Source organism: Rhipicephalus microplus, chromosome 8 (genome assembly GCF_043290135.1).
Source record: "Rhipicephalus microplus isolate Deutch F79 chromosome 8, USDA_Rmic, whole genome shotgun sequence".
Classification (NCBI taxonomy): Eukaryota; Metazoa; Arthropoda; class Arachnida; order Ixodida; family Ixodidae; genus Rhipicephalus; species Rhipicephalus microplus.
The window spans coordinates 66,835,269-66,964,280 of record NC_134707.1 but is presented as its reverse complement, the minus strand read 5'-3'; the positions used below and the strand labels follow the sequence as shown (position 1 = coordinate 66,964,280).

The 129,012-nt window shown below is 42.6% G+C and overlaps 2 protein-coding genes across 15 annotated transcripts; one reads left to right on the top strand and one right to left on the bottom strand.

The window, feature by feature from the left end:
• Positions 1-31,176: 31,176 nt before the first annotated feature.
• On the bottom strand, positions 31,177-79,301 carry LOC142769125 (uncharacterized). Of its 12 annotated transcripts, XR_012885670.1 has the most exons (10): positions 79,118-79,295; positions 71,647-71,900; positions 68,668-68,767; positions 65,055-65,150; positions 64,941-64,983; positions 60,662-60,791; positions 58,714-58,804; positions 47,641-58,136; positions 46,770-46,877; positions 31,177-43,347 (listed from the first exon to the last, which is right to left on the bottom strand). XR_012885670.1 is itself a non-coding variant. In XM_075872067.1 (7 exons), the coding sequence occupies exons 5-7, from the start codon at positions 47,681-47,683 to the stop codon at positions 42,926-42,928; spliced, it is 573 nt and encodes a 190-aa protein (XP_075728182.1). In that variant the 5' UTR covers positions 47,684-58,136; positions 58,714-65,150; positions 68,668-68,767; positions 71,647-71,900; positions 79,118-79,295; the 3' UTR covers positions 31,177-42,925. The 12 variants fall into 12 exon arrangements, 4 of the variants coding, with proteins under 4 accessions (XP_075728182.1, XP_075728183.1, XP_075728184.1 ...); XR_012885669.1 differs by having other exon boundaries at positions 47,641-58,804; XR_012885671.1 differs by having other exon boundaries at positions 58,714-65,150; positions 79,247-79,301.
• Positions 79,302-105,008: 25,707 nt separating this feature from the next.
• Positions 105,009-111,712, top strand: LOC142769124 (uncharacterized). 3 transcript variants are annotated; one of them, XM_075872065.1, is made up of 4 exons: positions 105,232-105,318; positions 107,474-107,562; positions 110,723-110,882; positions 110,980-111,694. In XM_075872065.1, exons 1-4 carry the CDS (start codon positions 105,315-105,317, stop codon positions 111,240-111,242), a joined length of 516 nt encoding a protein of 171 aa, XP_075728180.1. In that variant the 5' UTR covers positions 105,232-105,314; the 3' UTR covers positions 111,243-111,694. The 3 variants fall into 3 exon arrangements, with proteins under 3 accessions (XP_075728181.1, XP_075728180.1, XP_075728179.1); XM_075872066.1 differs by lacking the exon at positions 110,723-110,882 and having other exon boundaries at positions 105,009-105,318; positions 110,980-111,712; XM_075872064.1 differs by lacking the exons at positions 105,232-105,318; positions 107,474-107,562 and having other exon boundaries at positions 109,015-110,882; positions 110,980-111,707.
• The last annotated feature ends 17,300 nt before the right edge of the window (positions 111,713-129,012 follow it).

Sequence of the window (129,012 nt, the reverse complement as noted above, 5' to 3'; positions counted from 1 at the left end):
TGTTCATATTGTGTGCTACAGGAGTCAACGGGTTCATATGTTGTACGTTCCATATGTTGTACGTCCAAAGCAGTTTGGAAAGTTTCATATGTTGTACGCCCTTTTTTTTAAACTGCTGTCAGAAATTGCTGCGGGTAGCCGAACGTATGCCGGTGTATGCATCCACGGCGGCACGCATCTTTGAACTACCGTGTTACTCAAGTTCGCGTGCAGCATGCTGCCTCGTCTTAGGTACGGCTCGCAAGGCTTGCACGTATGTACGCTTAGGTGTTTATGCAGCCCGTTTAGTCAAATCTGAGCTTACGTTATACACCCGCAACGTAGGTTGTCTGATGCGTTCGGAACCCATGAATTTTGAGCCGTTCGTTAAACTTGAACTGTATTTCCGAACAAAATTTTCATGGCTTATTGGGGCCGAATAACTGTAGCTTAACTGTGCGAGCTCTAATTCGATCAGTAGTTCATGCGATAGAGCACATTTTATTTTATTCAGCTTGTTTTCGCTATGCTTAGATTTCATTATTTTGTGGCGGTTTATTAAATATTGTATGTGCCTCGCCCAAACTTTGTGTTCAAACTTTGTTAAGCAATTTTACTTGTACGAACAGTAAGAACAGTTTATACCATCACCTCCAATGGCATTTCATAACAGATTACAAGCTTATGCCGATCTGGTAAGAAACACACATAAAAACATTGAAAAACCACACACTGGCCACGAATAAAAGCACAGTCTTTGTCACTTGTGAATAGGGCTTTTGTGTGGGGTCCAAAACGTCATGCTTTCAATTAGGCTCAGCATGTTGTTTTGTCTTCGCATCAGATGACAAGCTTCAGTAAATTCTATAGGCATGCGCTACAGTTATAGAAGAGATCTGTGGTGTTTGGAGAAACGAATATATCATTTAACGCTCAAAACTTGCAATAATGTTATACATCATTGTATGCATGCATAAGGCATGCACGTTTTGTTGTGAAAATGAAAAATTGGACAGTATGTTCATCTGACAATCATGAATGTAGACTGCATGTTTCCAAGCTGTTGGCATTGACGCAATTACACAACTTCAGAAATCAGTCTAATCAAACGTTTATTGTGTATTGCTAAATCGTGACCAATGCCTTCCAGTATTCTTGTTACTAGAGATCGTTGCAGAAGCTTGCATGCTTTATTGGGATGGTATTTAGCACAAGATGGGTGCGCTGTATTAGCATTTCCACATTTTTTTCCAATATTTATTAGACAGCCTGTAATGAGGGGTATGTTAGAGATGAGTGAGGGGCACTGCCTTTCTAGCCACCTGGAATCATTGAATTAACAGCCATAATTTAGCAGTTGACAATTGTAATTTAGTGAAACCAATTTTCTAAGTTATCGGCATAATCGTCCTACTGTAGGTAGCCGAAAGAAAGTTACATTAGTTGTCTTCAAACTAAAATTCTTAATGTAACTTTATGTGTTACCTCCAATGGATACTTGATCAAAGCGCATACCGTCATGTACGCGCTGCCCTGTTAATGAATTGGCATGTATACGCACTATGCCAGAGCACTATTCAAGTATATTTTGTGACACATCTGTTATGTGAAAAATGCACATTCTTTCGCAAGGTTGCAGCTATGTTCGCCAAAAACATTGAGGATGTTTTTGTTGTAGCATGTCTGGTTTTCGTACATCCTACTCTTTTAAAACACAACGTTCCAGATCATTCTAAATTGAGTTTCAAATTCTGCTTCGCTAACAGACACATCAGTAAATAGTTTTTTTGTTTCTCTCGCAGTCTATACATGCTCGTCGTAGGAAGAGAGTGTGGGAGACGTCTGGACTAGCCCATCATCAAGGCTGGCTCGTGGAAAATTCGACTGCTGGTGCACATCAGCGGCGCATGGCTTCTGTTTCTTCTGAAAAGGGAGCTGCAGAGAGCCACCTGGTAGCTGTATTCAAGGAGCACAAAGGTTCAGGGTGTTCAAAGTTAACCCTTTTGTTTTTTCTTAAAAGAGAAGTCAGCGCTGTAAGTTATGTATGTGAAGCCATTTCTGCTGATAGCTATGTATCCAGGAGGATGCAGTGTGAGACAATAATTATCACTGTCAGCGGTGCCATTAAGTTTTATTAATCAACTTAATAGTGACCACAGCAGAAGATCGTGTATGTGTTAAATATTTGAGCCAGTCACATTTCTACATATTATCACTTGTAAGAATTCTAGCATGCCTGTGCTCAGAGATCCTGCTGGAAATTTAGTTGCAGCTTGCATTATTATGTGTGCAGGACAATGAGCACTAGCACAGACTCTGATTTCATGCATTTAATCTGACCGTCGGTGGAAGGCATGGGCAAACATTAAAATGGTTACTCTTGCTATTCGCTGGCGATAGCAAGAACCGACTGCTCGTTCCGCTATGGAGTGATATTTTGTTGAACTTCACTGCCTTGCATGCGTAATCATGAAAAGCAAAATTAAACTTTCAAACGAGATATCTAGGAGCATAAACATAATTTAAAAAGTTTTCCAAATAGGACTGTGTAGAAACACGACTGCCTCCAACTTTTAATGCAAACATACCTGCTTATTTGCGTTACTAAAATTTCAATATTTTTGGTTGATAGGGCAGATGACAGCATTATTTTATTACTTTGTGTCCCCCTAGACACAATTTGCCAAGGTGTTTTTCTGTTCTTAAGGCTAAAATTCAATGTAACTAGGCAGTGCATTTAAGAATGTGTCAGTGCTGCTTACTGAGCTCTTTATTGGATATTTTGTTTTTTCCAAGATCTATTGAGTGTGTTGCTCGCCAGACTTGCATGTCATGTTAATTGATGCCTTATGTGCAATTGGCCATTTAAAAACACTTTTTGTGTTGTGATAAAAAGTAGCACAATAATGATTTTATCTTCAGTGTAACCTTCAATGAATATTCTATTTTAATATATTTTTGTCACTGTAGTTATTTCATTGCCTTTGGGAAGTTCAATTCATAAGTACAATCAAGTGTTTTCCCACTGTCATACTTCATCGTACCTAACTTTGCCAATTCCAAACCATGTCGGATATTTTACAGTGATACATACTCATGTTTAACATTGTTAATGATAACTGATAGAAGGCATACTAGAATATTGCAACGCGAGTCCTTGGATCGGGGGGTTGAATGGTGAATTTTTTCAACTACACAGTAATATCTGTTTGCTTTATTTCATGTCAAGTGTAATGAGAATAATATTTACCGAAGTTAACTTGTTAAAACCACGATATAATTATCAGGGACACTGGAGTAGAGGGTTTAAGATATTTTGACCACCTGGGGTTCTTTAAATGCATCCACGTCTAAGCAGACAGGTGTCATGCATTTCCTCCTTAATCGAAATTGCTGCCACCACAGCCATGGTTTGATTTTGTGGCCTTCAGTTTAGCAGTCAAGGGTTACTTGAAGCGTATATTAGTTGTGGGCTGTGGTCTTGCTTCCATGATGCATCTTAAGTACAGCAGTTTGTTGCCAACCAGGCATCTCTACTAGTGCACTGGTGTTGTGTTTTTGCATTCATAATTTACTGCAATATTTACTATTTTATCAAGACGCATTTCTGAGCAGCTCTGCGAAGTGTGTGCTGGTGCTTACTACATTCCTAATTTTTTGCAAGAGGTAATGATTGTTGCATGTATTCTGAGTTAGATATAAGGTTACGAATTTTCCTGCTTTTATACTGTGTAAGAGTGTAAAGCCGAACAAGTCACTCTGATATACTTTGCATATTGTACATCAGATGGCTAAATTGTGTGTGCAGAGCTTATATGAACAGCCCATAGTGTTTGGAATGCCTTGAAAACTGCCTTAGGATCAGAAAAAACTGTTGTGAAGAGTGGGATAGTCTGGGTGAACAGTGGAAGTTCCTCAGATAGGCTGGTTGATGTTTCGATAGGAGGACTTATGTTCGTCAAAAGTGCCTTTTCTTCTCATCCTTGGCATGTTAGCTTTAAAGGGGGTTAGTAGAGACGTCATCTCCTGGTGGTGGTGCGTGTCTTTGTTGGCAATTGCCGCCGGAAAAGAAAAAAAAAACTAGAAAGCAAACAAGTGCAGTCCTCACTTCATTTCAAGTTGGCTGGTAGCAATTCACAATGTTCTCGGAGCGTAGAGAAAAAAATGGAAGCAAAAAAGAGGAAACACGCAAAGTAGGAGCGGTGTGCTGCCGCCACAGACACGAAAATCAAAGAGCTTGAAAGTTCGAAGCCAGCAGACGGTCCCCGCGTTTGGCCATCAAAAAGGGATGCCGACGATAAAGGCCTATGCTGTTCTCGAACATGTATGAATGGGACTCATAAGAAAGCGGTTACAAAAAAGCGCGAGAGAGAAGCAGGCACCTACCTTTAAATGCTCAGATGTCAAAGGTAAGCGACACCAGATGTGTTCGGAAGAGAATGTGTTGAATTGGGAAAGTCATTGGTTAAAATATGCTTTCGCTATCCCCGTAGGTGGCCCGCTCAACAGAATTGTCTCAAGAGTTTGGCGGCATGTTGGCAGAGAAATAGGGAAATTCAGAATACAAAGGAATTGAGCATCAACAAAACACAGAAAGAAAGGAAAAAATGAAAAAAGGCGGGTTGGAGGTAGGTGACACGCTAGCGTTAACAGACGAGGAAAGGAAAAAAGAGACGCAGAGAAATTTGTGGCTTGGCAGTGACTTAATGGTGCATGGTAGGAGTGTTTTTTGAAGCGACAAAAGAGGAAAGATAGCTGTGGTGGAAGGGTTCTGGAAAATAACAACTTCGTAGTTGTGTGTATATAGGCACATGTATATCTATATTTATAATTTTAAAATTTTTGATAGAACATCAATGGTACAACTTGTAGTCTAGGAGCGATTCCATGTAATACCGGTTATGTCTATTTGAAGGTTGAACCTTTCTCGTTTCTAAATGCTGTCGTAATTATGCTATGGCTTTCAGCGATTCCGAATTGCGACGTGCTACATTGATTCGTGATCGGTGTAGGTGCTTACATTTGTGTATCAAATATCATTCCATGTATTTCCTCTCTCATGGTGAGCAGAAATTTGTAGAACAGTTTTGCCTATATATATATTCTGCAGGTGGCACACTTAAGACAGTATATTAGGTTGTTCGAAGTGCAGATGAAGATCGATGGGACCTTGTGAATGTAGTCAGATTCTGTGCTTTTAAGTTGTTAGCCAGCTATATATTTTTACAGGTGAAGCATCTGGGCCGGCCACAGGGACGAAACGTCCTAGTGTTTGCTTTAAGTTTTGCGGGAATTTGCAATGCGTGGCACGTGGCATTTGCAACGCTAACTTAAAGACATGATTGTTCACGCAAACTTAGACTAGGACGTCTGATCCCTGTGGCCGGCCCAGGTGCTCAGCCTGCAAATATATGCAGCCGGCTACCAACATAAAAAGCACAGCATCTGACTACATTCACAAGGTCACATAGAGCTTCACCTGCACTTTTAAACAACCTAATATACTTTTCTGAGTGTGCCAGCTGTAGAAAACAATATATAGGCGAAACTGGGCCGCCAATTCACGTAAGACTGAACGGCCACCGTGCAGACACAAAGCACAGTTTACCGAAAATAGTAGCGGTCACTTACACCAACGGGGCCACAATTTCGAAAAAGCAAAGCTTTTTGTTCTACAAAATAATTTCCGGTCATCACGAGAGAAGAAATACATGAAATCATACTTTATACACAAATTTATGTCCCTACACTCATCAGGAATCAATGTTGCACGTGGTACTTTGGAATCGCTGAAAGCCATTGCATAATTGCGGCCGTATTTAGGGACTAGAAACGTTCAACCTTCAAATAGCCATAACTGGTATTACATGGAATCACTCCTAAACTACATATTTTATTAATAATATTCACTCTACATTTTTGAAATTTTAATTATAGATTTACATGTGTCTATATACACACAACTACAAAGTTTTTATTTTCCGGAACCTTTCAACCACAACTTCCTTTCCTCTTTTGTCGCTTCAAAAAACACTCCTACCGTGCACATTTAAGTCATTGCCAAGCCACAAATTTCTCTGCGTCTCTTTTTTCCTTTCCTCGTCTGTTAACGCTAGCGTGTCACCTACCACCAATCCGCCTCTTTTTCATTTTTCTTTTCTTTTGTGTTTCTCTCGTCGTTGCTTATTCCCTTCGCATTCCGAACTTGCCTATTTCTCTGCCAACATGCCGCCAAATTCTTGAGGCAATTCCGTTGAGCGGGACACCTACGGGGATAGTGAAAGCATATTTTAACCAATGACCTTCCCCAATAAACACGTAGTCTTCCGAACACATCTGGTGTCGCTTACCTTTGACATCTTGCCATTTAAAAATAGCCGCCTGCTTCTCTCTTGCCCCTTTTTGTAACCTCTTTCTTATGAGTCCCATTCATAGATGTTCGAGAACAGCATAGGCCGTTATCGCCGGCAACCAATTGTGATGGTCAAACGCAGGGACCGTCTGTTGGCTTCGAACTTTCAAGCTCTTTGCTTTTTTCGTGTCTGTAGCGGCCACCTATTGGCAGCACACCGCTCCTACTTTGGGTGTTTTCTTTTTTTCCTTTCTTTTTTTCTCCACCCTCTGAGAACATTCTGAATCACTACCACCCAACTTGAAATGAAGCAAGGACTGCACTCCTCTGCTTTATAGTTTTTTTTCAGGCTACAATTGCCAACAGGGACACATGCCACCACCAGGACATGACGTCCTTACTAACCCCCTTGAAACTAATATGCCAAGGATGAGAAGGCTAGGCACCTTTGACGAAGATAGGTTCTCCTATCGAAACTTTGGTCAGCCTATCTGAGGCATTTCCACCGGTCGGCTCTCATTTTGATTTTGTTGTGAAGAGTGTGTTTTTGTGAAATGGATGCTGATGCTGTCTTTATTACCTAGAAAGATGCTGAAAAATAAAACTTGAAATTTTAATATGTGGTCAAGCTTCATGGGGTGAGGGCTGATCTGTTAATCATCTTTCTTCAGCCGCTGACCTTACCTGTTCGAATATTGGCGGTAAAATGCTCTAACTGTAGTATGTACGAAATATCATAATAAATGTGTTTGCTTTCAGTTGAGAGAAAACCTGTGTTGTGGTACATGTACTTGACATTTATCTTGCGCCAATATATGTCTACTTTTAGGAAGTGGGAAAAGATATTTATCGATAAGTGGAAACGATGTCTACCAAAGCAGCTCTGTTATTGTATAATCAGAAAGTTTGAAATGAAGTACATGACGCTGAACTCGCATGGTTTCGCGATACCAAGTGAAACTGCAAATTAAGTTGCTGAAATATGTATATGTCTACATCCTGCATAAGACGTGTGCACTGTTACGGGTAATAATGTTTTCAATATAATGTGTTTCTGTGTCTACACAAACGTATGCATACCAAGCACTCTTGCTGTATCAACTCACTGAGCCACCAATTGATATACCCGAGATGCTTATGCTATTTAACACTAAATATTTGTATTTAATTTTATAACCATAACAGGCAGTCTAAATTTCTACAGTCGGCTTTACAAAGAAGGCTTTGAGGAATATCATTGCATTTCAGTAAGCTTGCTTATACACACACACACACACACACACACACACATATATATATATATATATATATATATATTGAGATCAAACACAATATTGCCAAGGAAAGTATAAAAGTTATTAGACCGAATTGGAATGTAAATGTGAAGAAATAAATGTGGGTGAAAAGATAACTTGCCACGGACAGGAACCGAACCTGCGACCTTCGAATAAAGCCTTACTCGAAGGTCGCACACCCTTTCAACACTCTCTTGGAAGGGTGTTGAAGTATAAGAACACCCTAACATTTTGCTGAACACCCTTCGTGTAGGGTGTTCAGCTAACACCCTTTCAGTAGGGTGTATCTCAAAACACCCATGGGGTGTTCCTCTGGCGACAAGCCAGTTTACACCCTTAAGGGTGTAAAAAAATTTACTGTGTAGACATACATTGACAGCCCTAAGTCGTGCTCTGCGTTCGGAGTAGTATGTTGTTGTGGGCGTTGCCGCTTCATCTTACAGGGGTGACGGCTCTTTCAAGATCGTTTTCATTTATTACAAAAAGTGTGTGGTTTGTAAAGCACTCATTGGTCGTCGTCATCCTCTTGGCCTGTAGTGGGTGCCTTGTGTGAGCTGCGCCGACTAACGAACAATGCACAGCAGACCCACCTAGACACTAAGGAGCTCCAAACAAAGAATAGCGAACGTTAGAAATAAATATTTAAAAATGAACCAAGCAGAAACCATACTTGTATCTTCGTCATGCTAACCTACCCTCACTGAAGCTCCCTGAAATGTGATCTGTTGCTGCTGCTTTTTTGCGTCATAAGCATTATTGAAAGAGAACTTCGTGAAGTCAACTCTAGGTGGTGGCTTTATGTCCTAGCGCTCGCATCAAGGTAATGCATAATATATTCAAGCCTAACTTGCCACATCCACTCGTCACGCGTATTCTGCTAGATATTTTTTAACTTGGTATGAAGGCTTACAGCATGTGATTTGCACAAAGCTGATTGAGTGAATTCGTCATTCAGTGGAAGCGTACCGATATTTACCATCGGTATGGCACATTATATCACTTGAAAGCACAGCGACTGTGTTCCTAATTTTCTTAATTCTTTTCACTTTGGAGTCAATAAAGGTTTATTACTGCGTGTAATAAAAAATACTGGTAGAAACCTCGGACAATAATTCATAAATATTTTGTCTTAGAGGTGTTGTGCAAATGTTTTAAATCAACATTCCACATCAAACAAATCTCTAGCAGTATATGCGTGACGAGTACTTTTCTTACTTTGGACTGAAATATAATTGACGAGAGTATTTCAAATGACACTCGTTTTAGCCTGAATTATCTATTGAAATAATACATCTCTTGGCGCATGCCGTGCATATGAACAATGCATGTGGGCACTTCTAGCAAAATTAATAGGCAATGACGCATGTCAATGTAATTGTAATGCGGCTTTATTTTTCGGTCTATCATTACTTTCAATTCAACTATTCCATTGTATTGGCAGACATATTATGAGAGCGAGTTTCACCGATTTATTTTTGTGTCCTTTATTCACTCCAAGGAGAAAAACTTCAAGTTGTTTTAGAAGTATTATGCCTGTGTTGTTCTGCGACAGGTTTTAGAATGAACTGAGATCACTCTTGATGAAGTACATCATCTGTCACTGCATAGATGACTACAGATACCACCTTAGCTCTAGGTGATTTATTTTCATTATTTGTGGGTTGATTAGTGTGACGCGGGGTGAAGATGAGCAGCCAGCTGCGGCACAGAGTATGGAGATTCATTTCGTTTCGTAAGAACTCAACTAAAAGCTTAGTCACTCCTAAAAAAGAACTCTCACTAGAGCTGTTCTTGAACGGCCGTGTTTTTGGTTACAAAAGTTGAGATAATGTTTTTCATGCATCGCTATTTAAGAAACACATGTCCAACGCCGGCCTGCTCAGTGCTCAGAAGCCTAAGTTCCATCTAGCTGGCTACATTTAAAAACAAAGAATCCACGCACATGAGCACATCAAAAAGTAACTTTACATTCATTATTGTTTATATTTATCAGAAAAAACTGCTAATTATAATATTTACCTATGTTCATATATTGACCAAACATAGGATGTCGGAAGTACAAGTTTTTCTTTCAGCAAAAGTGACGGGCCACTCGCATAAATAGTATTGTAATAAAGCCTTGTTTTCTAACATTCCAGTATGATAGGCGCACTGCGGGCCAATTTTTTCCTGGCGCCGACATTGTAGAATGTGACGTCAATTGATAACTGGCTTTTTAAGCGGCTAAGTAAAAAGTGAAAGGTTAAAATAAGAAAAATATCGCAAACACCAGCCATTCTTCAGCTTACAGAATCAAGACGGGCACCATGTTGAGAAATACGTAGAGCTGACTGTACGCAGTGAAACACGCCCACTGCTCTCTTTCAAATGCACCATTTTGCTTCCTTTAGAAATGTGGTTTAGAACGTACAACCACAGCATTTGCGTTCACGATGCTGTGTTTTCTTGCCTGCTCTTCGCAACACTCTTCGAATTGTACATAAAAGTAAGCGAAAAGAAAGATGCGTTTTTAAGAAGCAGGGAACAACATCGCTTATGCTGCATCATTATTGAGAGTGGAAGGTACAAAAGCTAGCTACGGTGAAGACCCGCCATATGGAAGAGACATTCGTGCATATAGAGAATGCACACATTTTCATCTGATAAACAAAGAGTTATTTCCATAGTATAAACAAAAGACGGAGTGATTACCGCACGCACATCCGCTAGAGTTGCTGGTTATAGCTCAATCACTCTGGCGCTCACACCTGTTGAAGGCTGTGTACAAGTGTTAGTGGCGACGTACCGTGGGTGGCTTTTTGCTTGTCGTCAGTATTTTGTCATCTGATAATCTAATATTATATGGTTGCTTCGTTACTGATGATGGAGACAAAGCTGCATGCCTAGGCAGCAATTTTCTCTCGGTATTTTTACCTAAACACAGCTGTAACTAGCATGCAGTTATTAGGAGCATTTTGCCAATTTTCCGTCTGAGCTTAGTGTTAATAGAAGTGAGAAAAAATGAAGAACGTTGATGAAAGCAAATCTAGTGGTCCAGACAAAATTTCTCCACATATACTTAGCCGTTGCGTGGGGCAAATGTTTGTGTACCCATATGCAATTTAGAAGATCTTTAGTGACAGGTATCTTACAACATGACTGCGAAATTGCGCACGTGGTGCCAACACATCAATATAGTTGAAAAAAAAACACTGGTAAGTATAGACAATTATCGCTTGCGTCTATTACTTGTAAAATATACGAACACGTTTCATATGAACAAATATTAAATCGTTTAAACATGCACAAGGCACTCATCGAGAAAGAAGAACACTTTTGAAAAGGACTGTCTTGCATGACACAATTAGTAGAATTTATCACGATGTGATATCTTGTGTAGGTAGTGTAGGACAGGTGTGTACCTAGGTTTTTGTAAAGCCTTTGACACGGTGTCACGTTCAATCTTACTGTTTTATTTACCACCTTACCTATTGATAAGACTGTTTCTATTCAGGTGAAATTCTGCATTTCTCAAAGAAGACAAACCCTAGTGATGAAGTTGAAGTGCACCGAATACGCAGATTTTACCTCAGGGTACTGCTATTATTTTAAATTTATGTTAATGCTATCTCATCAAGATTTTCATATTCTATACGATTGTTTTCTGAATTACGTGCAATGTACAAAATATCCAATCAAAGTGATGCACTAGAACTTCAGCCATAGTTTTGTACATCTATAACTTGCGTATAAAATGAAAAAAAGATTTTGAACATACAAAGAGTGTGTATATGTCGTTTACAAAAAGGATCAAATCATTTCTGTCGTGGTGCCACCTGAAGAATTCACAGAAAAAAGAAGATAGTACATACGAGTACCTGGGTGTGCTACTGTAATCTAAATATTCATAGAGGGCGCGGGTGGACCCTCTCACAACCAAAGCTGGTAGCGTATAAATCTCACTAAAAGAAACTTGTGATATTGGCATGTCAGTTTAAAACTTGTGGCGTACACACTTGCATCAGACCTATCTTGAAATGCGGCTGTGCCGTGCGGGACCCAACTGAGGTAACCTTAGTTGCTGCTCTTGAGCAAATACAAAAACGTGTAGCTGGGTTCGTATTGGAACTGTACGGAAGGAGGGAAAGCTGCAATGCAGTGAAAGGTGAGCTAGAATGGGAGTGTCTTTCTGAACGCAACAATAAACGGAGATGATAATTTCTTTATACGATTTACTATATTAAACTAGATATAAGAAGAAGTTTTATCTACAGAAAGCACACTTCATTTCAAAACGCTTGAATAATAGTTGTAAAATTCTGGAATATTCAGCAAAAAGGAACGTGTATGCCAATTCAATTTTTCCGAAAAAATAAAATTGAAATACGATAACTCTAAAGCAAGTTCATACTGGGAATGAAGATGTATTTTATTCAATGCTTTAAACTTGTACTCTAACCTAATGATGGTGTACTTATTTGGGAACAGAATGGTATTATGTGTTCGAACAAAGGTATATTTCAGTTATTCATGTATGAACAAAGTTTTATTTGTGTACACTCGTATAGTAATTTCGCTTATTGATTTAGGCCCCCTGCTATGAAGCGCTGTGGGGTGTTTGATGAATAAAAATAAAAATAAATAAACAGAAGATCACTTTTGAGGAAGCTTAAGAAGATGGTAAAACAGCTAGGGTAGGAATACATTATTTGCAGGTGACAAGGGGACATCAGAACACTTCATGGTATGTGCCTCAGCAGTGGCGAAACTTGATATTCGCAACGCAGAACTGTTCTTTCCAAGAGAAAATTCGATATGACCAACTGCTGAGTAAATAGACGTATGATTTTATATTTCACCTGGCCCGCATGAACGTTTACAAAGCAGCATCCAAATAGTCACTTTCTCACCACCTGCAGTCAGTAGACGACTATTTCGTATGGCATAGCTGTTAAAGATTTTTATCTATTGTAACATCTCATAGCGATAAGTCATCGTTTGTGCTGTTTCCAGGACATAACTTGCTGAAAAGATAAGTAACCTCTACGTAAATTATATAGGAGTATGTGGTGTGTGATGCTGTTGTCGCTAAAATATAGCTTTGAATCTTGAACAAATTGTGTGCACTTTCACAGTGACTACTGCACATTTTTAAAGACGATAGTCCTTCTTGGGGACCTTCGACGCAAAAAGTTTGTCTGCCTGTCTGTACATTTGTCTGTTAGTTCACTCTTAACGGCATAGAGTACTTGAAACAGTCGACCCATTCGCAGCACCCACCTAAGTTCATGCTTGTGCAATTGTAAATAAAAAGCAATTATTGCACCGGTCTGGGGCACCATAACAACACGTATATATTCTGCATGTGCGTATCTTACTATAAAAAGGCATGTATAAGTAATTTTGCATCGCATGCATGCGATGCAGCGATGCAGGTAAGCAGCGATGGCGTAGTGGTTAGAGCATCCGCCTTGCATGCAAAAAAGGTCGGTGGTTCAAATCCCGTGCACCGCAGTTCCCAACCGGATAAAAAAATCCGCGTGGTGATGGAACTGCATTAAGAGGCCTGGGGTGCGGCTTCACCGGTAACCACCGCCGGGAACGCACTCCCTCAACAGAGAAGGATTGGCCACCCTGGTGCAGTATCTGGCCACTACCTCCCACATGCATACGCCAAATAACTCACGGCCCTAAGTCCCCAGCAGCTGCGAAGCAACTGACCACGGTGGTGGTCAGATCTGCAACGAAGAAGAGGGTGCTAAGAATCTCTGGATCCGGACAGGCCGTCGTTGGAGCCTGAACTTGGCAACGTTTAACGCTAGAACCTTATCTAGTGAGGGAAGTCTAGATGTACTATTCGAGGAGCTAGAGGGTGGTAAATGGGATATAGTAGGGCTCAGTGAGGTTAGGAGAACAGATGAGGCCTATACGGTGCTACAGAATGGGCACGTCCTTTGCAATCGGGGCTTGGCTGACAAAAGAGAACTTGGAGTGGGGTTCCTAATTCACAGAAACGTAGCTGGCAACATAGAGAAATGCTATTGCAATAATGAAAGGGTGGTAGGTATTGTAATTAAACTGAATAGGAGATACATGGTGAAGGTGGTAAAGGCTTACGCGCCTACATCCAGCCATGATGACGCTTCAGTTGAAAGCTTCTATGAAGACGTGGAATCGGCAATGAGTAAGGTAAAACACAGTATACAATACTGATGAGGGACTTTAATGCAAAAGTAGGGAAGAAGCAGGCTGGAGACCAGGCAGTAGTAGATTAGGGCATCGGTGCTAGAAACGCCAGAGGAGAGCTACTAGTAGAATTCGCAGAACGCAATTATTTACGAATTTTGAATACCTTCTACCGAAAACGAGAAAACCGGAAGTGGACATGGAGGAGCCCTAATGGCGAAAATAAGAACGAAATAGACTTTATAATGAGTGCACCCCCAGGCATCGTGAAGGATGTGGAAGTGGTTGGCAAGGTACAATGCAGTGATCATAGAATGGTACGGTCTCGAATTCGTCTAGACTTGAAAAAGGGATGACAGAAACTGATACGCAAGAAGCCAATCAATGAGCTAGCACTGACATGGAAAGTACAAGAATTCAGAGTCTCGCTTCAGAACAGGTACTTGGCTCTTATTGAGGAAACCAACCTTATGCTAGATACAATGAGGGAAACTCTGACGAGTATCATTACGGAGTGTGCAGTGGAAGTTGGTGGCAGGGTAGTTCGACAGGACACTGGCAAGCTTTCCCAGCAAACGAAGAATGTCATTAGGAAGCGTCAAATCACGAAAGTCTCAAGTACAACAGACAAAATAGAACTGGCAGAGCTTTCAAAATTGTTTATTAGGCGTAAAGTATCCGACGTAAGAAGGTATAACATGGAGAGGATTGAACACGCTCTGAAAAATGGAGGAAGCGTCAAAGCAGTGAAGAGGAAACTTGGGATAGGCAAAAATCGGACGTATGCACTAAGGGTCAACGAAGGCAAAATAACTACTAATATTGATAGGATAGTTAAAATGGCGGAGGAGTTTTACAGAGATCTGTACAGTAAACGGGACAACCACGGCTATAATACTTTAAGAACTAGCAGCAGCCCAGATGACACCCCACTAGTAATGATAGAAGAAGTCAGAAAAGCTTTGGAGAGCATGCAAAGAGGCAAAGCTGCTGGTGAGGATCAGGTAACATCAGATCTGCTGAAAGATGGAGGACAGATTGTGTTCGAAAAACTAGCCACCCTGTTTACGAGGTGTCTCCTGACGAGAAGAGTACCAGAGTCTTGGAGGAACGCTAACATCATCTTAAAACATAAGAAAGGAGATGACAAGGACTTCAAGAATTACAGGCCGATTAACTTGCCCTCTGTAGTATACAAGCTATTTACAAAAGTAATTGCTAACAGAGTAAAGAAAACAATAAAATTCAATCAACCAAAGGAACAAGCAGGATTTGGAACAAGCTACTCATCAATCAACCACATTCATACTATCAATCCGGTAATAGAGAAATGCTCAGAATATAACCAACCACTATACATAGCCTTTATAGATTACGAGAAGGCGTTTGATTCTGTAGAAATATCAGCCGTCACGCAGACACTGTGGAATCAGGGCGTCGATGAAGTATATATAAACTTCCTGGAAGAAATCTACAGGGGATCAATTGCTACCTTAGTGCTTCATAAATAAAGCAGCAGAATACCAATCTAGAAGGGTGTAAGGCACGGAGACACATTCTCCCCAATGCTATTTACCACGTGCTTACAGGAGGGTTTCAGAAGCCTAGAATGGGAACAGTTAGGGATAAAAGTTAATGGAGAGTACCTTAGTAACCTGCGCTTCGCCGATGACACTGCATTGCTGAGTAACTCAGGGGAGGAATTGCAGCTCATTATTATGGAGTTAGACAAGGAGAGCAGAAAGGTAAGTCTTAAAATGAATCTGCAAAAAACGAAAGTAATGTACAACAACCTCGGAAAAGAGCAGCGCTTCGAGATAGGTAATAGTGCACTTCAAGTTGTGAAAGGCTATGTCTATTTAGGGAAGGTAATAACCGTGGAGCTGAACCACGAGATTGAAGTAACTAGAAGAATAAGAATGGGGTGGAGCGCATTTGGCAAGCACTATCAAATTATGACATGTAGATTGCCACTATCCCTCAAGAATAAAGGTATATTGGAACCACCTTCCCTCTTCCGTTGTAACAATAACAGACCTTTTGTTATTCAAGACTGCAATTTCTCAGCAATGCTTGTAACTATACGCAGTTTCCATTATCTATCTTTGTCTTGTATGTGCTTGAATTCTTACTTATACATTTTTAGTTGACTTATGTTGCCTTCCTGATTTGCGCATATGACACTTGTTTCTTTATTTTGTCTTTTTTTTCTTGTGTGTTATAAATGTTGTACCCACCCCCTCTGTAATGCCCTACGGGCCCTGAGGGTATTCTAATAAATAAAAAAATAAATAGCAGCTGTAACTTGCCGGTACTTAGCTACAGAGCAGAAACCTGGAGACTTACAAAGAGGATTCAGCTTAAATCGAGGACGACGCAGCGTACAATAGAAAGAAAAATGGTAGGTGTAACCTTAAGAGACAAGAAGAGAGCAGAGTGGATTATGAAACAAAGGGGGGTTAAGGATATCATAGCTGAAATCAAGAAGAATAAATGGACATGGGCCGGTCATGTAGCACGTAGACAGTATAACCGCTAGTCGTTAAGGGTAACTAACTGGATTCCCAGAGACGGAAAGTGGGTAAGGGGGAGACAGAAGGTTAGGTGGGCAGATGAGATTAAGAAGTTTGCGGGTATAAATTGGCAGCAGCAAGCACAGAACCGGGTTAACTGGCGAAACATGGGAGAGGTCTTTGTCCTGCAGTGGACGTTGTCCGGCTGATGATGATGATGATGATGATGATGAAGGGGAAGTAGGTGAGAATGGCGAAGGTACACGTATGGCAGCCGCGTGATATTTAGGGTTCGCTATTTTTATGTATTGAGCACCTTAGGCTCTAGGCTGGTTCGCTGTGTGTTCTCCGTTTTCCGGCGATGCTCATGCAAGGTGCCCACTACAGCAAATGGTGAAGGCACTGACGAATAGGGCCTTTCATATCATTTAATTTTATTACCTTAAAGGTCCCCAGGGGTACATTACATAAGGGGTAGTGGGGTTACAAAAAACGTACAAAAAAGCCATGAATTAGAGAGACCATGAATTAGAGAGACTATGAATTAAGACCAAGCACTTATTTTTTTCATAAATGAAAGCGATCTTAGAAGAGCTCTCAACGCTGAAAGGCGAAGCTGAAACGCTAACAACCTGCTACACCGAAGGCAGAGCTTGGAATGTGCTAGTCATTGTATACGTATTCAGCAAGCAAGCCCTGAAGCGAGAGCTCAGGAAGCAGAGGTAAAACAGCAATGCGGAACAAGCTGCCCCCCCCCCCCGCACCAAACTCCAGGTCGCGTGAAGCGGCGAGCGCACATTGTGTATACTCTACTGGAGGAACGCTGAGAATACTCCCCACCACTATACGTATCCTTCATAGATTACGAGAAAGCCTTTTATTCAGTAGAGATATCACCTGTTCTCCAGACACTGAGGAATCGGGGTGTCAGTGAAACGGATAAAAACTTTTTGAAAAAATTGTAGAGACAATCAGTTGCCACCATAGTGGTCCAGATCGAAAGCGACAGACTAGAGGTAAAGAAGGATGTAAGTCAAGAAAACACAGCCTCTCCAGTGCTTTTTACCGAATGTTTAGAGAAGGTTCTCGAAGATAATACAAAGACAAAGGTTAAAGAATTGAGTCAGTAGAGAGTATCCTAGTAACCTGCGCTTAGCCGATGACATTGCCTTGCGGAGTAACTCAGGGGACGAATAAAAATTCATAATCACTGAACTAAACGGAAAGAGCACAAAGGCAGGTTAAAAATTACTTGGAAGAAGTGAAAGTATTATATAACCCTCGGAAGAGAATAGCGCTTTGAGATAGGTAGCAGTGCACTCGTAGTTGTAAAAGAGTACGTCTCAAAAAGACAGGTAGTAATCTTGCAGCCGAACAGCAAGATTGATGTAGCTAGAAGAATAAGAATGGGTTGCAGCCCATTCGTCAAGCATTCTATAGCCATGCTGGTATATCGCCAGTATTCCTCAAGATGGAAATGTGTAACAGCTGACTCCTCCCGACACTTCACTACAGAGCAAAACCTTGCAGGTTCACAAGGAGGGTTCTGTTCACAATGAGGGCGACACAGTGAGCGCCGGACAGGAACTTATGTGGAACCTTAAGAGACAAGAAGAAAGTAGAGTGAGTGAGGCAACTAGAGTTGAGGATATCATAGGTAAAATCTAAAAGAAATTTACATAGCCCAGGCACGTAGCACATAGGCCGGAAAACCACTAGTCATTGATAGACGGGATTCTCAGAGAAGGTAAAGGGGAGATAAAAACTTAGCTTGACAGAAGATAATATGACGTGCGCGGGTATAGTGTGTTGCGTGCCCAGAATCGAGTTGACTGGCGAGACATGGGAGAGACATTTGTCCTGCAGCGCGCCTAGTTAAGCTGATGAATAGACTGATGATGTATTGCACACTCATTGTTCCCTTCGCTCATGTCAAGGGTGATGCTCAGTGGTTCGCTCAATTCTTAAGAAAGACTTCATAGATATGTGCAATTTTGTTCAGCTGAGTAGCTTCTGGATTGCGTGTATTTATACTGTATTATAACAGACCACTTGCGTTTTGCTCTCTGCAAACTTTTTTTTTCGAAGCAATGTTGCTGGAGCGAAATGTTGGGCTCTTTTAGTCGAAAACCGCTTTCTTGTGATGTGCACGCGATGTCCCTTATAAATTTGAAAGCACAAAGTTATGAAAATAGGATGCTTTATATCACTGCAGTGTAAAGTTTACATTATACAGCATTATTTTCACTGAGCTTGGGCTGCCACAAGTCTTTATGTTGCTAATAAAATTATAAGTTGTTGAAAATGAAGGACCGCTTGATCGAAGTCCAAAACACACAGAGGCTCAGTTCTGATTTTTAGTCATATGTCCGCCACGTAGACTCGTATCACAAGACATTTCCTTCAAGAACTATTTTCATAAGGAAGAGTTTCAAAATCATAAAATGTCAGGGTGGCAGCTTGTAAAAAAGAATAATGAATAATATCTACAGCATGCTTCTCATGCCATTAGTAATAACATATGAAACATTCAACCAGCGAACATGTTTGCAAATTGTGCCTTGTCGGTAATTGATTGACGCTATGGTGTCCTCATGTTTCCCCATTGTTATTACTCTATAGCGCCATGTATAAATACGGAGGCTTCTAGTCCCCAAGCACTTCATCCACCGATTGAACCTCGAAGGAAGTCAACATGAAGCTTCTTGTCCTCTCTCTTGCCTTTATTGCAACTCTAAGCCACGGTAAAGGCGATAAGCGAGTTTGGGCGGATGAAGCGGCAAATGGAGCACACCAAGATGCATTGAAGGTAAAATGAGTTGCTCTGGTTGTGATATTTCTGCATGGAGAAACATATGAGAAGAACATTTTTTTTCGAGTGAGCAGTGAGTGTAGTTTTTATTGTAACAACACCTTATAACTTTTCACAGCACCAAAAATCAACACATCATTTATTGTGTACTGTCAGACAGTTTTCAAACAATCATCAGTAGACTCAGTACTTGAGTTGGTTAAGGTGCAGGCAAGGCTAGTCTGTTTCCGACAACTTTCACGAGGAATAAACTTTTTTCGTTGGCCGACACTTGTTTTTTCAGCGCCTTGTACTTTGTGGTTTGAGTTTATTATTTATTGTGAATTGTTTACATGTGTACGAAATGTAGAGAACGGTTTTTTTATGCACTGATATTGTAATATATGCTTGTTGTTTTTTTCTTTTATTTCGAATAAGATCCGGTGAAAAGCCTGAATAAATATTCCTGTAGAATCCATAACGATTACTACTTCTATATGCATACATTTTATTATTATTTTTAGGTTTTTGTTGTATTATACTAACACAAAGATATAATCATGCCTTAACAACACATCTGTTTAGCGACATGAACGTTACACTGTAATCTACGCTTCCGTAGAAAAATACGCGGACCATTAGCGTCAGTACGCTTTCACCTGAAGTGTCGTCTTACGGCAAGGCGTCTGCTGCCAAAGTTGTTTTTCTGAACAATTGCGTCTGAGTAGCGCTTGCAAGACCATTTCGGGAAATCCGTGCTCTAGACAGCAGACGAATCATGACTTGAGGTGTAAACAGTTACGTCGTCTTGTGCTTCCGGGAGCAGAACTTTTTCACACAAGTGCGGTTCCTTCCTCACTCCCGTTTCACCAATAAGTAATGCACTAGGACAGTCATGGTTGAAAAATGTAATGGTGCATATAGATTTAAATAGAAGGCATTATGAATATACAGAAAGAAAGCAGTATCACTCAAAACGGCAATAACAACATGAGTGCTATATTCGTACGCAGTTTTCTAGATATTCATGAAATCACACTTGAAACGTGATGATTGGTTCGTTATCAAGTACATCCGTCAGAAAACTTATTTCATTATATAATGCAGATAAGATCGTTCAAACGAAACTAACATATATAAGAATGAAAGATTTGCCCACGGTTGACTGAATTTTCTTGCAAATCACGCTTGACGATGCAATAAGCACGTCTCTAACAATTTACATGCCTCTTTTAACTTTCTTCTTAAGATGGTTCATACCAGACGATTCATATTTTCTCTATACTGAATTGATCACGTTTTGGCTATGATGTGGCACAAGCAAGCATGAGTACTGCAGACTATTTATCGCGGAAATTGGCTGAATCCCCCACAAATAAAAATCCTGAAATGGTATACGCTAGTGACATTAGCTCCAGGGTGAAGTTCTGAGGCTGAGATGGTCCAAATGACGTGTTGTGTCTCATGGCTGCACAGAGGTGGCGTCAGTGTTTTTTTTTCGTAGATGCATGTAAACTCAAAACATTCTTTCAATGATGAGAATTTACTGAAACATGAAATACGTAAATAAATGCTTCCGTCTTTCGTGTAAGTATTATGCACTCATGATATTCGTAAAACCATAGTGCGAGAAAACTTTAAAAAGTTGTTCCTTTGCATTTGTCAAAGAAGCCTGTTCGATTATGCCATCTTCTTCTCCGTCTTTTCCATCGTTGCACTAGCTTCAGATGCCCAACGATGCTTTATACAACTTCCGATAACTTTTTCTTTAAAATAGAATATACGCGATCATTCATTAATGTGAAACCACAGCATGTAATAACATAGGAAGGTCATCTGAGGACCACTATTTTATGCCAATTTCGCACTCGACTCTTTTTCCGCCACCATCGAGGCGGTGGCCAACACTCGTATTGAATGAGTCTATTACGTATTTCGCCTTTGAAATTTACTGTAAATTCGCAATCCCTTTTTTCATCTTGCGACCCCAATGAAGGAGATGTAGGCAATCCCTGCAAAATTGAACCTCGTATCTACGCTTCTCGTATCTACGATCACCTTGAATCAAACAACGTCTTCCTCTCTAATCAGCATGGCTTTAGAAAAGGCTACTCATGTGTCACCCAGTTATTCGAATTCACGACTGACCTTTTCTTTAATATGAACGCTAACAAACAAACCGAGTGCCTCTGCCTTGATTTCGCCAAGGCATTCGATACTGTCTCTGATTTTCGTTTAATGTCTAAATTGGCTGCACTCCGTGTTTATTCATTAATCCTGTCTTGGCTACGAAGCTTCCTTTCTTCGCGTGAGCAACTTACGGTGATCAACGATATTTCATATAACCTTGGCGACGTCACAACCGGTGTTCCCCAAGGCAGTGTCATAGGTCCGTTAACTCTTCTAATACACATTATTGATTTGCCCGATAACCTTTCATCTACAGTTAGGTTGTTTGCCGATGATTGCGCCATATACCAAAACAATAAATGTTTTATTGATCATTGCGCTCTCTAAAATGACCTTGACCTAACCTTCCGGTGGTGCGAAACTTGGCAGGTGTCTCTTAACGCCTTTAAATGCAAGTTATTCTCGTTCAACCGAAAGCATACCAATTCAGCGTTTCTCTATAAGATTAATAACACCGTTGTTACAGCTACACCATCTTACAAATATTTAGGCGTTCACCTTACATAGGATCTATCCTGCGCTACGCATATAGCAGCTGTCTCATTGAAAGCCTCTCAATCTCTCGGATATTTCCGCAAAAACTTACGCAATGCTCCTTCTATTGTACGCGCATTATCATATATTACTTATGTTCACCCACAGCTAGAGTATGCATCATCGACATGGTCACCTTATCAAGATTATCTGGTACGTATGTTTGAAGCCGTCCAGAATAGGGCAGCGAGATTCATCTCTGCAAACTACGACTATCATTTAAGCTAATAAAATAATAATGAAACAACACCTTGCGTTTCAGTCGCAGGAAATACGCCGCAACATTGATCTTTTATGTCTGTTTCTTATGTACATTTATAGTATGGAAATTCACTGTACGCCACTTTATGCTCCTGCGTGCATTTTCCGGCGCATTCACAATGCACGTAGTATCATGCGCATTCATGGTCACTCGCAGGCATTTAACTTATCAATGGTACCTCGAGCCATTACATATTGGAACGATCTTACGGATCATGCTGCATCCATTACTAACCGTTAAACGTTTCGTCATAACCCGATTTCGTTGCACTCTAACCTTGTATACCGCTGTTGCACCTTGATTTTTGTAGTATATATATATATATATATATATATATATATATATATATATATATATATATATATATATATATATATTGTTCTGCTTTTTTATTGTTATTTAGTTTGTATACTGACGCCCTCTTACTCAATGCCCTTCAGTGGGCATGCAAGGTACTTTGAATAAATAAATAAATAAATAAATGAAAAGGCTGCATAACTAACTATCAAATAACGTACTAGGAATTAGAATTGTTTAGTCTGAGCTCGAGAATATTTACGTATATTTGATTTCAGCATCTCAAAAAACGGGGTTCGGATGCTTACGACATGGTAAAAGTGACCTATAAGAATGACCCAGTGTGGGGAAATAACCTCAGATGTCTGTATGTTGTATTTGACAACTTCAATGAGGATAAGAAGAGCATTCACGCAATGTTTATGGTTATTAATGATGCTGATGAAATTTAGTAAGTACAACTTTCTTTCCTGTTTGTTATGCGAAAAAGTCAACCCAATATTTCCACGTGGTCGTGACGTGGACGAATCTAGCAGCCTTGAAGTTCCGATGAAACTGTTTATGCAGCCATATTTGTGGGCTGTATAGGGGAAGTTAGATGACAGCAGCACACTGCACTAATGATGGCTAACAGACCATTAGCCGTTGATAAACTGACAAGAAGCAAAACGCGCCGGTGTTTTTACATGTGCCGTTAAAATTTCACTCATATCACTGCCCTTCGCGTAAGTGCTAAAATAATCTCGAGTGTTGACGCTTATGCGCAATCTTGACAGGTCAATATACAATGATCGCAAACCTTCTCAGATATTTGAGCGCTGTATAGGCTGAGGAATGGTAAGGCCTCACGGGTGAAAGCCTGAACAAACGAAATTTTTAAAAAAGAAACATACGTGGAATCATAGAAGTCATGTGCAGATTAAAGTCCCGAAACCTCCATATGTAGAATAGAGACGACGTATTGGAGAGCTCCGGAAATTTTGACCACGTGGGGTTGTTTTTTTACGAGCACCCAAATCTGAGCACGTGCGCCTACAGCATCTTCGCCTCCATTGAAAATGCAGCCGATGCAGCCAGATGTGAACCCGCGACCTGTGGGTCAGGAGACAAGTACTTTGACCACTAGACCACTGTGCTGGGATTGACAACACAGCCATCGAAGCCTTCGAAATCTTGAATTTTTTCACCGTACAGGGCCAACGCGTTTGCATGGGAGGACAGTTTTAGGCGTCGCAACGATGACACGTTGGCCAGCGTCTATGATATCATTTTTTGCCACTTGGTCACTAGATCAATACAAAATTTACTCGAAGACTTCACTGAAAATCTTGAAAACAGCCTTCGCCTAACGCGAACGTAGTTGCTTCGATCCATTGCCTACGTAGTCTTGTATGCACACATTTCACCCGACTGCCCTAGAGTGTGGTCGATTGGTGAATTGTAGCACCTAATGTGGATGTGTTCCTATTTACGTAACAAAAGGAGACACCACGTCCTCGATGTAATATTTTACAAATTGATCTGCAGCAGTGCATTGATAAGTCAAAGATGGGCCCTAGGAAGCCCATGATGCTAAAGGACCCACTGATTCACACTCCTGTCACAAGAAGAAACTCATGGGGCTCCTGGAAGCCTCCTCTGGAGTAATATTTTTTTGATTGACTTACATTTCAGTGTGAATAATTAGACACTCTAAGAAGACAACACTTTTTAATACCCAACCAGCAACATATACCATACCACCTGCAATGTTCGTTGGTAGGGAGCCACTTTTCATTCATAAATCGTTGCTGGCTTCTCCAACACATGTTCGTTTCTACCATGTAATATGCCCAGGAATTGCGTAGCGTGACCTCTCAGGAGAGGTTGCTGCTGCGGTGGCTACATTAAAAAACACTTGCCTCGCGGCCCTTGGACACAAAAGCGCTGATGAGGTATTTGTGCTAGTGCCAAATACTCTTAAACATGCTTTTATATTCAAAAACTTTTGTCCCCCATTTGTACAATATATATCACTCCACTCTCATGATTTTATTAGTTATGTTTTTACCCGCTTTAGCAAGAGGAATTTTAAGGCCCTCTATACAGCCACGCAGTATATTATTGTCAACATTCTGGTCACTGAAATGGCACCCTTTTGCCATCAATTGGCCTCTGCGCCATCAGGCCCTACACATCATCATCGATTGACTTTCATAACTGACTCACTAGGAAGAGCGGCATGCTGTCAGCTTTATGAAAGTTTAGTCACATACAGTGTTGTTTCCGTTAGTAAAAAAGTAAATCAATACCTTACTCGGTACCCAAACATAAAAGCAACACTTCACCGCCCAACGTTACAAGCAAAAATAAATGTAACGCGTAACCGTTACAGTTACCAAAAAAGTAACAAACGTTACCTCAGCTGTTACTCAGCAACAATAAATATCAGTCATTTTCTTTTATGCTGCAGGAACTTTCAGTAAGTACTATATAAAGCTCATACTTATTTTTCACACAATACATCTAAGCCAAACGACGATTTCACCAAAAAGTTGTCTTGACTAAACTTTTTGTCCAAGTGCATTGAACCTTATCAATGCCAAGGACATTAAAGTTAGTTGCCTCTATAGTTGCACGTGATGGCTTCGGTTCCTAGCACATGATGAAGCTGTGTGTTTCAACGTCACATAGTGCACAATATGAGATTCAATCCTAACACCCTGACTTAAATTCTCACAAACTAGCCGAGGTAATTGTTTTCGTAAGAATAAACGCTCTCCGCTTAGGAAGCTTCACTGGAGATTTAACAAATTTAGGCAATTCTTTCAGCTGCTTTTCCTGTCAAAGCAAATGCGCAACATTTGTAGAAGTAAAGAATAGTTTCAATGGCCTATTCGCCTTGGAAAATACTTGTGCATGAACATTTCTCGTTCATTTTAAACGGGTTATTTACCGCCAAAATTTGAAGCGTTTATGCGAAAGTATTCAAGGGTAGCCTCGCTTGCTTGGGAGCTTTTTAACTAGAAACGTTAACAAGAACACAGTCTGCCATTGCTACACGGGCTAAGTTCAGCATGCCAGCAAATTACCTGCTCATTCATGTGGTCAGAAAAAAGGTAGGGCATACCATCGGCAACTTTCGTGTGACGAGACAGATTGGGCCGCAAAAGCCCTTCGTCAGCTTTCTACGCCTCCGCAGCAGAAATAGCTCTATGAGACCTTTTTCCCGGAGAGAAAGATCGCTTCATTTCTGAATGGCTGGCGCAGGTATAAAAGCCGGCTCTCAGATCTGTGCCTGTACCAAATTGTGGTGCTTTCGAGCACAGGGCGACAGCCGCCGCTATCAGAATGAACCACCAGAAAGCCGTCGGTATTGTTCCAAACATTATTGTCAAGCTCTCTGAAACTGTCAATGAGACACCTGCCTTTCTGACCAATGTGGCAGGCTCAACAGGACAAAGTGATTCTGTTGACTACCCCTCCCACCCCGCACACATTCCGGAAATCGATTAATATGCCTTACCTGGCATCCAACTTCGCGTCTCGTGACCGGACTGCTCCTCTGTGAGAACGAGGCTCACTTGAGTGAGGCCAAAAAAAAGATAAAAACCACCACGACACCAACGTGCTGGCCGATCTTTTTCAACATGTGTGCATGAAGAAAGCTGATGCTTGTTAAAAATGACCAAGACTATTTCGTGTCTCCTTATGCTTTCCTGTACACCATAATCTGCAGCCCGTGGTACGTGACTCTGAGCTCTGTAGATGCTTTCAGCCACAGCAACGTCTCAGGATAGCCAGTCTTTCTAAGACGAGTTGCAGTGCGTTATACCGTCTCATGTCCGCGCAGGGAATCGGTGCCTGCTAAATATTTCTCTTTCATTTCCCCCCTCCAAATTCCTGAAACTAAACTCCGTCCACGCTTTTTTTTTTGTCAATGCCAGGTAGGCGACCGTGGTCCGACGCTGAAACAAAAGAATTTGTCGGGGCCGATTCAGGGAATGTCGCACCTTCGAAATGAAAAAGTAACGAGTAACGTGACGCCTTACGTTGCCGAAAAATGCTAATGGCAGTACGTTACCCGTTACAGTTCTGAAATTGTAATGAGTACGTTACGAAGTTACTGAAAAAGGTATTGCGTTACCAGTAACAGCGTACACTTGTAAAGCGTTAACACCACGACGTATATAGCGGAACAGGTAGCAGTAATGTTCAAGAATAGAGAATGGCAGAGTACTTCGTGTGCAGAAGTATATACTGACCATAGGTGTATCAGCCGGGCGCACAAAAAAAGAGCAACCCCTCCCCCCCCTCCCCCCCCCCCCGATGTGAAAATTGGGAGGGGGGCTGAGCCTCCTAACATGCGGCAGTGGTCACTCTCGGGTGCACGTAGGAGAAACAAACTAGTAAGGCGAAGTTTGCCGTCACAGCTGTAATCACTCAGTTATGTTATTACGCTAAAGTGGAAATGATGCAAGGCAATGTTACAACACAGTAAAATTTTGCCAACGTTTCCGCACTGATAAGTTTCTTTCCAGGCACTTTGCAGTGCGGGTCGCCTATTCGACGTTTTTTATCTTGTGTTTTAGTATTGCAGAGTAGGCAAGCGCTGAACAGGGGCCGAGTAATATTGCGCCACTTGTTCATGCATTTATTCTGCTGTGACTTGTTGATGAAGTTACGGATGGGAGCAAGCAAACGTTTTATGAACCGGTGAAAGCGTAAAGTATTTGCTGCTTCCGTAAAATAATTTTCTTTTGAAAGGATTGATTATTACCGCTGCTCTGTCGAAGCTGTTGCGAGCCGATGAGTGAGACGAATCATTTTCGACGTTTGAGTGGTTCGTTGTGTGCGCAAATTCTTACCAAAGTACGAGCGCTTCGATGATAATTGCTCTTCTGATACACACACACACGCACGCACACACATATATACATATATACACATACATATAGATATATACCCATATATATATGTATATATATATATATATATATATATATATATATATATATATATATATATATATATATATATATATATATATATGAGGAAAAAGAGAAGGTATTAGAATCAATGTATTGTAAATAAGAATTAAGAAACTTGGGTCAAAAAGTACCTTGCCATGAGCTGGCAAGTTATTTTTTCACCCATATTTCTGATTTGTTATTTACATTACATTGGTTCTAATAACTTCACCTATACATTCCTTGGCACTATTGTCTGTTAGATCTCTATATATCCTGGCTGACAATTGTTGAAGTAGGCTTGCCCCCCCCCCACTCGCCAAAAGAGTTGCTACGCGCCACTCATACTGACCCTATAAAGTAAAATGCGAGAGGCAGGTGTGGCTGTTGATCTGCGTAGCCTCACGACGTTCGACATTGTAGAGGCTGCATGTTGAACAAAATTATTAAATCGTTTGGCACTAGGCCAATCTTTGTTTGCTTCCGGCACTATTCTAGCGCCAGAATTTTCTTCCGTCTTGCTATATGACACACCTGGCTACAATAAATCATCATAAACTTCTATGCGCGCGAATCGAGACAATGAACGCAAGTGGTGAGGCACTGGTCCTCGTGGCTTTTGTACATTGTCTCAATTTTTTGCGCTGAGAAGTTTAATAATAGATTACCAAATAGCCCAACCCCGCACTTCACAATAAATAAAACGCGATCACATAGAAAAGTGAGCGTAAGTATTGCTGTTAAGCCCAATGTACTTCGTACAGAAAAAGGTGCGTCAAGCACTGAAAATAACTCCCAAAGATGATTATTTCTGGAACATGAAAGCGCATATATATGCAGCATCGTTTACTACATGCGAGTCATGCCAATAGCCAATCAGACCGAGATTATAGTTAGACGACGACCAAGAATGAAAGCACAGATAATCCCATAAAGAAATCAAAGTATATTGAAGTTAGATGCGAGCCTTGAGGCTAGCCAAATGACGCTACAATGTCCTTACTTTTTGTAACGCCGCCCATCCCGGTGTTGAATTTTTTATTGATTGGATAGTACGCGCTTTGAGTCTTGCATGTCATTGAGGATGTTGTTCTTCTTTTTGACAATTTTAGCAATACCCCTTAAATTTAACCAAGAAAACCACATAGTACCTAAGTAGCATTGCTGTATTATTTACACTCAAGACAATTCGCAGTTAGTATCATTCTCCCGAAAAAAGTTTGCGAGATTGAGCTTTCTAATCACTTTGATTGCTCTAAAGTTTACTGTTATAGTCAAAAAATAATTTTAATGAAAGAAGGTGCTGTCAGTTTGAGAGCGGTTTTACAATAGGTGTGATGATATAAAGGCATTTTATGTGGCACTAGGCTTGGTCTACACGTTCTCAAGCTGCGAAAAGCTTCTTCTCAGAATAGAGTCGGCTGTCTAGGTAAATGGTGAAATATTGTGACTGGCTTTAGTGCCGCCATAATGACACAGGGAGTGCACACATACAATGGTATGTGTCGTACGGACTACTAGTAGGGTTTTTTTCTTCAACCAGTTTTTGAAAATTATCACCGTGTGTTTGCAAGAGCTAGTTGGAACCTGTGCAGCAGCGTTTCCTATTCTCTTCACTTAGATGTTAGCAGGCTAAAAGTATAACTTATCGTCCCACGCCGACTCTCACGTGGAATAACATCGTATTGCCTGCGGAACAATGATCTCTACAAGAGAAATCTTGAGAGCAGCCAGGAAACTTTTCTCCTGGCCATTCCAACGTTACTGCGTCAGGAAGTTTTGCAGGCGTGCCACGACGATCCTTCTGCCGGTCACTTGGGCTTGGCTAGCACATTAGCGCGCATCCGACAGAAGTACTACTGGACACAGCATTATTTGTTGATTCAGCGCAATGTCCACGCTTGCCGTGACTGTCAGAGGCGTAAAGTACCGCGCACAAAACCCGCCGGCTTCCTCCAGCCTTTAGATCTACCTCGAGAACCGTTTGACAAAGAGGGAATGAATTTTCTTGGTCCATTTCCTACGTCATTCTCACAAAATAAGTGGATAATCATCGCAACCGCCTATATGACTCGCTAAGCAGAAGCCAAAGATGTGCCTAGTGGAACTGCAGCTGAAGTCACCAGATTCTTCGTCCACGACATTGTTTTGCGTCATGGGGCACTTGCTGTTCTCTCAACCGATCGCAGAGCAACATTTACGGCAGAGTTATTGCAACAAGTCGCCAAGATGACGCACACCTTCCACCGGAAAACACGAGCTTATTATCCCTAAACGAACGGCTTGAAAGTTAACGAAAGTTAAACAAAACACTGACCGACATCTAATCTAAGTATGCTGTAGAGCACAAAACGTTGGATGAAACATTGTCGTACGTCATGTTTGCTGACCTAACACCATTCAAGCTTGTTTATGGCCGTCGTGTCACAACACCATTAGGCGCTATGCTCCCGTAGACCAGGACACCAGCGGAAACGACATCATTGACGGCTTCGTTGAAAAAGCCTAGGGAGCCTGACATCTTGCAAGGAACCGCATTCGCACGCAGCAAGATATCGACACTCGCCCTTACAACCAAGGCCGAAGGAACGTCCAGTATCAAACAGGTGACTATGTATGGGTGTCGACACCAGTACGACTTTCGGTTTTCGTGGACTTTCGGAGAAGCCATCGCACCGCTAGTTTGGCCCTATCGAAGTTGTGCGCTGCCTCATTGACGTGAATTACAAGGTAGTTCCCCAAACCTCTGATACCAGTTTAAACTGAACACGTGAACGTTCAGAAGTAGTCCATGTAGTACGCATGAAACCTACCACGCTTGCAAGTTATGAACACTTTTCATAACTTTTCATAACTTGAAAAAGTTATGAACTTTTTTTCCTTTTATGTACAAGAGCACGGGGTTATTTTTTCACATATCTTAGTCACTTTTCACTTATCTTAGCATCTTAGTCAATCGACCAGGACGGTCGCTCTTGAAAGAGGGGAATCGATACAAGGTAGGCTGGCAACTATATAAGCTAGAGTCTGAGGAGGACAACGAACTAGTGTTGTGGGCTCGTGCTCTGGTGTTCGCGCATTTGGCCATTGGTTACGAAAGTAAACGTCCTGTTTTGTGCCTGCATACTTGTGTCTTTGTGACAATATGATTAGAAGAGACCCAGTAGTGAAGAGCTCCGGAAATATTGAGCACGTGGGTTTTGTTTTTTTTCTTTCTGGGGAAACCAGCAAGTAAGGCGAAGTTTTACGTCACAGCAGCCTTCACTCAATTATGTTCTTACGCTAGGTTGAAAATAGTACGAGGCAGTGTTAAAACACAGTAAAACTTTGCCAGCATTTTCTCTCTGATAAAGTTCCATCTAGGCGCTTTGCTGTGCGGGTCGCCTATTCGACGCTTTTGTGTCTTGCGCTGTAGGCAAGCGCTGAACTGGGGCCCTGTAATATTGCGTTACTTGTTCATGCTTTTATCTTGGTATGACTTGTTGATGCAGTTACGGATGGCAATGAAGAAACTTTTTATGAACCAAACGAAGTAAAAAGCATTTGCTGCTTCTGTAAAACAGTTTTTTTTAAAGAGAGATCATTACCGCTGCTCTATTGAAGCTATTGTGAGCCTATGAGTGAAACGAATCGTTTTTGATGTTTAAGTATTTTGTTGTTGGCGCAAAAGTATATCAAAGTAAGAACGTGTCAATGAAGTTTTCTTTACTTATATATATATATATATATATATATATATATATATATATATATATATATATATATATATATATATTGATATATATATGTATATATATATATATATTTATATATATATATATATGTGGGTGTGTGTGTGTGTGTGTTCATCCCAACTGACGATTGTGGTAGGCTTGCCCTTCCGCTCGCAAAAAGCTTTGTACGCCCTTAATTCTCACACAATAAAATAAAATGCGAGCAGAGGCAAGTGTGGCTTTTTGTCTGCGTAGCCTCACGCCGTTCGAAATTGTAGAGGCTGCATGTTGAACTGAAATACGAATTCTCTTTGCACTTGGCCAATCTTTGTTTGCTTCCCGTATCACCGTAGCTCTACAATTTTCTTCCGGATGCCTATATGATGCACCTGGCTACAACAAACAATTATTAAAGTTCTAAGCGCAAAAATTCAGACAAGTTACGCAAGAGACCAGGCGTCCATACTCGTCTCTTGTGCCCATTGCATTATTTTTTTGCGCTGGGAAGTTAATAATTACATTACCAAATAGCAAAACCTCACACTTGATAAAAATAAAGTGCCATCACATAACAAAGTAGGCGTAATTATTGCTGTTATACCAAATTTACTTCGTACAAAGAAAGATGTGTCAAGCATTATAAATAACTCCGCAAATGTTTATTTCGGGAACAGGGAACCGCATATATACGCAGTTTCGCTTACCACATGCCAGTCATGCAAACAGCCAATCAGACCGAGATTCTAGTTCGATGACATTCAAAAATAATAGCACAGATAAATTTAGAGAGAAACCAAAGAACATTGAAGGTAGATGCGAGCCTTCGGGCTAGCCAACTGACGCTATTTGGCCCTTACTTTGTGGAATGCCACTCATCCCGGTGCTGACATTTTTATTCATCAGTTAGTACCTGATTTCATTCCTGCACGTTGTCCCTGATGATATGGTCCTTCTTTTTCAAGATTTTAGTAAAATCTACAAAATTAAAGCGCAAACTTGCCTCATAGTACCTAAGTAGTATTGCTATTGTATTTAAACTCAAAAGATTTTGCTCTTAGTATCGTTCTCCAAAGAAATTTTTTTGAGAGCGAGCTTTTTAAACACCAAATTGGTTGCTCTAATGTGTACTGTTATGGAGAAGAAATTATATACAATAAAAGAGGGTGCTGTCACTTTGAAAGTGGTCTTAGAGAAGGCAATTGTAGAGGCAAATATAGATATACCTTGTGGGTCTGTGAAGCCCTTTTAGGAATAGTTAAGCCTAATTAATGCTTTAAATTTATTTACAGAGCGGAATAAGACGATACCTCCAGAATTACGTTCGTTTGCGGAAAACTACAACACAAAAAACCTCTACGTCTCATCACATATGACAGATTTTCGCACTCACTTTTACGCTTAACTGAGTGTGCATCACTTAAACCTCTTCAGCACTTGTTTTGAGCGTAAACTTCTTGGCCCATGGTAGAAATCTCGAACAGGCTAACTTTAATGAGAATGTTGTGTCTCGAGCATTTTCAGTTAGGATGCGAGCCCAAGCTGTGATATAGTAATGTAGCGTGTCCTGCTGAGTGATGCAAACGCTTTTCCATGAGAAAGATCCTCCCGTCTACATTCATAGCGCCGAATAGATGGATTATGTAGGTAAGACATTTAAATTCAGCAAGACTGGTTGGTGCGCTGTTAGCTTTGTCTCAATTCTTCGAATGCATATATTGTTTCCTCAAGAACTTGTCTTAATCAGTGTCCGCGCGATGACTGCGCGTATTATCTTAGAATTATGGTTATTGAAGAGCCAGCTTACGTAAAACGGCACCAGACTTATATAATGACAGCATTCCGAGATCGGGACACCTCGTGACCATAATTTTAAGAAAGGTAAGAAAACAACATAGCTAAATATCTCGCATACCTAGTATACTGTTGTATAGCCAGTTTGTTCAACACTATACAAAAGTGGGCCGTACGGTAAATTTATAAATTTCTGTGACAACGCAGAGCTAGTTTTAATCCTCGTTTTCATGAGCAAATCTATCCCATGATAAACTTGTTGGCTTTAATATTATAGTTGAATCAACTATACCTTTGTAAAAAAAACCGTTTCATGAAATTGTCTCTGTAAATTATTGTTGCATAAAACTGAGCCTTCACATACACCTGCACCTTTTTTCTAGAAAACTTTCAGCCAAACTTCTCAAGAAAAGGCAACTGCTGTTAAAATGTACGGCTAAAAAAAGAAAACGCAATCACATAAGTGACGGAAGGTAAGTTTCTGTTATGCTTTCTGTGCCAGTGCAAGTTAATTTCGGATGCACGAAGCGTAAAGCCAAACCGTTAAAAACCTACCTATGTTTGAGTAGATAAAGCTGGAAGATCTCAGGCGTGCGTTTTGTGTGGGTTGAATTATTATGCCAGCGCTAGCTGCAAGAACACTGCTACTTCCTCTGAAATATTGTGTACTTGCTCTTTTCTCTTGATATGTGAAAGAGAGATGACCAGTAAACTTTATCCAGTGAAATAAATGTTTATTGAAGGGCTTCGTAGACTCACTGAGGTGCGTCACTCAACCATATAATAATATCACGAGCTTTGTTAGAACCACTACGGGCCTGAAGGCACTGTTACTGATATTTGCCGTATAAGCAGCTGTAAAAAACCAATGTACAAGTACTGCAAGCTATAGTTTTTAAGCCGAGATGTTTTCACGCGCTGTTTTTTTTTACAGTAGAATAGCACAAATGCTTTTTCTTATAATTGTTTGAACATTACTGAGACTTCTCTAATTTTTGTCCTCAAGAACACCACCAAGGGTAACAGAAATGCCCTGTTAAAGCACTAAGTGAGAAATAAATATTTCACCAACAGAGAAACGCTATCTATAATCCATCTTGTTCACCATCGTAGCAGCCTGTACAGGCTTTCACCATGTTGTCATCATCATCATCATCATCAGCCTGACTACGCCCACTGCAGGACAAAGGCCTCTCCCAAGTTCCGCCAGTTAACTCGGTCATGGGCTTGCTGCTGCTAATTTATACCCGCAAACTTCGTAATCTCATCTGCCCACCTAACATTCTGTCTTCCCCTCACCCACTTGCCTTCTCTTGGAATCCAGTTAGTTACCGTTAACGACCAGCGGTTATCCTGTCTACGCGCTACATGCCCAGCCTATGTTAATTTCTTCTTCTTGTTTTCAGCTATGATATCCTTAACCCCCGTTTGTTCCCTAATCCACTCAGCTCTCTTCTTGTCTCTTAAGGTTACACCTGCAACATTTCTTTCCATTGCTCGCTGCGTCGTCCTCAATTTAAGCTGAACCCTCTTTGTAAGTCTCCAGTGTTCTGCTCCGTAGCTAAGTACCGGCAAGATACAGCTGTTATATACCTTCCTCATGAGGGATAGTGGCAATCTACCTGTCATAATTTGAGAGTGCTTGCCAAATGAGCTCCACCCCATTCTTATTCTTCTAGTTACTTCAATATCGTGGTTCGGCTCCGCGGTCATTACCGGCCCTAAGTAAACATAGTCTTTTACAACTTGAAGTGAACTGTTACCTATCTCGAAGCGCTGCTCTTTTCCGAGGTTGTTGTACATTACTTTCGTTTTCTGCAGATTCATTTTAAGACCCACCTTTTTGCTCTCCTTGTCTTACTCCGTAATCATGAGTTGCAATTCGTCCCCTGAGTTACTCAGCAAGGCAATATCATCGGCGAAGCGCAGGTTACTAAGGTACTCTCCATTAACCCTTATCCCTAACTGTTCCCATTTTAGGCTTCTGAAAACCTCCTGTAAGCACGTGGTAAATAGCATTGGGGAGAATGTGTCTCCGTGCCTTACACCCTTCTAGATTGGTATTCTGCTGCTTTCTTTATGAAGCACTATGGTAGCAATTGATCCCCTGTAGATTTCTTCCAGGATGTTTATATATACTTCATCGACGCCCTGATTCCACAGTGTCTGCGTGACGGCTGATATTTCTACAGAATCAAACGCCTTCTCGTAATCTATAAAGGCTATGTATAGTGGTTGGTTATATTCTGAGCATTTCTCTATTACCGGATTGATAGTATGAATGTGGTTGATTGTTGAGTAGCTTGTTCGAAATCCTGCTTGTTCCTTTGGTTGATTGAATTCCAATGTTTTCTTTACTCTGTTAGCAATTAATTTTGTAAATAGCTTGTATACTACAGAGGGCAAGTTAATCGGCCTGTAATTCTTGAAGTCCTTGTCATCTCCTTTCTTATGTTTTAAGATGATGTTAGCGTTCCTCCAAGACTCTGGTACTCTTCTCGTCAGGAGACACCTCGTAAACAGGGTGGCTAGTTTTTCTAACACAATCTGTCCTCCATATTTCAGCAGATCTGATGTTACCTGATCCTCACCAGCAGCTTTGGCTCTTTGCATGCTCTCCAAAGCTTTTCTGACTTCTTCTATCATTACTGGTGGGGTGTCATCTGGGTTACTGCTAGTTCTTATAGCAATAAAGTCATGGTTGTTCCGGCTACTGTACAGATCTCTGTAAAACTCCTCCACTAATTTAACTATCCTATCCATATTGGTAGTTATTTTGCCTTCTTTGTCCCTTAGTGCATACATCCAATTTTTGCCCATCCCAAGTTTCCTCTTCACTGCTTTGACGCTTCCTCCGTTTCTCAGAGCGTGTTCAATTCTCTCTATGCTATACCTTCTTACATCGCATACTTTACGTCTATTAATCAACTTCGAAAGCACTGCCAGTTCTATTTCGTCTGTTGTACTTGACGGTTTCATGATTTGACGCTTCTTAATTAGGTTCTTCGTTTCCTGGGAAAGCTTGCCAGTGTCCTGTCTACCTACCCTGCCTCCAACTTCCACTGCACACTCCGTAATGATACTCGTCAGATTATCATTCATTGTATCTACGCTAAGGTTGGTTTCCTCACTAAGGGCCGAGTACCTGTTCTGCAGCGACACTCTGAATTACTGTACTTTCCCTCTCAGTGCTAGCTCATTGATTGGCTTCTTGCGTATCAGTTTCTGTCGTTCCTTCTTCAAGTCTAGGCGAATTTGAATTTGTGACCGTACCATTCTATGGTCACTGCATCGTACCTTGCCAACCACTTCCACATCCTGCACGATGCCTGGGTGTGCACTCATTATAAAGTCTTTTTGTTCTTATTTTCGACATTAGGGCTCCTCCATATCCACTTGTGGTTTCCTCGTTTTCGGTGGAAGGTATTCAAGATCCGTAAATTATTGTGTTCTGCGAATTCTACTAGTAGCTCCCCTCTGGCGTTTGTAGTACCGATGCCATAATCTCCTACTTCCTGGTCTCCCGCCTGCTTCTTCCCTACCTTCGCATTAAGGTCTCCCATCAGTACTGTATAATGTGTTTTTACCTTACTCATTGCCGATTCCACGTCTTCATGGAAGCTTTCAACTGAAGCGTCATCATGGCTGGATGTAGGCGCGTAAGCCTTTACCACCTTCTTCTTGTATCTCTTATTCAGTTTATTTACGATACCTACCACCTTTCATTAATTCTATAGTAATCCTGTATTTGCCAGCTATGTTTCTGTGAATTAGGAACCCCACTCCCAGTTCTCTTCTGTCAGCCAATCCCCGATAGCAAAGGACATGCTCATTCTGTAGCACCGTATAGGCCTCATCTGTCCTCCTAACCTCACTGAGCCCTGTTATATCCTGTTTAACACCCTTTAGCTCCTCGAATAGTACAGCTAGACTTCCCTCACTAGATAAGGTTCTAGCGTTAAACGTTGCCAAGTTCAGGTTCCAATGGCGGCCTGTCCGGATCCAGAGATTCTTAGCACCCTCTGCTGCGTTGCAGATCTGACCACCACCGTGGTCAGTTGCTTCGCAGCTGCTGGGAGCTGAGGGCCGTGAGTTATTTGACGTATGCATGTGGGAGGTAGTGGCCAAATACTGCACCAGGGTGGCCAATCCTTCTCTGGTGAGGGAGTGCATTCCCGGCGGTGGTTACCGGTGAGGCCGCCACCCAGGCCTCGTAATGCAGTTTCATCACCACGCGGATTTTTTTATCCGGTTGAGAACTACGCAGCACTGAGATTTGAACCACGCACCTTTTGCATGCGAGGTGGATGCTCTAACCACTATGCCATCGCGCTTCACCATGTTGTGCGGACTTTCAAATAGTGTTGCGCATTTTCTCCTATTACTCACTTCTTGACACAACAAGCGTGTGATTTGTTTGTGAACACGTATTACAATCAAAAGAATCGTTCGGCTTTGAATCAGTTTCCTACGGTTAGCTGAATGGCATTGTATTTTTTCTCTTTTAAATCGCTTTTCTAAGTTTGACAATCACACAAGATTACATGAATTGCACCCTCTGTCTCTGAGTATAGAAAACACTTCTGTAAGTTTCCAAGCATTGTTTTTTTTTTTCACGCATTAACAGTGAGGTTAAAATTTTAACAAATTTGACGCTTTAAGCCTTATTGTATACATTTGGTTAGTTTTCGGCTCATAATTCTATCTCGTGCTAATTAAACCACCGCTGGCAACAATAGTAGCACCGCATATTCACCGTAATCATTTAGAGTGCCGTTGGTCAATACCTCAAGGGTTTCGTAAAAAAAGACAGTCAAAGAAAGCGGTAATCCCCAACTTCTGTGGCTCAACTGCAAAGAAACCAGATGCATAGTCCCAAGGCTGAAGGTGTGAGCCACCATAATTCCATAAAATAAATAAGTGTGATGATAAACTTTCACAATGTTTTAATGCATATATTTCTAAACACTTTCACACGCTTAGTGCATTTATGCACTATGCATACTTTTCATGTTCGCTTGCAGTAGGACAAGTTTTCACAGACGTCCTCGCATATTCTGACAATAATTGCGACGTGGTCTACGCTCTTGGCGCAGACGGAACGGAGGGAGGTACGTAATTTCAGTGACTTGCGTTCCTACCAGAAATTGTGGCACAGCACTCTCGCGAAAGTATTGTGCATTTCTCCTGAAGTATTCACTTTGAGCGTTTCAAAAATTGAGTTAATAGATAACTTCATGAGCTGCCTGTTATCTGTTTTTCTCTTTGCCTAATACAGAGCACTGTTCAAGAGTTTTTTATTTGCGACAAATATAAATGAATGATATTCCTATTTTTAATTTTGTGCACGTGTTGTAGATGGCATTTAAAAGAAGTCCCCTTAAAAGTAGTTTATGTAACTCTTCTTTTGTCATGGGAAGCTTTGTCTAACCTTTATTTGAAGACTTGTATCATTGATCGAAATGACACAAGTGTTTCTACACCTAGAACTGTTAGCATATACTAGAAAATGTAAGATAAGCTCTGTGAGCATGTGTGATCTAAATGTTGTTCTTCAATGTTATTCTTCATTCTATTTTTGGGTGCTATCTCAAACATCACTGTAAAAAACACCAGCCATGTAAATGAAGAAGCTTGTTTGGGTGAATTAAGCTCTAAGCCTGATAAAAAAAAAACAGCAGTCTTCAGTCCGGTTATCACCACAGGGGCATCAAATTACTGATATTTTTTTCTGCCAATTTAGAGAAAACTTATTTAGTTGACAAAAATGAATGTATTCTACGCGCTATTGATTATTTAAATTGGGAACTTTTATGCGTGCATATGAAGGTTGTTACTGATATTGTTTTTCTTAAACAGTTACAATGAATGTTCGTATAGATAACACGCCTATCGCTATATATATAACGCTAAACTTTTATCTCGCCTACTTATCAAACTCAGTGGCATAATAAACTGATAGAAATATGGGTGGCCCTCAAAATGGTTGATGACGAGAACCTCACCATGATTAAGAAGCATCATCTGGAAACATAGCCTTTGAATATAGTGCTAACAGCCAAAGCTACGGACAACAATCGAATTAAATGTACTATGCAGCGAGAACACATTGGACACATTGCGTCAAGTGCGTACCTGGTCATTGAAAGGCATGTTTTGTAACATCGCAAGCGTCATTTAGAATATAAGGTATGTGTACATTTTCAATTATTTATTGTTCTGCCTCGTAAATTGCGCATTATATTCTGAGAATGAATCACTAAATTTGCTTAAGTATTTATCACTGTGTATGCCAAAAAAGTATGAATAACTGGTAGTTTACAACAAAACGCAACCCGAAGAATACTATTTTTGAATTGTTTCATAACCATGTATCGTTGCACGTTGTCTTGAAGACACTTGTTTTCGGCTTAAGAAACATGTTTGTCGTATTTTGTGGCACTAAGCTATAACTTGCATTCTATTTCAGGTTACAAACTATGGACCAAAGATTCTAACAATGTTCCAACCAGTTGTCTGGAAAAGGTCAATGAGTACGCTGCTGGTCTACCGGTACGGGTGGTATTCTCAAGTGACTGTTCTCCAGCGAGAGAAGGATAACTTGGGAGTTTCATGCCTTGAACGTCAACTGTGGTATATCCAACTCATGCCTCTTTGTTTGATGCAGTGCGTTCGACGATATGATTTACTTAGGTTTCCTATGCTTGGTACTTTCTAGTCACTGCTGCCAACTAGCAGGAGTACTCCTGAATAAAATATCCTGTAGACGGAATACAGCGTCCAGTTTTCAATTATCGAATGCTTGTACAGTGCTCAACTCAGCTGTCTATAACGACGAAGCATCGTGTGCGAAACAGCATGAGCGACACCTGCTGCCCTAAATACGTCACATCTGACCATGCGCGGCGCCAGTGACTTGCCTGGCTCGCAATGCTGATCCCTGTTCATCACCGCGGATGCCACAACCGCTCTGGCCATCAAAAGCGCTCAAAGCAATTTCGCAAATAAGAAAAAAAAAACAGAAAAGAAAATGAAGTAAAAACGTTGTCGCAGTGATATGGTATCACGGAGCAACAATATGTCTTTTTTGTTGTTGTTTTAGTTAGATTTCGTATTGTTGATTCGACGGCAAAAGCAGCCATCATGGCCGCAGAGATAAAGATTGGTGGAAACTGCAGTAGTTTCTGGACTTCTATCAGTTGCTCATAGGTGGCCTTTCGGAGCAATATACTATTGAACAAATGAACTTGCAGGTAGATGTTAAAACATTTCTTTAGCACACAGTATACATTAGTCCCTACGAATAAAAACAACTACCAGTAGAGTTTCAGAAACTAAAAACTGTACGTGAAAAGACCTTATACAAAGTAACAGCTGCAAAATAACCTCAACACTACTATATGTCACTATAATCATCTTTGTTAGCTGAACTTAGCCACAGGAAACTTTTCCCAAAAAATTCTGGCAAAAAAGTTCGGAATTACAGTAGACTCCCTTTAAAACAAACTCGAAGGGACCATGAACATTTGTTCGTCTTATCAGGAATTGGTCTCATCAAAACTGCCCCCAAAAAACAAATGTTAATATACGAAGTAAACCCTAATATGTAGCTTGAAAACACTGATTTGTGGTGTTTAACGTCCCAAAACCACCATATGATTATGAGAGACGCCATAGTGGAGGACTCCGGAAATTTTGACCACCTGGGGTTCTTTAACGTGCACCCAAATCTGAGCAACGGGCCTGCGACATTTCCGCCTCCATCGGAAATGCAGCTGCCGCAGCCGGGATTTGAACCCGCGACCTACGGGTCAGTAGCCGAGTACCTTAGTCACTAGACCACCGCGGCGGGGCACTTGAAAACATTGAATGAAGTATACTTATAATGGGAAAGAAAGAAACAAAAAAAGCATTCATTTGGCTTAGCTTGATAAAAACTATGCTTTTGAGTAGAGTCTACAGACTAATCTAACTAGCACTCGATTTCACGTTTCATAGGAAATGTGCAGACGAATAAATTGTTACCGCAGTTTAACAGCAAAAGTGAACAAAATATTCCTACAACTACAGTGCTTTGTTCTTATACACAGGAATCGGTAATTAGCACTTTGACATCTGCAAGGTTTGGCCATTAACGAGGTGATATTTTGCACAGAGATAGGCTATGCAGTGCGTAGAACAATCCCTATGCACGCACTATCTTACCTGTCCATCGCTAATCAATGAACAGTCCGCCCCAGCGGAGGCAGCAGTTTTGGCAGGCGTGTCCTAGGAGGCAGTGGCCACAGCAGAGAGGTGCTGCAGGAAATGTGAGCATCGCAGGCGATTCAGGCACCACAGGCTGTTCAGACACCGCCTCAGGATATGATGAACCAGTTCCTGGTGCATAATATTGGGTGCTTAACCATACAACTAAGGTTCCATCTGTATACAGGGAAATTTCGGTATTGTCAAGGGGTCGTGACATGGCCAAACACAGGAGACTTTATGTTGGGGTTTAACTGTTTATTTAGGCGAACCTGTGCCCCGTAAACGGAAAGTTCGATTACAGTAGCAGTCTTGCACAGATAGCAGTGAACGGAGCGTCAGCCGTCGATCAACTACTGACAAGCGGCGAAGCGCGTCGGCATTTATACTCTTGCGTCGAAAGTTCTAGCGTTATCGCTGGTGGTGGCGTACGTTCCAGAATAATCTGTACAGTTTGCAGAGCAGACGTGATCTTATCGAAATGATTTACTACTGTCCGGAAGCTTCTCGAAAACTGCAGGCGCGGTTTGCGCTGAGAACTGTGCAGTGTTTTGGGACGATAACAAAACTTCGGAAATGGAACGTGGCATTGCCCCCCTCCTCTTAAAAAGGCATCGTCTTGATGCTTTTACTAAAGATGAAGGCACAACAATAATGCAAGAAAGTACAAAGAATAAGTTACGATACAATAATAATACAAAAAACACTGTTTCAGTTTGTCAACGCGCATGAAATGGCTTGAGGCGCGCGACATGGACGACTTCAGGTCGCGATCAGCGTCGTTACGGGTTCGTGATGCCGTCGGCGACAACCTCGTAATCAACTGGACCGAGACGTCGAACCTCCTGTACGGTCCAAAGTACCGTCGCAGAAGCCTTTCACTTAGTCCACGTCGGTGTATCGGCGTCCACACCCAAACACGTTCATTAGGCTGGTATTCAAGGAAGCGTCGTCGAAGACTGTAACGGCGGCTGTCGGTCGTCTGTTGATTCTTCATACGGAGACGCGTGAGCGGTCGGGCTTTTTCGCCGCGTTGAAGGTACTCACTCACATCGAGGTTTTCTTCGTCGGTGACGTTGGGTAACATGGCATCGAGCGTCGTTGCCGGGCTCCTTCCGTAGACCAATTTGCATGGAGATATCTGCGTCGTCTCCTGCACCACCGTGTTGTATGCGTAGGTCACGTACGGAAGAATGGCGTCCCACGTCTTGTGTTCGACTTTGACGTACATTGCCAGCATGTCGGCGATCTTCTTGTCAAGCCGCTTGGTGAGGCCGCTTGTCTGTAGGTGGTACGCTGTTCGGCCGGCGGTGGTTTGTCTGACTGTATGCCAAGATTGCAAGAGTCAAGTTGGGAGTGAGTTCTGTTTCTCTGTCGGTGATAAGGACCTCCAAAGCGCCGTGACGTAGGACGATAATTTCGACGAAGAACTTAGCTACCTCGGATGCACTGCCTTTGGGAAGGACTTTTGTCTCGGCGTAGCGGGTGAGGTAGTCGGTAGCTACCACGATCCACTTGTTTCCGAAAGCCGACGTCGGGAACGGCCTCAGTAGGTCCATATCAATCTGCTGTAAATGTCGGCAAGGTGGTTCAATTGGCTGCAGAAGACCCGCTGGCCTTGTCGGCGGTGCCGTGCGTCTCTGACAGGCCCGGCATCTCCTCACATAACGAGTGACGTCGGTGGTAAGACGTGGCCAGTAGTACCTTTCTTGTATGCTCGCGAGCGTGCGCGAAACACCGAGGTGCCCTGCCGTCGGATCTTCGTGCAGGGCCTGCAGGAGTTCTGGTCGCAAAGCTGAAGGCACGACAAGGAGGTACTTAGTTCGAAGCGGTGAAAAGTTTTTCGTTTATAGAAGACCGTTTCGCAAGAAGAACGAAGCAAGTGCGCGCTTGAATACCTTCGAGACTTCGGTGGACCTGCCTTCGAGGTATTCTATTAGGGCCTTAAGTTCAGGGTCGGCCCGCTGTCGTTCAGCGAAGTCGTCCGTAGTTATCGTTCCCAAGAAGTAGTCGTGATCCGGGTCGTCGGGTGGTGGTTGGTCGACAGGCGCACGAGAGAGACAGTCGGCGTCGGAGTGTTTCTTGCCGGACTTGTAAATGACAGTAATGTCATATTCTTGAAGTCGGAGGCTCCATCGTGCGAGGCAACCTGAATGATCCTTCAAGGTGGCTGGCCAACACAAGGCGTGGTGGTCTCTCCCAACTTTGAAGGGGCTGCCGTAGGGGTAGGGGCGAAATTTAGGGGTAGGGGACATGGTGTCATGGTGTCCTAGTGAGCAGAGGGACAAACACCTCGATATGTATATATCAGCAGTTCAAAAAGATATCATCAGAGCGTATGAAAAAAATCGGCCATTTCGAAACAACATATCAAAGTCAGAACGAAGGGCACTCGATGAACTACAAAAAAACACTGGAATTACTATCAAACCGGCTAATAAAGGGGGCTGCATAGTAATTCTAAACACGTCGGACTACTTGAAAGAAGGGGAACGACAGCTATCAAACACAAATTTCTACAAAAAACTTCCAACGGACCCGACTCTCGAATTTGAAAGGGAGATAAAAGTAACTCTAAACAATCTCCGCCGGGACGAGAAAATTACCGGCAAAATGTTAAAAGCAATGTTACCGGCCCATTCTGTTCCAGGTCGATTCTATTTGCTCCCCAAAATACACAAGACAGGTAATCCGGGACGTCCGATAGTATCCAGTAACAGCACATCAACAGAAAATAATCAGAATTCATCAATTCCTTAATAAAACATCCCCCCAAATTTTTCCTATTACCTAAAGGACACAAACCACTTCATCTGCGAAACTTCAAGTCTCGACATCCCAGGCGGCAGTTTTCTGGTGACCATGGACGTCTGCTCACTGTACACCAACATACCCCACCATGACGGAATAGCGGCTATGGTTTCTGAATACGTAAAATCTGACTCATCAAGTAGTGTAAGTGGCGAGGTACTGTTTACACTTCTTGAACTTGTACTAAATTATAACCATTTTGAGTTCAACGCAAGCATTTCCTTCAGGTCAGTGGCACTGCAATGGGCACGAAAATGGCCCCAAACTTCGCGAGCACCTTTATGGCTTCACTTGAAATCCCATTCATTGAGGGACGCACTTTGAAACCTTTCTACTACAGAAGATACTTAGAAGATATTTCTGTGATATGGAACCATGATGAGGGAAGTCTTTTCCGCTTCATAGAGGATTTTAACAAATGCCAACCGTATATAAAATTCACGCACAAAATTTCCAAAATTAGCATTAACTTTTTGGACGTCACTGTCACGGTCGAAAATGACCGCTTGTCAACAACCCTTTACAAAAAGCCTACAGACCGTCAATTGTACCTACATTTTAACAGCAGCCACCCAAAGCATTGCAAAACGGGTATTCCATATTCTCAGGCCTACCGGTACCGAAGAATATGCACCGATATGCGGGAATTTGACAGACACGCGGAACACCCAAAGCATTCCTTATTGAAACAAAATTATCCGGAAGACATTATTGACGATGCCATACTACGTGCTCGCAACGTGAACAGGAATGATATAATTAAGGGACCAAACAGAGTATCTAAAACGACTTCCCAAACGAACCTTGTCCTAACTTACTCCTCATCAGCGCCACGAATCAACAACATACTTTCCCGCCATTTTAACATAATCAGGCAAAGCAAACGACTAACTTCTATTTTCGCGAAGCCACCTCACGTGGTGTACCGCCGGGATAAAAATCTGAAGGACATTCTTGTCAGAGCAAAAACAAACACCCCCAAAATTCCATCAGGGTGCCATCCCTGCGGAAAAGCTCGATGCAAGGTATGCCCACAGATGGTCACAACACGTGAATCCAAAGCGAAGTTCTCGGATTTCAAATTCTGCATAACTGAAAGCCTTAATTGTGACTCCAGTAACGTAATATACATGCTACATTGCAACATCTGTGGACAAGAATATATCGGCCAAACAGACACGCCATTTCGGCTGCGGTTCAATGATCACCAGTACCACGCCACTTCACTGCCGAAGCTACCTTTATCTAGACATCTGCGCCTGCCAAACCACAGTTTTGAAAATATCAGCGTAACTCTTTTGCAGTCCGGTTTCTCAAACAGATGCGAGCGCGAACAGCGTGAGGCATATTTTATTTTCAAATTTCGTACAGTAGTAGCCGGCATCAACGAGGACCCCGGAAAACTCAACTGCCTCCGAGAAGTAAGCCAGGAGAAAATTGGTGACAAAGATTGATAGTTGAAGACCATGCTTTTTTCTGACTGACTCGTACGTGTACACTGTCCTTTTTTTTCACATGCACATACAAAGTGCTTACCTTCGCCTACCACTTGATGACCATTGACGGGAAACGGACGAAGATTAAAGGTAAATAGCCGACCAACCCATTAACGGGAATTCCTTCCTTTACGCACGCCGCCCGCCGACCGACCCATTACGGGGAAACCCCTCTCTTTATGCACGCCGTCACGGACCCTCCCGGCACCGCGGCGACAATCTTGGGTGGCCCGGCACACGTCAAGAACTGAACTGCACGTGATATGAACCGTATGTGGATGTAGATGGACAGTTTGCTTCGTTCTCAGTGTTGACAGTGGTTCTTCCTCTTTTTTACTTTCTTTCTTTTCTTTCTTTTTCTTTTTCGTATTTTTTCTCCCCCCCCCCATTTTTTTCCTTTTTCTAGTTCCCTCTCACTCTCGCAAACATTTTTCAAGGCGAGAGGGACGTGGCAGCAACGAAGTTTGGAAGCTCAAGTCAGTATAACTCATCCTCTGATGAAGGGAGAACCCCTCCCGAAACTGTTGGGAAATAAGTATATTTATGCTTGTTGACAACGCTCCCGTTGCGCCATATCTCATACCTTCACGAAGACTAACTGGCCCATTGAATTATTACTCCCACTATATATATATATATATATATATATATATATATATATATATATATATATATATATATATATATATATATATGACACGAGCGTTAAAGAGCTCATGTCGCAGAAAACCTGCCGCCGGCGTCGGCCCCGTTGATTGCGAAGGAAAAATCGTCTGTGTGCCTCTGACTGAAAAATCAAGGAAGCTACCGACATAGCCTTGCAAGGCCGCAACGCGTGCGCACGCAATCACACTCAAAAAGCAGCGCATTCGAGGAAAAAAGAAGTGCTCAAAGTCCCGAGGCACGGTAGTTTTTCCGCCCTGCCACCTCTCCCTGCTTAGCTTGCTTCGTTTTCGTAGTGACGAGAGAAGAGATAATGCAAGTGCAGCATGCGACAAACCTTTGCAACTCAGCTCGCACCGGACGGATTCCTAAAATTTTTGCTGTGTTGAATTCGCGGGACTATGAGGTCTTCTCCATTTATTCCATGGTTACTTGAAAAAGTGTTTCAGGGCCCCTTAAATGCATTATGTTTGACAGGTGTCACGACGAAAAAAAGCCGATTTGACGATAATAGCACGCGATGGTCCAAATCACTGCGTGCGTGTTTGTGCGCGTGCGTGTAACAGAACATATGAATACGTATGCACTTGGAGATTGAAGGGTGCACTAGGGGCCAGATTTCGCGATCACGTTCAACTCTCAAAGGCGAAGCTTAAGGGTCCCCCAACTTTCTTCACATCTTACTACATACATTGTGCGCATCTAACCCGAATATACACACTTTCAAGATCCGCTGGTGCACAAGTGTCCTCCTGAAGACTTAAGCAGGGTGGGCTTCTCGGATCTTGGTTTACGGAATCCAGTGGTGGGCAGTGAGTAGTCTCCATGCCTGTGAAAATGTGGCTAAGCTCATGAGCAAGTTTGCCAGACTTTCCAAATTTTGAAAAAGAGCCAATTTTGGGCAGCCTCTCTCAATTTTCAAAAGCAAATTTTTCAATACTCGTTTACAACTTAAAAATTGAACGAAACTGTCGCTCCGCCTACATCTGCGATCCGCTGCCAAATATCAACAGAAAAAAATTACCTTAATGCTAATTGAAAAAAATACAGACGCCACAACTTAAGCAAATGCATCAGGATAGAAAAAAAAGCAGAAAAAGTAACAGATTTGGGTCCAGAAATAGCAAGTCGTTTGTTGTCAGATTGTTATTACACAAGTATGATTTGATGCCACTCCTAGTACGATAGCATCTATTCATATTACAAACATTATTAAAATTTGTGCAGGGGCTGAAGCACTCCTAACACAGATATCTCAGATGGCCCCAAGCTGCAGTTTCCTCCAAAGAGCACATTTTTTAAATTCTAACAACCACCTCGAAATGAAAAACAGCTCTGTACATGTGAGTGAAATTCTGATACCGATGCTGAAAAAAGACATTTTTCACATGAGGGACCTAAGTACAATGCCATTTGCATTACTTTTTCTACACTGTCACAAGGTTATTCGCACATCGTTTCGCCAAATCTTTTATGCCCATACTTTTCAAAAAACATAAATCTACGGCAAATACTGCATCCTATACATGATGGTTAAATGTACACCGAAGTATGTATTAAAGTTTGACATTAAAAATAAAATTTTACGCCACCTGCTTGCGCGCTTCTGTCAAGCAGCGGCTCCTGTAGTCTCATGTTTAGCTTCTGGATCTTGCCATTTTCTGCCTGGAGCCTCTGCACCTCCTGCTCGAAGTGCCGGCAGCTGTGGCATTGCTGCAGGTCTTTAGTGGCAGCCCTCTTTTCTGCCGTCCTTAATTTTCTCTTGTTTAGCGAGACTTGAAATTAGAGTAACCACTGAATCGAAAGTATTAGCCTTCAATATAACAGAATTATCACCACAACATAAGCCTGCAAAAGGTATGACAAGAAAACATACACAGGTGCTTGAACTTATCCACATTGCAATCCTGCAGCACCCTTTATATAACATATACTAAGTGGCTCACCAACCTACTATGCAATTTGTTTTTCATGCCAATTTCAGCATGCAGAAACCTCGTTAAGTAAGCGGCCTTTCTCTAACTATTACTGCAAGCAAGGGTTCACAAATATTTAACTGTGGAATAATAATGTGAAATTACGAACTCTGCACACTATGAAGCTTAGCCTATATATGCTTATGGCCTTTCACTCACATGATCCTAAGGTTCATTATACACTGCATGTTAAGGAGTGACAATACAATTATTTAAACATGATTTCACTCAAGGCACTCATGAAAACATTACAACGCCATCTGCACAGTACCGCATAAAACTTGTTTTATTGTTTGTTGTATATCGTTTCATATCGTAATTGAAAAAATTACGAGGTCATCATGCACGCTCACGTCGCAAAAAATGTACGAGTTCTGGTCAGGTTATAACATATGAGTACGAGATGGCAAGTACTAAAAGCGAAATGATGATGAAGCCTAACGTGATGAAGCAAAGCCTAACTGAGGGCCCACAAAGAGACGTGCCCGCTTGCCAACAGTAGAGAGTTCTGTGATTACTGGTTATGGAGACTTACCAGGGTGCGTGCTTGCCTGCCCTGAACCTTTAACAAAAATTCCCTCTAACAGCCTCAGTTTTCCATCATTCGAGACTAATACCCCTTCACACGTAACTTAAGTGCACTTCGAGCTAGTACACTTCGCCACGAGTGTCATTTGCGCACTGTCACACGTGCTACGTGACGCCAACAGGCAAATAATGAGTGTACCTTACTCGCCTCAATGGCAACAGGTGGCGCTATACCCCATAAAGTGACGGGTTTGTTTTTTTGTGCTTTTTTTCCTCTTGCCACCCCGTGGGGGAGGTGCACGTACATTGAACACAAATTTTGTGTAGTACAGCTTAGACTTTCTCTTTTTCGCCGGGCAGGGATTGTGTTTTGAACTTATCGAGTGAGACAAGTCATAGGGACAATTGGTGTCATGAAGACATGGTTAAAAAGGCTGTAAAATGCTCAGGATGCGGGGTGAGTTTGAAAATGGACGCAAGTGCAGAACCAAATGGAGAAGAGGCTGACGCGAAGTGTAGGCAATGTGATGTCGAGGAAAAAATTGAGAAAACGATGGTTGCCCAGAGTGAACTCCTGTTGAAAATCACCGAGCTGGAGACTGCCTTGGCGACAGAGCAAGAAGAAACGAGAGCAATAGGCGAAAGACTGAAGTCTGCCGAGGAAGCAATAGCCAAGGTGAACAAAAGAGCGGCCAACGGAGAGAAGAGTAGGGCACCGGCAACCCCAACGGCGGAGAAGAAAGAACTAGCAAGTTTGGAAAAAACAGGTTCAGCCGGTTCAATTGTCGCAAGTCTCAGCTTTAGCAAAGTGGTGGTGGGGCTGGCGCAAGTAACCCCTAGGTGCAGGACGCTCCAGCTGAAAAGTCACTGCATGTGGTAATCGCCGGCGACTCGAATTTAAACGATGCGCAGAAGCAAACAAAGAGAGAGTAAGAGGTGACAAGAGGGTTGCAGTAGGGACGTTCTCAGGACGCTAGCTGGAAGCAATCATGTGGCAAGCGAGCGCAAAACTCAAAACTACAGCTGATAAACGAAACCTCGCGATAATTTCAGGCGGTTTAAACGGTGTCTTGCTTGAAGATACGGCAGGACAACGACCAAACTGGTGAAAAGGGTCGAAGACATAAGCGTCACTTCCCCTGAGGTACAGGTAGTGATATGTATGATACCTGAGGTACCGGTGCGTGACGGCAACCTGCAAATAGCGGTTGTCAACGCAAACCAAGAGATATGGCGGATGAGTCGAAAAAAAGGCTTTGAGGGGATGTAAATAAACAGAGAGGTGCATAGGTGGGGTGGTTTCAGCGAGACGAAATTCACTTCGATGGGCTAGCCGCCCATCAAGAAGTGGGTTGGCGACTTGCAGGACGCGCAGTGGCTTTTTTGGGAGACACGTGGGCCCTTCGCGGTGCAGGATAGCTAATAACGAAGAAAACAACCAGAGATACTCTTTGACAGGTGGTATGGCCAGATACGATTTCAAAGTCATAGAGTATATTAACATGCAGGGTGGCAGGAGCAGGCTGAAGTGGGAAGAGATGGAAGAACAGCTAAGTGAGAAGATGCAGATGGTATACAGTTTTGTAGAAACACATCTTATGGCAAGGAACAACCTCCTAACAATCCGGACTACGCGTGGGAATATTGTATTATAACAGAAGGCAGCAGAAAGGGGGGTGGTAATGGGGCATTCATTCATAAAAGTACAGGCTGGAAAAGGGTCAAGCAGGAGTGCATGGAACATTTATGACTGAAAGGGAAAGTGGCAGGGCAAATAACATTCCTTGGTTTGGTGTACTTGTGGACGAGAGCGAAGACCAGAGAGGAAAACCAGGTAATGCGAGTGTGTATATCAAAGGACATTGAGGAGTTAGGAGGAGAATGCGAGACGATTATACTAGGAGATATGAATGCACACATAGAAGATTTAAATGGGTATACCGACCCAATAGCGAAACGATCATAGATATGCGTGAAAGCTATGACTTGATCATTTGCAACAGTACCGAGAAATAACAAGGGCAAATAACATGGCAGTTAGGAAGGCTGCACTCGACAATAGATTACGCACTGATGTCACATAGGATGTATGATAAGCTCAGGGGAACGCACATAGATGAAGGTGGCTCCAGAAGTCTGGGTAGTGATCACAAACGTATCAAGCTAAGTTTTGGAAGAGCAGTGAAAGTGGGAAGGAGGAAAGTTGAGCAACTGCAGAAAAATTTTTAAGCAGAAAGGCTAATAGAAATAGCTACTAAACAAACGAAGAAAGTAATCACTGAGTATAATAAAACAGTGTGGACATACACGAATCTAATTAGACTATTTGAGATAGAGCTTGCTAAGTCACGCGACATGTCACCCTGAAAAAAAAGACACAAACGCAAAAGTTGGTGGTATGAGGAAGTTAAGAGAGCCATAGCAAAACGTCAGGAGGCCTCTAAAGAACACAGCCGTGCTAAGCATCGGGGTCAACCGGCAGATGATGTTGAAATAAAATGGGAAATATTTCTAAGCTCTAGAAAAGATGCTTCTCTTCTGAATATTGAACAGAATAGAAATAAAAGGAGCTCAGTGGCTGGCAGAAGTACATAAAAAAGATAGAAAGGCAGCTGCGAAATTTAGAACCTTCTGAACTCCTTAAAAATGAGACGAGCCTGGAGCAGAGGTTTATAACTACAGCTCAAGGTCCTAGGCTAGAAGGGGATGAAGCTATTGAATATATAAGAACAAGAGGGAAAGAAAAATTTTAACAACGAAATGCTTTATGCACCACAATAGACAAGGATGAATCAAGTGGCGCCATGGCTCTAGTTTCACAACTGAAGTGGGAAAGGGCTGAAAAGAGGGTTCCTAGTAGTACATCAACGTGCACAGATGGCATGCCAAATATGCTGAGAAAGACATTAGGTCCGAATTCCAAGCAGGCTTTGAGAGAGGCAGTAAGCAAAATAATAATCGATGGTGAAGGCCCCGATGGATGGAAACTCAGCAGGATGAGCATGATATATAAAGGAAATGGGCACAAAGCTGACACAAACAACTACCGACCTAAACAGTGACATCAGTGCTCTACAGGCTGGCGGCAAAGATTATAACGGAAAGGCTGCATGCATGGATAGAGGATGAGGGGGTGCGGGGGAATAGCAGAATGGGTTTCGGAAACACAGAAGGTTGGAAGACAATCTGTTCTCACTGACGCAGCACATCGCAATAGCAGAAAAAGAACACATGCCCCTGTGGCTAGCATTTTTGGATACCAAGGGAGCATACGATAGCCTAGTTCAAGAGGACTTGTGGGAAATACTGGATACACTAGGCGTGAAAGAGGTAGTCACTTATCTTTTTAAAAATATCTATAAAGGTAACAAGGTAGTTATTAAGTAGGAAAACAGGTATCCAAGCCTACAGAGGTAAAACGGTGGCTTAGGCAGGGTTGTCCGCTGTCACCCTTATTACTTATGATGTACCTGCAAAGATTAGAGGCCAAGTTAGAGGGAAGTGGACTGGGCTTCAACCTCTCTTTCGTCAGACAAGGAGAACTCATTGAACAGGCACTACCAGCATTGATGTACGCAGATAATATAGTGCTAATGGCCGACAACAAGGAAAATTTGCAGAGATTGCTGGACATCTGTGGTAATGAGGGAGATAGGTTTGATTTCAGATTCAGTAAGGAAAAATCAGTAGTCATGACTTTTAATAATAATGAAGGTAGAGAGCTTAGAATACAGGAGGTCACGATAGAGATAACAGATAAATACCATTATCTGGGCGTATGAATAAATATTTAACGAATACCTAAGGGAACACGAAATATACGTGACGACTAAAGGTAACAGAAATGCAGCGGTGATGAAAAACAGGGCACTGTGGAATTACAATAGGTATGATGTTGTGAGAGCAATATGGAAAGGGGTCTTGATTCCTGGTCTGACGTTCGGCAATGAGGTCTTGTGCATGAGATGAGAAGTTGAAGCATGATTAGAAATTAGGCAACGTGGAATAGGTAGGTTTGCGTTAGGAGCGCACGGGAATACACCAAATCAGGGAGCACATGGTGATATCGGATCTACATGATTTCCAGGCAGGAAAGCTGGCAGCAAGAAAAAAATTGGGAAGCCATTGAGAGAAATGGGGAGAAGCGTTGGGCTAGGAAAGTATTCAGCTACTTGTAAATGAAGAGTATTGATGCAAAATAGAGGAAGCGGACCAGAAAATTGACTGGTAAACACTTAGAAAACAGCAGGGGGCAAACCGAAAAGAATTATCAATTAAGAAGAAGGTGAAGAAAACTGAGACCGATATGTGGAGAATTGGCATGATTAAAAAGTCAGCACTGGAGACCTATCAAATTTTAGGCAGGAATTTGCGAAAAAAAAACGTTCTATGATAATACTCGCGATAGTTCTCTACTGTTCAGGGCCAGGACGGGAATACTGCGAACCGAGACATATCGGGCCAAATACGAAGGGGTAGAAACGGTATGCAGTGCGTGTGAAGAGGAAGAAGAAACTACCGAACACTTGATAATGTTCTGTAAAGGGCTTCACCCTATGGGTCAGGATGATGCCACAGTTTTTCAAAAAACTGGGGTTCAGGGACAGCAAGGGCCAAATAGACTAAGCGGGTAAAGCTAACTTGAAATGGGTTATCTAATTGGTGGATCAAGTCAAAGCAAGAGCGAAAATTAAACTCTTCCATGCAATGTAGGAGTCCTCAACCACACTATCTAAAAAAAAGTCTAGTTTTTGGTTCACTAAGTTTAGATCAGGCGTTAGCCACCGCCTGATCTAAAGGGTACAGCCATATCAATCTATCCAATCCAATCATCCATGGACAGCAGGATCCGCTGTAGTACCTAAGTTGGTAGAGCATCAGGCACGTTATTCAAAGCTCGCAGGTTCGGTTCCTACCCACATCAGGTTATCTCTTTGTGCACTTTTGTTTCTTCACAATAGCACTACAATTTTAACAACATCCCCTTTACCACCCCTGTGGGAGACCAGCGCTGAATAGGTGGCGCTCTGAAAAAAGAGCGCCTGGCCAAGAGTCACGACATTACTCAGCTGCTCGCGCCCAGACGACCGGCTGCAGTGTAGCACTCTGCAGTAGCAGAGTGCTACACTGCTCAGAGTGCTACTGAAAAAGGTGCGTGCACCGCTGCCTCGCTTCATTTTGAAACGAACAGCTCGAAAAGCCATGGCACCAGTAATACAGTAATACTGCACTGTGGTTTACTTAAATAGGTTCGTCCGAAGGATACTCTCACATAAAAAGCACTAAAAAGTGGAGAGAAGCCCTGCAAAGCAGACTGTGTCTATGCATATAGTATCAAAGGGACAGTGCTGTGCTGTGATGGCAGCTCCCTTGTCGTTATTTTCTAGTTGCAAGCGGGGTTTTGGCCTAATGCTAGTGCTAGCTGACATGTCCCCATTGATAAGCCCATTCTGCGACGATACCACACTGCCAACATCTGCAGTAAAACAAAACAAAAAGGAAAATCAGTAGCAGCTGCATCATTTTTTTCTGGCATCAAATGTGCGCCCTGTCAGCGGTACGTATGTACAGGGACGCAGTTCAAACAAACCACCGTGGCAGAATAGCACTTGTAGTGTCGCGCTGCTATTCTTCAGGGCACGGCATAGGTTAACGATCACGGCGGTCGCAGTTCGATGGGGGTGAATTATAAAAAGGACACCAATGAACATAAATATACGTGCGCATTGGAGAACTCCAAGCAGTCACAATTTTGATACGCATACTACAGTGTACCTCAAAATGATATCTTGTTCGGCACATGAAAGCCTAACAACTATTGATGAAACCAACAAAGGCAAGCGGAAAAATTTAAATTGTGTGTTAAGCGAACTATACAATGAGTAAAGATCGAAGACATTTGAAGACATTTGATCGAAAGTTGAAGGCGTAATTTTCGATGTTACTTAGCCATGGGAGCCAGTGAGAAAATGCTTACGGCGTTGGCTTACTGCAAAAAGCTAAGCTTCGAGTAGTCCGCTGGTTTATTCGTTACAAGAGCCCTGTCTTTGCACAAATTAAGTTAAACAGAGGCATCTGAGCATCGGTTGTTCACCACGAGAGTATCTTTTAGAACAGCACAGAGGCGCAGGTGAACGTGGCCCCACACAAGTCTTGTGGACAAGGCAGCTTTCCTTTACACGCAACTGTTCAAAAAAAAAAGACTGCCTGCCTATTGTATCATTAACTTCTGGTGTATGAACGCATGCCAACTTTGTTAGTCGTGAAGTGCACAACTGTATGCTCATCAGGCCAGATAAAAAAATTACATCCGTCATATGTTGCATAATGAGCTCATTTATTTCTGGCAAATGCCTTTTAAACTCGACTGTTTGACCCTGGTTTACACGGTTGTCTGCTTTCACTATCTAATAAATATAGCAGACACGCGCCATTTAGATCATAAACGAGCCCAACAGTGCTATACAGGAGAGCAAAGGCAGAATTTTGCTCGCCTGATTGCTTGGATGCAACGCCACTCCATCTTTCTACGTCCTCCCTTTCCTCTATACGTTCTCCCTGTTTTTATATATTGTTGCACTTGAATACGCAGCAGCACTGCCAGTGCCTTTTGGTTTCGCTACGAGAATGCGCGCACGCACGGCCTCTACCAGACGTGACTCTCATCTGCGGAAGCAGCTGAGAAGTGCGCGCTCTCACTGCCAGGGTGGTCGAGGAAATTGAGTGCTGGTCCCCTATAGACGGATTTCTACTGCGGCGAACGGGTGCTGCCACATTTTAACATATGATATAATGGCCTTCTTTCCACTTCTTCACCATCACTGATGGCCGCACGATTCGCCGCTGCTGCTCCTAGATTGAAGGCCAGCAAAGTGGCCCGCGCTCCCAGTCGCTTTTTTCTTTTTTCGTATTTGTTCTCTTAAGCTTTGCGTTGTCGCCTTTTGGCTGACAATTAATAAATGTCTTTCTCCTGCTTTAAGAATAATTATGAACACCGTTGTTTTGCCATAGGCTGCGGGCCACACCCCACACCGAGGCCGCGCATCCGAAGAGATGGCTCCGACATCGGTGATCTGGCCCCATCTATTGTATTTGCTTGATTGTAAGACGGCCACAATTGTAACCCGAGGGTAACTTCATTGCGTGCAGGAAAAAAACAAAAGAAAAAAACAAACACAGTAGTTTTGGTATTCAATCGTAACGACCCGCAAGTAAAGTTTACGTGGCAAACATCTGTAAATAAAGAAAAGCTAAACAAAAATGCAGTACATTCGAGTGAAAACAGTACTTTTGCGCATAAAATCTAGCTGCAGAGAACAGTTCATATTTTCCTAGTCTCTCTGTCAGTTCTCATTATTATTGTGTCTTAAAATTAAATTATTCCCTCAAGTTTTCTTCAGGAATTGTAGGGTCACTCACTGCAAAGCCCACTTACTGGTATGTGTGTTTCCTAACCTCATGACGCTGCAACGAAGTGTGTAGCCTCGGATCCAGTGGCTGGTACAGAAATCTGCAGTTGCCTAAGGCGGTGTTCATACTATTTTTGAACCATTGTTGTTTGATATATGGAATACTGCTATGTATAAAACAAGTCCAAATACAATGAAAAAAAGACCTCCACTACTCTCACCCTCAGGCAGTTTGTGGCAACGTCTGCTAGGGGGATGCGGCAGCACATGCTGTGCAATGGCTGTGCCTTTGTCGCGCTGTTTATTTCCAGGCACACTTTCACCTCTGTAGGCGAGCTCTTCTCTACTGATTTGCCATCGAATCTGTCAGTGGTGCTACTTGGTTCCGTGATAAGACACTTGCGCAAAAATAAATATTTGTTGCGCTACAAATCTGCCAATTGCCACTTTCATCATGAGTTTAAGCACACTCGCTCAAAATGCACGTTGCCAGATGTGGCAAGAGCTATACCTGCTTGCTGATTGCAGATACCTACCTGTTTTATGCAGAGTGTACAAGGACAAGACCGAGAGATGTCATGACACCATAAATTATGATGAACTGACGAAACACACGGTGACCGGAGAGAAGTTACGAAACCCTATCGGCACGTGCATCTACAATAGGCGCACCCATCAATCTGGTGCGCATGGTGGTCTATGAGAGGAAGAGATATTTAGCTACTTGTTTCTTCCATATGCAGGTAAATCGATGGGCGACTCACGTGTGTACTGCCACTATTATTAATATGCCCCAGGTCTAAACTATTTAAAGAGTTTCTTCATTCTTGTTAGAATTTACATTGTAGAGATTGTAAGTGCACGCCCAAGTTTGATGAACACGCGATTTTGTACCATGACCAGAATGAAGGAACGCACTGAATGGTTCAGGCCTGGCAAAATAAATATAATAGTATGAGCGTATGCTTGAGCAAACTATCTATTCACTTGCATAAAAAAAGAAATCAAGTGTCTAAGTAGCTACCATTACGCACCACAAGCGCCAGCCTGGTACGTGTGTAGCTACTGAGGCATGAAGCATGTACATATAGGTTTCCATGCCTCCTTTCAAAAACCGAGTGTTTATCAGTTGTTAGTTAACATTAGGGTTTTCTTGACGTCCCTAGTGGCAATGTTTGCATGCCTGGTATCTTTAACATGAATCCCCCCCCCCAACAGTCTCAGTTTTCGATCATTCGAGACTTCACTCATTGCTGATTATGGAGACCTACCTGCCTGCCAATTGTGTACAGCACTAGCAGGAAACCTGGCAGTGATTTAAATCCAGACGCTAATCAGGTTAAGGTTAAACCCTGAAGTTGAATTTATCTTGCAAGTGCTCGGACAGGGGTGAACAGCGTATGCGAACAAACACTGATGCGAAACATGTGCAAACTAACCCGACAGCAAACACTACAGAATCAACCACCCTTTCTTTCCTCTTGCTTTCTGTCACTTTTTCACAACAACAATGGTGCAGCTGACAAAAGAAAAATTATACACCTCAGGATTTCACAGGTAATATGTACACAAACCAACTAAAAGCTCCCGTACAAAGACCGTGCTGCGTAGTGGACAAATAACTGTCTCAGTGCCCCAAAATGCATACATGGATATTGTAAGCCTTCAGGACGTATGTTCACTGATCTAGACACCAATCAGTAAAGCGAACTTATTGCAACTTGCGTGTTGAATATACACACAGGTAAAGAGCGCCAATGTTGTGATGTCACTGCTTCCTTTAATACATCTGAGCCTGCCACCTTACAAATTATACGCAGAGAAAAAATGCTTCAGCACCGCAAACACTTCAGCTGCTCCAAGCCTCACAGGGATCATTACTTCAGTTGGATGCTGTCAGGAAAAAAATCAAGGCAATGAGAGCGACTCACAAAGTGAACTGAGCTTTCTGAACCGCTCTTACACTGCTCCAGGCTCCATCGCCAATTACCGTACAAGATAAAAAGCTTAGTTTCACAATCACAGAAACAAAAACTCGTAGCACCCAACACGGCAGATGAAATATCAGCACTGATAGGGTACACTGACCAGCGATTCAGCTAGTATTCGCACTCACTGAGCATAAATTTTTCACGAACAGGCCTCCTCCAAGTGCTCCCCCCTTCTCCAAGTGCTCTGAAATAGAAACCACCTATATTCGTAACATTCGAGCATGTAATAAACATTCAGCACAAATCTGGCTGGACGAAATCTTTAGAAAACAACTGTCTAGCCAAGTTTGGTTTTCAGTTCTAAAAGCTGTCTTTACGTTTCGAGATTTATTAGGTCTCTTCTAGAGAAGACTGTCTGCCAGCTGGCTCCGAAGCTAGCACTTTTCTTCACTCGTTGTCTCCCTTTCAACTGTCAGTCCTCCGGCTACTTTTGTGAAAGTGTTGCCTATTTCGTTGGCCTCGATTACCGTTGATCTGCACAATTGAGAGAGTTTATGTTTCCGGGTTTCGTGTGAATATACCAAAATTCCAAGAACTGCTTTATGGTGCGCCTACTTTTCAATTCAATAACTTAGTGTACGACAACTTACGACAAGCTCAGCATCTAAAGTTTTTCGCACGCAATACCTATGACGAGCCCAGTAAACAATTTCGCTACAAGGCAGATTAACACATTCTTCATTCTTTGAATCGCTCTAACCAGCAGCAAGACAGGAAGCCAGTACTTACTACATTTTAAAAGCAAACAAAATTTTCCTTACCTGTTTGGTTGAACTCTGTGGTCCTTTTTTGTATTTCTTGGTGTGATGCACACGCCGTGAACTTAGGTAGCTGTCCAATTTTCGTTGGCTTCTGAATATAGAATAAAGGATTCCACAAATATTAAGAAGTCTTTTTACAATAAAACTTACTGCACTTGCACGAAACTATAGAAACGTGTCCTGAAAGGCATTGAGAACTATGCTGTTTTGATAAGAATGGTCACAGAGATTTAAAAAATTTCGTTTTTTACTAGCAGCATATTTTTCAGTTAAGGCTGTTCAGACAGGGCAGACCAAACATTTCAGTAAAATGATTTCAGTAAAGACAGCAACACTAACGTTAGCCTTGCAAAAGTGCAAGACCACACACAGTAAATAGGGCGCACCAATAATACCATTAAGATATCCCAAGTGTTAAACTTACGGCTGCACATCTGTTTTGTACTTTTTATTTTATTAAGTATAATCTAATCACTACGCTAGCTTGTCAAAGTCCATAGAAAGCCAACGCGTACAATGAAATTTCACAACGCAAGTAGTATTCCTGTACCACATCCCAGTTTAAAAATTTAGTACAGCTGAATGGAACACGGCTGCACTATTGCCGTGTTTGACGTGAGGCTGTTAACCCGCGTATACATTTGCTGTTAACCCGTGTATACATTGGTTGAATGAGCCACGGGAGCGGCCGCGTCAGCAGCACGTGTAAGGAAGCTCTGCACATATCTGCCTATAACTTTAGCAATTTTGGCTCTAGGAGGGTCAGAGTGGTGTCTATTTGTTTGTGAAGATACAAGGAGTTCAACCGCTACAAATACTGCTATTACAAACGAAAATTTTAAATTTTAGGAGCGGAAAAGAGTGTGAATCTGTGAAAACAACAACAGTCAGACTACGTGTATTTTACGATCGCTTGTAGCTTCGTTAATATTCTACAGGGAACTTCTTACTTATAAAGTTGAAAGTTCTTAGGGTAGAACTGACGCTACTGAAGTTTATCAGGCTAGGTTTAATAGTTCCAGAGTTATTCCGCAATCAAAATTAGGCCCAATCACTAAAAATAAATGGGTAATATCACCTCACAAACGCATTCAAATTTTGTCCGCTTAATATAATAATAAACCGCACCCCATAGGCTACCAGGAGGCCCAATTCCGTACACTCTAGGCCCTAAATTAAGGTGGTAATCAGCAAAAAGCTCATTTCATTAAAACAAATTTTCAAAAGGAGCTACAAATGCCACCGAAAAATAGCTATCTTCTTTTAGAACACAACAGCTCTACTGAAACGTTCCTTAAGATGCGGAGACCTCAACTACGGAATTATTGGAATATGGAAGACGTATGATGCGGACTCCGCATAAGACGTATGATGCGGGCTCCGCTTCTTATGGAAAGACGTATCATGCGGAAATTACTGAAATGTGTGCATGTTACGTCTGAATCTAGTGCAAAGCAATATAATGTGTAAATTGAATAGACGTCCACATCTTGAGTACATGCAATACTGTGTACAAATCACAATATTTCTTATATGTGCATGATGAGGGATTGAATCATCGGCATCTTACTAATTGTCGTGATGCGGAAGCAAAATTACCTTTTAAATAAAATACATTACAAAACTACTAAATTAACATGCTAGCGATCATAAATGGTGGTTACATTGCAACACATTAATGCAGTGTTCTATGCAAGACCTAAAGAACTTATAAAGTTATTATTATCAATAGAGAAGCATTAATATACACATCAGCCCTGCTACAATCAATATGTTTTTTATTTGTCTGTATGCTCCAGCTGTGAATAGTGACATTGCAGTGTTGATCGTACACAAATGAGGTGACTGCACCGCAATTTCACGAGCTCAACCTAAGTCACAGGATGGTGGCACAATGTAACAGCAACTTTAGAACGAAATGTTTAAACATAAATAATAATCATAGCACTGTGAAAGTGTGGCGCTGTGTTTATCTCATGAATGCCTTGTGGAGATCGGCGAAATGCTGCTTGAGGCTCCGGCACCACTGTAAATTTCGAAGGTCACTGCGATAGAACCTATGTGTCCTTCATAGGCACCTGGAAATGAAAATAATTGGCACAAATAATGTCAGAGACACATGTTTGCACAATAGTTTACATGCACAAGAAATATAACACACAGAATGAAACTGAAAATTTAAGGCACACAATCCTTCATGTTATGCATATGTGAATAATAGAAGGAATGAGTGTATAAATTAGTTCTGCCACATAAAAAAAACAGCATGCTTATCACAGTGAAAATAACTAGGTTGTCACGATTTTCAATGCCAGAGATAATCGATTATTATGTCCTTATGAAATTATGATTTAAACGCTTCCTGCACATTAAAACTTTAGAAACTGCAAGTGAAAGCTCTCAATGTTCATTTAATAGTGTGTGCATGTACATCTGCTGCCTTTATACTATACAGTTTGTGCACAAAATTGGCATCTTGAACAATTTTGAGAGTTAAACCTATGCAACTTATGAAGGTTAAAATCACCATGAAAGCAAGCAGGACCAGGCAGGTGCCATTAAAAATCTGTGCAAGCCAGATAACTATAACCGAACTGCACACATATAGGGGAGCAAGAGTAACAGAAATTCGGCTGCTGACCCGCATGTCGCGGTATCAAACCCCGGCTCCATTTCCGATGGAGGCAGAAATGCTGTAGGCACGTGTGCTCAGATTTGGGTGTACGTTAAAGAACCCCAAGTGGTCGAAGTTTCCAGTGCCCTCCACTACGGTGTCTCTCATAATCATATAGTGGTTTTCGGACGTGAAACCCCACATATAAATCAAGAATAACAGAAATAAACTGCCAACAGAAAAGTTGGGTGCATGTGCTATCTGTAAGTGCTTACACCTTACTACATACAGCATGCTCATTCCATTTTAAATACCGATATTGAAAACAACTGCTCTATTAGGAATGTAAAAGGTAAGGTAGAACTGAACGACTCTACAAAAAGTGACCCTATTATGACATCACGTTTTCTTATAACAAAATTGACTAGGACTCTCAAATATCATTATGCAAGGAAAAAATCTTCAAAAGAACAATCAAGTTTGAAGTCATAATTATTTATATCGCTACTATGACTATAACCAAGAAATCGACCTCAACATGGCTAATGTTAGTCTTTAAGGCCTATGTTCACTAGACAATGAACTATACCACAAAAAGCACAGCGTTCAGGCAAAGCACCACACAAAAAAAGAAAGCAGTCCTTTTTGTTATTCCCTACAATGCCTTTAAAATGGTATTTTTACCTCTACTTTCCGCTTTTTATCTAAGTAACTGGTGTGAAACAAGTTAGCTGAAAATGCACTGTGCCTCCAAAACCTGTTGGTTGAATCTGAATTTTTAAAAAATGGTGAAGCTTGCACTAAATTAGGCTCCACAAGCCTTGGAAGAGTGAGACTACATGACTCTTAGGACTACTTTAGTTACTTGTGTTTTGTTTCTGGGCCTAAGCATAAAGACAAGGGCTTAACTGAATTGCTGCTAACAAACAAATGCTTTCGAAATTGCCCGAGCGTCAAAGGATGCTCAGCCATTTGTTGTTTTTTGCACTGGGCTATTCTACACCAAACATACAAACCATACTGCCTGGCCACCATCACAGATGTATAGTTTAAAAAATGATGGTAATTTACTCTTCTGAAAATAGTTATTTGCAGAAATGTTTTGAAGAGAAAAAAGTAGTGGTCACGTGGGTACCTTCAGAATTTCGCAGAATGTCGTGCAGGTGTTATTTGTGAGAAAAATTTCAAAGTACCGCTTTTTCTTGCCATATCAAATTTGATCTACATATTAAGTAAAGATGCTTCTTAAAGTATTTGAAGTCAAGTAACATTAGTGCAATTTTTCTGCTACATAGGCTTTGAAGAATTCAGCCAAACTGTTTATCGTTTGCATTTCTTGTATGGCAATACTGCATTTTGTATGAACAATTGAGCCACAAATACTCACTGCACAGAAGTTATATTTTACGAAAAAAAATAAATTAGGTCCAGATTACAAATATCACTATATAATTGTTTTTGTCCACATTGAGATGCAATTTGAGCTGTGTGTTTGTCTAATTGAAAATTACTTTTATATGTAAGTTGAAAGCAAATAAACAGTTCTTGTTACATGGCAAGTGTTATCATTACAATTTTTATTTAAATGAGGAAAATAATTTTTGAAGTCTCCTATTGAGGGCCATGGGGAACTTCGGAACGGAAGCTGTCGTACATCAAATGCAGAAAACAGCCATCATAAGAAAACTTCAAAAATTCATTTCTCCTTTAAGACAAAGTGTAATCATATAACTTGCCATATAAAGAGTACTGCTTCCTTGCTTTTGATGTGGCGAAAAAATTGCACTAATATTACTGAGCTTCATGCACTACACACAATCACCTTTACTTAATACCAAGACCGAATTTGGTGTAGAAGAGGCAGTATTTTTGAAACACTTTACTTTTTACAAACAACAGCCAGACGACATCCTGGGATGTCCAGAAGGCACCAACGTGGCCTAATATTTTGTTCTCTGCGATATACTTTAGCATTTTGCTGTTTTCAGAAAAATACAGTAAACGAGCACAATAGTTTTTTTTTCAAAACACATTTAGGACGGTTGGCAAAATGGCTGGGATGTTTGATGCGTAATTGCCTCACTGCCAGCATTTATTCTTCCGAAGCTCAAGCTATCACCTCTCTGTTACTGCCTCCCTCACATACAATGCCTGCATAGGAAAGAAAAAGAAAGGCACGTCCGACAAAGTTCACAAGGCAAGATATTTTCATGTTGGATAAATTCATTACCATAAACAGCAGCAAAATAACATTCATTTTGAGTAGTCCAAGACACAAGCTATATACCAGCATACTAAGAGCCAAGCACAAACTTTTCAATTGAACATGTGTGGTGATAGACAGGAAGCACTTATTGCAAGACTGATCAGTCTGTAATTAACTAAATGAAGTACAATGCACTGTTCAATCCAACACCACATAGGCATCTTTGCTATAGCAAGGCCATGTGTCATTGATTCATGCACTAGATGGGACAATGCAAATGTAACAAAAAAGGTGAAAAAAGAAAAACAAGGGAAAAAAAGAAGAAAAGGGGGGATGCAAAGTAGGAGCAGTGTAGCACTACTTTTACTTTACATTCCCCTTTTCTTTCTTCTTTTTCTTCTTTCCTATCATTTATCTTTTTTTTGCTTCCCTTACCCCCAACCTCCGACAGGAGAACACTTTGTATCAGCGCAACCTAACTTGAAAAGAAGGAAGGGCTGCACTCTTCTGCGTTATAGGTTTTTTTTTTCAGACAAACATTTCCAACAGGCACACACGCCTATACCAAAAGATGATGTCATTACTGACCCCATTTAAACTAACACGCCAAGGATGACAAGGTGACTTCTAAAAAATAGGTCCTCCTATCGCAACATCGGCCAGCCTGTCTGAAGCACTTCTACTGTTCACCCTGATTACCCCACTAGATGTTTCCATCTGTCGACTCACATCTTCATTTTGGATAACACTAAGACGAGCTTACATTGATGAATACGCACGAAAGTTTAGTGATGTATCATGTATCAGATTAAGCAACTCTGTTAATAAATTATTGATAGCTTGCTTCCAGGCTTTTTATACTGTAGCCTGAAACTTCGTAATGTCTTCTATGCACAAGAACCAGATTGACAACGTAATGCACAACATGCTTAAGAATACTGCGAGGAACAAGATAACGACAAAACGACAAAACCCAAAATTTTCGCTGTACATGTTTATAAAATGTTCATGTACCCCAAACGAGGTGCTCATGATACAAGCCGAAAAAATCTACAAGTAGGGCCTTGGAGTCTTCTGGAAGTAGACGTGTTGCATTTTTTCTGTAGAGGGCTTTACACCCATAAGTGAGGAACAAAACTCCTGTATAATGAAGAATGTTGGCAGCTATCAGTTATAGAAAAACCTAATGCAGCTAATCTTCCCCGACACATCTGTACATTTAGAGAGGTGACGTAGCTTCTGTGATTGTGGCAGTAACTCCAACAGGACCAGTGCAAAAATTGGCACTACTTGGCTAGACAAATGTCCAAACATGCCTGCCCGACTCCCTCTAGCCATCCTGGCTGAATCTGACACATGATTTCTTAACTGTTGGCTGGACAAAAACAAAACCACTGAAGCACTCACAATACACAGTGTGAAGTTCCTCTGGGGTGGTCAACTTCGTCTTCTGCAATGAAAGAGCAGCACAGTATACTGATAAGGCACTCCTTGCAATGGTTTTCAATGCCACACAGTGACCTTGCTGTTCCTGTCGAAGAGAGCTTCGGGAGCTTGGAGGGTGCTTGCTCTTTTCTGGGGGCTGCTGCCGCTCCTCGTTTTCTGCTCAAGGTCAACCTGCGTAAAGTTGTAGACGAGGCTTTAAGAGTTGTATATAATGATATACAAATTTTCGCTGAACACACATTTCCTCGTGGCACACTGAGGAATTTCTTATAAAACTTAAGGCCTCGCATATGCAAACATTTACAATCGATCCGAAGATGCACTCGACTCTAAAGAAGCAAGTTTGTTATGTAGTGTATATAAAGAAAGCTCATTCAGCACAACCACAACTACAGTTGCACATGAAAACGACATTTTACACGATCCTGTTTATTTACATGGTCCATTTTATTTTATTTACACGGTCCTGTTTTACACGATCTGGTCTGCATGAACTCTTCAACCGGGCACCATATAGGTTGAAAGACACACACAGACTTTGAGACAAACCTAGTTTCCCGTGGAGCATCCTCTTGCACTATAACAACACATCTCAATCTAGTTAGTTGGTCAGAACGAGGTGAAAACAGCTCGCACTTGAAAAGCACGGGCAGAAGGAATGACGCCTGCACCCTGTGCTTTCTGTACATTCTTGTTGAGGGTGCAGTTTTCACCTTATCCTTATGCAATTTCGCATTTATAACATTGTTCGCTGCATAATCTTTGTGGCGTTAAAGTGTGTGATACCGTCATGTGTATCCCATGTAATTTATAAAAATAGAATACAAGATAGCTTGATTCAAAAATAACAAAGTGCATCCAGTGCCATGTCCTGTAGCCATTCTTTAGGCAAGTGGCAGAATGACTTATTCTTCAAAACATATCTTACTTGTAACCACTACAAGAGCTAATTCGTACACTGGCACATTCTGTTTGCCTCTTCAGATTATAACGTACCTTTTTTACACCAGAAAATCTTCAAGAAGAATAGAAGTGTTGTAATTGTGAAGAAAAAAAAGTAGAAGGAAAAAAAGATATTCATTGATTTGTGGGGTTTAACGTCCCAAAACCACCATATGATTATGAGAGACGCCGTAGTGGAGGGCTCCGGAAATTTTGACCACCTGGGGTTCTTTAACGTGCACCCAAATATGAGTACACGGGCCTACAACATTTCCGCCTCCATCGGAAATGCAGCCGCCACAGCCGGAATTCGAACCCACGACCTGCGGGTCAGCAGCCGAGTACCTTAGCCACTATACCACCGTGGCGGGGCAGGAAAAAAAAAGATAACCTGCCCTGTACAGGGACCGAGCCTGCGAACTTCGAATAACATGTCCGATGCTCTATCAACTGAGCTACCATGGCGGCTATCTCTCTTCCATTTTGTACGGTATATATGTGCATTTATACATGTAAGAGTCAGTCAGCGCTGCCTGTTATCATTATGGCAAGTGTGGGACACCTTTTTTTGCCTACTGGCAATTATATTACGATTGCAATTACGTTACGATTGCTTCCAATATCCCTATACTTCTTTGGCAGCATTATGCATCTGTGAGTTCTCAGAAAACCTGCTAGTCACAGGAGGAGGCAATAGTTTGCCCTCCCACCTAAATGCATGTACTTGAACACATGCACAACTGATCAAAAAAAAAAACAAGTCACACACCGCTAAGATTACTAAGATTCACTGTTTCAGATTCATGAGTAAAGGAAAGAACTATAAATTCAAGGGTTTGTTGTCTTTATTGAACACATTATAATTAGAACTAGCAGAAAATGATGCCAAACAAACTATAGGGGAAGTTATCAAAAGTAACTTTAACAAAGTTGTGAAAAGTAAAGTGAACAAAAACGTAACTTGGCAACGTTTTTTGACAATTGAATGGACATTACTTTTTATAACATCCCTTTATTTTACTGGGTAATGTTGTCGGGTAATTCTCATTATTAGAGTGGTCAGTAGGCTGACAAAGAAAGTATATGGCATTGATACTTCTTTTGAACACCTAAAAGTTTGAGGACCTTAAAAGAGCGGAAGCTACTTTGAGTAGACCAGAATATTTAGTTGGAGCGAAAAAAAAACGTACACACATTTTTACCTGGCTTTTTTACACATTTTGAGAAATAAAAGTGTAGGCTGTCAGTAATGTTAAGTACCATTACTTTTGTCGCACTATGCACTGTAGCAGGTGTAGTTAGAGTGGTGATAGTGAAGGATTAATCAAGCACGCTACCAACTGCGTTCACATCAATGGTCGCGTATTTTAAAAATAAACCTGCTGTATAGTAAAAAAAAATTTTAGAGCATTTATGATTTTATCCAAATCAAGTTAAACCGACTGGGTAAGCAAACCATTTGCATAAAATCAAAAGGCATAAAGTGATTCATGAATTATAACTATGTGAACAATTTCAGCAATGCAGGGCAAAGTGACAACAGTTCTATTAAAAACCCCTCTCATTATAACATGCATGAAAAGCACCACACCAGAATATTTTATAGTGCATGTAATATCGAGACTACTAGACTGTCTATTGCCCTTTTAGAAGAAGGGTATCTCCTTCACGTTCAAAGGGCAACCACCTAGCCTTTTCCTGAGCTTTTCTGTGCATATTTCCTGAATTTCAGATATCATTAGGATTGATTTAGAGTGAACAGATTTTGCTTACGCATTGAAACCTAGTTCTGTATGTAACTGCAATTATGGGTGCCGAACCATCTCCAATTAATTTTTAACATTTAACTTATTTTTTAACTGCAGCAGCACAACTAGCTATGGGTGCCGAAAAAGTAGCTAGAAACAATACCTTTACCTTTTTGAGCCTTTTGGAAGTGTTCAGCTTCTCAGTGCTCACCTTACAACATTTTCTTAAATACGTGTTTGTGTGCCCACTGCTCTTGCTCCTTGTACAGTGAGGAGGAACACATGGCAAGAAGAGACAAGAAAGAAGCATAGCGAAAAAAAGCGAAATAAGCGAGGACCTCTTTTGTATCGTACAATGTGTGTAACATTACTATTGCGACAACATATAGACAAATTATCACGGCTATGCATCCATTGTAGAGTCATACACAGCTGCAACACCACGACTAAATTTCAACCTTGTGTTGGTTTAGGATCCCATTATAGTGGTAAGCTAATGATATCTGCATTTGTTTGGCACATACTAAGATGCAGTGAAATGTGATATGGTAATCTCATTTAGAATGCACGTCATGTGGCTTCATTGTATATGTGGCCACAAGTAACTCTGGTTGCAAAGCAATATGGCAGAGCCTAAACAGACGTCACCAACCACTCCAATCTGAACTTGCCTTTGCTACTTGCCCATTATCATCCCAGCGAAAAATGAATAATTGAATCTGCTACAGATATGTGCTAGGTTATGCTAAGGACCAAGTATGAAGAGTGTTTTGTCATTATTGAGATCAGTTATTTGTTCAAGAACACTTGCTGTCAAACACAAATACATTGCTGTCAAACCATCAAGACTCAAATATAAAGCAAAAAGAAGTGTCTCTTTAAAAATTACAGGCCACAAGGCAAAATAAATATTTGATATACTTGGGATGTAAGGCACGCACAAGAGGTGCTGCCATATTATACTTTTCCTTGTGTTGAAACCTGCTTGCTTTACTCACCCAACACATCTGTAAATATGCCGTGAAAACACCAAGGAGCTGATGCAGCAAGGTTGAACACATGTCCAGGGATTCCACCATTCCTAGGCAGCCCTACAGCCTCCACAGTCCAGCAACCATTTGTAAGATAAATTTAGTTCTACCCAAAGTTCTTGGTTTACAGACACACATGCAAGACGCATAACCACTCTATAGGAAGTTTGCATGATAATGCGCTGGGTAGCAAAACGGATGCCAATATCAAGTATCCCGGCCTGCCGCTTCTTTCTTTCCGTTCTTAATTAATCAATCCATGGTTAATAAATGTTCCCCCAATGTGAAGTGTACTGGCAGTCCAGGGAAGAATTGCAATGTATTTCGAACACAGTCCGATTCATGGCAAGTAAGCATGCAATAGGGTTTTGTCAGCTGTTCGAGAAAAGAGCATGAAGTTTAGCTAAAACCCATGTTTTTTATAAACACCATTCAATTTGATATAAAAGTTGTGAGCATTATGTACAGGAACACGGATTCATGTTTAATCAATGATTTCTTATAATGTACTTATATGAATGCAACTAACTGAATATGAAACGATAAATTTTGCTCGAGAATTTAGAGTTATGAACACTATCGCACTTGCCAGCTGCATCTTCTCCAAAACAGCGGCAAGATAGGCTAGTTTCTGTAGGTGAGCAGTATTGAGCAGTGCAAAGTAACAACAGGAAACGCCAGTAACAACAGTATGGGGCAAGCACAGACTGCCAGCGGTATACATTATTACACAAAAGTTCGCCTGAATATCAGTCAGACAACTTGTGCAAATGAATGTCCAGTTGGGCATGAACAAGTTACGAAATCAACAATGCCTGCTTTCACTAACAGGACCCTCATTCACATAAAGTATGCAGCGATAGGCCCCTACCGAGGTACGTCACAGCATGATGTCACTGGCACATGTAAAAGGTGTGGCTGGAAAAACACTCCCGCTAGTGGCTCAGGCCGGTACAGTCGTGCGGTGTTTGGGGCAAGCTTTAATTTCTCAAAGCTTACACTTCACGTTACAGTGTCGACATTAGCTGTAGTATGTGTCAGCAAACATCCAGCTGTGTGGTAAAATATTTGCCACGCTGTCTGTTTATCTTGAAGTGAACACACGTGGTGGCCTGTGCGAGCAACAGCGGCATAGTCTTCAAAATTGTGCACTGTTGATTGCGGCATGTAGTGTGCATTGAAAGGTATTGAGAATATCGGTTCAACTAGGAATACTGTGTGTGGTGTGTGCAGTGTCAATAACAATGTGTCTTGTTTGCGAAGACGTTAGCACTCATGGCAGGGACCGGTCGATGAAAAACTTGATTCGACATTTTAGTCAAGGTAAATATGCACTTGACGCGACCATCTGCGAGTGGGTACATCTCGGTGTTTGCGCTGTGTGCAGAAAAAAAATGCAAGGTCACCGGGCTGGAGATACCATTTGCTGAAGCTGCATGTATGAATCGCCCCGACGAGTACGCAAGCTCAATGAAGGTATAACTCGTTTTATCGAAGGCCTCATATGTCTTTATGTAATAAGCAGAGATTCTTGTTTCACATATACTCAGTACCTTTACCGCTCGATATTCATGAAGTGACAATGCAAACAACAAGTTTGTTTGTTAGGTCTTAAGGGAGCAATGTAAATATGCAAATAAGTTGTAGGTGTCAGATGCAGCGATGTAACTGCACAAAAGATTACGTATATATTAGGCTACAGGTTTAGAATCGCATACATCTCAGTGGTCTATCAGGAACGTCACAAACAACTTCCTTGCCAACCAGCCCTTGCACAGAGGGAGGGAATGGCTGGCACGGTGCTCGAAGTGACGTCACACTATTTGCAAACATAGAGAGGTTTCTTACTTAGGCAACATTTTGCACAATATATTTTTTAGATGCAAGACTGTACTCATCCACATTGATCATACTGATGTCTTTTGTTGTTACTTTGTGCTGTGAGTTACTAGGCATTTAGTCTCCATGATCTTTAAAAGCAAATTGCAGTGTTCTCTCTCATATTGCTGACAACTGTGTTGTTGCATAAATTGGGCAAAAAAGCAACACAGAAAGGCTGTCACAATAAATAAACCAACATGGGTATTCTCCTGCAAACAAAAGTCGGCACTGGTCCTGTCATTACCCGTCTTCCTTCTCTCTTTTCCTTGTTTGTGCTGAAACAGCCAAACACCTGATGAGTTAGATGAGAAATATTAACGCATCAAAACTATAAGTGCTTGCATCAGCAACTACACAACAGCGTGATAACCGCACCCCTGCCACACAGCAGCGAAACATATTTTGAACATGCTGGCAGTGTATTATTTTATAAAAAGCAACTCTGGCAGATTACAAAATCTCACATTGTGCATGCAAGTTTTCTTCAAAGTCAGGCGTACAATGTAGGTGCTGGCCGGTACATTATTAGTTACAAGCAAAGGCGTCTTGCAGGTACACATGCAGATTGCATGAACACCTCTCTCTCTCTACACTAGGCACACACATTATATCTTTTAACAAGCACACGCCACTGTTTAGGGGCATAATAACGCTCTACCATGAACGTATGCTAATCAACCCACTTAGGCGGTTGGCTAGGTGAATCGAGCCAAGTTACAAATTGTATCGCCCGCGAACGTAAACAAAATGCTGCTTTGCATCAAATGGCACTGCAGGCTTCGTTTAATCAACAACGTAGATGTGCGTCTTCCTCACTACATTGCACATATAAAAAAAAATTGATCACCATACACATGCATGTTGCCGCAGTTGTCTCGAATTAGCTCCAGTAAGGCCGCGCCGATGCGCCATGGCTCTGCTGGCGTTAGCATTGTCAAAGCGAATCGGCAACCGCACTCGCAAAGGCGCGTAAGGTTGCCGTTTGACGACGCCTCGTTCGAGTGCAGCAACACACACTTGCACTGAGTGGCATACTTGGTTTACATAAAAAAGTGTCCCCCTTACCTTTAGTTTCTTTCACACTGTCCCGAGGGAAGCGACCACAGGCATCAGCCGTCACCTCGGAGTCCTTCGAGCACCCGCCCAACCCGCCGATTCCTTGGACGACTCGCACTTGATCCGCACTCGAACAACCGCGGGAATAGGGCGGAATCTCAGCACATCACACGAACGAGGAACGGCGCTTCCTTGCGTAAATTTAACATTTCGTGCTCTCGTGTGTAGCAGCGCGAACACATAGACGCACCGAAACGCCATGCCTACGAAAACAAAGAAGACAAACAACATGTGGCTTTAGCTGTGAATGGATTTGACTTGGATATCTGTGTGAGGAAAATAAAAAAAACATCTGTCGCTGCTATAAATTGAAAAAAAAATGTATGTTATCTGGCAAAATAACTTTAAAAGTGGTAAACGGTTATTCAAAAAACAAGTTACAACTTATGAATATTTTCCAGGTCTTTGTTTTGTTTTTGTTCTAGCAGACGACAGCTTCCTACTGCTTCTACGACAGAGGTAGTGCGGTTTCACGTTCGGTGCGTGTCGCCGACGCAAAGCTCTACAGTAGTGATATCAGAGTTATCAATTCTCAAAGAATCATAGGATGGCTACAAAGGAGTAACATTTTGACATAGTGCAGTACGCAATCTTTCAAGGTATGACATTTCTTTGTTCTGAAGCAAATCGAAGCAAGCCGGCCCGGCCGGCGCAATCAGCTAATGTCGCCACTACGCGAGGCATGGTCGTGCGCAATAGCGTCGCGTCCCGCACTCGATTTGTCATCAAGCAATAGAGCTACTAAGTGGAATACAGCTAGGTGCAGGGATTAATGGCGTATTACTCTAATTCCCTGTGGTGGCCGACTCAATCGCAAGAGAGCCCCGGGAAACAACCTTCAACTGCTTAAGCTTGTGTGTGGGTGTAAAAATACTTGTTTTCATCCGCGGCGGGGCAGCAATCTATAGTTGAAAGACATGCGAAAAGCATGTGACGTATATGCAATCCCAAAACATTTGCACACAACACTAGATACGATCGCATATCGTACATAAATATGCCAACACATAGCGTGTAAAAAGCAAATTTATATACATAACTTAAACTCATCTACACCCCTTAGCGTGAATAGCTTAGCAAGCTAACGCACTAAGTTCACGTACGCGAGTACAACTGAGTGGCGCAGGTTCGAGTCCCGCCAAGTCTAATTTTTTTGTTTTTTTTTTCAACGTTTTTATTGTACTGCTATCTTTTCTAATGCCTTAGGTTCTAAAACAAAATAAAAGCAATATTGCGTTCAAGTACGCATGTTGGACTGTGTTTTTTGCGCAACAGTTATTAGTATTTTTATTTTCATTATTAATTTTTTTATTTATTTCATAATATAACAAAATTAAGAACTAAGGGGAACATTTGGTCTGCTTGATTGTGAAGGGACTCGAGAAGTGAGAAAACTCAAACCAAAAAATTTATTTGAGAAAAAACTGAGCATTTCACAGCCGGACCAGTTTCTTCAAGGGTAGGCCCTAGGTATGCGCGAGACTTGCTATATGACTCATCTCAAGCTGTGGCAGTTGAGGGAAGGCAATATTACCGAGAAGCAGTTCCAAAATTTTGGTTGATGTTTTTTGATTCCTCCAAAATAAGGGCTGCACAATTGTGATCGAGCCAAACCGAGAATTGCGGGCACGAAGTCATGAGACAGAAAATGAATGATGTTCATTGTTTGAAAAGTTGCCCTAATAAAAGGAAGAGTTATGGAGTGCTACGTAGCTTAAGTCGCAGTAGGAATTTTATATATACATATAGATAGTTTAAAATGGACAATGTTGCACACACAGACATTGGTTAAATTTCTTTGCAGCACAGTTGAAGCATCTATGTAGAACTGAAACATCAAGAGAAGCTCATGCGTCCTCACTTTATTGCGCTTTACATAGCTTGTATGCGTCCATGCAGCCATGATATATTTTAAAGCATTTGTTTACCCTATAATCTTCTTATTCATTAAAGCTGGCCCATAAGTTGTGTCTTATGTAGCACTACAATTGAAGCGTAATCTGCATGGTGGTCTGAAACGTAATGCTTCTGAAAATCTCAAAACGATCCAGCTCTACACACGACCATCCGTGCATCAATGATAAGCACCATTATGTGTTTGTACATATCAGTTGTGCTCTCATACTTAATTATTTTTCTGACCACTCCCTCTGCCCCTACCTCGTTTCTGTCGGAAAGCTGTGGCAAGTTGTGTATAGCTGTATTTATATTGTAGGAGCACATACTATCAATGAAAAATTTTTTTTAGGCTACACGCAATTAGTTTTCATAGATTTTCATTTCTTTTGTCGGTGCTCAGGAGAGCTAAGCTCATGGTCGATATTTTAAAATGACATTTCTCTTTGCCACTGTTAATGAGAACATCTTCACTAATATTGACAAGTTCATTCACATTGAATTTAGTTCTCATTATTATTGTTTCTACCAAAAAACGAGCCCTTGAAGTTATGCTTTTTTGCTTGATTTGTTTTCGTGTGACAGCATGCAAGTAAAATGACAGTTATTGTCATTCCTTGTGAATGACACATTTTCTGTGTGACAGACTTTAGCACCTGGTCATCTGCAGAAGTTGTATTCATTCTGGAAAAGGGCGAACAGCGGTGACTGACAACACAGACTAGCCTGCGTTATTCTTTTGTACTATATATGTCACTGTGCATTCATTTATAACTTTATAGAGCTCGGATTTCCTGCTGAAAATGTGACAACAACTGTAGAGTTTCCACATTTTTGCAACAATCCACATGCCTTTCATACACTATTGCACATGTTCGTAAGCACCTTACAAAATCTGTATATTTCCGTAAGACCTTACATTCTGCATTTTCCTTATGAAAGCTTCTGTACACTCCATAAGCTTTCCTTATCCTTCCATATCTTCTATCATGAACTCTCCGTATGTTCCATAAGTTTCCTTATATTTCCTTATCCTTCCATATACTCCATAAAAAGCTTTCCATATATGCCATACATTTTCCTTATCTTTCCGTATACTCCATAAAAAGCTTTCCGTATACGTCATACCATTTCATTTTCCTTCCTTATACTCCATAAGAAGCCTTCCGTAAATGCCATACAACTTCCGTATATTTCCATAAAACTCCATATTTTTTCCGTATGTAGCATAAGGAAATGTTACGGAGTCCATATATTTTCCGTAAGATTTTATACGGAACGTTTCAGTAGGGAGTCCGGTTTTTTCCGTGTAAAAATAATTTTGATAGCTTAAGGTAACCGGAAGATACAGAGTTAGAAAGAATATAACGAAAACCGCTAATAAACGTGTGGCGCCTGCGTCTTCCCTCGCTCAGAGGAGGAGGGTGGCTCACTGCTCGGGAGGAAGGTACGCCCATCAGATCAAAGTCTTGATCCACGTGTTTTTTTCCCTTACGATCGCTTTTAACTTTGCTAATAACCTACCGGGAAACTTCTAACTCATACAGTGCAAAGCCCTAATTGTAGACCTGTCGCCGCCATGGTTTCATCAGGACAGGAGTAATAGTACCGGAACTATTTTGTGACCAAAATTAATCCTAATCACTAAAAAAGATTAATTTGGTAACATCACCTCACAAATGAATTTAAATTTTGTCCGCTTAATATATCAATAAACAGCACCCCATAGGCTAATCGAAGGCCCAACTCCGTACTCTCTATACCCTTAATTAAGGGGGTAATCAGCAGAAATGTCATTTCAATAAAACATTTTTATAAAAACAACCACAAACTTGACTGATACACCGCTGAAACCTACATTTAGAACATAACAATCCGGGTGCGGCGATGGCATAGTGGTTTGAGCATCCGCCTCGCATGCAAAAAGTTCTTGGTTCAAATCCCGGTGCCGCGCAGTTTCCAACTGGAGAAAAAAAATCCGCGTGTTGATGGAACTGCATTAAGAGGACTGAGGTGCGACATCACTGGTAACCACCGCCGGGAACGTACTCCCTCACCAGAGAAGAATAGGCCACCCTGGTGCAGTATCTGGCCACTACCTCCAACATGCATACGTCAAATAACTCACGGCCCTCAGCTCCCAGCAGCTGCGAAGCAACTGACCATGTCGGCGGTCAGATCTGCAACGCAGCAGAGGGTGCTAAGAATCTCTGGACTACAGGCCGCCTTTAGAACCTGAACCTGGCAACATTTAACGCTAGAACCTTGTCTAGTGAGGGAAGTCTAGCTGTACTATTCGAGGAGCTAGAGGGTGTTAAATGAGATATAATAAGGCTCAGTGAGGTTAGGAACACAGAAGAGGCCTATACTGTGCTACAGAATGGGCAAGTCCTTTGCTATCGGGGCTTGGCAGACAGAATAGAACTGGGAGTGGGGTTCCTAACTCACAGAAACATAGCTGGCAACATGAAGGAATACTATAGCATTAAAGAAAGGGTGGTAGGTAATGTAACTAAACTGAACAAAGATACAAGATGAAGGTAGTACAGGCTTACGCGCCTACATCCAGCCTTGATGACGCTTCAGTTGAAAGCTTCTATGAAGACGTGGAATCGGCAATGAGTAAGGTAAAAACACAGTATACTATAGTGATGGGCGACTTTAATGCAAAGGTAGGGAAGAAGCGGGCTGGAGACCAGGCAGTAGGAGATTATAGCATCGGCACTAGAAACGCCAGAGGAGAGCTACTAGTAGAATTCGCAGAACGCAATAATTTGCGGATTTTGAATACTTTCTACCGAAAACGAGAAAACCGCAAGTGGACATGGAGGAGCCCTAAAGGCGAAAATAAGAACGAAATAGAATTTATAATGACTGCACACCCAGGAATCGTGCAGGATGTGGAAGTGGTTGGCAAGGTACGATGCAGTGACCATAGAATGGTATGGTCTCGAATTCGCCTAGACTTGAAGAAGGAACGAGAGAAACAGATACGCAAGAAGCCAATCAATGAGCTATCACTGAGAGGGAAAGTAGAGGATTTCAGAGTGTCGCTGCAGAACAGGTACTCGGCTCTTAGTGAGGAAACAAACATTAGCGTAGATACAATGAATGATAATCTAACGAGTATCATTACGGAGTGTGCAGTGGAAGTTGGAGGCAGGGTAGTTAGACAGGACACTGGGAAGCTTTCCCAGGAAACGTAGAACCTAATTAAGAAGCGTCAAAGCATGAAAGTGTCAAGTACAACAGACAAAATAGAACTGGCAGAGCTTTCAAAGTTGATTAATAGGCGTAAAGTATGCGATGTAAGAAGGTATAACATGAAGAGAATATACCACGCTCTGAAAAACGGAGGAAGCGTCAAAGCAGTGAAAAGGAAACTTGGGATAGGCAAAAGTCGGATGAATGCACTAAGGGACAAAGAAGGCAAAATAACTACCAATAAGGATACGATAGTTAAAATAGTGGAGGAGTTTTACAGAGATCTGTACAGTAGCCGAGACAACCACGACCTTAATACTATAAGAACTAGCAGTAACCCAGATTACACCCCACCAGTAATGATAGAAGAAGTCAGAAAAGCTTTGGAGAGCATGCAAAGAGGCAAGCTGCTGGTGAGTATCAGGTAACATCAGATCTGCTGGAAGATGGAGACAGATTGTGTTAGAAAAACTAGCCACCCTGTTTACGAGGTGTCTCCTGACGGGAAGGGTACCAGAGTCTTGGAAGAACGCTAATGTCATCTTAATACTTAAGAAAAGAGATGACAGGGACTTGAAGAATTACAGGCCGATCAGCTTGCTCTCTGTAGTATACAAGCTATTTACAAAGGTAATTGCTAACAGAGTAAAGAAAACATTAGAATTCAATCAACCAAAGGAACAAGCAGGATTTCGAACAGGCTACTCAACAATTGACCACATTCATACTATCAATCAGGTAATAGAGAAATGCTCAGAGTATAACCAGCCACTTTACATAGCCTTCATAGATTACGAGAAGGCGTTTGATTCAGTAGAAATATCAGCTGTCATGCAGACACTGCGGAATCAGTGCGTAGATGAAGTATATATAAACATTCTGGAAGAAATCTACAGGGGATCAACTGCTACCATAGTGCTTTATAAAAAAAGCAACAGAATAACAATCAAGAAGGGTGTAAGGCAGGGGGACACAATCTCCCCAACGCTATTTACCGCGTGCTTACAGGAGGTTTTCAGAAGCCTAGAATGGGAACAGTTAGGGATAAGAGGTAATGGAGAATACCTTAGTAACCTGCGCTTCGCCGATGACATTGCATTGCTGAGTAACTCAGGGGACGAATTGCAACTCATGATTACGGAGTTAGACAAGGAGAGCAGAAAGGTGGGTCTTAAAATTAATCTGCAGAAAACGAAAGTAATGTACAACAACCTCGAAAAGGAGCAGCGCTCGAGAGAGGTAATAGTGCACTTGAAGTTGCAAAAGACCATGTCTACTTAGGGCAGGTAATAACCGCGGAGCCTAACCACGAGATTGAAGTAACTAGAAGAATAAGAATGGAGTGGAGTACATTCGCCAAGCACTCTCAAATTATGACAGGTAGATTGCCACTATCCCTCTAGAGGAAGGTATATAACAGCTGTATCTTGTCAGTACTTAGCTACGGAGCAGAAACCTGGAGACTTACAAAGAGGGTTCAGCTTAAATTGAGGACGACGCAGCGAGCGATGGAAAGAAAAATGGTAGGTGTAACCTTAAGAGACAAGAAGAGAGCAGAGTGGATTAGGGGACAAAGGGGGGTTAAGGATATCATAGTTGAAATAAAGAAGAGGAATTGTACATGGGCCGGGCATGTAGCGCATAGACAGGATAACCGCTAGTCATTAAGGGTAACTAACTGGATTCCCAGAGAAGGGAAGCGGGTTAGGAGGAGACAGAAGGTTAGGTTGGCAGACAAGAATAAGAAGTTTGCGGGTATAAATTGGCAGAAGCAAGCACAGGACCGGGTTAACTGGCGGAACATGGGAGAGGCCTTTGTCCTGCAGTGGACGTAGTCAGGCTGATGATGATGATGATGATGATGATGATGATGACATTTGTTAGGCATACATAGAATTCTTTTTTCTGCGCAGGGATGCAATTTTTCTTTATGCATGTTCGAGCACGGGCTTGCATGTGCGCATACAAACGCAAATTGTAACTAAATTTAGTGAATTATTGAAGTGAAACGTTCACTAAATTCGAAATCTGTATAATTTACAGTTGTATACGCCAGTGTCCTTGGCATGCGGACAAGCAGCTGTCGAGTTGAATCAAGGACGCTATTCCGAGGAGCGGCCGCAGCCCGAGCAGCACACAGGCTGCTGAAACAAATCTCTACACGTGCTACTTTAATTTTTTGATCTACTCCATCAGCGACTTGAGGTGCCTTCTGGCCACGCACTAAGAAGTATCACGTTCATTCCCTTCGATTCTATGCTTCTTTCTTCAGTCATAACACTAGACGGTACGTAGCGAGGCGGGCGTAGGTAGTACTCACGCATCTGTGAAGCGGCTACAGCACAAGCGCATCGGATCCCAAGCACCATTCTTTCTATCCGCATCCTTACAATCTATTTCCTTTGGTGTGATAAACAGGGGAGCGACTGTGCAGCGTCCAGAAACTCACCACATAACTAGGAAAGCTCACCACGCTGGCCGTAATACGCTTACGTGCGCAGCGGCCATGTTGTTTATATTGCGAGTTGCTATAGCGGCGAGAGATGGCACTAGGCGTAGACTAAATATTTTCTTTATTTACGTGTTTTATTACGGGTCTTTACTAATAAGAGAGTCCATAATATTTACGTTACTAAAGTTTATTTTATATTGATGCAGAAAATTTTTCTAATAGAATAAACAATCTTATTATTGTCCGTGACGCGGAATGCAAAAGCTGTAGTCATCTGAGCGAACCTAGAATTGATGTACTGCATGTTGACAAGGTAGCGCTTAAGCTAACGGCGCCACGGCACCGTTCGCTAAAAGCGCTACCTTGTCAACATGCACCGTGTTTAGAAGAACACCTTGTTTAGAAGGACACCTTGTTTAGAAGAACTGGTACCTGGGCGAGATGCGAGAGATTCATGATGGTACTTAGAAGCGTTAATAAGCTTCATGTCTTTTTTTTTCATCACACTGTGCGTAGCTGCAAGGTGAACCATGCACGTGGACATTGAGCAGCCATTTGAAAAAAAAAAACTGCTTAGAAATGTAAACAATTTTTTTATTATTTATAGAATATTGCAGGCCCAAACAGTGGCCCAAGCAGGAAGGGAACAAGGACACAAACAAAGCAAATAAAGGCAGAGAAATCGCATACTCAGCAAAAAACACTTGCATGTGTACAAAAAAACCGCAGCATGAAATAAGGCAAAAACTACATATTTTTGTTGCAGTGATACATCAAGGTGAAGCAAGAAAAATAGAAACATCAAATAAATTGTTTTCACACACTGAAATAAGACCATTTGATAAAATCACGTAAGACATATACACAAAGAGGCATGAGATAAGGCAAGTGACACCAGCTTTTTGAACTAAGGATCAAGAAACAAAGGGATAATATTTAATGAAGCTAAAAAATTGGTACATCTTGTTCAGAAGTTCAAATAGTAACATGTTCAAAGAAATCGTTGTTACGTAAGAGGGGAAATGGTAGGTTGTTCCAGTCGGTGATAGTTTTTGGGAAGAATATTTCAAAAAATTAATACGTGTCTGATAGGTGTTAGAGAATCAGCATGATGATGCCGTGTTGTTAGAGCAGTACCCGACAATAAGTAAGGACTTGTGTGTATTGCAAGGAGTTTATTTTGCAGTGCAAACAGGAATTTTAGTCTCTGTATTTTTCTGCGCAGGTGCAGTTTTTGAATACTATTTTCCATCATTAGACTAAAGGCAGAGTCATTTCTACGATATTTAGAATAAATAGACCTGACAGTTTTACGCTGATAAATTTCCAATCTATTGATATTATTTTTGTGTACGGATCCCAGCCAATGCTATTGTATTCGAGTTCAGACCGAATTAGTGATATATAAGCCGTTAATTTTGTACTAGAAGGTGCATCTTATAGTTTATGTCTGAGAAAACGAAGTTTTATGAACGAAGAAACGCATATGTTGATCATGTGCGCATTCCAATTAAAGTTGTGAGTTATTATTATTCCAAGGTACTTGTACTCCTTCATTTCTGCAAGCACTTCGGAACCCAGCTTGTACCCAAAAAAGTTTTTTAGATTTCTTTCTAGTTATTGCCATAGGTTTGCGTATCCTGATCGGAGGAGCACAATTAAGCAAAGCATGTGGTTTATAAAAGCATGGCTTCATCAGTCATATGCAGGAGGTCATTGTCATAGTAGCCTTCTTTAATAGAGCTTTGCAGTCCCTGTACACTAAATAAGTGTCCCCAGGCGTGAACTCGTTGACGTCTTTCGGATCAAAGTTCCGTGCATGATCTGACCACAGAACACCTACCAGTTTAGAGAGCGCAAACGGTGCCATTAGAGAACAGAAACTGTATTTCCCAATACAGTTTCCAGACAGGAACTGTACTGAACTGCAATACCACTAGGCGAGATGGCACTGGTAGTACTATCATCATCAATAAGGAAACGCATTTTTTTGCAGCAGGTGAGTGGTTCGCGGCTGGTTGGCGCTGCTCGCTTCCTCTGGTATTTTTTTTTCGTTGATAAATCACGCTTCGCGTCTGTAATAATCACCAGGTGACCTAGCTGGCCTCGAATGCCCGAAAAAAGCATCAATCAAGTAAGGTTTGCATCGTTAATTGCGATTGTCCAAGCCGGTACAACCAATGTATACGGTCAGGTCTGAACAAAACAAGTCACTCATATATATATAAAAAGCTTTCATACCACGTGTAAAGACTCTTTAAACCTAACATGCATATGCAGATAACTGAACATCGAGATCGCTGATTGGACGTCACTCTCTTTGTGTTGCGGCGCTCGAGTTTAGTAGCATGGCTTCAGGACAATGATCCGATTTTGCCGTCAGATGTGGCGCTTGCCGTGTAGTGTTGATCTTGAAGTGAAGTGAATGCATGACGTGGAATCGGGAAGAAAACTTGCACATTACCGATAGATAGCTCGCGCAGCGAGAGTCTGTAGTTTTACTAAATTAGTTAAAAGCAATTGCGGATGCGTGCAGTTCTGAATATTTCTCCCTCTGCAATGCTACATTGAGTACTTCACAATTGTGCAGTGTCGCGTCATGTCAACAGGGTAGGCACTAGTTTTAATTCTCAGCCATGAGCCAATATATTATGTAGTAGGTATTTACGTGATGGGCCTAAAATATTTCAGCATTAACACAGCAATCGTACCCACAAAATGAAAGCATTTCGTCTGTCAGTGATGATGAGCCCCTAATTGCAGTTGTTTACCCGTGTTCACATTTCTGTAATGCTTAGCCAAATAATTTTTTGGAGGTGGCCGGGAGTCTCATTTTTTTTCTATCAATATTCGCATGCACGGGGTTTCATGTGCGCGTACACAAGTACACAGAATGTAACGATCGAGTTTAAGGATGAAGGCTAAGGTATCAGCTTAAACCACCCCTAAATCTGAATGCGCTAATGGTCGGCGCATTGCGTAAATAATAATTAGCTCAGAAATCTCTCGAAGTCTTCGCGAAATATCAAGCACATCTCATCAATATTCCCCGATAAAGGGTAAATTTCATCATGTACAGTACGGTATTTTATTATTAGCATATTGTGTATACACCTACGTGCATTAACTATTTATTTACAAAGAGAAGAACCATGCATATTGTCAATCTGTGTAAGTGGCCAGAGCTGGTAACTCTCACTTTGAAGTATACCTTGCAGTACAACTAGAGCACCATCAAAACGTGATGGTGTTTGCATGTGTGCGAGTACATACATCCACAAAATATCACGAGTTTACAGCCGATGGCCAATGCATGGCGCCTCAAACCACACCTCTGACTACGTTATACAAGTGGCACTCGTTAGCTCAGAAATCCCTCGAAGTCGTTGCAAAATATCAAGCAAATATCATCGATACTCATCGGTCATCCATCAATTTCATCGTGTTCGGAATCGTATCAAGTCGTTGAGAAACATCAAGCATAAGTCATCGATATCTACCGATCATGCATCAATTTCATCGCGGGCAGTATCGTAATAAGTCGTTGCGAAATTTTAAGCACATGTCATCGATATTCACCTACCATGCATAATAGGCAGTATCGTACGAAGTCGTTGCGAAATATCAAACAGATATTATCAATACTCCCTGTTCATGCATCAATTTCATTGTGTTCAGCATCGTTTCAAATCATTGCGAAATATCAAGCACATGTCATCAATAATAACTGATCATGCATCAAATTCATCGTGTTCAGTATCGTGTCAAGTCGTTGCGAAATATCAACCACAAGTCATCGATATTCACCGATCATGCATCAATTTCATCGTGTGCAGAATCGTAATAGTTCATTGCGAAATATGAAGCACATGTCATCGATATTCACTGATCGTGCATCATAAGCAGTACTGTAATAAGTCATTGCGAAACATCAAGCACATGCCATCGATATTCACGAATCATTCATAAATTTCATCATGTGCAGTATTGTATTGGGTCATTGCGAAATATCAAGCACATGTCATCGATATTCATTGATCATGCGTCGATTTCATCGTGTGCAGTATTTTAATGGGTCAGTGCGAAATATCAAGCACATGTCTTCGATATTCACTGAATGTGCATCAATTTCATCATGTGCAGTATCGTATTTTAAGAATAACTAGGTGTATACAGATACATTGTTTACAAAAGAAAAAAAAAGCATACATACTATCTGCAGTGTTAGCATGCAATCTGCATTGAACCGCGCGTGTAAAAAAATCTGCACCAAGAAAAGGCTAGAAAGTTGGCGGAAGATAGCGGCATAGCCCAATAAAGGAATGGTGGATGTCTTCAGCATCACATGTTTAATTATATTTGTTGAAATAGCACAAATGATAAAATCACGGCCCATTTAAAATTACCCAAACACAAGCTCTAGGCTGTATTTGGGCTTATGTGTGTGTTATTGTTTCGTTTGGGCACTACATTATTATTATTATGCCTTATCAAGTAGTCAATTGGTGTAAAATAACCAATTTATTGGTTGATACGTTTTTGAAAACCACAAAATAAAAAAAGCAAGTTACAGCTATGTGGCGGGAGCTGCCACCCAAACAGGTGGTTATACATACCTACATATACCTACTTCTATTTATGTTCATATTTCTATGTGACAATTTAAAATGAAACTAGAAGTTTTTTGCAAACCAGTTAGAAAACTGTTTTCTAAACCTAAAACTCTTTCACTATTGTATAAAACTCTAGACAAAACCGATACCAACTCTGCGAAGGAAGTGAAGGAAGGGAACTGGATGTTGTAGTTTCATTTAGAGCAGCAAGACAAAACAAAATTTCTGCAGCATGACCTCTGGGTGCGTTTTTCGCAAGCTGCTTATCGATCGATCCATCCATCCATCCATCCATCCATCTAATTTTTTGCTCCATAATGAACACAATTTTATACATAGGATCTACGGGGAGTTTCTCAACTAAAATAATTAGGGAGCTGGCACTTTTGGTAAGAGTGTTCTGTGATAACCGTTCGTTGAAAGATAAGATTCGTTTGCATGGTCGATTATGTTTACATAGCTCCGACTGCAAATTTAGTCAGTAAAAAAGCTTGTGGCTCAAGTTATTGCCTTATTGAAATGGGGCACTGGCCGTCACGTATGTTATGTAGGCACTGGCCGTCACGTATGTATGGTCGTCAGGCTACATTTTCTAGCTTACATAAAACGGCCCCATGGTGTTTCTCCGTGTAGTACCGTTATCTTGTGGGCTCGAACTACGCGTTGTGTACTGCTATATTTGGCCTCTCTGCATGTTTTTATTGCTCAAACGTGTCCGCCGCTTATAGAATTTCTCTGATGGTACACTCTAAAGGCAAAATTACCCTAAAAAGAAGTGTCGGAGCCCAATAGGCGCGCGCGATGAACGGATAGACTGTTGAAGAGAAACCACAGAGGGAAGCGTGCCGAGCGAAACCACATTTGCCAAAAGGATGAACCGCCCACGGATTGCAGGCAGCGCGAAAAGCGTTGCAAAGGTGTCCAGCCCTCCTCCTCTCTTCTCCCCATCTGCTGGCTCAGTCTTTTCCCGTATTTTGCCGGCGACGGGTGGCGTTTTGCGTCGCACTCAAAGTGCTCGACTATGGCCGCCTGGATTCTAAGAATTACGACGTGGTGCTTGTCTGTACGCTCGGATGAGCGTGGTCTGCTCCTTTTGCGTTTCGCTGCACCCATGAAGTCTGGAGCAAGTCTCGAAACGTCACCACGCCGCACTTTATACCTTTGGCTTAAAGATACTCACGACTAACACGCGACACCAACAGTTGGGGAGGCCAATATGGCGGCCGAGAAGTCGACAGGCCTATCGGTTATATAATTCAGTTCGACTCATGGCAGAAAACAGCGCTGGAGTCTGACCCCCGTATTCACAAACGCTCCTTCACTCAAGTGCTCTCCTCGACTCGAAAAAGTCGATGGGAGCTCCGTCTCTTGGCCGACCATGTCACTGAAAATCGGCAATATTCTGCAGTGATTCTTGAGAAGCGCAGCGTCAATTTCAGTCGAGCAGCGGCGCAGTGTTTAGGTCACTCGAGTGAAGGATGGCATTCCGAGTTGAGGAGCGTTTCTGAATACGGGGGTAAGGCAAGTAGGTTATCATTCTTTATTCTACTCTACTTGTCGCGTGTGCCATATGGATCGCGCTTGCCGGCAACGGGTTCGGTCGTGTTTTATATCGCACGCACGAAATGCATCGCGAAAGACAGCTTCGGCGTCTGCTGTGCGCCTGTGCTTTGCGACTGCCTGTATATTGGCCGCCATTACCATCGGCCTCCCGTACGCTCGCTCATCTAGTGCTCGCCTCTCTTCGCCGTTGCGATGAGCTCCGGGCTGACGGTATTGGGCTGAGAGCTTGTCGCTGTGTTGGCAATCGTCGAAAACACGTTGCTGGTTCTCGTAAAGAGCTTGGTTGTAGTATGTCGCGCGCTGTAAGTGCACAAGCACGAGCTGGCGGGGCTTTTGCTAGCGTCGTAACTCACTTAAAATCGGTCGCCATTACAGTCGGTCGCATGCAGCTCTGCTCCGTCCGCTGGCCGCAGCGTCGGACTCGCGTTTGCGCGCTGCACTCGCTGGAGTTTGTGGAAAAGGGCCGAATTACCGTCGATTTTTTCGGCAATAGCTCCAAACCAGCACGGCGCTGTTCTTGGCGGCGACGAAGCGTACGCTCGCTTTCCTTTTCGAAGATTGCTGGTGGCAGAAACTCCGCGTGCAACGCCGTGTTTGCTCTCGCGTTCACTTGCTCGATCTGAACGACGTTGCTCGCTTGGGAATCGCCGAATTGTTAGCGGCACGCAGGTTCGCGGAGTTGTGGCTGCCGCTGCCGCTCCTTAGCTGTTGCGCTACAGGGATCAAAATGAGTCTTTGACGATATGTGACATAATGGTGAAATTATTAGCATGCCATATCTCACATATGTTTTCACTTCACCTTGCAAGTATTTCTCATATACGTTTGTAACCATCCTCTGTCACGTGTGACTTACTATTTTACATACTTATTGTGCAGCCGTCGGCACACACCATGTTGAAGACTGTGTGCGCTGGCAAGCTGTGATGCCTGACATCCATCTCTTTCGTCAAAGCAGCTTCAGATGGACTTCATTTTACCATATGGTGTAGTAGCGCAAATTCACGGGGACGAAGAGGACAAGAAAACACGACACTCGCTACACTCGCAACTAATTTTTATTTCAGAAGCAGCACTTCATATTGCCACATTCAACCTGCAGAGGGGAGCTCGCACAGCCAGAGAAGAAGACGAAGCTCTTGCCCGGTCCTCTTTCCGAGCGCCTTTCATTTTTAATTAAAGTGAGCTCTTCTATAGCGAACTCCTGCTGTGTCTGCGTCGTGACACTGGTGGAGGTGCTGGGTACATGTCCAGGACACCTTCCAACAGCCCGGGATCTAGTCCACAAAGACTTCCGCTCGTCGAAACACCCGTTCACCGCGCCAGCCGCCGCCTGTTAGGCCTGAGCCCAGAGTTCGGTCCTTGGACGGAAAACATGACCGCGCCGGGAAGCAGTTGCCCCACCATGACGAGCCCAAGCACGACACAGGTGACTGTTTTCACCCCTAAAACTCCTGTGGACTTTCATGGCAACACATATGAGGACGCAGATGACTGGCTTGAGGAGTTCGAGCGCACAGCCAACGTTAACGGGTGGAACGCCGCACAGAAGTTGGGGTACGTGTATTTCCCTCTTCAAGACGGGGCTCGCACGTGGTTCACGAATCGCGTGTGGTCAACGTGGGACGAGTTCCGGCGGAAGTTCCTGGACACCTTCGCAAACACCGAAAGGCGGGAGCAGGCACAACGACTCCTTGAATCACGGATACAAAAGCCCAACGAGTCTGTTGCAATGTTTGTTGAGGACATGGCTCGTCTCTTTCATCGAGCCGATCCCGATATGTCCGAGAACAGAAAGATCAGCCACCTCATGCGTGGTGTTAAAGAGCAGCTGTTTGCTGGTCTCGTACGGAACCCACCTTCAAGCGTCGACGAATTTTCGAAGGAGGCGACCGCCATAGAACGCGCACTACAGCTACGGTACCGCCAGTACGACCGTCCAAACAACAGCGGACAAATCAGCGCAACCGCCGTGACCACCGTGACACCTGACGAGCGTTCTTTGCGTGACCTGATACGCGAAATTGTACAAGAAGAGGTGAAGAAGCTCGCTGCCACACCGAATGACTGCGCGATTGCGTCGGTCACAGAAGTTGTTCGCCAAGAAATAAGGCAAGCGCTTTCACTTCCCGAGCCGAACACTGAAATAGTTAGGCCAACATATGCTGATATTCTCCGTCGACAGCCTAGATCTAACGTGCCGCCACCTCAACAGTACCACCAGCAACAGCCGCCGACAGTGCCTTGGTACTACAGAGAAACGTCGACGCCGATGCGACCCCCCTCTGCAAAACCGACATATGGCGTACCCCTGACTACAGGCCCCTGTGCTTCCATTGTGGGGAAGCAGGCCACATCGTGCGGTATTGTCCTCATCGCGTTGCCGGGTCTCAAGGATTTCCGTCCACTACCCCTCGGCGCTATTTTGACGGAAGACGCAACGTTGAAACGAGTGCGACGATCCCGCGAGACGTTTCTCCTGGGTTCCGGTCACGCTCGCCCTCCCCAGGTCATTTTCCCCGATCTAATAGGGGTAGCACCACGGACATGGCGAGAGGAAGGTCTCCCAGTCCACGCCGGGGAAATTAAAAGCAGCGACCTTAGGGGGGAAGGTTGCGAATTGCCGAAGATTTGAAAATCCCCCATTACCGCCGCATGAAGTGCCGCACATTTCGAATGAACCGACGAAAGACGAGATTGTCACCGCCGACATTACACTTTCAATTGACGGTCACGACGTGACCGCACTGGTCGACACTGGTGCGGACTTTTCAATAATGAGTGCGAATCTGGCCGACCAACTCAAGAAGGTAAAAATGGAATGAACGGGGCCGCAAATTAGAGGAGCCGGAGGCCAGCTGCTGACACCTACCGGAAAGTGCACCACACGAATCAAGATTGGGGATTCATCATTCGTGGCAACCTTCGTTATTCTTGCTGAGTGTTGTAAACAGGCCATCTTGGGTATGGATTTCCTGCGGGAGTACGGTGCCATTATAAATATACCGGACGGTGTACTGACCTTCTCAGCGGACCATAGCGCAGTGCTGCAGCGCAAGCCCATGCGCGTGATTAACGACGTGACCATGCCACCGTTGTCATGCCGCCTCGTCTCTGTCACGTGTAACACGCAGCATAGTGGAGAAGGTGTCGCGGAACAAATATCGACGCTTTTACTCTCTCGAGGAATCGCTATTGCCAGAAGTCTCGTCAGTGTAGTGTCTGGGCAAGCAGAGGTCCTGTTGACAAACTTCAGCAACGAGCGTCGACACATTGCAGAGGGTACCACAGTTGCATACTTCGAAGAAATTGTAGAATTCCGCGAGTGCTTCGCAGTACAACAGGCAGAGACACCGGTCGCTTCAACACCACTGCCTGTCGACGTGAGCACAGATTTATCGCCAGCGCAGAGGCAGAGTCTTCTAGATATTCTCGGCCAGTTTGAAGATTGTTTTTCGTCGACCTCGAGGGTAAATCAAACGCCACTGACAAAGCACCGAATTATAACGGAAGAGACGGCAAGACGAATTAGACAAAACCCATACCGCGTGGCACCGAAAGAACGCGAAGCAATCCAAGAACAAGTCCAGAAAATGCTCAATGATGACATCATTCAGCCGTCAGAAAGCCCTTGGGCATCACCGGTAGTGCTAGTTAAGAAGAAAGACGGCAGCTTACGCTTCTGTGTGGACTACCGCAAGCTGAACCGCGTGACAAAGAAAGACGTATATCCACTACCGCGTATTGACGATTCACTTGACAGGCTGAGGCATGCACGCTTCTTCTCGTCAATGGACCTGAAAAGGGGTTATTGGCAAATCGAGGTCGATGAGCGGGACAGAGAAAAGACTGCTTTTGTTACGCCTGACGGGCTTTACGAGTTTAAAGTCTTGCTCTTCGGATTGTGCTCAGCCCCAGCAACATTTCAGAGACTGATGGATACCGTTCTATCAGGCCTTAAGTGGCAGACGTGTCTGGTATACCTCGACGACGTCATTGTTTTCTCACCAGCATTCGAGGAACATCTAAGACGGCTGCTATTAGTATTTCGAGCAATACGGTCCGCTGGCTTATCGCTGAAACCTGAGAAATGTCATTTCGGTTTCAAGGAACTCCGATTCTTAGGACATGTGGTGAGCCATGAAGGTGTTCGTCCGGACCCCGACAAGATCGACGCCGTCCGAAAATTTCCGGTGCCAACAGAAAAGAAGGCCGTAAGACGTTTTCTTGGCCTTTGCGCCTACTACCGCAGATTTATTGCCAATTTCTCGCACATAGCGTCGCCCTTAACACGCATAACGAGAGACGATGTTCCATTTTTATGGGGCGAAGAGGAACAAGCAGCATTTGACGGTCTACGACAGCGCCTGCAGACACCCCCTGTGCTTGCTCACTTTGACGAGGACGCTCCAACCATGATCCACACTGATGCCAGCAACGTCCCAGGCAGCACAGAAGGTTGGCCCAATATTGGGGATAGATCGGCATTGCCTGGCTTATGAAAGGCCCAGTTTTCACAACGTACCGCCAAGATTGGCTATGCCAGCCAAATAGAACGGCGACGTTGGACCAGCGTTGACAACGTACCCCCAATATTGGTTCTGCCAGCCGAATAGAACGGCTATGTTGGACCAGAATTAACAACATTCCGCCAATGATGGCTGTGCCAGTCTATTAGATTGGTTATATTGGGCCAGCTTTCAGAACTTTCCGCCCATATAGGCTGTGACGGCCTATTAGAACGGACACATCGGGCCAGGTTGTACAAGTAGCAGCCAATATGGGCGGAGCCATCCAATAAGACCGGCATTATTGGCCCGCCGTTTGAACGTTATTGCTGGCGTCAGCTGAAAAGTCAACATCAGGATGTCATAATATTAGAATATGAGCCAATTTCTGCGTGTGCTGCTTTTTGGCGCTGTTCTGGCCCCAATTCACGCGCCGATTTTTCAAGTTAGAGAGAGAGTAATATATGTGCCGGGCACAATATTAGAACTATCTTTTCGTCATTAAACCATGCCCCGCCGCGGCGGTCTAGTGGCTAAGGTACTCGGCTGCTGACCCGCAGGTCGCGGGTTCGAATCCCGGCTGCGGCGGCTGCATTTCCGATGGAGGCGGAAATGTTGTAGGCCCGTGTGCTCAGATTTGGGTGCACGTTAAAGAACCCCAGGTGGTCGAAATTTCCGGAGCCCTCCACTACGGCGTCTCTCATAATCATATGGTGGTTTTGGGACGTTAAACCCCACATATCAATCAATCAATCATTAAACCATGCACAGCTTGTTGAAATGCATAATCGTTGGTTGATGTTGTGCAAGGTAGACTTTTTAAGTGAGAAAAAATTACCGATCAAGTTTCTCTGTCAGACGTGACGTCCGATGCGGTGCTATCCGTACGTATGACGAAGCTGCTGCGGATACCGCTGTCTTACGCGTGCATGTAGACGTCGAATATCTGACGCCAATCTTATCGTATCATGTGTCGGGCTAGCTATTTACGCGACCTATTCGAATCTGTTTTGCGTTCACAGCACAGTACGGTTAACGGCACTTGCCGCTGCTTGACGTGTGGGAAGAGCGGGGGTCGTCAGTTGCGTTATGGTGACTGAATCATACAACATATGCAGTTGCCGTGATCTAACACACAGACGCGCGTGCGCACGCACGCACGCGCTATATTCATGCAACGACCACACGAATTCCCAACAACTTCGCAGCGAACGGTTGGTAAGGTGTTGCGGAGTGTGTGGGCGTCGTAGGGCACCCTGTCGGTGCCCAGCTCGTTGCGAACGCGAATTTCGGCGTGGAACGCATCTTTTTTATGTACTTTTTTTTACGTGTGCCCAAAACGGTAGGCTGCGCGATACGAGAAGTGTGACACACAAAAAAAGAAGAAACGTGAACGCATAGGGCAAATCATTAATAACAAAAAAAACACGCACGCTCACGCCACTGCAGTGGCGTGAGCGTGCGTGTTTTTTTGTTATTAACGAAGCACATGTGCTTCCATAAAACATGACAGCCAAGAATGATGAAGTATTCATTTACATACAAATTACTATGAGTTGCTGAAACTCACGCAAAAGAACATAATTTTCTTCCTTGGATATTGATCGAGTGCCTTGGAATTATGCTATGTGAATTTGACACATCAACAGTGCATTATGATTCCCACCATAAGGGGCCACAATCTTGGCAAGTAATAGAAGTACTCTTCCCACCTGATGCGCACCTAACGTAAAGAGGCCTTGTTTCTCAAGTTAGCAATATATATTATATATATATATATATATATATATATATATATATATATATGGAAAAATATACCAGGTGTAACCAGAAAAAGGTGCACCTGCAGTTTTAAAATTTAAAAGAAGCAATGACATGCCAACCATCCAAAATAGAACGCCCTAGAAAGGAGCATCAATCAGTATTACAGCAGCTAAAAGCCTGCTAACAGCTGAAGGTAGTCATGCTGCTCTTCCATTCAAGTATAGTGTACACTGAGAAAAGATACTGAAGATACACCATCAGCAAATGACAAAAGCAATACAGACAGAGCTTTCTCTTATAATACAAAAAGTCTTTAGCTGAGGAGGCAAATAAGTTATTGGCACACAATAAGTGCACAAAAAAAAGCTGTCGCACGAGGCTGTCAGCGCTTAGACAACACAGGCAAAAATACAGTAGACTGAAGAAGGGAAAACCCATAGCAAAAGTTACCATACTCCTGAGTTCTTGCTTTGCGTGCAAATGAAGCTAGCGTGAAGTTGAACACTAGATTAAAGCACCACAATCAAAATCTGGAAGCCAATGCTTTAGGAATAATACAATGTACTGAAGAAGCATGCAAAGAGCATTCCTGTGAAGGCAAATATAAAAAAAGACTGAAAGCTCTGTGGCCCTGAACAAGACAACACCACAACCAATCGAAGAGCCGTTCGGACACACCAGCAGTTCTGGCCAACACTAAGAAGTCACAAAAACATACCTTTAATGCCTTTTTTACAAGAGAACTTCAAAAGAAATGTGCATACACCAATGCCAGAAGTATGGATGGAAGCTATTACTCATATTCAGCTCTTCATTGAAACACTGACAGAAGATACTTGTGCCTGGATGCTTAATTACTTTGGTACAACTCAAGAGCGTCGACGCCAAGTGGCAAAAAAATTATGATGGAAGACTACAATGTGATCAAATGCACACGTCAACCACCAACCAAGGTCCTATGCTAGAGTGAATATCGCAAAAAGTCTTGAACGCCTAATGTCACTGGCTCATACTCAGCGTTCTCAATCAAAATCTTGACCTCCCACACAACATATTATTTCAACAACCTGCCACCTCTCACCATGTCATGAAACAAGCTCGAGTACTATACACAAACCCTCCTCACCGTTAGGTAGTTAGATAGCTCCACTAGTGCTTCACTCTCGGAACACATAGACCAGGGCCGTAACTAGACGGGTAGTGAGGAGGTTCTGAGCCCCTGAAGTATTTTCACGCTCTGACTTTTCGTCAACAATAGCTTAATCTGGGCAAGTTGGTTCATCGTGGTTGTGTTCTAGTAACAGTGAGAGAAGTTCAGGAAGAGACAAAAAGGACAGGAAAGAGCGCTGACTGCCAACTAAATTTTATTGAAGGTACTACGCCCACTTTTTTACAGAGTACAAGAACAATGCTCATGCACAACGACACATGTGAGACCATGATAATATAATCTTAACTGAGAAAAGAATACTTTCTCTCCGAATGGATGAGTGAAGGTATACTGATGCACTGATCCATGGCCTTCCTGACAAAAAAATGCTTTCACAGTCTCCCTTTCATTTCTTGTTCTTGCTTTTTTCAAAAACAGTGTTTTATGAAACATAGAACTGCACTTACATTCTTTACAGTGTATGGCCATGTGACTACCATAGCCATTCTTAACATTTTAAGCATGCTGTCTTGCTCAAACATTAGGGCATTGCCCAGTTTGTCTTATGTTTACGTTTCTACGTGCCAATAGTATCTCATAGACAACATTATATTGGCATTCAGTATACCTATTCTCGTGACGAATGGTGAAATAATGGCTATTCCTGTTGCTGTTTAGTACACACACTTTTGAAAACTTGCAAGGGATGGAAAATAACAAGATAAAATCATATCGGCTCGCTATTTTCTTTATATTGTGAAACACCTTATGTACGTACGGTATAGCATGCAAAGATCTTTGGTCATTCTGTTTTTATTTTGGTCCTGTTTTGTTTAACTTGACTTTCTGCAGGAGGGTTTAGCACACGGGTGTGATGGTGCTGTTGGGATATCCAGCATCCTTTAGTCTTTTAATCTGGTTTTTAAGGCTTACCTCATCCTTGTGCTCACATGACTTCTGAAGGGTGGCCTCAATGCACGTGGTGGCGATTCCTCTGTGTAAATTGTGTAAATGTGTAATTATGTGTTATGATGTACTAAAAAAGATGTCCAAAGAATCAGAATAAGTGACAGTAGTCAAAGTTTTTGTCACTGCCTTTATACAAATACCAGTTTATTTGTTGCCTCCTGCAGTATTTTAGGGCCTCTTATATAGATAGGATGTTTTCTCACTTTTATTACATTTTTGTATTGATGATGCCATATGCTCAGGAGGTAGAATGTCGTTATGTTCTTTCTGATAACTTCTAGCTTCTGAGCAAAGATAATGTTTCAGAAAAATGAAAAAAGGCTAGCATAATATTAAGACATGGGAAGAAAGCAGAGTTTATCAAAAATGAATGCATTAGTTGGGAATGAGGAAAAAAAGATGGATGACAGGTCAGTAATGTCAATTATTTATATTAGGACACATGAAATGTAGCAGAGGGTGGCAGGTGATTAGTTCCAATGAGATCGAGAAATTATCAGCCATATTATGAAATTGGCTCATACAGGACAGGGAACATTGATTGGGCTTCCACCCTGCAGTGGACATAATATAGGCTTAACGCTAACAATGAGCAAAGCCTGTGAAATTAATGCTCCATGAAATGAGCAGTACTGCACAGATTGCTGTGCTAGACTTCCCATTTTGCATGTTTTTACCAGCTTATCCTGTTCGCTGTTCAGACACAAAGCTTCACCAGAAAAACAATGTTATACTTGGTGAGGATAATGCCAGTGAATCCAGTGTTTTTATCTACACCTTTCCTTGCTTAAGTCCTCTTCCAAACTATACGATTTTTCTTGGAAATGTTCTGCTTACAGCACACCAACCGATCAAGTGAAACAACTTTATTGGGGTCCTGCAGGACGCGCCCTAGTATGCAATCACCATTTCACTTCACGTTACAACATACTGGTGGTAAAAATATTCTCTGGCAGGGTACAGAAGTGCATGCACTGAGCTAGCTTGTGCAGCGCGGTCTATTCCAGAAAGCTGAACCTATGTTTGGTACAGAATTTTGTAACCACACGATGCTTGCACAGAATAAATGTGGCCACACATAGCAACTTCTGAGCTTTTTTATGAAATGATCTCGCAGTATCTGAAAACATTTGTTTTTTTGTTCACTTCATAGTTCCCAGTGAAATATTTCTCTTGTTCCTCTCATTGAATAATGGCATTTGGTGTGACTAAGGTGTTCCTAATGCCTCACTATGAGATCAGAAAAACGATTCTCCTTGAAATTGCTTCACAAGCATTTCCTAAGATATTGAATGACACTGCTTGCACATGTACAAACATTTGCTAGTTTTATTGAGGGTTGATGATAAAGGGAATCAGTTGGTGCATCCAAGCCGGACAGAGATTGACTGGCCCTGAAAAGGGCCGTTTAGTTATATATCTTGCAGCTTGTTCCAGCTGGACAGGGCTTCATTCTGTAGAAATGGTAACTCATCACACTGGTTCCCCAGCATGAAGAACATAACTTGATGCTAACACTGACTCAGATGTTCTGAAATGTCATAGAGGGTACATGAAGGCTGGGTACATGAAGGTTGCAGTTATACTAACTGTACAGTCAGCATGCTTGTGTGATATGTGCATAGCTGCATCAAAGCCACGTGTGAGAATTGCGTGAACAGCTGAAAATCTCAATGGCAGCATAGCTTAAGAAGTGTGTCATCCCTTTTTTGCCAGTTTCCAATATCATCCTTCCCTTTTCATGCATCTTCTTTCAATATATCTGGGGTTTTAATTCCCAAAACCACGATATATTAATGAGAAGCAAATTTTGAACATCTGGTGTTCTTTAACATCTTCACTTTTTTGCAGCGCAACACCAGAAACACAGGACAGGGAAGGAGCAAAAGAGAAAGAAAAGACGGCGCCGACTCTGAAAAAGATGGCACTGACATCATGACACGCACATTTCGTGACGTAAGCTGCCCAAAGAGTGGCCTCCCGTGAGAATAGTGAAGAATTGGGAATAGGATCTACCAGTAAGGGCTTTGTGTGCAATTCACAAACAGTGAAAAAGATCCACCAGGGGTGAACCACAGGTACATGGTGCACTCTGGTTGAGAGAGAGCAGAGTAAAACAGATGTGCCAGACAGGAGATTATAAATGGTTTTGTCTGGAGCTGGTGCCAGACCGAGCTCTGATTAAGCGTAAGGGAGTATTGAGCGCCAAGCCAATCTGATCCCATTCCTGTGATGGGGTGCAATGTGATGACAGGTGCGAATTCCATTTTCTTTTTTTTCCATGGGTTTAAGGAAATAATTTTTCAGGGATCACATGAAAATACCTCCGACATACATAATAACACGCTTATTCTTGGGCGTAGTCATGCCTAGCCACCAGATTGGAAGAAAAAGGAATGTTTCCCGAAATGTGCGATAAAGTGTTTGGTGCTACGCCTTGACGGAAGTATTGTTAGGTGCTTTGGAAATCGGTACTCCATTTCTGTAATCGTTAAATATGCAACTGCATGTGCCACTGCTAGCGATAGCGTGACACTCCCAGCCATTTCGGGGTAAGCCGTTTTAATCTACATGAAGATGTTAATGAGCCCGTTCTCCAACACAGCAGTAGCTGTGGCCATTCCTTCAACTAGGCATACTGCAGCGCCAACTAAACGTCTGCATGAATTTAGCGCTAGTACCGTACATAATAATCAGCACGTGCCTTGGGTTCACTTCGATGGTGTTGTGAATTCATCTTGCGTGACAATGGTTTAAGTTGCATGCGTGCCTTAATCATTATTGCAATAGGAGACCATGATTTATCGTCACGCATGGTGTTGCTTAGCTCGGTCCTCAGTGTTCGAAGCAGGTTCCGCCTTGTGAGTGCATGAGAGAGGCACAAGAGTTGATTTCTGCTCTGTGTTTCTATAATTCCCTAGCCTGTATTATACAGGAAGCGGATAGTGCTGGTGTGCGTCAGCTGCCTCGGTGCGCTCTCAACCGCCGGCCTGGTAAGACTGATAGCTCATTCTATCAGCGCCTTGTCGTACTCCCTCCTCACACTGCGACATGTCCTCCACTTGGAGGACATGATGACGGAACAAGATGATACGAAGCCCAAAACCGCAATGTTTGAAAGCCACAACCCGAGCAAACAATTCAACGGTGAGGCCAGAAAATCTACCTGACTATGCCTGAAGCAACAAGCCAGAGAGCATATTCTTGGCTGGATAGATGGATGGATGTGGCCGTACCCTTTAGATCAGGCGGCGGCTAACGTCACCTAGCCGTAATGCTTAGTGAAATAACCACTAGATTTTTTCCCCTTTAAATAGTAAAGTTGGACGGGTACTTTGAAGTGAAGGGTTTAATTTTCAATCGTGCCTTGACTTTAGCCACCAATCAGATAACCTCCTTCTAGTTAAGTCTACCCACTTAAAGTCTATTTTGCCCTCCCTGTCCCTAAACACCAGTGCTTTGAAAAACTCTGCGCCATCATCTTGAACTATAAGGTGAAGCCCTTTACAGAGCATTGTCAAGTGTTCGGCAGTTTTTTCTTTCTCTTCGCACGCACTGCATATTGTGTCTACCTCTTCATATTTGGCCCGATATGTCTTGGTTCGCAATACTCCCGTCCTGGCCTCAAACAGTAGAGAACTACCCTGAGTATTATCATAGATTCTTTCTTTGGCAATTTCCTGCTTAAAAGTTCGATAGATCTCTAGTGCGGACTTCTTAATCATGCCAATTCTCCACATGTCAGTCTCCGTTTCCTGCAGTTCCTTTTTAACCGATAGTTCTTTCTGGTTTGGCCACCTGCTGTTTTCTAAGTATTTACCAGTCAATTTCCTGGTTCGCTTCCTCCATTTTGTATTGACATTCTTCATGTACAAGTAGCTGAAAACCTTCATAGCCCAACGCTCCTCCCCCATTTCTCTCAATCGCTTCTCAAATTTTAACTTGCTGCTAGCTTCCCTGCCATCAAATGATGTCCATCCCATATCACCTTGTACTCCCTGGTTTGGTGTATTCCCGTGAGCTCCTAAAGCAAGCCTACATATTTCATGTTGCCTAATTTCTAATCTTGCTTGAACTTCTGACCTCATGCACAAGACCGCGTTGCGGAACGTCAGCCCAGGAATCATGACCCCTTTCCATATTCCTCTCACAACATTATACCTATTGTAATTCCACAGTGCCCTATTTTTCATCACTGCTGCATTCCTGTTATCTTTAGTCGTCACGCATATTTCGTGTTCCCTCAGGTACTCGGTCCCATTGCTTATCCATACGCCCAGTTATTTGTATTTATCTGTTATCTCTAGCGTGACTTCCTGTATTCTAAGCTCACTACCGTTGTTATCATTAAAAATCATGACTACCGATTTTTCCTAACTGAATCTAAAATCTAACCTATCTCCCTCATTACCGCAGATATCCATCAACCTCTGCAAATCTTCCTTGTTGTCGGCCATTAGCACTATATCATCTGCGTAGATTAATGCTGGTAGTGCCTGATCAACGAGTTTTCCTTGTTTGACTAAAGAGAGGTTGAAGCCAAGTCCCCTTGCCTCTAATTTGGCCTCTAATCCTTGTAGGTACATCATGAATAAGATGGCTGAGAGTGGGCACGCCTGCCTAAGTCCACGTTTCACCACTGTGGGCTTGGATACCTGTTTTTCCCACTTTTTAACTACCTTGTTAGTTTTATAGATTTCCTTTAAACGATTAGTGACTCCATCTTTTACACCCAGTGTGTCTAGTATTCCCCACAAGTCCTCTTGAACCACGCTATTGTACGCTCCCTTGAATTTCTGCAGGCCGGTACGAAGCTTCACAGCGCAGCGCCTGATCTTGTGAAACGGCGCAGCCATGCAGGCAGGGCATTCAATTCCCTCCCTATTTTTTGTATACTACTGTCCTTGTGTACATCGTAGAACACATAACAGTAATGATAGCAAACAGATCATTGATTCGGGTTGGCTTGGTGTTTTTATTTAAAATGGAACAACGAGGAAGCTGCTGAAGCTCGTGCCTGTATACAGCTGCTTTATATAGAGATGAAACTTTAACGAAAAAAAAATGTAATGATAAACAGTAGGCTCATAACAAACAACATTTCTCTGAGGGTGCATGGAATACATGTCCCATGCAAGGCTATGCATTGCAGTCCTTACTGCATTAATTATGTACACGTACTGCAGGGCATGCAAGTGTATGCAGACGCACGCTGACGAAATGACATTTTTTGCTACATACAAACGTGCACCGCACCAAATAAGACGCACGTGTTTGTATAGTCAGGGAACACTCGTGAATATTGATGAAATCACACAGCTCGCTTACAGTATAAAACAAACACAATTGCGAACAATAAAATGCGACGCTGTTTAAAGAGGCGGACCCAGGTTACGAGGAGAATTATCAGTATGGCATACACACCACGTGTCAAGCTTTTGCAACATCTAAAGAGACTAAATATGGAAAGTTGCCTTTGTAAGTTAACATGACAGTACCAAATGGAGAAGCCACACGAGAGAACAATTCATCGTGGGCTAAAGAATGTGTTTTAAATATTATGCACAGCTTTGCAAGATAATATTGACGAGTTCTACTCGTCTAGGTGTGGGAGGTGTAGGCCTGATAAAATGCGATGTTGCTTCAGAGCCTTTCTTTCGTAGTATTGCAATTTTATTCAACTCTTTCAAACGCGGCACCGTAAATTTCTACTGGGTGCTCGAACACGGCAAGCAGGTCGCGGGGCAAAATCTTTGTAACATTTTATTACCGAAACAGCGATACTAGCAATGCTTGAGCTGCACTTGCTGTTTTCTAAATTGTAACCTCCTCAATCTCATCACTGTGGTCAGGAAACAGAGAGGAAAAGTACAGCAGTAGTACGTAGAGAAATATTCAATTTCAAGCCCTTTAGCAATATCATCTAAACAAATTGCCAGTTCACTGTTGAATTCTCGATGGAAACAAACAGCTGATCAGGGACGCAAGCTTGGCTTGGCACTGGCTTGGCCGTTCATACAGAGCCAAAAGCCGCTGCACGAAACTGGATTGCGGATCGTATTGAGACAAAATATTTTATACATTTTTGTTTTCTTTGTTTCATTTCTCTAATTGCTCTTGTGATGGCGTGGACCGCGCTTCGTGATCTCATGTACCGGCGCACTGTTTTTAAGTTTAGTATGGCGCACGATAATACATGATTGCGTGCTTTAATTTAAAAAGGTTCGCGAGTATGGCAGCAACACTGCAATGTCGGGAAGAGGCACGGGGAAGAGGATAGTAGTAGAACCAGTAGCAGCTGCATGCCCGGGTGGAGCGACTGATGCCCAGATGGAGGAATGTCAACCCGATGCCTTTTGTGTTGGCCGTTCTGGCAGTTCCGCCGACTTTATAGAAAGAGACGACCCCGTCGCTTGTCCTCTTCTCTTTTCCTTCGGGCATCAGCGACAACATTGACGGACGACGTATTCGACTTCACCGTGCACGTGAGTATAGGTTGGTTTTTCATTCGAGTGAATTCTTGTTCAGATTTGCAACTTGTCGACTTCATCCTGATCACCTGTCACCGGCAATAAGTCACATACGTGTGATATTTAGGTGAAATAAATGATAATGCACATTTTCTGCTCCATTTGCGTGACTTAGCTACACCAGGACATGAGGTAAAGCCTTTGTCGCCTAGCCACTAGCAGGCAAGATCGATCACTCGCATCCTTCAGTTCACGAATCAACGCGCCTGCCTTAAAATTGGTAAGCTGCTCGCAAAGAAATCTTACCGAGGCAATTTTGTTTTCTGTGAACAATGCACCGTAGATTTGTCTTGAATAACAAAAAAAAACTTGAAAAATAAATGTCGCGACCTTTTAGAAAACGCCGTGTCTAAGAGCTAGACGCGGCATTTTGTAAAAGGCTCATTAAATTCAGTATGTTTTCGTAGTTTCTGCTTGAAATTATTATTGTCTATGAATTTCATGGCCCAATCTTTTGCTTTGGCTGAAAATCTCGGCGGCAAAAACTTTGTTCAGTGTCCCTTTAAGGGCAGGTGTAGATGCCATCATTTCAGTCGCAAATCTTTTTGCTGGTCGGTCGGCTGGTTAATAATAAGGGTACTAACTAGAGTTCCAGATTTCATCAGCAACACATCGTCATGGCTTCATCAGATGCTGAATTATATACATTCTATCCTCGTTTTTAAATAGGTGTACCGTATGGTCCACTGTTACAGGAAACAAGCGAGCTCATGGACAGTGAGCCATGTGGTGCTAACTGGCAGCGAGGCTTGTGAATGGGATGCATGCGCATAGAATCGGGGTGCGCCCAGTTTTGTCTGCCATTTCTCCGCCTGTACGCATGACAGCATTGGAAAGCGCATCCGTATTTTAGCTGCGCAATTTATCTAGCCCAGTGCCTCCTGCTTCAGGGATTTCCTGTGAGCACAAAAAATGCATGATTTTAATCGTTGCTGCAGTGTTTTGCAAGTTGTCACCGTAAAGCACATCATATTTTTCGCATAATGCTCGCTGCAACTAGCAAGTTTCGATGACTCAAAATGCTGTTCAGGTCTGATGTAGCAAACATTTTAAGCTCGTCCTCGTGACCATGAAATATTGGTTTAATAAATAATGGAAGGCAGAGTTGGTATCAGTTTATTTACAGTGTGAAAATGAAAAGTGCGAAGGACCGTGCCTCGCAAGTAAGCCCCGAGAGCATGAGCAGAGAAGTAGCAGATGAGGATGCTCATGCGCTGCATTTCCAAATCTCACCAGCACTAATGCTTGACGGACTGCTGGCCACGCACTAGCGTGTTCTTTCTGAAACAGGACTTTGGCCCTGTAAGCAAGTTCTTGAAGGGCATAAGTAAAACGTAGAATGGGCCCCCTAAATGCACCCATCCTTGAACCATTGGGCTTATGAATTAGTGCCCTTTTCAAAATACAACTATACTGAGCTATAAATTGTGACAGAACAGTGCACGAAGTTTATAAATGGGATAAAAGTCTTTAAATGTCCCCTTTATACGTAGTGTTCTTGTGATGTCACTTCTGCCGTTGTCGCCCTCTCCCGCCATGCCCGGGTAACTCCCTGGGTACCTACGGCAGTTCACGTGCTGCAGTGCGGTTTGTTGGGGGCTCGTCATTTGTTGCTGTGAACGATGTGGAAGCATTGTGGTTTTTTGTTGTCTTACTTTAACGAGCTCATTGGATTAGGAAGGCCTCGCTCGTTCACTCGATACAAGACCAGATAATCAAGATGTGCAACACATATACCAGCCACGGCGTACACCGGCTGCCCGCCACAACCTATGAGGGCCTATTATCTTGCTTTCACTACAAATTGCCTGGCCCAAAAACAAGTGAAAGCTCAAAATCTCTCGAGCCGCAATTTTAAGAGTGGATGTGCGAAGCGCAGCTGCTCCCATCGAAAACTAGTCGTGCAGAGCTAGGCAAGTTTACAAGAGATATAATATTATGAATATATTGTCACGGCCTACGCCACCAAAGTAGCAATGCCCCCCCCCCCCAAGTGTTTTAAACAGTGCTGATGTTGAGCTTGAGCCTCTTTGATTGCAATTTGTGGAAATAGTCAAGGAAAATATTATACAAGGCAGATAGCGACTTTGCGTGGTGTGTGCCGCGGTAATGCCAGTCATCACTTTATTTTTCGCGTATGCTTTAACACACTTTTCACTTTGTATTTTGCTTTTGTTGTACGCTAATGTACAGTGGAGTCACTGAACATGATAGAGACCGTGTATAGAATTAATTGACTAATTAAAAAAAAATTCTTACGCCCAACTTGAACCGATCGGCTATACTTCAAAGTGAACTAATATTGTTTCCCATTCTTTATAGTTTGTTTCAATGCAATACCAAATCTCCGCGATCGCCATCACGATTTTAACCGCCTTCCTCGCCATCATGATTTTAACTGCGGACAAGTTTGTATGTACAGTATCTTGGTAAGCTATATCTGTTTGCAGGTAAATACTTGGCTATGGCACTTACCCGTAATGAAGTTGCACCTGAAGATGCAAATATTGCAAAGTTTCTTCAAGTAGCTTTTGTTAATCTGCACCAGCCAAATACGCTGGTACTTTTAGGAAAATCGGAATGTGCGTTCTCAATTTCAGGTTATAACTTTCAGCGAAGAAACACCCTAAGCTCTGCTCCCTCTGCGTGGACTACTAAATCAACTTGCCTCACTAGCAGCTCATAATTTCTCAAACTTGCATCGTGAGGCAAAACTAAACGGGAACAAGCACGAGGAGGCAACATGGCAGTTGTATGCGATAGATTCGGTTGGTGCCCGGGCATGTTGGTGGCACATTTCGGAAGTGACGAAAAGGCGCTGTGAGATGCACGTGCACACTTTGTATAGTTGCTGTATTGGACAGCAAACTTTTTTCTTATCTGAGCAGTTTTACCAAAGGAAGCTTCATCATATGGCGTGATAAATGAAGCGAATCCACAGGTTGAACCACATCATGGCCTCGCTGTGCTTTTGTACTTTTTTTAGCTCGCAAAATTTATTTGTACATATAAGTGACAACTTGCCAGTAATAAGGCAGCACTTGTTTCTTTACCATATGATCATCTCCGGTGTGCTGCTGCCTCAATATTTCAAATTCTAAGCATTTACACCATTGTATGCTAACTTTTCCTTCAAAGTGAGACAAGCCACATGTGTATCGTAGATCAAGAAGCATGCCAGTTTTACGTACTTGCAAGGTAAACATCAGAAATGCACAGTTGATCAAAAATACTAATTTAATGGTGCATCTACATAGCAAAGCACCTGTGGCACCTCGGGAACAAGATAATGCCACATATGTTACAAGAGATAATTAAAAAAGACAGGGGACGTTCCGTGAACAAATAGAAACAAAAATAAAATGGCACGTGGCAGCGAGCGAAGGCGGCAAGGGGGGGGGGAGCCCGTGGGACTTCAGCGAATGAACGTAAGGTGTGTGTTTAATATGTGGAAGAAAAAAATCCAAAATTTCGGTGACTGAAATGAGGGTGACTTAGTGAGTGCGCTCATGACGAGAGTAAACACGGTTATTATTTTTTTTCAAATTTCTTTTGAAAGCCACAAAAATCTGTATGTGGTGCAGCCTAACAGAAGGTCCGTGAAGGCAAATTATGAATTCGTCGTTGTATAAAGGCCTATTTTTTTTTTCATGCGCACCATCCCCGCCGCGGTGGTCTAGTGGCTAAGGTACTCGGCTGCTGACCCGCAGGGCGCGAGTTCGAATCCCGGCTGCGGCGGCTGCATTTCCGATGGAGGCGGGAATGTTGTAGGCCCGTGTGCTCAGATTTAGGTGCACGTTAAAGAACCCCAGGTGGTCTAAATTTCCGGAGCCCTCCACTACGGCGTCTATCATAATCATATAGTGGTTTTGGGACGTTAAACCCCACATATCAATCAATCAATCATGCGCACCATAAATAGTGCTCAAAATTTAATTACATATGTTGTTTTCATCCTCGCTGTATTCCGTGCTGTTTATGATGTAAAAAAAAGTAGCACGCTGAAGTGGTGCTGCTTTTGGGCAACAGTTGAAAATGGCGGGGTGCATGAATGCGGAATACTGCCGCTTACACTCAAATCACTCTTGTGGTCACCTCCCACTGTTTGCAGCATGTGTTGTGTATACACAGCTGCATATTTCCTAGCTAGAAAAATTTGATTTTAGGTGTTTCACGCCATTTTCCATGTAACTATTCCACAATTGCACACACTGATCAGCAGGCTTTCAATTGCGCTGAAGGACACAGGTGCCATAAAATTCAGTCGATTCTTTCAAGAAACCGTATGTAAAGGCTGAAGCTTCATGCGTACATACGCACACACATACCATATTGTTTTTTGTACTTTATGAAAGCTGCGAAGGTCTCATGTGCCTCCAAGCCTAACCTGTCTTATTTATTCTCCATCACCGCAAAAGTTTTGTGAGTTTCAAATAAAAGTACTTTGCGCATGGCCACTTTTGGGTAATTTTTTTTGTGTAGGTGTTATTTGAGCAGCCTACAGTGTTTACTTTGTAAGCCTGTATGTATATGTTGCATTATAACGATGCAGAATGTGTGTAGCTGTACAATATAGAGGAAGTGTAAAAATTAAGTGTGTCTATTGTAGTGTTCTTGCAACCAATCTTACCCCCGTATTCTAGAACGTGCCTCCACTCAACGCTTCACCTTCACTTGAGATGGCTGATGGGAGCGCCGTCTCTAAGCAGAGAAAATTGCTGCATGTCAGCAATAATCTGCTGTGATTCTCGAGTAGCGCAGCGTCGCTTTCAAACGAGCAGCGGCACAGTGCTCAACTCTGTCAAGTGAAGGGTGAAAGTCGAGTCGGGGAGCGTTTATGAATATGGGGGTTAGTTTTGTTGTCTTGTTAACCTGCCATTAACACTGGATTGATGCTACTTTGCTCTAGCTGTGCAGTGCTTTCCAAGGCTCAAGGAGGCACCGCACGGGGAAGGCTCGGAGCAAACCATGCGTGAGTTTCCTTTCATTGTTACACTATGCACGTATTAAGTGATAGACTTTAATGTATGCTATTTGTATTGTGCAAGTTTTTGGGGACATACAACTTCCAACACTTATATGTTCTGACGAAAATCACGCAAGAATGAGAGAAGCTTGTGCAAAAATTATGCAAGAGTGTAAGAAGCTTTTGCAGAAATCTGTGAAATAAAGTTTTGAAATTTTGCGGCAATTTGTCATTGTACAGTGGTCAACAGTCTTGCTCAGCATGCTTGACTGCAGGGCTCCCGGCTGCACAGGCGCATCTACGGAGTGCCTGATGCATGATGGGCCAAATGTCAGCCTGCACACTGGTGCCTCTTATCCCCGTTTGTCTGTTACATCAGTGTCTCTTGTAAAGGGGATCAACTGTGCTACATTTTTTTTTCGAATGTAATGAGTTCTTTTTCCAGATTATTGTTGTTTTAGGATAGAGCCTCACATTTCTATCAAATACTGAAGATTCTATTTTTCCTTCTAGATGCTATGAAGTCACTCCTTGTGTTACAATAGAGTGAACACTGTTATGAGAAAAGCTACTTTATGGAGTTAACTCGCTCCATATTGACTTAACACACAGAATTGGTGAAAACTACACTCCATTCCAGCTGCATTAGGAATAATATTCATTTGCATACTTCTGTTTCTTTTGTTTGTTTGTTGGCTGGAGGTTTGGAGTATAGGGTGGCCAGAGGGCACTGTGTAGTCTTTCTTCATCTTCCCAATTTTGTGAACATCAATTGATAGCCGTATGGGAAGCAGCCAGCATGCTGAAACAGCGGTGCAAGCATGCAAGATGTTCGTCATTGCATGCAGTCAGTTGCTGTGAGCAACCCACTGCATACAATTAACTGCGAGTGGTGAACTAACGCTGCACTATGTGTGCCTCCTGGAAAGCTGCAATGGTAAAGTGCCACAATCGTATAGTAACATGGATAACATCGCAATTTGTTTGTTGAATAATTTTGCAACAGAATCAATGGAGTTTTGGATAAATTTGTGTATCTGCCTGGTTCATCAAAGCTACAGAGTCAAATGCGGTATATACTCGCGTATTATGTGTACTTTTTTTGTCAATCCGGTCATGTGCGAAGCTAGTAGGAATCGCTGGCCTAAAAGCTCAACTGGGAATATATGTTGCTGGCGCTGTCACAGCTGTCTCAAAGCGGATTGTCATTTGTTTGCTAAGCCTGTTCAAATGCCCCCATTTTCTTGAAGTTCTTCCGAACAGTGCTCACAAAAACCAGTTCCCACGACAGGGTTATACCAGAGAACATAAGTACTCTCCAATAATTGTCGGGAACCCAACGTAAAGTAAGATGCAGACAAGGAAGCGCGATGCTAACACAGTGCTGTGTGTGTCGCCCTTCATGTGTGTGTGTGTCCATTCCTTGTCCCAGTCTTCTATTGCGTTGTGTTCCCTCCGATATCTAATTAGCCAACACACCCAAGCTTCTATGCTAAGTCTTATTCAACGCACTCTTCTGCTGGCTCCCATACTGAATATTGCATGTCGAAGAACTCCACGCTGATGTGCTTAGCGGTAGCACGGTTTCAGTTTTCTTCGGTAAGCTTTATAACAGCAATCTGCCTCGTATATAATTATTGTAGCCTATCACAAGGAACGGTAAAAACGCAATGGCCAGATGGCGAAACCGAAAAAAAAAAATGAGTGCGAAAACCTGCCTCATCTAGTTGATGTGACAGGTCCTTGCACGCGTTCAAGATCTGTGCTGTGTCTCGGGAATACATTCTTTCCGTGGAAGAGGTGGGAAGATAGGAGGCAAACCTTTAGGCATTTCGGACTACACATAAACAGGTTTCAGTTTTCAAGTTCGATATTCTAGGGAAAGCATAAAACTTCATGGAAGAAGGGACCTTGCACTCAGTCCATTTTGTGTAAGACTGCACTCGCCTGCTCGACAAGAGATGTGCCTGACCAGAGCATCATGAAGTCAAATGTGTCTGTGTGTGTGCTGGCAAGGTGGCTCAGGCTGGTTGGGGAGGGCAAAGTATGCGAGCAAAAAGTTTCTTGTAGTAAAGCAGGCTGGCTAATTATACTGGTGAGCAAATTATGTGAGGATGCAAATTGTGTGAGTAAATATGGTATGTACTCTTGTATGTTTCAGCTCTATTGCTACGGATCCTGCGGATCCAACTTGGCATCCGGCAGCAACAAAGACAGGTTCTGCAGGAGGTGCGACAGCTGAAGCACAAGGTACAGCTCTTGTCCGTAGCACGCCCAGCCAGCACAGCGCCCCTCTGACCTTCCCCGGCTGCCTGCTGGTACAATTGGAGAAGTGGAGGCAGCAGAGGCAGCTGTGCAGAGTAAAGCTGTGGCTGCGGCTTTGGTGTATATTTCTTGATTTTTAATATGCCTATGTAACATGCAGAAATTTAGTACTGCTTTAAGATACTGTGTTTCGGGAAACAAACTAGTCAGGTTATCTCATGAGCCACTGTACTACAGTCGAATATGAATAATTCGTACTCAAAGAGGCCAGAAAATTTGTTCAAATTAAAAGAAGTTCAAAATAATGAAAGTTACCGTAATTACTTGAATCTAACACGCACCTTTTTTCCGGTTAAGAGAGTTCATAAATCGCATGTGCGTTAGAATCGAGTACGAAAAAAAAATGAATATGGCCATTTTATTGCCATCGCCACTTATAAAATGGCCGCCCCCTACGTGCGTCGGCATGGCGCGTCGGTCATTTCTGCCTATGTGTTTCCCATGCGCGGCACTTCATACGTGTGCTGAGGAGTTCGTCATCTTGTAGTACATTAGCATCGACGGCATGGTAGGGCCGACTCCAAAAACTCGACGAGTGCACCACAATGCTGCTTCTAAAAGAAAAGTCGTCGCGTGTGCCGAAACGGACAGAAATCGGGCCGCATCGCGGTCATTCGGAGTTCCCGAAACGTGCGTGCGGGACTGGCGGAAACAAAAGCAGAATATTGTCGACAGCAAAGATTCACGCAAAGGCTTCAGTGGACCACAGCAGGGTCGGTTTCCACAAATTGAAGAGCTGCTCGGCGAGTATGCGATTAAGCAGTGAGCGGCACAGCGGCCCGTGACGACAGAACTGCTCCAAGTGCAGGCTATGCAGTTAGCCTTAGAAAAAGGGCTAATGCAGAGCCATTTTAAAGCGAGCAGGTGCTGGCTAACGAACTTTATGAAGAGAAAAGGCTTTTCCCTCCGAAGGCGAACGGGCATATGCCGGAAGTTGCCGGAGGAGTACGAAGAAAAGCTTCAGAGTCTTCAGAGGTTCCTCCTAAACTTGCGGCACAACAATGGCTACCTGCTTGGGCAAATCGGGAATGCCGATCACACGCCTCTTTACTTCGACATGCCTGGCACCACAACCGTCTAGGAGAAGGGGGCAAAGCAAGTTTGTGTACTGACATCGGGCCACGGTAAAACTAGAGTGACAGGAATGCTCTGTTGCACGTCAGATAGGCATAAGCTTCCCCCGTACTTCATATTTAAACAAAAGACGCTCTCAAAAAGAGTCGTTTTTCGCGAGTGGTGTGATCAAGCGGGCCAACGAGAAAAAAGGGTGCGCGTTGAAACCGATGTCTTAGTTTTTTTTTTTTTTTGTCGTGGAAACCGGGCACGTGTTACAGTCGAGGGCGCGGTAGAATAGAGTAAATACGGTAAACGAGCGGAGGGCTCACCATGCAGTGATGCATGTGCATGGAGAAGTTTTATTCACAAATTACAGGACATCCGTCATTAATTACAGTAGTCAATACATGTCTGTACACGTTGGCCTTGCAACGAGTCAACAAGTTTTGCGTGCAGTTTGCAAAGCATTTGTACTTCGGCTTCAGTATTCTCCTGGCAAAAGAAGTTGCGGGCGGCAATGTCCAGTGCTGACACTCTTCGAAGACAACTGTGTTTCCACTGTTACCATCTGCGCTGCAGCCGGAGCGTGGCCAGCACATGATGAGAATGGAGGAGCGTCTCCACCTGGAGAAAAGCAGATCGGCATTCGAGAGAGAAACACTCCGCGGCAGCTTTTTTTTTTCTCTCTTCATGCGCGGTGTTGAAAGGAGAAGAGTCTCTACATAGCAGGAACGAAAAACAGGGAAGCGTGACACCAGCGCGTTGCAGATCGGCATGAGAGAGCCAACTCTTTGCGACAGCTTTTTTTCCCCTCTTTCTCTTCATGCGCAGTGTTAAGAGGAGAAGGGTCTCTACGTGGCAGGGACGGAAAAAGCCGAAGCGGGGCACAGGAATGTCGCAGATTGGCATTTGGCAAACATTCCACCGCAGTCTTTTCTTTCCTTTTCTTCATTTTCTTGTTCAAGCACAGCGATGAGGTGTCTGAAGTGCCACCGCAGGATTGGGCGGGGTGCTGAGAGCATTTTCAGAGCGCGGTATAGCTTTGATAGGACCACAGCGTCACTTCGAATTAAGTGTGTTGGAATTATTGAGATTCGACTGTATTTACTATAGTCTGTGAAGTCCGAATGAACTGTCCTAAGCTAGCAGACAATGTAGGCGGCATTGTGTGTTTGATGGGCAGTGACTAGCAATAGCCTGCTTAAAACAGACATTCAGTAATTTTGTTCATTTATCACCCTATTTCGTGTCCGCTGCGGCTCTCTCTACTTTGAGCTACAGTTCACCCTGCCTTGTGTTAGCCGATTTCTTACTTTTTTAAAAATCTAACATGCACCCGATTTCGCAGTATGAAGAAAAATGCACCTTTGTTTATTGTGATGAGATTTCTATAGCGACATGCCTCTTTGTTGGCTATCATAGAAAAATATAAACAGCAAATGGTGCGACCATCTAGTGCGACCTTTATTTTTCTATCAGTTTCATCTATGACCAAGATTTGGTCGCTCTAAGGTTGCCTCTTAGTACGCCTTGATCATGTTCATTTATCTTGTTGTGCTCTGCTTACAATGCATTGATTAAAAACATGTCCAAGCTTCTTTTTGAATTCGACATATTTTATCGTTTTTCACCTGTAGAAGCTACTCCTGGTCAACATTCAGGCAAAGACATTGTAACCTCGAAGAAACGTGTATTGGAATTTGAGCACTGTACAAAGTAATTATACTATTTCATAGCTAGAATCAATATTTATTAAGGGTTATAACAGTGTTGTATTTGATTTCATAACAGCGAAACTGCATTCAGAGAAGGACTCTGAAAGGTTCTCACACTGAGTGTGAGAGGGCTGATGTGGAAACCATTTTAGGTCAAGTGAGTTGAAGTTAGCGTAAAAAAACAATGAAATGTTGTGATGCCCAAAAATTCAAGTAGTTGTTTTCAGTGTCCTCTTCTTGCAGATGTTTATCATGAAAACATTTCGATGTGCTGTTGCGTTCACCCCATCTATGCTTCTTGCATTTTTTTACAGTGCAAGCACCTCCTGCAGATTGGGGGACGTGGCCTCCGAGAAATTGGTGTGAATGCCATGAAGGCTGTATTGGCACATGACGTGCAAGTGCTGTACAGCCTTCATGGCAGAAAAGGGAAAAGGGCCTTTGTGAACCTGAGGCTCTGTAGATTAGTGACAGGTTAGACTTGTTCATTGTTTTATGTGTGTGTACCCTTGTGTATTCTCTGTACTGCAGTGCTTCATGTGTACTATGGTATTTCTGTTCTTGTATGCAGATGTCATCTGCCAAAAAGCAGGGTGCGACCAGGCGGAGGCCCTCAACTTTATTAAGAGGTGGCTGCCAGGGTCTGGTGATCGCTGTGGGCGCAGGAAGCGGCGCTTCAGAGAAGCATTTGTTGTGGAGCAGCCCGATGATCCCCACTCTCGGAGTGCAGATTATCGGCTGCTCGCGGCAGCTGGCTTCCTGCCCAGCCACAGCAGCCAGGGCCCTGACAGCACCACTGTCACTGTGCCCCCAACGCAACCTGACCTGCAGTAGAGCGGGCCTTTTTTAGTTGTGTATATATATTTTTCAATGTATACATTTTTTGTTGTACCAAATAAATAAAAAAAACAAAGAACAAATAGTCTGCAGACTGTCGGTGGTGCACTGTTCGGCTAGCTTATGCTGATTCGGAAGCACCATCACCATGTTTTAGTTACAAAAAAATGCTCTAAACTATGAATATTCTCGATTACCATGTGGGGGACATATGTGGGGATTGCAAGTGGGGGACATACGCTTTCAACACTTACTTTCTAACGACTTTTTTCGATCTGCTGTACCAAATACCAGTACCAAATAAAGCACTCGCTATTGCAAAAGATAAATTGGTAAAAAAAATAAACTACGCTTCTAGTGTTAGCAAAGGGAATGAGGTATAAAAGATGAAATAGATCGAGTAACTGCTTTCAGTTCTCAGCATTCAATTTTCTGTTGCCCCAAGTATACAGGGCTGCAAAGGTACAAGAGCGGGTCATCGAGGCATATTGTTTAAATCTTCCGGTAAGAAAAATTCCCTACTAATAATGGTTCCTAATGGCAAGCCAATCAGTAGCCAATATTCGTCGTGCAGGAAACATCGGTGTAATAACGGCATTTGATTGGCTGCAATGTGGCCCTGGATTGGTTCAATGTCGGTCGTACATCCGTAGCCAATATTCGTCGTGCAGCAAACATCGGCGTAAAAATGGCATGTGATTGGCTGAAATATGGCCCAATGTTGGCCGAACATTGGCAGCTTTGTCGGCAATACGATGGGCCTTCGTCGGACCAATGTTGGTTGCATACTGGCTAAAACATCGGCAAAACGTCGGCCCATCATTGGCTTGAACGTCGGCCCGACATTGGAAGAAGTTGCACTTCCGACGTCGGCCCGACGTCGGTGCCGATGTTAGCCGATGTTGGTCCAAGATTGGTCCAACGGCGGCGTGCTGCCTGGGGTAGGTTTAGGCGCTGTACTTGTCCAGTGGCAAGACTCAGCCGAGAGAGTGATTGCATATGCAAGTAGGACGCTTTCCCGTGCCGAGTCCCATTATTCCACAACGGAAAAGGAATGTCTTGCTGTAGTATGGGCAGTTCTGAAGTTTCGCCCATACCTCTACGGCCGTCCCTTCCACGTAGTCAGCGACCACCACTCTCTTTGCTGGCTGACCAACTTGAAGGACCCATCCGGTCGGCTAGCGCGCTGGAGCTTACGCCTACAAGAATTCGATATGACGGTCATCTATAAGTCGGGACGACAGCACTCTGATGCTGATTGCTTATCCAGGTCGCCTATAAAGCAAGATGATGTCTCAGAAGATGATGACATGGCATTTTTAGGAGTGGTCGACACGGTCACCATTTCGTCTAAGCAGAAGGAAGACAGTGAGTTGCTCCCTCTTAATAATTTTCTTAACGGCCAGTCTACAAGCGTTCCCAAGATATTTGCAAGGAGCCTGCCATCATTCTTCTTGCGCAGTGGTGTCCTATACAAGAAGAACTTTGCCCCTAGCGGAAATGCCCACTTACTCGTCGTCCCGACATCCATTCGCGATGAGATCCTGAGCGCTTGCCACGATGAGCCAACCTCCGGCCACCTCGGATACACGCGCACATTGGCCAGAATCCAACAAAAGTACTACCGGCCGAAGCTTCCAGGCACTGTAAAGCATTACGTCCGCACGTGCCTCGATTGTCAACGACGAAAATCACCACCTTTAAAACCAGCCGGATTGTTGCAACCAGTTCAAGTGCCCCACCATGCCTTTTGCACAAATCGGAATGGATCTCCTTGGACCATTTCCGACTTCGCATACTGGAAATAAGTGGGTAATTGTCGCTACGGACTATCTTACTCGCTACGCAGAAACAAAGGCTTTATCAAGTGGAACCGCAGTAGAAGCGGCACGATTTTTTATTGAAAATATCGTTCTGAGGCATGGCGCTCCTAGAATTATAATAACAGACAGAGGTACCGCTTTCACGGCTATGCTCCTCAAGTCAGTGCTTGAGTTGAGTGAAACAGCGCATCAAAAAACTACCTCCTACCACCCACAAACCAACGGCTTAACAGAACGCCTAAACAAGACAATTGCTGATATGCTTAGTATGTACATCGATGTGGATCATAAAAATTGGGACGACGTTCTACCATACGTGACGTTTGCCTATAATACGGCGCAGCAGGAAACTACACGGAGCACGCCATTTAGTCTTCTTTATGGCCGTGAAGTGACGACAATGCTTGATGCCATGCTGCTGCACGACTGCGAGGATACAGACACGGATGTTCAAGCCTTTACCCAACGAGCTGAAGAGGCACGGCAGCTAGCACGCGTGCGAATCGCCCGACAGCAGAGTTACGACGCACAACGTTATAACCTGCGACACCGATACGTCACTTATCAACCAGGCGAGAAAGTGTGGGTCTGGAGCCCTATTCGCCGACGCGGCCTTTGTGAAAAGTTACTGAAGAAGTACTTTGGTCTCTACAATGTTATACGGCGCCTAAGTGACGTGAGTTATGAGGTCATCCCTGACAGTTCTTCGCGAGCTCAAAAATCTGAAATCGTACACGTTGTGCGGATGAAGCCATATTGTACTGAGCTAGTTGCGTAATACGTCAACTATAGATACACCGCGTATTCTGTAGTCGAGCATCGGGTCGATGCTCTTCCTAGAGGGAGGCAAATGCCACATTCAACCTGCAGAGGGGAGCTCGCACAGCCAGAGAAGAAGACGAAGCTCTTGCCCGGTCCTCTTTCCGAGCGCCTTTCATTTTTAATTAAAGTGAGCTCTTCTATAGCGAACTCCTGCTGTGTCTGCGTCGTGACAATATATAACCCATAACCCTAGCGACACAGAAATGAACTACGAACACTGAATCATGCCAACAGAAGCTTTTGCGCAGACTCAAGCGATAGTACACGGCAGTTAAGCTTAGACACATTTAGAAGACATAACTAAAACAGCCCTAGGTAACATCAAATCAAATAAACCAAAAAATTTGCGGGAATTCACACGTGTTTGAAACAAAATTTTGAAACGACAAAAAAGAGAGTATGACACAAGCAAACACTGATCTCAATTTAGTCCTTCGAGGTAGCTGGCTTCTCGGTTACTTAACGAAACCGATGACTGACTAATGCATTCTTCTTTTCTTTTTTTAATGTGAAAGGCTTCGACAATTTTTCTGGTTAGTTGGTTTCCATGACGGAAAACTACGGTTGTGTCACTGTACAGTGGTGAGCAGCCACACTGGGAACAGAACGGAAAACCCTTACTTAGCTACCGATCGGCACATTCTAAAGTTGTAAAGAATGGCATAGCCTTTTCATGTTTGAGAGCAGCCTTAACAAAGTCATGTCCAGAAAAGATTAGCGAAAGCTTCAACCAACAAATTATCAGGCTAAAAAATGCTGGGTACGAAAAACACGTGTTGTGTAGATCAGCTAACAAGCTGATTAGTCACGTACGCAACAACTTTCATAAAGAAATGACAAGTGATGAAAACAGGAAGAAGATAGTGTCAGTTCCATATGCGCACAAGATTGCCCATAACTTAAAAAAACGTAGGTAATCGCTATGGCCTAGAATTAGTTTTTTCGGCGCCCAACAAGCTTAGTAAAGTATGTTCCAAACTAGACCGTAAAGTTTCCATAGCAGTAAACACTAATGCTGGTAGTTGTACGTTAAATCACACAACAAAGTTTGTTAAGTGTAGCCTATCAGTCGTGTATTGCTTGCCGCTCACGTGTGGAAAGGTATACATCGGCCAGACGGGTCGTTGTTTGAACACCCGACTTTTAGAACACAAGCGATCATTAGGAACTCACATTCATTCTCACATAAAGAGACACTGTTCCCAGTGTGGCTGCTCACCACTGTACAGTGACACAACTGTAGTCTTCCGTCATGGAAACCAACTAACCAGAAAAATTGTCGAAGCCTTTCACATTAAAAAAAGAAAAGAAGGATGCATTAGTCAGTCATCGGTTTCGTTAAGTAACCGAGAAGCCAGCTACCTCGAAGGACTAAATTGAGATCAGTGTTTGCATGTGTCATACTCTCCTTTTTGTCGTTTCAAAATTTTGTTTCAAACACGTGTGAATTCCCCCATATTTTTTGGTTTTTTTGATTTGATGTTACCCAGGGCTGTTTTAGTTATGTCATCTAAAAGTGTCTAAGCTTAACTGCCGTGTACTATCGCTTGAGTCTGCGCAAAAGCTTCTGTGGGCATGATTCAGTGTTTATAGTTCTTTTCTGTGTCGCTAGGGTTATGGGTTATATATGAAGTGCTGCTTCTGAAATAAAAATTAGTTGCCAGTGTAGCGAGTGTCGTGATTTCTTGTCCTCTTCGTCCCCGTGAATTTGCGCTACTACACCATATGGTAAAATGATGTCTCACCAACTAGCCCAGCTCTCAACCCTACTGAACTTCAGATGGACTGTGCGACATGCTAAGGTAAAGTTATTTGTCTGTCATATTTTGACGCTTGTTTTTATAATATAGTGCACGTACTATTATGTGCGTGCATATTCATCTTCTGTCACGTGTGTCTAACAATTTTTACTATCTTGTTGTAGGTACAGCCGTGGGAACACAACAGGCAGAAGGCTGCGTGCGCTGGCGTCTGCAATGCCTGTCATCTATCGCTTCTGTCGGAGGAGCTACCTAAAGAATGAAGAAAATTTGACAACGAGACTTGACTTGTACACTTTACCATACATTCACTTAAAAGATGGAGAAACTTTATGTGTATGTAGAAAAATAAAAGATTTCTTTTGTCTTTGGTTGTTGCCGTGACAGCGAAAGCAGTCACACATAGGTGACTAACTACTTTTTTGCGCGTTCTTTTCTGCGCAATTTGCTGCTCACTGCGCAGAAAAACAGGCAAATAAGTTGTAGGCCTGGTGGAAAATAAAGAAAAAACAATGCTTAAACTGGGGACAAAAATTTCATCGAATTGGAGTATTTGAGTGGATCAACCATTCGTTCAGCAAGGTGCAACTGTGAGGACTAACGGTTGTCCGGTAAGGTGTAAATGTAGGGATTAACAGTTGCTCTATACGATGCAAAAGTGAGGACTAAATGTCAGTCCTTTGAGGGAGAATGTGGGACTAACGGTTACTCACTAAGGTGGTAATGTGAGGACTAAATATTAGTCCCTAGAGTTATTCTGTGGGAACTCACTGTTAGACCCGGTGCTGTTAGTCCTTAAAGGAATTAATGGTTGTGGCAGCCACATTAGTCCCCAAAAGGACGAACCACACAATCTTTTAACACCCTTTTTCCAAAAAGTGTAGCTGTTTCTTTAGACCGGCACGAAAGATTCCTGGTTTATCATGGTAATTTGAGTGAGTTGGTAAGCTATTATAATTGGTTGAACGTGCAGCGCAGACGAGGCTGAGCGTGGGGTAAGTGTGCACCCAATTTTTTTATCCCTCGCCTGCGCCGCGCTGCAAGGCAAACTAGTTTCTCGGTTTGAAGGTGTCTACGCGTTTGGAGTGATGGGGGGGGAGGAGGTTTTCCGGAAATTTTGACAATCTAGTGTTTTTTAACATGCACTGACATCACACAGTACACCGGCCTCTACAATTATGCCTCCGCCGAAATGCGACCGGGTTTGAACCCACGACCTTCGGGTCAGGAGATGAGCACCATAACCATTGATCCACCATGGCGGACCGTTAATCTTGCCTTTGGTCATCGTTGAATGCAGAAAAATGCTTTTACAAAGACGGAATAAACGAGCCACGCCGACAGACTGTACGAGTGACTCTTCCCTACGAGGTGTTGTTCTTCCAGTCAGAAGTGCTTATTCATAAGCTAGTTGATATAGCATAATCTAGTATTAGACACAAACGAAAAAACATGCACGAAACCACAAACGATTGCGCCCTGTCAATTGAAACGCCGCAAATGATGAATATTGTGGTCTTTGGCTTCTTTATGCAAAACAACTTCCATACTCAAAAAAATAAGTCTATTGATGAAACACACATTTTCTCATTGTTTTCTTGGCACTTTCGACGATTCTGCATTTGATTAGCTCAGACGGTTTCTTCGCTCCCATGAAATTCGAGCCAACGAGCTTTCGCTGTAGACACACACATACCAAGCATGTTGCCACTGCTTTACACGTTTTATGCTGCGTGAATTGTTGAATACTTCACGGCATTGGGATTGTAGTGCTAAAAGAGGTTGATTGCATGCTACGACAAAACAAGTGTTTGTTTCGTCAAATCTGTCAACATTCTTTGTATCAGAGTTTTCACCACATGGCCAGTTTATTTTGACTCATACCAGTTGCGACACTCCAAATGTGATTGTTTTTTTATAGATATTGACTGCTTCTATGCATGAGAGAACCAAAATTTGCTGTGCCAGGCTATTGGCTCATGCCTGTAAAGTTTTTATTTTTTGTTTCCCTGTAGACAACATCCAGTAAGTCATCTGATGACAGAGTCCTGCTGGAAGACGAGCCAGGTTCCCAAGATAGCTCCCTTGTTACAGATGACGAGCTTCCCGAAATTTCTGACAACGATGATATTGGTCTGAAAGACAGGCTAAGTGCACAGGACCATGATCCAGAGATCGACAGGCAGTTTTCTCACAGCTAAGAGTGTGCTGAAGGAACTCCAGCTGATGAGCCAGACCAAGAACACTGTGACGTCAGCGATCCATATGTTGATTTCTCGGAGTTTATCACGAAGAATTCATTTGTACATCTTCCTGGCATTTTCACAAGCAGCTTGCAAGCCATGCGGCTGGTACTTACTTTCATTGTGGCAGCGCGACTACCATTGACCCAAGTAGACGGCTTGTTGAAGTTGCTCAATGCAATATTTGGCCAAGAGGTTAATCCCTCCACTAAGAATGGGTTTCGAAACTCTGGGATTTTCAGAAATATAGAATGGTTCAGGTCAACACGTGGTGCTCAACGTGCAATTTTCTGACTGAAACCCATGGCCCCAATGAAGAGCTCTGTCGCATAAGCTTTCAGGTGTTTCCACATTCTGCACTGCTGAAGAGAGGGAGTTTTTTATCCTGATAGACTTGAAGATACAAATACAGCAGCTTCTCAAAAGAACGGGAAACACTGTTGGCAACAACTTGTATAAGCTCACCTCAACCTCTTCGGACCAATTAAAAGATATTACCGATGGTGCGCAGTACAAGAAGATGCACCAAGTGCTCAAGATGAGGTGGAGCGACTTGAATATAACTCTGAACACCGATGGCTCGCCAGTCTTCAAATCCCGCAAAGGCTCAGTGTGGCTGATTCAGGTCTCACGGAATGACTAGCTTGTGCCACTTCATTGGAAAACATTGTGATTGGAGGACAGGTTTAGCAAAGAACTTCCACCTGCCCACCTTTTCTTTAAGGCCTTTGTTGACAAGTTTCAAGGTCTGGGAAAGATAACATGGTCATTCGCGCTGTAAGTTGTCCATTCTGCCATTTGACTCGCCCGCACAAGCTGCTTTGCTGAATTCAAAACAGTTCAACGGGTACTACAGCTGTTCTTGGTGTCTGCAGAAAGGAGCTCTTGTTGAAGATAAATAATTTTCGACAATGCTTAGTATTGACACGAAGATGTCTTATTATTAACCTCTGCTCAGCCACAACCTTGGAAGCAAGAGAAAGAGAGTCTTCATGCATTTCGCAAAAAAAAAACGCAGCAACAAGCTCCGGCAGCTTCCACTATCCACAGTGCATATGCATAAACTATATGTGATCAAATGATCTATGGCATCTGAAGGCATCAGATGCTTCGAGATTACTACATAGGGTTCATTTCAAGCACAGCACTGCCTGTTATCAATGTGGTATTCATAATACCACATTGATAACAGGCAGTTGACAAAAATCTATTGAACAAAACTGCTTCTCAAACGGAATTGAGTGTAATATAACTGGATTAATACTTTTATTTTGCACACTTGTTCAATGCTCAGGTAATGGAGCTCCTGTTAAATGGAAAACATAGTTCCTGAGGTTCCGTTTATTGAGTCTGCCTTATATTGGCAAAAATGTCCGCTGTCCCTATGTATTGATGTCGCAAACTGACCAAGAACGTCTTGGATACCTTGCGGCCTAAAAGATCAATTCGTGAGGTCTCTCTTACAAGCAGGGTACTAAGTTATGCATTATCTTACCAAAACCTATTTTCTTGTAACACACTGGTGTTTTTTATACACAAGTGTCTGTTAGATCAATCTCTATTATAAAAGGCTTCGAAGTTATTAATCTACGTGGAACCGAACTGAGCGGTTCTCTTTATCCTTCAGCAGCTGTCAAATAGCCATACGAAGGTGCAGACATGGTAGAGGCGTGCCAAGATGTGGTTCTGTCAACAATGTCTCTTGCTGCAATGAGAAACTTCACAATTGATGGCATAAAGAAACCATCTGTTCTTGCCGAGCTGACATCGTCGTATTTCTTCTGCAGTTTACCTCCCGACTACATGCATTGTGTTCTTGAAGGAGACACCCAGCAGATCACGGAGCTTTGGCTGACTTCCACTGGCGAAGCCTTCTACATTGGGAACAGAATTGCGGAACTCAGGTTTTCCCACCAATTTCCCACCAATTTCCCACCAAGGTTTTCCCACCAATTTCTTTCACCACGCTGCCAAAGCCACTTTCAGAAAGGGCCTTCCGGAAGGCAACTGAATAGAAATTCTGGCTTTTCTATTACAGTGTCCCATGTCTTGATGCCATTCTTCCACCGAGGTACTTCGGGACTTTCATGTTGCTTTCTGAAAGTGTTCTATGCTGCTGAAGGAAACTGTTGAGGAGTCCGAGACTTTTATTGCCCAGAGTTGGTTCCAGGGGTTTGTTCAGCAGGTTTCCATACTGTATGGTGCAGCTGCTACGACTTTTATTGTCCATCAGCTTCTTCACTTGGCGAAATCTGTTCGGAATGACTGGACCACTGTGGGCCACTTCGAGATTTCCGTTTGAAGGAGGCAATGGAGTGGTTTTGAAGTTAGTTTTATTAGCAAAAGGTGTGCCTAGCCAGATAACTGATCGTATAAATATGCAAGGGGTGATGGAGTCGCTTAAATGCCTTGTAACTCTGCCACCATATCTGATAACGCAGCAGGCAATTTTTTCGGGAAAAAGTACTGAGCAGAGCCAGATTTGTATACTAGGTGCTCCTGTACCTTTGTTGCTTTGTTGCTTGAAAGCAACGTGGCTTCACCATGTGTTCTTCTCTAAGGAGGAGGAACATCTTTTGTAGCCAAATTTTCAAATAATTTTGAAAGAGACTAAATTTTGTGTACCATTTCTTGTAATATACAAGATGTCTTTGCTAGTTAAGATGCTGCACCTTACAACAGTGCCAATGTTGAAGAGGTCATGTTTATATGTTTACAAATTGCTCCTTTTTTTCTTTTCAGTGGACGAAGTGTGGGTGCTCTAATTTTAGTTACAGTAGTGGAGCACTGGTGGTGTAGTTCAGATGTCGGCCAATAATGTCATATGTACTAGGTTGGTATAAAATTTTAATTTGTTTTCTAAATCTTTGCACTCGGAAGTGATATGCAACAATACCTTGCATACTAACATGCGGTCACGTGGATGAAATCGTTGGTCAATGCATTTCCTGGTACTCACTGGCATTGTATCCCTCATGACATATTGATTGAAAACTTCAGAGTTCACCTTTATTTTTTTTATTTTTGAGCTTGTGGGCTGCACACACGTCTTTTTGTTTACTCTGCAACTGTTATAACGTCACTGTGCTGATGTCGTGCCACCTACTTTGATGACGGGGGTCTTGTGACAGAGATTTTTACAATATTGTCAGCCTTCTTCTTTTGTTTAATCTTGATGTTGCATGCCTAAGCACTATGTGCTATGGCACAATACATGTTCTCTCACTATGATGCAATACGGAAACTAACCACAAAGACAAGGTACATTTTCAATCGCTTCAAATGATTTCCAACAAAGAAACAATGAAACATGATATTGAAGCGATTTGCTTGGTGCATCGTAAAAAGTTATGTCCAGCATTTTCCCGTCATGTCTGGCAGTGAATATATTTGCTAGAATATAACAAATGGGGAGCTCTACAAGATGTGCTACGTTCTCAATAAAAGGCAGAGTGCCTTGGCTTTACCCCTGAACACTGGTGAATGACCAGTCTTCAAATCCAGCAAAGGCTCAGTATGGCCGATTCAGGTTTTATTGAATAAGTGGCCTGTGTCTCTTTACCGAAGAAGTATCTTGATTGGAACAGTTTGGTTAAGCAAAGAATGTCCACCTGATAACATTTACTGAAAGGTATTTGTTTACAAATTCCAAGGTTCGGAAGATATCACATGGTCATTCGGACAGAAACTTGTTCACTCTGCTGTGATAATTGTGTGCTGTTTTGTCAACTTGCGTGCACAATCTATTCTGCTGAATACAAAAGAGTTGAACGGATACTATTTCTGTTCTTGGCGTTTTTTTACAGAAAAAAACTATTCTCGAAGGTAGAAGTTTTTGCAGGAGTGGCCATGGTCTAGAGGTGCAACGATATGGTGCTGTTGGCAGCGTCTCTTCCCGCAAGGAGGAATTGCAGGTAATGACATAAAGGGGATATCTGTGACCAAGCAGACATCGTTAGATATCGTCTGGGTTTTACTGCCAGACTTCATGCATTGGTGTTCTTGAAGACGTAACCCAGCTGATCACGAAACTTAGGCTGACTTCCACTGGCAGAGCCTTTTACATTGGGCACAGAACGGTGGAGTTCAAAGAGCGCATCAATAAGGTTTGCTGATCAATTTTTTTCACAAGGCTGGCAAGGCCACTTTTAGAAAGGGCCCTATGCAAGGCAACTTAATGAAAATTCTGGCTTTTGTATATCAGTGTCCCATGTCTCGATGGCATTCTTCCACCAAAGTACATCCAGCAGTTCATGTTGCTTTCTGAAAATATCTACATGCAGCTGAAGGAAACTGTGGAGGAGTCCGATATCTTTATTGCTCAGAGATTATTGCAGGGGTTCGTTCAGGACGTTTCATACCACATGCTGAAGCCACTAAGCCTTTCAATGTCCATCAGCTTCGTCCTTGGTGAAATCTGATGTGGTAAATAAATCAAAATGTGGCTCTTTCTTCGCCATTTTATCCTAATCAACTACTGTCTCCTTTCCAACGAAAATATGTGCATGTACTAGATCTCTATATCTTCATCTAGTTGTCTTTTCTTCTTTTGTGTCATTGATGGTACAGTTTATACACATGTACATCAACATATATTTATTTATATTTAGATTGTACAATAGATGCATCTGCTAACAAAGACAGCATGGGGATCTACAAGCTACTCAAAACACATTCGCCTAAGACTTTCCAAGTTTAATTTGTGCACCTTTTACAACATTGGGGATATCATCATTCTTTAGATCATTTGAAAGACGTATATTAAGGGCAAACTTAATAGCACCCTAAAACAGTGTATAGTTCAGAGTGAATTTAATTTATTTTACTACAACTTCCCTAAAAACATTTTGCTTTCAATATTATATTGTAGTATGATATGAAAGAATATACGATGTATATATCGCGTCACAAGACGATAGTAACACTTGATGTTCTTGCAGCACTGTAGGTTACTTTAGGTATTACGCGTTACATGTGAACAATCTACACATGCAGCAAATGAATACAACAGCAATGTTGGTTGGATTCCAGATGCAGTGTTTGCAAATAAAGTACTGCAGTGTCATGTCCTCATAAGTTCTTTTACGGGATTGTCTTACAGATGCTGGGCAAAAAACGTTTAAGATATGTTGTACATGTTTCCTGGCTCGCGTGTGTTGAGTGTATACCAACACTAAATGCCGAAGAAGCTAAAGAACATTGACACAATGGTTGGAAAAGCTTTGTTATAAGTAAACTCACTAATCAGTTAACTCAGACTGAGCCACGAGTGTGAGTGCGTTGGACTCAGTAATTTTTGGTTAGTGAGTCTGGCCGAGGGAAATATGAGAGTAGAAGCCAGAGTGCATTTTGTTGAAAAAAAATCTTACTCCAAGTAAGCCGCAAGCACTACCAGAACACATCACACGAGAATACACCACACCATTGTCGTTTTCCCTCCAGAACACATCCTACCTAAACACAACACACTTGCTCCGCATACCCACAAGTATACATCATACTGGGTCAAATTTGATATCAGTACAAAACCGAGCAAAACACATTCACACCAGAACACACCACGATGTGATGGTACTTTTACGAAGACACATCCCACCAGACCACAACTACACCAGAACACACAACGACGGGTTCACTTTCCAATCAAAACCTAGCACACCAGGCTGAAGTTTTCACCCGATTACACCATCGTGTTCTGGTGTTTCCACCAGACAACATCAGAACACACCAAAAACACTCTGGTGGGTTTTTCAACTGGGATTGGTGCCGGCTTGCTGGTGGCGGCCTGCTGGCGCTGGTCTTCAGGCAGTAGCTGAAAGGCGCTTATCTGCTGGTAACTGCCTGCTGGTGCTATGCCTGTTGGCATTGCGTTTGGCGTAGGCACCAGTGTAATCCGCCTTCTCGTCCACCCTCCCAATCGTGGCATGAGAAATATATAAAGCTGCGATGAAGCATACTATTGAGCTATTAGTGATGCTGTTACGATATGGTTGCTACTGCAACAAAAACACGAAAAATACAGAAGAAAACGTTACTTAACGCGTAAATCAAAGAAAAATACAATATCTCAGTGCGCAAGCAAGGCACAATGATCTATGTCCGTTCCTTTGCATGTATCCAAGGTTTTGCCACACATACTTTCTGATGGACTTGAATTGTTGGCAGCTTCTTCGGTAGGTGTCTCACTCCTTTACACATAAAATAAGGCTACACAAAACAATGCGAATCAATACTGCTTTCAATTTTCTATATCATATTGTTATTGTAAAATCCCGTGCCAGTAGTTACCAGGGTCCAGTGCAATGCCAGATTATAGGCCCAGTATCACGCTGGAAACCCGGACGTTGGAGCGGAATAACAATAGGAGGTGCCGAGTATGGAGCACAGAACACGTTTACAGCGTTAGAACTGGGCGCGTAGTCACCATAAAATTTTTTAATATAGAATAAGTAATATAGAACGCACGGATGCAATAAATGAAAAAAAGCAATAAGAAAACCGCCTAGAGGATCGCAACTCGCTACTTTTCCGTAATATCCTCATTTTTGTTTACTTGCATCTTCCAGGCAGCAAGCGTTAACCTTGTGTATGTGCCCTCTCCTATTCACATATTATTGGGTTATGGTGTCTTTGTACAGCTGGCGCTGGCATGCCTTTTTATTTAGGCTGAGGCGTCCTCGTGTTGGGCTCTGTGGTGGAGGCTGGCATGGCTGCCGAATTTGCGTATATTTATGGCCTCTTTTCTACTTCTCTAACTGTCTGATCAACCTCCGTCTAAGATGGGGTGCCCTGATGGTGTCCTGAATATCTTCCTAAACCCAAACAAATCTTCCCGCACTTCCATGTGATTCACTTTGAAACACAAAAGAACGCAAGAGCAATCTCTTCATTGGTCCTGTCAAAATGCCTCACCAATAGCCTTGGCACTGGTTACTAGGCTACACGAATGGCTAGTGGCGACATTGTTCTCGAAGTACAAAACAAGGTTCAGTACAAAAATCACTCAAAACGCACCTCTTTTGGAATTGCACCTCTATCTGTTACACCACACCGTTCCCTGATCATTTCCCGAGGCGCAGTGCCTGATCAAGACCTAGTCATCCTGACAGAGTGTGATCTCTTTGATGGCTGGAACGAACAACACGTAACGCATCTTCAGGTAATTAAGATCAGCCGTGACAACAAAAATACCGACAAAGCACCGCGTTCTTATGTTCTGCACAAGCACACTTTCAGAATACATCCAAATAGGCTACTTGAAATTGAAAGTCTGACCCTACATCACCAACCCCTTATGTTGTTTTAGGTGCCAGCGTTTCGGCCACAGCTCTCAGAGCTGCCCCGGCCGTCAAACCTCTGCAAACAGTAGTTTTCGCGAACACGCTAAAAAAACTATGAAGAAGGAACTCTTACTGCGCAAAGTGCAACGTTGGACAACCCGCTTACTCTCGCACATGTGCTACGTGAAAACACGAATAAGAAATACTTATGCTCAAAGTAAATAAAAACATCTCATTTAGGATGGTGTCTGCCTTTGTGGCATCCTACATTTGCAGAGGTGGTACGAAAGGGAGCAGTGCCACCCAAATTGCGTCACCCGCACGTACCAAACAGACTGGACCGCGACAGCACCGATCACCCCTCAGCGAATGTAACAGAGGTACTGCCACCACCAGAAGGCTTGCAGGTTTCCGGACCTGAAGTTCCAGGGCATTCTCTCTCGACAGATATAGCCATAAAACTTCCATGCCCGCACGCGTGAGCCGCGAGTCGACATCGAGGTGATAGGCAAAAAAGCGAGTCCTCCGGTGTCTTCGGTGCCGAAAGACAAGTGCGGATCTTTGGAGCACGCCAGAAAGTCATAAACCATCATCACGGAGCCTCACAATGTCTCCTGACTTAACACAATACTTGTTTAAAACGCACAGCACTTATTTACACTCATAGTGGATACACAATAATTACAATGGAACGCCAGCGAACTCCTTATAAACCTCGACAATATCTAGGAACTCTTACAAAAACATTACCCAAAAGTGTCGTGCGTACAAAAGACGCACCTAAATTCCAGGAACACCTACGTTCTACGTCAATGTGTAATATTCAGAAATGACCACAATGACGCTGAAGAGTCGTCTCGTGGTGTGGTCATTAGAAATGATCAGGGTGTAGCCTTTACAAAACTACCGCTACAAACGTACCTTGAGGCAATGGCTGTTCGAGCAGTTTTTTAAACAAACTTGTTACCATCTGCTCTCTTTTCATACATCTACAGTACTGTCTGGAAAAATGCAAATTGCTGTCACTGATTGATGAACCAATTAAAAGCTTATGTGACCCTTGGGGACTTGAGCGTACCTATTTGCCTATGGGACGACTCTCGCTGCGATGCACGAGGTCGTCTAATCGAACAGTTCCCCTTTTCTTCGGGCGAGTGTGTTTTGAATAGGAAAGAACCAACAGACTTGAGCCTCGCCACAAAAACCTACTCCTGCATAGATCTTAGCAATGTGTCCCCATCGCTTGTACAACTGCTTGAATTGAAAGTGATCAGCAGTCTTTTCGGAAATGACCACTTTTCGATCATTCTAAGTACACCAATCGAAAAATGTCCTCCACATGCTTCAAGATGTCAGACAGGCATAGCGGACTGAGAAAATTTCAGAAAAGCCACTCGCTTAAGTTGGTCGCCCTTATGCCAATTAAGTATATATGCAGCTGTACCTTTTTGACAGCACTTTTTATTGATGCTGCAACAAAGCAAATCCAACAAACTGAACAGTCCACCAGGTGGCACGTCCCTTGTTAGAACAGTGATTGCCGGAATGAACGTATTAAGCAAAATAAAGCATGGAGGCTGCTTGGAGACTCTCCGACAGCAAAAAATCTTAAAACATTTAAAAACATAGAGTATCAAGGCAGTACGGCGCGCCGACAGGCCAGGAGAAAAAGTTGGCATTAGTTTATATCAGGCATCAATTCACATACACAGAATGTGAAAGCCTGGAACATGGTTAGGAAAATAGCAAAAAGACAAGTACATTCACTTCTTCTCGTAAACACACAAAGTGACAGCTGGGAAGATCACGCAAGCTACCTCAGCGCGCAGTTCGAACAAGTGTCCAGCTCGTCACACTACAGTGAATCTTTCCAAGAGATACAAAAAAAGAATTAGGAAGCAGATTTTAGAACGCAAATGTACAAATCACGAAGCATACAACCAAGCTTTCCGCTTAGCTGAGCTCCAAACATCACTAAATTCCTGCAGTCATTCCGCCCAAGGTATGATCGTGTGGAGTACGAAAAGTTGAAAAACCTACTAATCTTAACGCACAACACCCTACTTTGCTTGTACAATGCTACCTCGTTTTCTGGCGCTATCACTACTTCCTGGAAAGGGGCTATAGTTATTCTCATTTTTAAAGAGGGCAACAATCTTTCTTCAGTTTCGTGTTATAGACTTATTGCATTTACAAGCTCCTTTTGCAAATGTATCGAAAAATTGATATACTGCCAACTTGTACATTTTCTTAAAGGGAACAATTTGCTTGACCCATTTTATTGCATATTTAGAGAGGGTAGATCAACCAACACCCACCTTGTTCACATCAAAGCACCGATCAGAGACGCATTCGTCCACAAAAAACATTTTCTATCTTTTCTATCTATGTTCCTCGATATTGAAATGGCTTACGATAAAACACAGCGCTATGGTATAAAAACAGACCCGTCCCACATTGGCGTGCTAGGCAGAATGTTTACATAATCGACAGTTACTTGTCAAGGCGAACAGTTTGTGTCCGAGTGAGCATTGTTTTATCGCAAGCGTTTGGCCAGGAAACAGGAGTACTACAATGTTGTGTACTGAGCTGCCCACTTTTTATTTTGAAATGAATTCTTTGCACTTGTCCATTCCTCACAATATGTTTTACTGTACATACGTCGATGACATCCAGCTTGGATTGAGGTCTTGTAATCTGCCCATCTGTGAGCGACAGGTTCAGCTTGCTTTGAAGAAAGTCTCCATTTGGGCAGAGGAAAACGGTTTATAACTGAATGCACAGAAAAAGAAGTGTCTTTTGTTTTCCTGGAAGAGAGGCATCCATTCCAAAACAATATCCAACTGCACGGGCAACGTCTTTTTGTTTCTACTGAACACAAATGCTTAGGCCTAATCTGAGACGCCAAGCTAAACTTCATACCACACAAGTATCTAAAAAGAAGTGCATAAAAGCCATGAATGTTCCAAATGTGTTGTGATGCACTATGTGAAGTACCTGATCAATTTGTATACAAGTCTCATAAATACACACCTACAAGATGGTGTAATAGCTTATCAGTCTGCGACACCTACTGCCCTTAAAATGCTTGGCCCTGTACATGATCCTTCTTGCATTCTTCTTTATGGAAAGTTTGAATAATTCATTAGAGAGCACTATGGTGACAACTGCAGATTTCTTTCAGGATGCTTATATATGTCTATTCACGCCCTGATTCCTCGGCTTTTTTATGACTTCTGATATCTCAAACGAATAAAATGCCTTCTCGTATTTTATGAATGAAATATTTAGTGGTTAGGTGTATTTTTAGCATTGCTCCAGTAAAGTATATACAATGTGCTATTGCAGCTTCACGTGACCTGAAATCTAGGGTAGGGGGCAGTGTATTCCGCGCTGCTGTTTTACCACTGCTTCTTGAGCTCTCGCCTCCAGGCTTGTTAGCTCTCTAAAGCATATACTGACAGCCCAAATCGTGCTCTGCCTTCCGAGTAGCAAGTTGTTGCTGGCGTTCTCGCTTCACCTTACAGGGTTGAAAGCTTTTCAAGATCAATCTCATTTATTACAAAAAGAATGTGTCGTCTGTAATGCACCTATGGGTCATTGTCATCGCCTTGGTCTATTGTTGGCACCTTGCGTGAGCTCCGCCGACTAACGAACAATGCGCAGCAGACCTGCCTAGACCCTTAGAAGCTCCAAACTAAAATTTGTGAGCGTTAAAAATGAATATATTAAAATGGCAAATGCAGATACCATTCTTGTATCTTTGTCATGCTCACCTACCCCTAATGAAGCTCCCCTGAAGGTTGATGTGTTGCACCTGCTTTTTGCGTCGTGAGTAT

Coding starts and splice junctions, on each gene's coding strand:
- LOC142769124 (XM_075872064.1), top strand. CDS start 110,606: ATGCCCAAAAATTCAAGTAGTTGTTTTCAGTGTCCTCTTCTTGCAGAT. Junction 110,883..110,979: donor GCTCTGTAGATTAGTGACAG/GTTAGACTTGTT, acceptor TCTTGTATGCAG/ATGTCATCTGCCAAAAAGCA.
- LOC142769125 (XM_075872067.1), bottom strand. CDS start 47,683: ATGAGACTACAGGAGCCGCTGCTTGACAGAAGCGCGCAAGCAG. Junction 46,878..47,640: donor TGACAGAAGCGCGCAAGCAG/GTGGCGTAAAAT, acceptor ACATTTTCACAG/GCATGGAGACTACTCACTGC. Junction 43,348..46,769: donor TGCACCAGCGGATCTTGAAA/GTGTGTATATTC, acceptor TCTGCTCACTAG/GACACCATGACACCATGTCC.